Genomic DNA, 144,179 nt, shown 5'->3' with positions numbered 1-144,179 from the left:
TCAATGGCCTCGATGCCCGAACTGGCACGCAGGGCAGCATCCAGGAGCCCGTCGGCTCAAAGCTCAATGGAGCCAATTAGTAGAAACCACCGCAATGGAGCGCACACCGCTAGCCCCTCCTCCGGATCGCCCCTCGGGACTCTGGTACTTGTAGTTCAATAGTGGATCACCCAGGTGGGTGCAAGTCGGTACTTGTTGGACTGATGAATCTCTAGACCCGATACATGTCCCGGGTTTTTGGGTATCGCCGAAGACATGGCTCGGGTTTCGGGATAACTTCCCTCATCAGTAGAGAAATGGTTAGGGGTGGAGGAGAAGGCCGCCAAACAACCGTCAATGGCCTCGATGCCCGAACTGGCACGCAGGGCAGCATCCAGGAGCCCGTCGGCTCAAAGCTCAATGGAGCCAATTAGTAGAAACCACCGCAATGGAGCGCACACCGCTAGCCCCTCCTCCGGATCGCCCCTCGGGACTCTGGTACTTGTAGTTCAATAGTGGATCACCCAGGTGGGTGCAAGTCGGTACTTGTTGGACTGATGAATCTCTAGACCCGATACATGTCCCGGGTTTTCGGGTATCGCCCGAGACATGGCTCGGGTTTCGGGATAACTTCCCTCATCAGTAGAGAAATGGTTAGGGGTGGAGGAGAAGGCCGCCAAACAACCGTCAATGGCCTCGATGCCCGAACTGGCACGCAGGGCAGCATCCAGGAGCCCGTCGGCTCAAAGCTCAATGGAGCCAATTAGTAGAAACCACCGCAATGGAGCGCACACCGCTAGCCCCTCCTCCGGATCGCCCCTCGGGACTCTGGTACTTGTAGTTCAATAGTGGATCACCCAGGTGGGTGCAAGTCGGTACTTGTTGGACTGATGAATCTCTAGACCCGATACATGTCCCGGGTTTTTGGGTATCGCCCGAGACATGGCTCGGGTTTCGGGATAATTTCCCTCATCAGTAGAGAAATGGTTAGGGGTGGAGGAGAAGGCCGCCAAACAACCGTCAATGGCCTCGATGCCCGGACTGGCACGCAGGGCAGCATCCAGGAGCCCGTCGGCTCAAAGCTCAATGGAGCCAATTAGTAGAAACCACCGCAATGGAGCGCACACCGCTAGCCCCTCCTCCGGATCGCCCCTCGGGACTCTGGTACTTGTAGTTCAATAGTGGATCACCCAGGTGGGTGCAAGTCGGTACTTGTTGGACTGATGAATCTCTAGACCCGATACATGTCCCGGGTTTTTGGGTATCGCCCGAGACATGGCTCGGGTTTCGGGATAACTTCCCTCATCAGTAGAGAAATGGTTAGGGGTGGAGGAGAAGGCCGCCAAACAACCGTCAATGGCCTCGATGCCCGAACTGGCACGCAGGGCAGCATCCAGGAGCCCGTCGGCTCAAAGCTCAATGGAGCCAATTAGTAGAAACCACCGCAATGGAGCGCACACCGCTAGCCCCTCCTCCGGATCGCCCCTCGGGACTCTGGTACTTGTAGTTCAATAGTGGATCACCCAGGTGGGTGCAAGTCGGTACTTGTTGGACTGATGAATCTCTAGACCCGATACATGTCCCGGGTTTTTGGGTATCGCCCGAGACATGGCTCGGGTTTCGGGATAACTTCCCTCATCAGTAGAGAAATGGTTAGGGGTGGAGGAGAAGGCCGCCAAACAACCGTCAATGGCCTCGATGCCCGAACTGGCACGCAGGGCAGCATCCAGGAGCCCGTCGGCTCAAAGCTCAATGGAGCCAATTAGTAGAAACCACCGCAATGGAGCGCACACCGCTAGCCCCTCCTCCGGATCGCCCCTCGGGACTCTGGTACTTGTAGTTCAATAGTGGATCACCCAGGTGGGTGCAAGTCGGTACTTGTTGGACTGATGAATCTCTAGACCCGATACATGTCCCGGGTTTTTGGGTATCGCCCGAGACATGGCTCGGGTTTCGGGATAACTTCCCTCATCAGTAGAGAAATGGTTAGGGGTGGAGGAGAAGGCCGCCAAACAACCGTCAATGGCCTCGATGCCCGAACTGGCACGCAGGGCAGCATCCAGGAGCCCGTCGGCTCAAAGCTCAATGGAGCCAATTAGTAGAGTCCTGAGGAAGGTCTCCCCAGAGGAGAGAAAGATCTCCAGAAAGAGGGGGCAAGTCTCCCCAGCGAGAGCCCTCTGAAAAAAGATACAACCTTAGGAATAGGGATAATTTAAGAAAAACTGACAAATATCAAGATACTGATACACGTCCCTCTCGATCTTTTCAGACTTCCTCATAGAAATCGGAAAGAAGAGGATGGTCAGAACATAAAGAAGAGCGCGTCAGAACCTGCTCAACAGAGTAAAAAAATCACAGTTTTCCAAAAAGAAGGTAGCAAGTATAAAAATAAAACATGCCGAGGATCCTGAGGACCCAACTCAAGAACGGAGAGTGGGCTCTAACAATGATAGACAGTACAGCAGAAGTGACCATAGTTCGCAAGATCCTGATGAATCTTCTGGAGACAGTGGACACGAATGAACACATTCAGGTGGAAACTGCAGACACCAGAGTCAGTGTGCCCCATAAATTATATGAAATAACATTACGTATAGAGGGGGACATATCTAGGAAGATAAAAACTCTCTTTTGGGAGCAACTATCTGAAGGCTAGGATATCCTTCTAGCTGAAAAAGACTGGCCACCAGAGTTTGTTAGAGAGTGCCCACGCGGCAAAATAATAATTAGGCCTGCATTCTCAAAACATGTTCCAATTCAGAAAATACACACTTATGCTAAAAAATGGGCTGTAGCACAGGCTCCAGCACTATATAAAAATCATGTAGGATGGAATGAGGACTCTCCTCACCATAAAATCCAGTTAAAAAATCCACCCACTGCACAAAGGCAGTATCCTGTTAAGCAAGAAGCTAAAGAACAAGTCAGGGAGATCTTAGATCAACTTGAATACCAAGGGGTGATTGAAACATGCACCTCACAAATGAACAATCCTTTGTTTCCTGTCTCCAAGCCAGACGATTCATATCGTCTTGCATTGGACTACAGACACCTAAATTCTTGTTGCAAAACATTTGCAGTACAAAATTCACACAGTGCAGCATTGATGAATAACATCGTGCGCAAAAAATACAAAACGACATTAGACATTTCAAATGGTTTCTTCTGTCAGAACATTGCACCAGAAAGCAGGTATTTGACCGCTTTCTCAAGTATGGGGGCCCAGGCCAATTCTGTCATCTCCCCCAGGGATTCAAGAACAGCCCAGGATTATTTTCAGCTAGGGTAACAGAGTTACTACAAATGTATGATGATGAGGCATTATCTTATGTCGATGACATCTATCTTACAGACGATGACTTGAACACACACTTGAAAAGAGTGAACACCATCATACTTGGGTTCGCATCTGAAGGGTACAAATTTAACTTTAAAAAATCAAGAATTGTCCACCTCACTGTCCTATTTCTAGGATATGAATTATCAAGTGAAGGCAAAAGCCTAGCAGACAACATCTTGGAGAAGTGTGCAGTGCTCCAAGCACCAAAAACGCTGAAAAACTTACAATCAATTCTAGGTTTCCGGAATTTCGGAAAAACTTACGTTCCAAATTATGAAATAAAATTTTCACACATCTTTGACTTGGATAAACCTAATTTCAAACCAAAAAATTGGACTCCAACACACACTAAAATATTACATTCAATACAAAAGGAAATGTTAGATAAAACAAAGCTACAAGAACGCTACAAAAAACGCAACCTTGTAATCCGAGTCGTCCCAGGAAGATGCGGATTTACATACCTGACCTCTAATGAGGGAGAAACGGTACCAATAGCTTACAAATCACACTTGTACACACAAGCTGAAATGAAATTCAGTTCTACTAAAAAAATTCTAACTGCGGTTCAAACTGCTGTAGCAGAAGAAATGGCCCTAGCCCAAGGGAGAAACATATCTGTGTTAACAGCAGTATCAGCCCTTGAGGCAGTAACAAGACCAAGCATTCCAAATGCTATGGCATTAGATCCAGAATGGATACAATGGGTTAATTATCTTGCTACAACAGACGTGATACACTCATTTGATCCCAAAATGAGAAAACTAGAAGATCTAGAATACGAAATTGAATGTCCTCTGCCTACTGAAATTCTGCCTCTGGAACTTTACGCCTGTGTAATATACACAGACGCATCTGCACAACATTACGTTGTGAATAAAGAAGTTTACAACGCGGCTTGCGCGATCGTTAAAGGTCGCTGGCGCATAGGTAAATTCAGACCAATGGTCACTAAAACTGAATCACTCAGAAACTGTACAGCTCAGCGAGCTGAAATACGAGCTTTAAAGATGGCGCTAGAGAATGCCGATCACGACTTCCCCACACTAATAGTGTGCGATTCGCATTTCTGCGTCCGATCTTATAATAATTGCATACAGACCTGGATTGAAAACGGTTACAAAGATGAAACGGGTGTCACAATTAAGCACAAAAAGCTATGAGAACAAGTAGTTCTTTTACAGAAAGAACTACAAAAGACTCACGTGATACATACGCAGAGTCTTCAACGTGATGGCGTTCACGTTGCAGGGAATTTATTGGCTGACAAAGCCAAAACGGCAGCTGTTCAACCGGCTTCCGTAGCTAGAAAAAAGCGTGCGAAAAAACAAATAGATGGAGAAACAATGCTGGCAGTAAAAGCCTCATTAAAAGGCGACAATGCAGCATTACCTCAAAATTATCCTCTCAAAAATACATACATAATTGATGCAAACTACGTTCCTTTTGCTCAAATCCCTGGAGTCGGGGACAGAGTAATTCCAAACACGAACAGGAGGGCTTACTTGGTTCAAGAAGTACACATGGGAATAGATCTGAGGCACCAAGAGATCTTGAAATCTCTAATAGAATTACAGTCAAAGTACTGGTGGCCGGGGATGAGCGTACAAGTTTATAACTTTGCAATAGATTGTCAGGAATGCAATAGAGATCGCAGTTATGAACCGGACCAGATACCTGACTGCAGCACAGTAAGACCAGCCCAGACACCACTATTAGACAGCATTAGACTATCTACACGCCGGCGTCCACACGGACAAAAGCGATCCCATAAATATTAAGACAAGATTCACTGAGATATGGCCCCAGCACTCGGCTGACGCCAGAACTGTTACCAAATGATCTGCAAGTCTATTTTGGCATATACGCAATTGGCATGCTACATTCTGACCAGGGTCCTGCGTCTGGCTCTCGAGCTTACAAAGAGGCCATGAACAGTATGGGCATTGCATTGCGGTATTCTAATCTGCTTCCATCCTGAGGGTAATACAGTAGTGGAGAGAAAAAACCATGACATAAAGCAATCTATAACAGCGAGGGTACTAGGTTCGGGAAATGGGTGGGTCAAACATCTAACAAGTGTCCAACGTAGTCTTCATAATCTGCCAAGACATTCTCTGGGTGGAATCACTCCGTATGAACTGCTGTTTGGCACTAGAATGCTGATCATTGACCTCGATAGTCAGACTTCAGTGGTAGAACAAAAAACCTTTGATATCAAAGACCGTTTGGCTGTTTTATAGGACTTAAATGAAACAAGAAGAAGTCTAAGTAACACAAAGCAAAAGCCAACGACCACTGAAGAAAAACCACCTGTCCCAGCAAGACCTGTCTGGATTCCAAAGATTGGGGATCTGATCAGAGAAAAGATCGCGGTGAAGAAGGAATTTGGGCCTTCTTACAGAAAAGCAGTACCTGTCTTAGCAATTCAAGGAACAAGATCAGTTGTACTACCGCCCCTTGCTGGTAAAAAGGAGAACAGAGTTGTATCAATCGACCTGGTAAAACCACAATCATGTGGCCAATAACAAGTAGTAGGCCCAGTGGACTCCCAAGATGTAGCAGAAGACCAAACTTAGCTACAATTCAAGAGGTTCAAACTGAGAGACTAATCACTTGTTATAAACCTGCAGTGAGAAAAGAAGGACTATGCAACAAAGCCATGGAACTTGCGCCTCTTGAAACACAAATTGAAACAGTTCATCAAGAAACGCCTGTCTACAATGAGGTAGCATCAGACTATATAAATGTGCCAAAGGAAAATTCCAAAACAAACATTAATGACAACCCTGAAGCTATTCCAACAATTGACAGAACTGCATCTCGCTACTTCATCAATTTCAATGACTTTTCTGAGGATCCTAGTGAACTTGAAGAAAAATAGGCCAACAAAACTTTCAAAGAAAAAACAACAGAACTCTTTCATCAACTTGGAGAAATATATCTGATTTCACCATGGATTGAATTGTGGATTGTGTTAGGTGTACTTTTCCTACTGCTCTGGCTCATCTTAGTTCTATGCTTGGGCAATATGATCGATGGAAAATACAGTAAAATGGACACAGCAAGTCAGAACATCAACTTGGTCCTAAAGCCACACAAATCATCTCACATTGAAAAAAGAGAACTGTCATCAGTGAACATCACAGCCATTCCTATACCTGGTGGTGTAGCATGGGACGCAACTGACTATGACATTTATGGTCCTGTTGAACTTCTGAAGTATCTACATCAATTTAAAGTTTCATTAAGTGACTTTGTCTCACCAAGTACTTTCTCTGATGATTGGGACTTTGAAACAATTAATAATATGATGTCAGATTTAGAAATGTCAGCCAAATTTACAGAACATTATTATTTAGAAAGTTCTTCAAATTATGAACAAATGTACTGTTTTAATCATTATGGTCATCACTATCTGCATAAATCTGCAAATGCTAGAAATGTTTTAATGTATAATCAATGGGAACATTGTCCAACACCGCCAAAAGGCAGCTCTAAAACATTTTTTGAGAAATTCCCATACTTCTCAGGGTTTAACACCACAGATCCAGAAACGTTTTATTTTAAAATCATGAATAAGACAGGAATGAAAACAATGCTGACCAACACAAAACAGATATACTCTGCAAAATTTTATCAGCAGTTATCTACATTTGGCTTTGATTTCTGGAAAGACAACATCAAAACAAAAACAATCTGGGGTTCAAAAGATTGGCAAGTGCAAGGTATAGAATCATTATTCAGGGCCTGCATGATCCCAGAACAAATAATTTTCCTGAATGACACCATTCAACAGACAACCTGTCTTGGTCTAGCCAAGATAAAAGATTTAAACAAACCATCTGTTCCAAAGCCCATATCTGATAGTAACAGCACTACATATGAGGAGATAGATGTATCCCATATTTTAAACCAAAACAGAACAAATCCTGATTGGAAAAAATGGTTAAACTGGCCCACAGACACTAATAACTGTCAAGATCGATTCCTGAACAAAACACAGGGGTTCAAGCAAAATAGGCCAGACCCAAGATATTCCCAGAGACAACATCCAGGGATAGTAACAACATACAGTGTAGGAAAACTATGCCTCGAATGGCTACAGAAATCCACAGTTCGTGAAATTAAGCAACACTTGACCTTACTTAAAGAAGGTGCTGACTTGCGAGAATTCTTATTGGGACCTCTGAAACAGCGTCAGAAACGTTTGATATACGCCGGTATATACGCTGCTTACAACGAGGGTTGGAAAGTAACGCAAATTGAAACTGCTGAGAAAATACGAGAAATAGACCGTATTAATTTGGAAAAATCCCTATCTGTAGTAGACAATGGGTTAATGACTCTGTCCTCCAGAATTTATTCATTGGACAGCATTGTATCATCTGCAATAGATATAATAGAACAAGATATGCTAATGTTACACCATGGGCAATCACAATTGCGTTCTATTGTACAATTAGGCTAGATGTTGCAAAACCTCCGTTCAGGATATGTGCCCTGGCGCCTGATTAACACAACGTCATTATTTTCTATCTTTAACTTAACAGATAAACAAATCTCTTTGGCACAAAGAGTCGCAGACTATACGGTGCTGAGCATTGAAAAAAACTCGAGAGATTAGGGGAGAGGAGTTGGCCTAACGGCTAAGGCGCTCGACCTCGGAACTGGGGATCTGGGTTCGAGTCTCGGTAACGACGCCAAAACAGTCTGTGATTCTGGGCAAATCACTTAATCTCCCCGTGCCTAAAAAACTGAAAGTGTGTGTCCTCATGTAAAAACGTAACTTGTCTTGTGCTATGTAAAGCGCTCTGAAACCTGATTCGGTTTGGGTCTAGTTCGCGCTATATAAAACTCTACAAAAAAAAAAAATTACCACTGACAGTTTCTGAGAAACCTGTCATTGAGTGGATAATACATGGAACAATAACAATCCCGATTACCAAATTTCAGTTTCAATATTGCTTAAAGCATATACCAGCAGGCCTGTATGAAAGGTTGGGTAATGGGTACATCAAGTGAACCTGGAGCTTACCTTATACACATAAATGTAGAAATGGGGTAAACAAAGAGGTATTCCTTAGTGGGAAAAATTGTGAAAACTCACTGAGCGGTACACTGCTGTGTCAAGAAATTAATTTACATGGAGCCTGCGAAGGTTCATCTAATGACCTTTCTTGCCACCTGCACGGCACCCCAGCCTTACAGATAGAGCCTTTTTTCAGACAGCTTTCCAACGGTAGCTACGTTATATTGAGTGACCACCGCTGCTGTGGCATGGTGCCAGGAACTGCCTATCTCGTAAGTGTTACATTCAGGGTCACTTGTTGTATGCAAGTATTGTATCCAAACATTAAGCCAGTGTTAGACCCGGCCTCGTGGCGTGGTCCTCCCTGACCTGTAGCAACACCCTTCCGAGCTGTACACCACAACAGACCCCTGAGTCCCCCGGCCTAGCCGACCCTTCCCTCCATGTTACACACACCCGTCCCCGGACTTCCCCATCCGTGCCTCCATCTTCCCGGCCAGTAGGCCCTGCGTGCCCACTTCCCGGCACCTAAGATGGCCGCCCGATCCAGCGCGGCCTAGGCCAAGAGGCGCCACCCTGGCTGGAGGACAGCGCGCTCCCCTTGAGTGGGAGAGGGAGAAGCAGTTTCTCTCACACCTCCGACCTCCCCTCAAGAGATGGGTTTCGATCGCCCCTCCGGCCACCCTGAGGGCTGGCTCCACGCCTGCTGTGTGTCTGGGACTCCTCCCGAACCTGACATGAATGGATAAAAGGGCCGTGTGGGAGGAAACCCCAACAAGCGGCCCCCAGGTGCTAAGTCCCCCGCATACCAGAACTGGGGAGATCAAAGAGGAGCAGTCCTATAACTGGTGATGCTCCGGGACTATCGAGAGATTAGACTCTGAAACATCTGATCCCTGCTGAGTGACTCGCGGCTCCCCCTGCAACTTTGGAACACCTGAGCCCTGCTGAGTGACTCGCGGCTCCCTTGAAGATCGTAAGACCTCCGACATCTTGCTTGAGCCCTGCTGAGTGACTCGCGGCTCCCCTGAAGATCGTAAGACCTCCGACATCTTGCTTGCGGCTCCCTGACTCTCCTGGTCCAGCTGGACCCCAAAAGGTCGCATCGTATCCCCCTGCTCGAGGATTGAGAGCTGTGCGCCGGATACGCACCGATATTGACACTGAGCCATAAGACTGTCCCGCTACCCCTACCCTGACCGAGACTCTTTTGAGCCCTTGCTCTATTTGTAACTACCTGCCTTGGCCGATCATAAAGATCCTTTGAGTCACGAGATAAAGAAACGTTCTTAAGAAGCTACTGTGTGGTGTCTCTCTGTCGTGTGGTGCTGGTATAGTGTGTACGATCCTAGATTCAAGACTCTCCCCCTGAGAAGTCTCCCGCCAGTGCTCGTTTTTGTACTTAGAGAGGTGTGCCCTAGGGTGGTCAGGTACCCTTCCTGCTCGCCCCTGAGGTCGCCTTCTAACAGCCAGACAAGGAGGCAACGATATGGCCTTCATTGAATATCTCCTCTATTCAAATTGACGCTTTAAGCAGAATGAAGTCTATTCTTTTGCAAAAGACTGTGCCTTTGACCTCATCTAAAGAAATGTATGACCTGCAAGTTGCAAGGACTTCTGCAGAGATACATGCATTATTATCAACAAATTGCCCCGTGCATTTCGTAGAAATGCTTGGCCAAATTTTAAACATGTCTGATACCAGTGGCATCGCACATGTATCACCCTTCGAAGCAGTCCTGAGCATCTTCCCGAATTTCGTGCACACTGTGTTCCGCGGCCTGCCTCTCATCTTGGGACTCGTAGCAGGAATCTTATTTTTGTTCCTTTTGCTCCGATATGGCAAGTCCAGTCACAGGCAAAACTCAGGTTACAATGGAAGAAACGTTCCTAGCGATGCGCTACAGAGATAGAATTTCCAAAGTACTCGGATTGGCTCGGCTGAGAGATCTGAATACCACCTGGTTCCTGTCATTCAGACCAATATGGCAGAATTGCATCTCACCTGTTCTACGTTGCCTGCTCTGCGGAGAGGAATGCGTGTTTGACGTCTGTCTCACACTCCCATCAGCAGTACCAAAGGATGTCGATACTTTGCTTGTATCGGTAACGGCTCATGCAACGTGTTGTCCCCAGCGGCTACCTATCCTGATGACGGCATTCGTTGAGACCTCACAGCAACAAGCTGGCAGAGAGGTACGAGATGAAAGCGGAACACAGGTACCACATTCAGTAACCATTGCTGATCATGACAACAATGACGGCGATGCATCACATGCGCATATATGCACTATTTCTACGTTTTCAGAAATGGCTGAACTCTCACCTACTGTTGTAGACGAATTCTTTAACACCATATCTGAACTGATGTTCTCCCCTAACAACGAGAATAACTTTTAAATAGAAGCACACAGCGTTCCATGAACTCTGGATTCGGCCTTCAATTTTGATAAACAGAACTTCCTAACCTGTTTGAATTTTTTTTTTTTTACTTCTTTTTCAGCACACGGAGATTATTTTTCCCCGTTCCCAAAATATTTACCTAATTTTTGGCACATGATACTCTGCTTAAAGTAGAACTATTCTAAGAGAACAAGATTTCTATTTTTGAAAAACTAGAGACAATATTTTCACCTTAGCCTCTAGCACATACATGTACAGTCTTGTATAAATATGTGATGAAATGAGCTCGACCTTCTTTTCTGTATTAAGAGCCATTCTAGGACCCTAGTTAATATTTCCGATTTATGCCCTTATACGGTTATATCAAACCATACCCTTATATATAGGCATAACAATCATACCCATATTAAGACATAGCCAATGCAGTCCAAATACGGCTAGGCTACTTCCACAGACTCCTATAAAGCACAACGTGTTCTTAGAGAAACCAAGCCTTCAGCAGCCTGGGAAATCCCCCTGCTTCTGTTTTGATTTGTCCTAGAACTCCTGAACTGCGAGTTCTTACTGACGTCTTATGTCCAACCTTACGTCAAACTCGGCACCTACCAGGTATAAATATACCAGCATCTGCCCTAGCAAACCCACTGTGGTTTGGAGCAGATCGACTTACTACTTGCCCGATGCCCTGCTGTAGCAAGTGCCGAGGAAAGCCGACCCTCCCTGCTGACGCACTGAAAAAGACGCTGTCTTTTCTCCTGCCGAGCAAACCAGCTCCTGTGTTTCCCGGCTACCCTTGCGGGTTCCTGGGAGATCGAGTCCTGAGAGAGAGGTACAAGACCTCCTACATTCTAAACAAGGAACGAAGCTGATTAGACCCCTAGACCCCTAGAGATTTCTTGGTTTAGATTCTTGGCAGAAACTATTTTAACTTTAAACTGCTCCTCCCATACTTCTTCCCCGTACTAGGCTTAGGTTAGGTACATTGGGGTAGGCGTATCTTAGAAGCACCAGTTGAGTACTTTTAGTCATTATTTATCATTGTATGTATTTTATCCATTTTAAGTACCGTATGGCTTAGAAACCATACCATGCTTTTACAGTATTATTTCATAATACTCTTTTTACTGTATGCACTCTATTTTATGACAAGTATTGCAATCGTAGCAATTCACTTCTCTTGCATGAGAAAGAAGACTGTTCAATAAATAACACCTCTTATTGAAAGCACCCGTCTCTCTGTTTCTCTGCACTTCTGCTGAAACTAAGCATGCACGAGTGACTGAGTAAAATAGCCATCTATTGTTTCCGCGACTCTGGAGATTCCCTCCTCATTCTTGGAGAAGCAAAGTTGTCATGTTTATGCGGTTGTCAGAAACGAATCCCTTCTTGTCTATTCAGGAAGATTAATCCCTTCATGTTTATTCGAGAAAGTTTCTAGTGACCTCTGAGCTAGCTGGCATTCATAATTAAGTCTAACATATTCAATAGAGACCTAGTCGACTTCAGTCCTTCGTCTACCCTATCGTTTATTTTATTCCAATGCGCAGAGCCTATTGGGAATATAGGAACTACACTACAGTGCAACAGTAGGGAAAGCGTTGGATAGCATTGGGGTAAAAATATCTATTCCCACTCCAGAGAATGCAACAGTAGGGAAAGTAATGATTTAATAATAAAATAAAATTTAATTCATTATCAAAACCAATAACAAATTATTAAAAAATGATTACACATTAATACAAATTAATTACCAATTAATAATTATCAATCAATTATCAATACATATATATAAAAATTAATATTTACTTTATTACAATTAAATTACTTCACACCCTATTCCCCTATAAACCCACAACCAAATAAATACAATTAACATAATTATCAATTAATTGATAAAAAATTAATTACCAATTAATACAAATTAATTACCAATTCATAATTAATTATTAATCAATTATCAATACATATAAATAAAAATTAATATTTAATTTACTATAATTAAATTACTTCCCACCCTATAAACCCTATAAACCCACAACCCGCTATGGAATTAAATTACGCAAAAATTAAATTACATAACATTCATTACTTAAAAAAGAATTAAACATACATTTCAAAAATAATATACATATACTACCATACATAACACTAAAATGTTTTAGATATTATGGAAATCGATTTTTCCTACCTCAATTCCGATATTCTGACTAACTAGACTTTGGTGATTCGATATTCTGGCCTATCTGTATTTTGGAGTCGATATTCTGGCCTGTCGATATTTCGAATTCTATATTTTGGGCGTTTACCATCCCATACGCCTTATTAGAAGTGCATTATATCCTATGGCACTTATAATAAGGCAGACGGAATATCTGTCGCTCTTGTGACAGAGTAACCAAACACTAAATCAGGCCCTAAATTAAATATAATATTTTGCAAGACTTACTTACATGGTTTGTTTACAAGTTAGGCCTGGGCAATGCCCTTTTGTATTGTGTTTTTTCCAGCCAGTGCCTGACCTATCTGATTGCACAACGAATCAGTCCCTCGCAGCCTGTGTCCATCAGACAATCCTTCGGCCTCTCCACAATTCCTCAATCTTAGTCCCTCAACTCCATTATTACCCCCTTACATAGCCTTCCCTACCAAGGTGTCCAGAATGAGTGTCCTAATAAATGATGGTTAAGGTGTCTTCCTGTGATATTTTCCCTGTTTGGTCTATTAAGCCCTTGAGACCCTACATTATTTAGTTGGTTATCATTACTATCAGTGGCTGGTAGTCTGTGCACTCCAGTGGGACACCGAATACTATTTACTGGTAGCTCAATATGCTGGCACACTTCTGCACTGTAGTGTTGGGCATTGACACTGCAAGGTGCTTTCAATCGAAGTATATATTTTGGTTTTAAGATAACTCAAAACTGCTACCCAAAATCCACAATACACCAGAACAAAGACTACACCTACCCTCAACAGGTGAGTGATGCAAGTGGAGTCAAGCAAAGCAGCGTAGTAAAATGTACAGATGCATTGTGAATGAATGTATATAATGTAAAACATTCGGATCATAAGCTTGCCAGGGAGGCAAGAGGGTGCATGTCAATCTACAGTACTACTCATCCCTCTGAAATCACTACTACTCATCCCTCTGAAATCACAGAAACGCAATACCTCAAATAAATCCTTTGCGGGGAATGCTCCCAGGATCTGGAACGCCATCCCCACCCACATCAGAATGACCGCCTCCTTCACGCAATTCAAATCGCTACTCAAAGCCCTCTTCCTGGAACGCTCCTCTGTTTAACGAGAACTCCGCCTGTTGGTGAAATCCAATATCTCTCTTGATCGAGAACCGATTGTTTCGCTCTTGAACTCCGTCCCATTTTCCGCCCAAGCTGTTGTTTTACAGACTCTAACTCCTACCTGTTGTTCCTGATTCCTGTTTTCTATGTTTATTTCTCCTGTTGCATTTCCCTATTTGCTGTGAAGCGCTCTGATACCCTCGGGTCCAGCCAGCGCTATACAAAACTTCAATAAATAAATAAATAAATAAATACAGTACTACAAGCTATAGTTACAAGAATGTGTTGCTGTAGGTCATATGCTTTGCATGGATCAGAAAGCAGTGATGTTCCCCTAAACCAGTGGTTTGCGTGTGGATGAGGCAGATATTTAGAATAATGTTTAAAGGACCGTTTTCAAGGCTGTATTCCATGCTGAGCATGGATATCCACACAATAATGCTTTGAGAAAGTGTATGGCAGGAACCACGTGTGGCTTTCTTTTTTCAAGACGAACATGCTATAGACAAAACGTGAAGAGCAGGTTTAGCTTTATCATAACATACTTGAATCCATTTCACTATATATTATGCAAGACCTGACTAGGTGACAGGGATTCCCACGTGGGGTTTCTTGAAAAAGACAAAAGGTTGCTTAATCTTGTGGATGGAGTTAGTAGTCAATATAGTTACATTAGAGCCCATTTACACCTAATGTGTGTAGTGCACTTTTTTTTAACTCTTTTTGAGTGTGTAGAACGGAAATAGGTAAGCCAATGGTCTGATAAACATGGAATTGGGATAGTACACTTGACAGGAAATACAGATCCAACATTAGTACAACCGGATCCTTATGGATCTGGACAAAAGGCTTTTCTAATTTTAAGACATGCATTCTCCTATACTGTACCAGGAAGTGATTTATGCTAGAAAATGCCAATGTCCATGAGAGATACCTTATCTGACAAGTATTTAATGACTCTAATTGAAGGCCCTATGAGAACTACATTAAAGTCCCACAGTAGTGCCTTAGAGTAATAAACTTTTTACGAACTTCCATAAATGGTTTGACTAATGGGATCTTCTAGATCTATGTTGTCTGTATTACATTACATGTATAAACTAATCCGTACTCCTATAAGTGTAGAGGTTGTGTATGCCTACTTATGCAGTAGTTGACAAACAGTTTTCATTTTGCTGCATAACACATTTGGATGGTAGGTCTGCAATCATCACGCAAAATTAGCATACACTCCTCTGGAAGATGCAGATGACCAAACTCCAATACCTCAGGAGCCATATCACAAGGTTTACTTAAGATTTGGATACCACGGCTGGCCTGGACGCTGTGTTAGTAAGTCGGCTGTGATGAGCAACTTCTCATGTTGTTACTCATGGCCGTAGTGCACCCTTGGAAGCGATGAGAGTGAGTGTCATTGGTGTTAGTCTTAACCTTCTCACTACACATGGATCACAGGTAGCAAAGGAAAGGTGTAGGCAAATATCCCTGACCAGTTCATCGGTAGTGTATTGACCATGGACTGTGAGTACCTGGAGGCAAAGCTCTAGCATTTGTTATTTTCTGTGGTAGTAAACAGATACGACTGTGGGAATCCCCCATTTCTTGAAGTACTTGGGGATTCATCTCTTACTCTTGTACTAGTTGATGCTTAACTAGTCTGCAAAGTCACTGCAAACACCGGCAAAATCTTGCTCCCAGCAGATGACTGGAGGAAGGAGAACACGATGGACAGCTAGCGGCTGCCAATCATGCTCTACTGGAGAGGGAAAGGAATATGCCGACTCTCTGTGAAGGGGCTCATCACATCCGTGAAATACCTATGATATGAATTAAAGTCACACCGGGTTGAGGAGACTCGAGTTCGCCGCGTGCGGACCCCGGCTCGAGTTTGCAGCAAATGGGAGTGGTTGATGCACGGCGGCGGTAAGCTGCAGCAAGGGTGTGTTCCGTAATCACTGAAGAGCTGCCTGCTGGAGCCCTTCGGAGAAGCTCTGTAGGTGGCACGCTGGAGGAGGGCGGCGCAGGAAGTGAGGAAAGCACAAAGGCTCATCACTCCCAGGGTCGTCTCGACAGGGAGAAACAGCTGCGCTGGAAGCCTCTACCCCAAGCCTGCCTTACAGTTTAATGGTGTTGCCGGGTGCTTCTCTGGATGGCTGGTGCACAGTATACGGGGCAGGAAAAAATAGGCTAATTCTAAAAGTCTCGATGATGCAGACGGTGTCTTGGGGGACGGGAGAAAATGAGAGTATCAAGCTGGATTGGATTTAGGTAGGAAAATGGCATGAGTCTGGCTAATGAGGGGGAAGGCACAGAAGCCAAATAGATATACATTGAGGGGTGCGGGGGTGCTGGTGGGGTTGGTGGTGTCTCTAGTACACCTATGGAACAACCCCCACAAGAGAGGAAATTGGAGACAGGCCCTATAAAAATAAAAGCGAAAGCCCCTAGGGAGGGCAAGAAAAACCGCTTTGTGCCACAGGAAGAAGCGAATGTACCCTCCTTAGAAACCTAAGGTATATTTAGGCAGCCTCAGAGGTTAGGTAAAATAAATGCACCCTCTAAGGCTAAAACTCTGAAAATTACCCCCCCTCCCTCAGGTCTTATTTTAAGTTGCGCGTGAAGAAGCCCTGAGGCTGAACAGGGCAGTCTATTTTCTGACAGCCCACAAGTCTTAAGCATTAGTTTCAACTCGGCTACTGCCGCTGTAATGGATAAAGAACCTAGAGATACATTCAGAGGACAGCATCAAGGCTATAGGTGGAGTTCAGCAGAAGTGCCTCAGGTCCCAGTTAGTCCCAATCAGCTTCAATGTCTAGCAGAAAATAATACTACTGAGAGTGCAAGAAAGGGGAGAGATTTGGAAAGCAACAATGTTAGTCATTTGTCTGTGGATTCTGGCGGACAAGAAAAAGAACATGACTCTATGAACATTTCAATAGGGAAATCTAAGTCTGTGATAAACTCACAAAACCCCATAGAGCATGAATCTCAGGCCAACCCCTTGGAGCAGCTAATGAAATCGCTTGCAGAAGTTATAAGTGGGTTTGCCGCATCCTTAGCCAACCAAAAGAATACTCAGGAGTTTGCTGAGAAATTCGAATCTCTCTCAAAGGACACATGCATTAGCGGCCTCAGTCACAGAACTACAAGAGAATACGACACAAGACAGGCACAAATTGAATAGGTTATGCGCGAAAGTTAAAGAAAACCAACACAAGCTGGATTCTTTAGAGAATAATGCAAGGCGAAATAACTTCAGAATGCTTAATGTGCTGGAAGGAAGTGAGATGGAGGCTATAAAAACCTTTATAGTTGACTTGCTTCACTCCAGTGGTGCTTGGAAAGACCCAGTGGAAATTCTAACCCAGGATATTCTGAGGATCCATTGAGACCCCTTCAGGAAAAATGTAAACCACGCAGAATTCTAGTGAACTTTCTTACCTATAGTATCAAAGATAAGATTTTGAACGCTGCCCTGAGAGTCGGCTCATGAACTGGAAAGGGGTTCTCTTTTGAGATCAGATCCCATATCTCTCAGATCACTTTGAATAGAAAGTGGGAGTTAGGGAAAGAAATGGATGAATTTTAAAATCTAGGAGTGTCTGTCCAGCTAAAATTCCCAGACACCTTGTGGGTAATAATAAATAACAAAACGCAAAATTTAAGAAGTTGTGAAGAGGCAGATTCTTTACTTGAGATGGTCAGGTCGAAACAGGTATGATAATGGGAGTGGGAGGAGATTTTCCCCGATGAAAATGACCCAGGTTTGGGTGTGACAACCGCTTCAAGCCATATTTTGTTTGCAAAGATTTCTTTTCGAAGTTACATTAGTATATCTGCAATATGTTGCCTTATCAGCATTCCTTCACTTCTTTATTTTACAGGTATTATTATGGTATTCCTTTCTCCGGGGTGAGGAGCACAGAGGGAAAAAACAAAAAAAGTCCTTTCATTTTGATAGTCTGAGTCAAGAGTAGGAGAGTTAAAATTCTCCGTTATGTGAGGGACGTCCTGGCTAAAATTATTATACTTCAGGAGTCATACTTTTCTAAAGCTGAATGCTTAGATACCTTTAAAAATCAGAAATGGGTACAGCAATTGGTATGCTTGGAAACATGTCATATGAGGGGGGTGTATCAAAAAAAGAGGGAGTACTAGGAACTTGTTGTGGTCCAATACCCGTGCTCCATGTAATAATCTTAGACCAAACGGAGGGGGTAACTGTTCCAAATGTGGGTACAATAGTTATCTCCAAAGAAAGAGAGAAGAGAGGAGGGAACAGGAATAAACCTAGGTCTAAACCCCACAGACTAGAGACAAGGGCAAGTCTTGTCTCCTAATGCCCTCACACATCCAGAGAGATGTCAGGCTTCATCATCGGGCGTTGCTCCTCGTTGGGCCGGCGTTGCAATGCCCTACGGGTCCCCTGAAGAGTCGCTTTAGCGGTGCTCTTTTATTGGTAATGCCATATGATGAAGGAGGGTGTGAGATAAAGGGTTCAAAAAGATTAGTGAGTGAGTGAATGTTAAAACTAGCTAAGGGATACCAAAAAAAAGCGAACATTAATATGTGGGTTCCCCTGCCAGGCTAAAAAAAACCCTAGGTTGTGTGTTACTGATAGAGCAATGATGTGCCTCAGTAACTGTCGGTCGTCATGTTCTGTGCCCTACAAATGGTCAGAAAGATCCCTGGTGCTTCTTCAGGACCAATGAAGTGAGTGAAAGACCCGTCAATGGGTATAGAACCCTACAAAAAAAAGAGAGGAAGCAGTCCTCACTTGTGTAAAACTACCAGGTGGCTTCAGCTCAACTAATGACCACTCCTGTAGCAACTTAGTATGAAGTAATATGTTGCTTAATAGGCTACACCGTGTTCGCACACACCATAATGGGGGTTGCTGTCGGGTGCATAGCCTGTCAGCACCAACCCCTTCCACGCCTGCCTGCTCCCTCCTCTCTTCTCTCTTTCTATGTGGATAACTATTGTGGCAACAGTTGGAACAGCTACCCCCCATTTGGTCTGAGATTTTAATGTGGTGATCGACTACCACATGGATAGGTCTAATAGTAGATCATCGTTTTGCTCCAAAGTGCATGCCTACATTAGATCCCTGATAAAACAACTCAGCCTTTATGATATTTGGAGAGAGAAGCATGGTGTAGAGCAGGGATATACCTTTCATAAAAAATATAATCACAAATCCAACCTTTTTTTGTTGGACAAATCCATAAGAGCAAATGTTAACGCTGTGAAGCATTTAGCTGCTCATCTGTTGGACCATGAGGCAATTGCCTTAGAGCTAAAAGTAGAATCAGACAGAAAGATGAAAAGATGGACACCAGATCGTTCCCTACTAAATGACCAGACCTTGATAGAGTTTTAGGAATAAGAACAGTATCATTTTAGGAGAATAATAGTTTATCAGCAGCTAAACATTGTCTGGGATACGCTCAAAGCTTCAATAAGGGGGATTCAGATTATTCTTTCTGTACAAAATGTTAAGCAATACATAAAGGTGGTTGAAGACCTGAAGCATGAGACATTGGTGTTAAAAAAAGTGCGAAGAGCTAACTGTTGAGGAGGATTCTATTGAGAGGTGGCGAAAAGAAATTCAAGAACGGAAACTTAGGTTTATTATTATATCAAAAGAAAGGATCTTACGCACTGGGAAGCCAGCAAAATAGTGCATTTTGATTACAGTGAGAATGTGGGGAAACTCCTGGCGTAGAAAACGAAGACAGAAGTAATAAGAAATTAGATGAGTGAGATACATGCAGGTGAATGGGGAACAGATTAAGGGAAGTTTAGAAAGTGGAACAAGCCATTGTTGAATTTTTTGGATCCTTGTATACAGAGGATTTGAACGTCTCTGAAGAACAGGCCAGTAATTGTTTAGATGGTCAGGTTGTGGGTGAGTTTTTAGTGGAAGGAGAAGAGACTCTTAATGAAGAGATAGCCCAAGAAGAGGTCCTGTTAATGTTAAAAAAAGGAAAAAGAGACAAGGCGGCTGGGACAGATGGGCTTATGTCCAGTAATGACTCCGCTTTTTGCAGATATTTGGGAAAAAGGAGCTCAGATTCTGAAATCCTAGGTGGAAGCTGTAATTACCTTAATTTTAAAGCCAGAGAAAGATCCAATGTCTTGTATATCTTATAGACCAATCTCACTTTTGAATTGTAACTATATATTTAATGCTAGTATCCTGGCCAGTAGATTAAGCAACATAAAAGGAGGGTTGATAGCAGAAGACCAAGAAGGGGTTATGAAAGGAAGATATATGCACAATTTTAGTCAAGAACTAATAGGGACGATTGACTTGGCAGGGGAAAGCAAAGTACCACTGGTGATTATTACACTTGACGCTACCAAGGCTTTCAATAGGGTGAATTGACAGTATTTATATGTAAAGTAAAGTCCGCATTTGTAAAGCGCACAACCACCCGTAAGGGTCTCTAGGCGCTGGGGGCCGTCGGGAAGATTAAGCGAGCTATTGCCCAGAGTCACATGGTGCTGGGCTAATCTGCCGCCGGAGCCGGGGATCGAACCGTGATCCCCAGATTCCAGCGTCAGTCGCCCTGGCCGCGGCGCCACACCTCTCCCCTATGTGCATTTACAGAGCTCCTTCGGGAAAGATTTTACTGAATGGCAATCTCACATTAAGTTTCAAGAGAAGAAGAGGGACCAGGCAGTGCTGCCCTCTTTCTCCAGCAAAGGGTTCAATATATAAATTAAAGAGCAGCGGAGAAAGAGGGCAGCCCTGCCTGGTCCCTCTTGTTCTCTTGAAACTTGATGTGAGATTACCATTCAGTAAAATCCTTGCTGAAGGAGCTCTGTAAATGCCCCGTATGGCCTTGCAGAACTTTTAACCCTCTTATGGTGTCAAACATGGTTTACAGATACTGAAAATTCACCCTTTCAAAAGCCTGGAAAGTTTAGACCTTCTGGTTGTAGAATTTGGGAAGGTGGCTGGGAAGATGGCTGAGTATGAGGCTAATTCCTTTAGGACAAAGGTTATGGTATAGAATATAAATGAGAATTATAGGTTGATAAAAAGAGAACTAAAACATTTGGGCATAAAGGTTGTTCCCTTTCTTCAGAAACTAATGGCAGAAACAAATAGGCTTTCACTTAGCTTCCCTTCCCCTGGATCTACGCAATCTGAAGAATCTCTCTCAGTTTAGGAAAAAGCTAAAAACCTTCCTATTCAACTAGCCTGTCCCTCTCATACTTTGCTTTGGTTCCCTCTGATGCTTTGGCTCGCTCCGGGACACTCTAGTGAGTAGCTGTGCATGCTACAAATCCCTGTAAATAAAAATAAAATCTCCCACTAACTCTACTTGAGAGGGCCAATTTAATAAAGATGTCATTACTCTCAAAAATTCACTTTTTTTTTTAATATGATCCCCCTTCATTTTACGAATACCTGCTTGCAAAAGTTACATGGCAGAATAGATTCATTTATATGGGCATCTAAGGGCATGAGAAATGCAAGACCGGAAGTTGCTGAGAAATATGATAAAGGGGGCATTGCACTGCCAGATTTTCAACTATATGCATGGGCTTTTCAATTAAAAAACAACGTTTTTTTTGTCTGAAAAGGGCCACTCAGGGAGTGACCAGCTATCGGAGGTCCTGCAAATTAAAGTGGAAAGCAGTGGTGCCAAATTTATGTATGAATTTGGGGACCAGAGGTACTTTAAAAATATTAGGCTAAAGGTATTACTGCCGGCGGCTTGTTTATGTGCCCAGATTTGGCGAGTAACAAATCTGTCTGTCATACTATAGCAGGTATACACCAATATGGGACTCGCCAGGCTCTCCTGAATGTCTGAAAGACAGGCTGGGGTAAACGTAAGGGAATGAGGCATTACTGAATGGGGTCAGATCCTCCAAGAGGGGAAGCTCTGCTCCTGGATACAGTTTCAACAATTAACCAACAAATCTGTGTCCAAGTTTGAATTCCTCCAACTACAGAGCTGGTCCCAATCTGTGGAAGAAGATAAAGGCGACACTAATGATTTGGAAGAACACCAGATTAAAATCTTACAACAAAAGAAGGTAGTGGCAACCATGGATGACTCCAAGAAAGGTCAGAATACACTCAATTCTCTATCGGGAGAAATAATGCTGAATATAAGACTCTACCAATTAGGGCAAGTATCCTTTCGTTTATTGTATAGTGTGGTCATACCAGCTTACCTAAGACTGAATCATCTTTTTTCCCTCCACAGAGAATATTGGTCACCAAAAAGGCTAGCAAAATTGAGAGATTCTGATGAGGTATACTGCTAGAAATGTGGCTTAGAGAGCGCTGATGTCCATATGTTTGTATCCTGCCCCAATATCCAGGACTTCTGGAAGGATGTGTGCAAGTTTGTGAACAATCTCTTGAATACTCAAATTAAAGTAAGCAGGAAATAACTTGCCCAGTAGCAATTTATGTCGTTCCACCATTTGAGAATATGTTTTGCTTTAGCCTCTACCAACACTAGCTCTTGCCATTGACCTGTAGCCGTGACCACTGCCTGAACAGACACTTCTGTAGTGGATGCATGTGCAATCAAGCGTGTTAAACTAACAGTTATGCCAGTCAGTTTGGGTCTGCAGTGCCCCCAGGGCTTTTTCTGAATTTCTCCTCCTTTATTTTCACAATCTTTGTGATAATTTGTGGCCCAAACACAGAGGTACACTGATATTATGATAAAATCCAGACACATGGAGCCAGGCAGATCTCTATGGATGACAGTGATATTTATATGTCTTAGGCTGTGTCTGCAGCTTCTAATGCGCAATGTTCACATTAAATAGCAACTTCCCTTCTTGCACTAGTTCTCTGCCACATTTACGGTAACCCTCAGAGAGATGTTTTATCAATTCCTCCATCCTATTCCAATGATATCTTTCAGACCTTTAGAGAAGGCCCACAGAATTGGCTACATTCAAATAACAATGGGGGACCCTATGTCCCTCAGAACCTGGGTATGGATAAGTAAACAAAAACAGTGGTTCTGTCGGGTGTGAAAACTATTTCTTATACAAGCAATTATTTTTATAGGTTATTTTCTATAATCCTAAAATATACATAGCTGCACAGTATTGACATATGGAACATAAAAGCAACACAGGTTGATGGGTATTATGTTATTTTATATAAATTACATCACATATATATGCCCACACATTTGTAAAAAAGATGTGAACACAAGGTGAAATTTAAGGCGACATGTGATCAAGTGACATATTGTGCTCAGTGATAACATTTGGTGCGTATTATATACACAGGGATTAAAATATGTACAAGGAAAAGGCCAGACTATTACGAAGAACACAATGACTCTGTTGCTTTATATCAATTAATCTTTTGCACACAGAGCCTTGGTCTGGACCGAAAGTATTGTTGACATTTCAACCCAATCTATGCACTATTGATTAGTCAATGCGGGTCTTCATCAGGACAAGTGTGGGGGAGGAGGGATGACAGCCTATGGAAAACCAGAGAAAATCCTGGTTAGTCATCAGTGGCACATAGAGGACTGAGTATGTGCGGTCGTGGCCCCGTGGTGGGAATTCAGGTCAAGATATGGCTGCATCGAAGCGGGACAAAGGATGTACCCGTTTTCAGGCAATGCTTGCCCGTATATTCGGAAGCGCACTCTGGTGCTTGCCTGAAGTGATTGGGAAATCAGATCTGTATGAATCTGAAATGATTTCTCGCAAAAGCAATGGGAGATTCAAAGCTTGAGGGCATAGGCAGGTGTGAGTCCTGTCTAAACGCTTCAATCCGTAAGCTTGCTGACAGATTCACACAGATCTGCTCTTAATTATGGGCAAAAATTGCACGAACGTCTCTATTTTAGACAGTCTCTTTATTAGGAAGTAATTTTCTTCCCCAGTGATCTGAAACTAACCTTGTGGTGATCTGCTGCTTTCTGAATGACCATGTGATATATTGTTGTGGTGTCATCTTGCGGTGAAGCCTTCGCCAGGTACTGCTCAAAGGTGTTCTCATTACATTGGTCATGGAGGCAATAGAAAAGGAGTGATTACAGAACATACAAAGGCTGCTTCTCAGAGCAATACGCTTACAACGTTCATGAAATAAAAATAACTGTGCCAAAAAAAAATCAAAGTAGAATCTGAAATATGTGACGAAAAAGAACATCAAAGTCAGAAATAATCCATATAGTGGATGCTATGATGGGGGAGGATTTAAGTTTATTTGAATTGGACATAGACAAAAGTGATGAAAGAGGAAATTGCTAAACTAAATTTCGTTCTATCAGTAGCCATTTACAGGCCTCGAAAAATCCACTTGCCCACATTTTATCAGGCCGACCTATTTTTAGCATTCACTGGTCTGTGCTGGTGAGTGAACTTAAATTGGAAGGAACAGGTGTTCTGCTCATTCAGAAAGCAAATGAGCAATAAAGATGCCTTAAAATCTTGTTTATGTCTTGCCACATTTGCTGTCTGTTCAATGACAGAGGTCAAATGTCAGTTTGTCTTTTTACTAATTGTTGCTGATCTGTTCCTGGAAAATGGGGTTTAGTTTTCTTTCTCTTATTATAGTTGGTGCTTTTTTGTCAAGTGAGTTATCTGACAATAATTGTCAAAGAAAAGGCTGTAACATGTCAGGTTTTTATCTAATACAACATTTAAACAGCTTTTAAATGAATAGTACAAGTATTTCAAAATATATCTGGAATTATGAAGGAACTTTTTTTGTAATTCAGAAGTGTGATGCAAACAAAGATTTACACAGGAGCAAAACCAATCTGAACATTTTACTTGTTGCTGTGCAAATGACAAATTTTGCAGAAACTCTATTTCCAGACATTGTACACTAGTTTTAAAACCATATGTCAGTGGGAAATTCTATGGGCATTTCAATGTAAAATCTACTGATTGCAAATGACAGTGTGCTGCTACTTAATGCTTTAGATATGAATTTCTTAAATGTGATAGTGTTTAAACATGATTTGAGAAACATTCCTGCCCCTGCACTGATGACAATGCGGTTAATGAACTGAGGCAAGTCAGCGGTCATGTGTATCCTATATGTGACTAGATTTGATTTATATATGGAGCATAGGTTTAGTCTATTAAATCAAAGAAAATAGTTTTCTGTACAGCAGATATGCTGAACTTACATATTTGAAGGTGCTTTCATATGTGAAAAAGAAGAAAATGGTCACTAGACTTGCAGGTCTAGTAACATTTTTAGGATATTTTGAGGACTGCATTTAGGGGAATATCTAAGGTCCGTACAAGTAAACCAAAGTGAACCTTGTTTTAAGATAAACGCTTTATGATATTTAAAATTAAAAAAAAAAATCAGGCAAACCAAATCCTTCATTAAGTTTGGAAAGTTTAAGCTTGGCATGACAAACACAAGGGGTTTATCAATTTATTAATAAAATAAGAGCGGTAACTGTAAGGGAATCATAGATAAAGTGTAAAAAAATAACCGGAAAAACTAGATGAGCGGGGAACATGGCGGCCTGCTTAACGTGCCGGCTGCAAGCTCGGAAGCCTCCGACCGAAATGCCGCTTACCGGAGGGGAATCGTGGCCCTTTGCCTCTCCCCCACGTCGCGCTGGTTTATTGGTGTCTGTCTTCACCGTCCTCACTGTGTTTCCGGATTGAGGCAGGACACGCTTGCCTGTGTCCCCGGCGGGGTAGCTGTTTGGGAGGTGGAGAGACAAACACAGGTTCTCTCTGCCACTTCGCATCTCCCGAGCTCAGACGCGAACGGCGTGCGGCAGCTCGGATCAGCTTCCAGGGTGTTGGAGGCAGAGCCAGTACCTGCTTTCCCCCAGCAGACTAATTCCCAGAACTTTTGCGAGAGCTTTGGGAGGGAGGAAAGAGAAGTTTGACACCCTCTATGATTCCCAAAAAGAAACTACAAATACTACATACAAGCAGGAAAGCAAAATCTCCTGCATCTAGCACAAGACTGGACAGCTAAATTATTTAAAAAAGGAGGAACAACAGCTGACTTAGCAGGAATCTGAGCGCTCAGCGTATTTTCTTCGAACTAAAATGGCAGGAAAAAAAACGGGTATACATTAAGGAACACAAAATTTGGTGATGGGGAATTACAGAGTAACAATGAGTTTCAGAATCCAGGTACCAGCACAAAAGCTCCATTAGGGATTACGACCCTAGGTGACGCACAAGTCAAAAGTATTACACCTAATAGCACCAGCAAGACTACAAAAACGGGTACAAAGGCAATAGTGCCAGTTACAAATCTCTTGTGAGAGAGACTTAGGATCACACCTTCTTTAAGATCTTATTTTAAGACTAAGAATACGGAGGAGTCGCAATCAAATCAGACCAAAACTCACATAATGGAATCTCATGATACTATTGAGGAAATCGATCTTGCAATACTTCTAGAGAATTATTTTTCCCCTCTCCTGAGGATTCCTCTAATATGCTCGTTGGGGGTAGATTGGCCTCGACATCCCAAACAACAGGAAGGGCCACAGGACAGAAACTCAAAATGTAAGTGCTAATGGTCAAGAGTCACCAGACATAGATATTTCCCTGATACTGCTCACTCTATCATCTGACATTAAAGAAAAGTTTGCTGTATCGGAGCAGAACCAGGCCAAAATCCAAGCAGCTTGTGAGGGCTTGGAGGAGAGGATGGCAGATATCACAGAAAGACTTCTGTTATGCAATCCTCTCTGGGATCACTGCAAGAGGAAGTTAAAACAAATCAAAAGGAAATAATTACATTCAAAGCAGAAAAGAAGGAGCTGAGGGATAAAATTGAGGTCCTGGAGAACAACTCCAGAAGGAATGACCTAAGGGTTCTAGGTGTTCCTGAAGGCTGGGAGGGGGGCTACTTAAAGAATTTCATAATAGATTTTTTTGCAGGATTCTTCCCGGAAACAGCAAAACTTGATCTACAAAATGACATCCAGAGGATACATCGGGACCCTTTTAGGAAAACTCCGGAAAAGGGGAAACCTAGAAAAATTCTGATCAATTTCAAAACTTATACAATCAAAGAGCGAATCCTCTCGACAGCCCTTAGGGGGGAAGTAGTTCAAAAAGCAAGACTGGTCCTTTACGATTAGGTCAGACATCTCAAAAGTCACGCAAACTCACCAATGGGAATTAGGGAAGTGCATTCAAGATTGGAAGACCCTAGGGGCATCCGCACAGTTACAATTCCCAGCAACCCTCAGAGTGATGTGGAACAACAGAATGTACAATATGAGAGAAGGGTTTGAGGTAGAGAACTTAGTTGCTAAAATTAAGACGCATAAAGATTCCTAAACTTGCTTAAGTTACTGTATAAGGTGGAGGTACGAGCTCAGATAGGGTGTGTTGAAATACCCAGATAGGATACAGGGAGGGTTCCCTAGGGTCGTTTTTATGTTTATTTGTGCACACGGGGGGAGCAGATAGGGAAAAAAAATCAAAGAAATATGGTCCACATTAGAGCAAAGAGATAGGTCTTTAGGAGCGCAGGAAGGGGTTGAAGGTTGGTCCTGTATAGGGAGTGGGTAGGAATAACCAAAGAATAGGACTAATAATCTAAGAATAATGTCCTGGAATGTAAATGGCTTAAGGGTGCTTTCCAGGCGAAGGAGAATTTTGGAATTTATTAAGTTTTTCGATGCTGATATCATCCTATTGCAAGAGACGCATCTACGCCACGAAGAGTGGCTACAAATCTTAAAGAGGAATAGATGGATTTTGCTCCCGGTGTGTACCAATCAGACTTGTAATGTGAAGGGAGTGGTAATTATATATAAAAAATTGGGCCAGTTTAGGATAGAGACCTCGAAGGTGGACTCTGTGGGTAGATGGACAATACATTTTGCTCAAATTCAGAATATAGGATATGCCTTTGTGTCGTATTATTGTCCAAATATTGATGATCCCGCATCTCTTATGGAATTATATCAACACTGTCTTGAGAACAATATCATATTTTTTTGGGCGGAAATTTTAATATCCTGCTGGATTCGGCCCTGGATCAATCAACTTCTAGGCCAGCAGTAAACTCCCCCAAAATGAGGGGGTTTGCCCATTTTTTGATAACCAATCTAGCACTGGTAGATATTTGGAGACGAAAAGCAGGACAGGAGAGAGGGCACACTTTTCAAAATACAAATCTGGGCCACGCATTGAGTATTGATTTTTTCTTAATAGACCAGAAACTCAACAACGACTCCCTTAAGGTAACCCATCGACCTTTACATTTATCTGACCATGCAGCTGTCTATTTGGTGATATCAGTCAAATTCCCGCCTGTTCAGACTAGGTGGACTTTAGATAGAACCTTATTGCGAGACCCAGAGTTAGTAAAATCTTTGAAAAAGGAAACAGTGTTTTTCTTTCAGCAGAACATTGGCACGACCCCACCACATATTGTATGGGATGCTTTTAAAGCGTTCCTGCGGGGAAAACTAAGTAACTTAGCTGCTTATAAGCACAAAATGGGGAAGAGTAAAATAAGGGAATATGAACAAAATATTAACCATATTCAGCGTGAAATAGCAGAAAGGGAACCTTCTCAAGTCTCTATAATAGAGCGTCTGCAAATAGCATTTTATCTGATTATTGAGAGGGGTTAGTGAAACAGAGATGGGAGGCAAGCCGGCTAGAGAACCACGAATTTGGGGAAGGTAGCAATGAAAGCCAGGCAGGACTGGGTTAGGAATGAGATAAAAGAAGTAATAAACAAGGAAGGATCCAATTGTACGGAATCTGAGATAATAGGAGAAGTTTTTGCAAACTTCTTTCAAGATTTATACACTGATGATGCAGAAGGGACATTAGCAGAAATAGAGGAGTGGTTAAAGCAGGATAATATTCCCTTCCTAGACACGATCCATCAGACAGCTCTTAATCAAGAACTCTCAAGGGACGAAATAGGGGGAGCTATCAAGAAATTAAAGAATGGAAAAGCCTCGAGAGCTGACAGTCTACAGAATGAAGTAAACAAAATCTTGGAAATGGAAATCACCCCGTTCTTTAAAGAAATGCTTAACTCTATATATTTAAGTCAGACGCAGATTCCTGCCACTGGGAGTGAAGCAGTAATTACTTTAATTCTTAAGCCGGACAAGGACTCAAAAAAATTGGAGTCCTACAGGCCTATCTAGCTCCTTACGCAGATTACAAAACATACTCACAGATTTTGGCCAGACGATTAGACAAAATTTCCGGAGATAATCGGCATAAATCAAAAGGGGTTTATGAAAGGAAGACAGCTCTCAGACCTTACACAAGATCTGGTCTGTGCAATAGATGTTGCCTTAGTAACAGGGACTCCCCTAACTATCATGGTCGATGCCGCCAAGGCATTCGACAGAGTGAGTTGGCCCGATTTATACGAGGTGCTTAAACAAAATGGCTTGGGAGGAAACTTCCTTCAAGCTATTCAAGGTATTTATGCTTATATTTGGAACGTCTGGCAAGGAAAATAAGAGCAGAACCAAGAATCCTTCCTTTTCAACATGGGGAGTGGCAGATAAAAGAAGCTCTCTACGCAGAAGATCTGGTAGTCTATACAGCAAATCTGGAAACAGCCTTGCCAGTAGTAATGGAGTTAGCGGGACGTTTTGGGCGAATCGCTGGCTATTTAATCAATGCAGACAAGACCGAGACTATGTCATGGAACAATCCCATCCCTGGCCACCTTAAACATTTAGATAGGACTGAGTTTAGATATCTAGGCATGCAAGTATGAAAAGATCTAGATCACATGGCATTGGTAAACTTCAATCGACTTATGCACAAAACAAAAAAGGTTTTGAAAAACTGGGATCTCCTGCCACTTTCTTTTCTAGGAAGATTTAATCAAAATTACAATCCTCTCCAAATTGACATTTATGTTGAACATTCTCCCTTTATTTTTTAAGCCTGCCTGGTTTAAAAATCGTCATGGGCAACTTAGCAGTTTTATATGAAAGAATAAATGTGTGAGAATATCCGGGAAAAAACTTAGGAAGAAAAAGCTGGAGGCAGGCATAGCACTCCCTGATTTTCAACTGTAATATTGGGCTTTCTTTCTGAAAAATTCTAGACGATTACTGATGACTCCTAGAGATATTCCAATGAGATATAGAGCTATTATAGGAAACTTAGCAGGAGGACGCAAAGGTTTTTTATTTGAATTTGCCCATGTTAAATTCTTTAAAAGAAATTAAATTTAAGACGCTAAAGAGTCAGAGGCAGAAAAAGACTTATTAAAACCACAAAATTACAAGAAGGAGGTCTCCAGGTGGTACTGGGTACTAGCTCAAGGAGATGATAACATTGGGACCCTAGCCGAAGAAATCTGGAAGCTAGACATGCCAGGCTATGATATCCAAAACCTATGGCAAGTATCAGCTGCTACACTTTGGGCCTCAGTAACTTCGGCTTCACTTAGGAGAAATCACTTGTTCACCCTTTACAGAGCCTACTGGTCCCCCAAGAAATTGGCTATGATGCGAGGGACAATTAGGAGGTGCTGTCCGAAATGCCAACTGGAAAATGCAGACGTTTCATCTCTTTTGGCACTGTCCAGCCATCCAGATATTCTGGCAAGAAGTCGGTAATGTATTAGAAAAAATGCTGGGCTGCAATTTTGAGGTAAGCCTTTCCTTGGTTATATGTGGGGTGGATAAAAACAACTGGGGGAAAAACATCAGATCTCTGTTATTTATCTTAATGACAATAACGCGCAGGGAAATCTGTGTGAAATGGGTCTCTGAACTTCCCACTACATGTGTGGGCTGAATACAATTTGCAAGACATATAGCGAGACTAGACTGCCAATTGGGGTCAGCCAAGAGAGAAAAAATGTGGGCCCCCTTTGCTTCTCTTGATTACGGCTATTCGCATGCATGACATCGATTTTTTTATTGTTGTCCATGGATTATGACCAGCTCAATGGGTTGTTGAGATCGGTGGTGGATACCACCAGTTTCTTTATCAACTAAGAGTGGAAAAGGCCTCAGCATAGATCTTAGAAGGCACCTAGCGCCCAGATCTCGTAGACCTTCAGGAGGATCTCGCCTTTGTCAAATATGAGGACTAAAAAAATATAGAAACAAGTGTCATTTTTATGGGATCAAGTTTCCCCCACTATGATAAATGTAGCGATGACCACTGATTAATTTTATCTGTGATTTTAGTAATTAAAATATCACAATTGAGTCTAATGGAATGCTTTAAAGAATGTGAAAAGAGTATACCTAAAGATTTAAATTTCTCATTCTGCGAAATATGATCAGTATTATCCAATATTGTAGGTTGCAATGGACATTTAGGGGAAATAATTCTGTTTTAGGGGTATTCAAGGTATAAAGTATAATGTTAGCCAACTCGATTCTTGCGATATCGTTGGAATTACAAATATGAGAGAGAAAACATGCAATTGGTAATTATAAAAGAAGAGGTATTAATGGGCATCCTTGTCGGGTTCTTCTACAGAAAGAAAATTAATTAGAGAATCGACCATTAATAAAAAGACGCGCCGAAGGGGAGCCATATTATGTTGAAACCATTTTTATAAAAAAGCGTTTGAAAAAGAAATTGCCAATGAACTTTATCAAACACTTTTTCAGAATCTAGAGCAAGAACAACGTAGAAGTAAAGGTAGAAGCATTATCAATAACATGAAAGAGGAGCCATGTTATTGACAGAAAATCTTTTTTGGCATAAAACCAGATTGATATATGTGGGGATGGGACTATAAAATAGGAGCTAACCTAGTAGGTAAGATTTTTGCAAAGATTTTACAATCCTAATTTTATTAGGGAGATAGGACGATAATTGGAAACCTTAGTATGTTCTTTATCTGGCTTAGGCAAAACTATAATTAAAGCTTCTGTGAAGGAAGCTCAGAGTAAGCCAGATTGGGTGAATGTAAAAAAATTATGTAAATGAGGGTTATAAAATTCTGCAGGGATGTCGTCAGGCCCAGGGGACTTTTGGGGTTTGAGTGAGTGAATATCAGTTAAAAGTTCTTCTGTAGATATTTGGCTATCTAATTTGGTTTTATCAGATTTGGAACGTTACGGTAAATGAGCAGAAGCCAAAAAAGTGTCTACCTTGAGGATCAAGGAGATTTGGACTCCTGTGTAATGAGGAATAAAATGTAAGGAATTAATCAAGAATGTCTGAAGTAGACACAGCAATGGTACAATTCCTGTGTATAGTATGAACTAAATTTCTATCTTTTTTGATGCGAAGATAGCTAAAAGTTTCCCCAACCTTTTTGCATTAAAAGCATATTTAGCTTTCTGATTAGCAAACTGAATTCCAGCTCTTTTGCTTAGTATTAAATTATATTCATATCTGAGTTTATGCACTGTGGTTTTAAAAACAATATTTTGGGAAGAGAGAATCGTTCAAATTTTGAAATCTGCTTTTCTAAATGTAATAATTTGGTGTTAAAAGTCATATTTTCATGGGCCATTATTGAAATACCACCCCACCTCTTAAATATGCCTTAAAAGCATCTCATTTCATAATATGGGCGGTAACCCCATAAGGATCGAGTGAAAAGTACTCTGGAATAGCTGCTAAGATTGCGTCTTTATGAACATCTTGAAGGATAACATCTACATTCATGTGCCAATGGGAAACAGAAAAATTATTAACTTGTAGGGGAGGGGGAAGGGGGTCTCTTTAGCAAAATCTTGATGAATGAAGATTTTAGTGCAGTTAACCAGGAGAAAAGGAATTTCCCAAGCTGCTTTACGAATGAGGATGAGATGGTGACGACGAAGAACCTTAAAAATTAATTGATGAGGTTTGGCTATGTTTACAATGACATGGAATATGATGTGCTTTATCAATCTAAAATGTTTCTGAAAACTTCAGGTTTAATAAACTAGACATTAGGTTCTCAAGTTAGCATCTACAGTCATTCCTTTCTAGATCTTCAGGCAAATTAAAAATTTGCAATTATATTTGCCTATTTCAATTTTCTAACTCAAGCAATCTAGTACTGATAGAGGGAATTTTTTAAACAAGCGCGACTAGCATATCTGTTTTTGTTATAACGTCATTTGTTTTTATCTCATTATGTGCAACCTTCATTAAAAATCCAGCCATATCTTTACGTATATTTTTTAATTCCATGGCAATAATGTCTGTATTTGACCCAACAGCCTGTAGGTCCTCCAAAATAATGATAAGGGAGGGTTCCAATGCATCTACCATTTTAGACTTAACAGGTGTAGGAGATGTTAATGTTAATATTTATTTATAGAGCGCGATTACATCGAGCGGCTTCATGGCGCTAGAGAAGAAGGAAAAGGCTTTATATGCTAACCAGAGTTGTTTAATTGTTTGCTTGCCTAAACAGCCAGGTCTTAAGTGACTTCCTAAATTGCAGAATGTCAGTACTGGACCGTGTTTCCAGTGGGAGGGAATTCCACAATTTCGGAGCAAGGACCGCAAATCTGCAGCCTCCTTGACGAACTCGCTTAAAAGTTGGAGTGGTAAGGAGTGAAAGGTGGGCAGATCGAAGATTACGTGAAGGAGTAGGTCTAAGTATCAGGCTATTAATAAATGCAGGGCTGTTGCCATGCAAGGCTTTAAAAACAAGACAGGCCGATTTAAAAGCACAGCGCTGAGAAATAGGGAGCCAATGTAGTTTCCTTAACAATGGCGTGACTGGTTGCCATCTCGGTTGTCGAAAGACCAACCAGGCTGCATGGTTTTGAACCAACTGCAGCCGTTTAAACAGATAAAGTGGCATTCCTAGATACACAGAGTTGGCATAGTCCAGATGTGATAGAATGGTGGCAATTATGATCTGGATCACTGCCTCATGAGTAAAGAGACGGTGTATCTTCCGAATCTTACGCAGCTGGAAGAAACACTGTGCCAACATGTGACCCCCCAAACTGTTAGAGGGGTCGAAAAGCCGCCGACAACTTGAAACAAACCAATCCTCAGTTCCTACTATTACACTAGGAGGCTGCTGTAATTTATTGTGTATCCATTGAATGGTCGCTTCCGTAAAAATATAGAAGGAAAATGCTACTTACCAGTATGCATCTGTTCTTGCCATGTAGAGCTGCAGAGTTACACACTGTGCATAGATGGCCACCTAGTGTTGAGCCCGGATGTTTGCAGTTTGTTTTTGTTGTAGAAAAGTCTTTGGAAGTCACAGGATCGGTGACTCCTCCTTTGGGTGATACTGCGCATGGGCATCGGCTCCATCCCCAGATTGTTTTTCGCCATTAGGGAAGTGATGGAGCTGTACAAGAAGTAGTGATGTCCATGTGGTTTGTATCTAATTAAGATAATACTGGAACCGATAAAGGTAGCCGGGTCGGCGTGTGTAACTCTGCAGCTCTACATGCCAAGAACAAATGCATACTGGTAAGTAGCATTTTCCGTTCGAGGCATATAAGCTACAGATTACACACTGTGCATAGATTGTATAGCAGTACCCACCTTAGCGGCGACGACCCGTATCTGTTGCAGTGGTTTGAAACAGAGTTTTTAGTACAGTTTGGCCCACAGTGGCTTGTTGCTTAGTTTGCACATCTACACAATAGTGTTTTGTGAATGTATGCGGTGTAGACCATGTAGCTGCTTTGCATATATCATCTAGGGGAATGTTCCCTAAGAATGCCATAGAAGCCCCTATCTTTCTTGTAGAATGGGCTTTTGGAGGAATTGTTAACGTACGTTTTGCTTTTTGATAACATATTTGTATGCATTTAACAATCCACCTGGCTATTCCTGATTTTGATATGGGATTGCCTTTATGTGGTGGTGAAAAAGACACAAAAAGCTGTTTACTTTTTCGAAAATTTTGTGTCCTTTCTATGTAATACAGTAGCGCTCTTTTGACATCTAAGGTGTGTAGAGCTCTTTCTGCGACTGTTTGTGGCTGCGAGAACAATACGGGCAGCTCAACAGATTGATTCAGATGAAATGGTGAAATTACTTTTGGGAGGAATTTAGGATTCATACGAAGAACCACTTTGTTATGATGCATTTTCAGAAAGGGTTCTTGAATGGTAAATGCTTGCAGTTCACTAACTCTTCTAAGAGAAATAATGGCTACTAGGAAAGCTACTTTCCAAGTTAGGAATTGCAATTCACATTTATGTAAGGGTTCAAAGTGAGGTCCCATTAGACGTGTGAGAACAATGTTTAAGTTCCACACTGGTGAAGGTGGAGTCCTGGGAGGGATTATTCGTTCAAATCCTTCCATAAAAGCTTTTATAGCTGGTACTCTAAAGAGAGATACATGTTGTCTATTTTGTAAGTATGCTGCAATGGCAGCAAGGTGTAGTCTGATAGACGTGTAAGATAGATTACACTTTTGAAGGTGTAAGAGGTATCCTATAATGTGTTGAATAGACACATCTAGGGGATTTATGTGGTTGTTTTGACAGTATATATTGAACCGTTTCCACTTAGCAGCATAACATGCTCTAGTAGTGGGACGTCTAGCTTCTTTGATAACGTTCATAGATTCTTGAGGAAGGTTAAGGTAACCAAACTCTATGACTTCAGGAACCAGATCGCTAGGTTGAGTTGAGCTGAGCTGGGTCCGGGTGTCTGATCGCTCCATGGTTCTGTGTTAATAGGCGTGGAGATATGCTTAGTTTTTGGTGTGGTACCACAGATAGTTGCAGCAGCGTGGTGTACCACGGTTGCCTGGCCCAAGTTGGAGCAACTAGAATGAGTGTTAGGGAGTGTTGTTGTATTTTGCGTACCACTAGCGGAAGTAGTGGGAGAGGAGCTAAAGCATACGCAAATTGTCCTGACCAGTTCATCCATATCGCATTGCCTTTGGACAATGGGTGTGGGTATCTGGCGGCGAAGTTTGGGCATTTTGCATTTTCGTGGGTGGCGAAGAGGTCTATCTGAGGTTGTCCCCACGTTTGACAAAACGGTTAAAGAACTTGCGGATGAAGTTCCTACTCGTGGATCTGTTGTGTGTGTCGACTTAGCAGTTCTGCCATGGTATTTTGTATTCCTGGGATATTTTGAGCTAAGAGGAAGATCTTCCGAGGTAAAGCCCATCTCCATATCTGCTGTGCTAACAGAGAGCTGCAGAGAGTGTGTTCCTCCTTGTTTGTTTATGTAGTACATGGCTGTCATATTGTCTGTGCGGCCTAAGACCGCTTTGCCTGATATTTGTTTTTGGAATGCTTTTAGGGCTAGAAACACAGCTAGCAACTCCAATTGGTTGATGTTGAGTAACTTTTGCTGCGGTGTCCACCTGCCTTGCATGGTGTGATGCAGTAGGTGAGCTCCCCAGCCGGAGAGAGCGATGCGTCCGCTGTCATGATTATGTGGGGAACAGGCCCTAGAAACGGTAGGCCCTTTGAAAGGTTTTTTGTGTTCCACCATTGCAGAGCGATGAGTCCGACTGTCTACCAACACTAGGTCTGTTAATTGACCTTGAGCCTGATTCCATTGGCGCCCTTGGCACTCTTGAAGCGGGCGCATTTGCAGTCTTGCGTGAGGTACTAGGAATATGCAAGATGCCATTATTCCTATGAGCTGCATGAACACTCGAGCTGGAAGCGAGTGTTGTGGTTTGAATTTTGTTAGGAGAGTTTGTACACTTGTTATCCTGGCTGGGGAGGGATAAGCCAGTGTTAATTGGGTGTTTATTGTAGCGCAGAGGTATTGTTGTATGTGCGAGGGTAGCAGATGTGACTTGGTGTGATTGACTGTGAATCCCAAGTTGTGGAGCAGTTGAATGGTAGCGTGAGTGTGTTGTACACACTGTATGTAGGAGTTTGCTTTAATGAGCCAGTCGTCTAGATATGGGAAGACGTGAATATGCGGTCTTCTTAAGTGTGCTGCTACCACTGCTAGGCATTTGGTAAACACCCTTGTTGCTGTTGTGACTCCGAATGGGAGCACTTTGAATTGGTAGTGCTGCCCGTCGAGCACAAATCTGAGATATTTTCTGTGCGCTGTGTGGATGGGAATGTGAAAGTAGGCATCCTTGATATCTAGAGTGACAAGGAAGTCGTTTTGTAACAGGAGCGGAAGGACTTGTTGAAGTGTGACTATATGAAAATTATCTGACTGTATGTATATGTTTAGAGGTCTGAGGTCTAGAATAGGTCTTAGAGATCCTTCCTTCTTTGGGATTAGGAAGTATAGTAAGTATACTCCTTTGTTTTGCTGATGCTTTGGAACTATTTCTATTGCGTTTTTGTGCAGTAGAGATATTACCTCCTGTCTGAGCAGTGTCAAATGTTCTTGTGACATTGGACGCTGTCTGGGTGGTATGTTTGGGGGGTTGGATGTTTGTTCTAGACAGTAACCTGATTTGAATATCTGAAGCACCCACCTGTCTGATGTGATGTTTTCCCAAGCTGGCAGATATTGTTGTAGTCTTCCCCCGACAGGAGTGGAATGGGGCGGGGGAAGGGGAGTCATTGGGTAGGGGTGGAGGCAGAGCGGGAGTTGTTGTTCTTGCCTCTGCCCTTGTTGTTGTTACCTCTGTAACCACCCCTTTGGTAGCCCCTACTATAGGTGGATTGTGTGGGGGCTTTGTACGAGGTTGAGGGTGTATCTGAAGAGTATTCCCTATTGGTGCCTCTAAAAGAGGAGCGTTGAAATGAACGTCTGGGAGCCTGCGACTTCAGGGCTCCCATATATTTGGCTGTGTCTGTATCCTTTTTAGGGCTCGCGACGTTAACCGCGCGAAGCGCGGTCTCGCCAGAGACCCTATTGTTAGCGGCTCAGCTTTCCCGGAGACAGCACCTGGCCGCGCGCATTTCCTCGGCCAGAAGGCAATTTGTGCAGGCCACGCGCACGAGAACGCGCTCGCTGTAGCCAGCTCCTGTCTCCTGGAAAGCTGCTCTAACACACACGCATGCACACACAGAGACATCCTCCTTAACACCACGTTTATCCAGCGCCTGCATTTCCTCCATTGCGGCGCGTTTCTGACCATGCCACATCCCGGTTCTATTTGATGTATGTGCCATACCCAGCATACAAAGAAAAACCAAAGGGGATGATGGCCCCCCTCCCACACAGAGACATTAAACTCAATTCACAGCGCATCCGGGACGCCATTCTCCACGTGGGAACCACTCATAGTGCTTCGAATCACAGCGCCGCCAGTAAGTGAATCCATTCATACCAGCGGCAGCATTCGGGCCAAGTCACGGCTTCCTCCTTTTCGCCACGTTTATCCAGCGCCTGCATTTCCTCCATTGCGGCGCGTTTCTGACCATGACACAACCCGGTTCCATTTGATTTATGTGCCATACCCAGCATACATCTTTGAGACTTCGGCGAATTCTCTGTCCCTTAAAATATACCCATTATTGCCCCTAACACGGCATGCCTAAACAGATTCTTGCTTTTCTGCGCAGATTAAATTCCTTTGTTTAGTGCACCACAGTTAAAGGTATACCCCCCGCCTTTATTCTACCTTTACCCGGGAGCCCCACACAGTGCCATGCGCCGCCGCAGCCTCTCCCGGTCCGGACCGCTTCTTACCAGCATTAAAGTAGTCGCCATTGCATCAACTTTCTTCCGTAGATGTTTTTCCTGGCAAGCACTCCGTGGGCGCAGGCTTCAGAAGACAGAAGTCCCGCCCCACGATAAGTTTTGTTTTCTCTTATGTTGAATAGAATCGCCCAGAGACTTCTTTCGACTTCCATTGGAGTTGCACCTACAATGCTGTGACCTATAGATCATATATCCGAGGTCGGAGGGGAATGCTTACCTCCCTTAAGTGTTATATTAAAAATTATTATGTCCAAATTATGTATTTTTTTGTGATAGCCATAAAATGTAATTCTATATATTTTCCTAAAATCGTGTTTGCCAACATGCTGTATAGAAATATTATGCCACACTCCAAAAATTAAGTTCTAATGAAATACAAATCTGCAGACTATGGCGAAGAAAATAGGAGCTGTGTGAATAACAACTGTGAGCCAGTGCGTAAGGTGCATCATCAGAGCTGTGTGAATAATAACAGCTGTGAGCCCGTGCCTGAGGTGCATCATCAGAGCTGTGTAAATAATAACTGAGTCAGCCCCGTGCGTGAGGTGCATCATCAGAGCTGTGTGAATAACAGCTGTGAGCCCGTGCCTGAGGTGCATCATCAGAGCTGTGTGAATAATAACAGCTGTGAGCCCGTGCCTGAGGTGCATCATCAGAGCTGTGTGAATAATAACAGCTGTGTGCCCGTGCCTGAGGTGCTTCATCAGAGCTTTGTGAATAATAACTGCGTCAGCCCCGTGCTGAGGTGCATCATTAGAGCTGTGTGAATAATAACTGCATCAGCCCCGTGCGTGAGGTGCATCATCCCCATTGCTCAGGTCACCCAAATTCCTACACTCTCTACCACACTGCTTTTAAGAACAGCATACTCTTGCACACACTCTCACTGCTCACCAATTCAAAGTTTGCTAAACATTTTATGCAACGCATTGTCATACATGCCAATAACTCAAACTTTAATGCTGCGAGCCCTATTGCATTGTAAATGCTAGTTAATTTTTTCAAGGGATACATCTACATTGGGTCCGAATAAGTGCTGCTCATCAAAGGGTTGGTTGAGTATAGCACTTTGGACTTCAGGTTTAAACCCTGATATGCCTCCCACTAGAGCTTAGGCTGACTACATCAGAATCACTGTTTCGTAATAAATTGAAAACTTGGTTGTTCTCCTGTCCCTAGCCGTTGTTCTCCTGTCCCTAGCCGCTTCCTCATTATTAATAGTCTGCTGTCTAGCTGCTGCCATCTTTACTCTTATGTCGCTGTCTGCAGCGCCGGGACACCCCCTTTGGGGGTAGCCGTGCGCTTTATAAGCTTCTAAATAAATAATTAATAAATATGCGTAGCCAGGCATGTCCACGCAACAAAACGCTTGTGTTAACTGCCCTGGAGGCAGGGTCTGCTGCATCAAGTGCACAACGAATAGAGGTGTTTGTAATATTTTTTCCCTCTTGGATAAGCTCATTAGCTCTATCTCTATACTTATCAGGGAGGTGCTGCATTAATGATTCCAATTCGTCAAAATGTGCCCTGTCGTATCTTGCAAATAATGCTTGTGTATTGGCAATACGCCACATGTTTGCTGCTTGGCAGGCAGTTCTCTTTACTGACGCGTCAAGGAGTTTAGACTCTTTATCTGGTGGGGTGGGGGGGGGGGGAGGCTCACCCATCGTTTGTGAGTTTGCTCTTTTGCGTGCGTTTGAAACTACAAAGGAGTCTATTGGAACTGGGCATTTAATGTATGCTGGATCTGCAGGGGCAGCTTTGTATTTCTTCTCTATTCGTTGGGTAATGACCCGGTTTCTAACTGGGTCTTTGAAGACTTCAGGAGCATGCTTAATCACTCCTCCGAGCATGGATGAGGATCTTTATTCATTGTCAAATGTATCCATTAGGAAGTCTTGATCTACCGGGTCTGTATGCATGTCCACCCCACGATACTGCGCAGCCCTGTGCACCAACTGATTAAAGCCCATAGTGTCTTCGAGTGGGGAAGGACTAGAGGGGGTATATGTCGTCTTGAGGGACATTTGGGACATCTGGGGTGTTATAATCATCCCACGAGTCAGGTGAGCCTTGGGTAATAGGTGGATCATCTGCATTACCCCCCCCCCCCCATGTCATCAGAGCTATCATCCCCGTTGTCGTCGTGTGGTATGATAGAGGGTGTAGGGGAATGTTGTGGTAGGGGAGCAGGTGGTGATGGCATAGGTGGAGGAGAAGGGGAAGGAACCCTTAGCGGGGATGTTGCCATGTCCTTCTTCTTTGGATGAGGAGACGGTGCAGGTTTATCTAGTGGTCGTTTCTTTGAACTTAAAGTTAGTCGACCAGTGGTTGGATCTTTAACCAGAGTCTTTTGTGCAGGGTCTGGGTGAAATAAGTCCTGTGCAGGAGGCTGATCTTTTGATGTGGAGGAACGTTTCGGCACCAAAGTTAATTCCTTTGTCTTTTTGCCAATGTCTGACAGGAAAAGCAGGGGTCTTTTTCGGCTCCGATGATTTTTTCGGTTCCGAAGACATTTTCGGCTTCGGATCTTTTTTCTGATCCGAAGCTTTGCTTGGTTCGGACATTGATTTCGGTGCTGAGGGAGTGGTGTTATGTTTCGGTGCCGATTGTTTCGATGTCGGCGTGGCAGCAGACGTTGTCTTTTTCGGTGCCGGTAGGTGTGTGCCGGCACCGTGGGGAGGTCGACTGATGGCTTAGGTAGCTTCTTAGCCGGGCCCGAAGGTGGGGCAGTAGAAGCGGTGTCTCGGTGTGTACCCGAGGGTGTGACCAGAGCCTTTTTTGGGTATGTCGAGGAAAGGTCTGGGTCGACAGTCTTACTTACGACCCACTGTGCTGGAGTGACGTCCTCGATATTGGAATCTTCTGCCTCGGAGTTGCTGTCGACACCATTTTGTTCTGGGACGTCAACGCCCTCTGCGAAGAGGTCGTCTGGAATCGGAGCTGGAGATCGAGCCATTGTTCTCCTAGCTCTTCGGTCCCGGATAGTCTTTTTGGAGCGGAAGGAGGCACAAGCGGAACAGTCTTTGGCCTCGTGTTCCGGGGAGAGGCAGAGATTACACACCTCATGAAGGTCGGTGTGGGGAAACTTCGACCCACATTGAGGACACTTTTTAAATGTCGTCCTTTCCATGAGCTGGAGTCAAGGCCTAGGTAGGCCCGAAGGCCGTCATGGACGACAGGAATCGAAGTCCTCGATGTTGAAGAGTAGCGTCGACGGGAAACGCGTTCGAAACTAAATTCTCGAAGCTGGGGAGGATTGCGTGCCGCAGGAAATCGGTTCCAACATGGAGCGCTGGAAACACATCCGAGCCCGGTGGCGCAAAAAAACAAACTGGGGATGGAGCCGATGCCCATGCGCAGTATCATCCAAAGGAGGAGTCACGGATCCTGTGACTTCCAAAGACTTTTCTACAACAAAAACAAACTGCAAACATCCGGGCCTAACACTAGGGGGCCATCTATGCACAGTGTGTAATCTGCAGCTCATATGTCTCGAACAACTTGCTTTAATGGCACAAAAAGTCACAATCCAATCTGATAAGGTTTCACTTGGGACACTTTGCACTGAGAATTCTAGAACGTATGTGAAATGGTCATATAACTACCTTGTTTCTCTATACAATCTGTGTTACATGTCATTTCTTTCTCGGAAGTCCATCTATCCCCATTCTATTGCGATTGCCCGGATACATTTATCAATATTAATCATTAAGTATTCACAGGAACCTTTGTTTTTTTTATTTAATTGCAAGTACCCTGGTTTCATGTCAGTAGGGTGGCCCTTGTGTCTTATACACGACTTAGTCTGAGGAAGGCCTCTGCAAAGTGCCACGTGTGAGCTACGGTTTCTCCATAGAAACTGGATTAATAGGTGTTTGATCGATGTGGTTCTGTGGGAGGTCCAGCTACAGCTCACATAGAGTGTGGCCTCTCGATCAATTCATCCATCAATTCAGATTTGTAAAGCGTGGCTAATCACCTGCTTGGGTATCCAGGCGCTGGTGGTTGCGGGGATCAGTCCAAGAACTGGCTCTTCGACTGATCCCAGTAACAACCCTGAACTTGGATAACCTCTCTACCTATAGCTTAACCCCTTCGCAGCTTGGCAAATTCCCCTGCTGTGCTGGGGGGCGAGCACAGCGCCCCCGTGCTCATGACGAGGTCAGCTCGTCATGAGCCACGGTGGTCGTGTGCTCATGACGAGTTGAGCTAGTCATGACCACACCTGTTTCTTTAGAACGCTCGCACAGCAGGGGAATTAGCCCAGCATGCGAGCGTTCTAAAGGTCATGACGAGCACACGAGCAGCGTGGCTCATGACGAGCTGAGCTCGTCATTAGATTCAAAGGTGTTAAATGTCCAGTTTCCTACATATAGCATGTCAGTTTTTAAAAAAATCATGAGCTGCAAGGCTATCCATTACTATACCCCTTATTGGAGAGGGCCAGGGTCTACAGAATTGAAACATTTAAACATGTTTGATTATTTCAAGATGTGGAGAGGTAGCGAGACCTGGTCAGTGAAGGGAGTCCGTTACTGTAGCTTAGAAAGAAAACGGTACATAAAGGTAAAACTATTTATATTAAAAAAAAGAAAAATAGCACATTTGAGTTCACCACTGTCACTTTTAATAGGCAGATAAAAGCTATGCCAGCCAGCACATTGTTTCACAAGCGTCACAAAACGTCAACACCAGAGCAGCGGAGACTGCACTACACCTCAGGCACCGCCCATGAATTCATGTACATCCCTCGTGTGCATCAGTCGCAATACCAACGTTAGTAAATGTGCAAATTGAACTTTGCTTAAAGTGATCAGTTGCTACAAGAAGAGCAGACGTGGATGTTTTTGATCAGCAGTCTTTCCAGATAAGTGACATGGGTGTTGCATGACAGCAGCTTTGTTGCAAATACTAATTCACCCTCAGATGCCTTTCTGTTTCATACACATTTTATACACAATACATAAATATGTACAAATCAACATCTTAATGGGCAAGCGAGCCTATCGATCACAAGTACAGGACTGTGACCCTCAGCGACAGAGCAGCAATTTCCAGGATGATCATTCTTGTTGGATTTGAATTCATTATGCACAATATAGCCAACTAAATCTTCTCCTTAACATGGTGACAAGGAAAGCAAGACATTAGGAACAGCATAGCCCATACAAGCAAAACCATTGGCAGTGCTTTCTTAATCCCATCCGATCACTGGACGGATCCTCAGAGCACCAGTGTTTTTTGCGCCATCGCGATCAGGGCACAGAAATGGACGCAAGGTGCGGGTGAAAATGCAAGGCAAGTAGGCGTAGATCTGAGTTTTGTCTTCCATGTTGTAGAATATGATCTTACCCGCTTCATAGTCCAGGAAGACTGCCAGGGTTCGGGGGATGACTCTGGGTGTGAAAGTGGACATAGGCGTGGCGAGGGCTGCATATGAGGTACCGTGCAACGTTAATCCCCAGAAGCCATTTTCTGGAATCAGATCGCTTCTTGACTTCCTTGGTACGGACTCATGGCACATGCCAACAATCCAGCTCTGCTTTTCCCCCACCTCAACCTCAAAGTAGTGTTTGCCAGTTGAGAAACCCTCCTTCCCCAAGACGAACGGATGATGGGTGAACCTCTCAGGCTTGTCTGGCAGCTTCTGTTTTCTGGCTCCACTTCGGACACTTTTACGACCCTCAGCAAGAATGAGGGAGAGGTGAGCTGTGTTTGGGTCCAGTGTTACAGTTGCTGTAGAAGAAAGAAACAAGGATTGAAAAGGTTTCCACGTCTCTATGCATCACTTTAAACAATACTGCCACCAGAAGGTCAAAAGAATTTGTGCAAACCGTTGCACACAAACCTCTTGAGTCTTTCATGACATGCTCCTAATAGTTTACCAACATTATCAAGTGTGCTTCACCTACTTGAATACATATCGTATCTGTTGAAAATGACAATTTCCGGTGGAAAGATAAAATATGTCATACCTTGCATTTTGCTAACTGCTGCCTATAAAACTATTAAACACCGTTTAGAACTGGGCATGAAGGAAACATACATCATCTTTGGCTGAAACACACCTGCTGCAGTAACGTAGGAACTCTACATAAACCTCTCTATTCCAACACATGGTGTGGACAGTGCCAAGCAGTGTGCCGCAGTTAGCAGTAATGGGACAGAAAAACATGACAAGTTCTCCACTGTCAGTAACTCCAACTGCTTAGCGTTCTATTCTTGTTTATACAACACAATTCTCAAACTACCCGCTGGATGGCCCCTCAACTGAAAGGAAGTATTAGAAATGGAATTTGAGAAACGCAGGCTTTGGACTCTACAAAAGTTACTCTATGTTAAAGCAAGAGTATGTCCATGAAGTAAATGAGGGAAGTACACAAATTATCACAGCTTTCTTGTTAAAATTGTATGGTTTGGGCGTGGTTCACCTAAGCAAGATAGTGCACATATGTTGATATGTTGAGTGCGCTCCTTGCCATCCCTACCACCCTGCACCATCCGGACCGCTGTGCGCGGTCCAGACACCTAGTGGTCCATATAGGGGCCCTGGCAACTGTTTGGGCAGCGATTTGGGGGCCTCTGAATCTGCGCCAGGGCTCCAGTTGAGTTCTTGGCAGTCTGGCGATCTAGTGGTGCCAGTGCCCTAGCCTTGTGGCCTTCTCACCTGGAGCGGCGGTGCTCCATAGGCCCAAGGCGGTGCGGTGCCGAGACCAGAAGGAGTGGCACCTCCTCTGCTGTGGCTGAACCATCTTCGGGACACACCTAGACATGGCTGCGGGGCACTGAAGTTGCCCTCCCATTGCTGGGGCCATAGCCCGTTGTGGTATCACGCATGCTGGGACGTGGACTGGGTGTGGCCCTGATGCCACCCCACCCACCTTGGAGACAGAGGTGAGAGTGGGAAACGTTGAATCGTAGCAGGTGTGGGCCCTGTGCGGGGAACTATCTGGATGTCACATAGTTCTGGCAGAGGGACTGGCCATCACCCCAGTGTGTTAGGTTGCTGCCCACCTACAACTGGGACCTCGCCCTGACATAGTGGGTGCTGCTGCAAGGCCACCGATTGCTCTTTGGAGGTGCGCCCTCATTCACCCCTTTTCTTGAGTGAGTGTCGTCCGTCTGGGGCTGGCTTCAAGGGGACCAGGCCCTATTGGAGTAACGTAGCTGGGCTGAGGGCCACACTCACACACCTTGTTGACACAGCCCAGTTCTTGTGGAGGCAGGACATTGACTGTTACAGACCAAATGTATTTATCCACCTGACCAATTGGCCCAGAACTATCTACATGACCAAGAGGCCCTTATATACCCTGATACAGCTTCAACAAACACACTTCACTCCTTGTACGGCTCTCCTCGTCAGAGAGTAAGCGGGACGACGAGGGACGACTTTCACTGCTGCCCCAGTGACCCAATTTCAGGCATCTAGATGCATACATAACATTTCTGATCCTGCGACCTTCCTGCGAGACTAGCTGCAGTCGTGGTTACCAAAGAACACCCTTTCATAATGGTTTGTGATTGAGGGGTCGCACAGATCATTGGCCTAATGCCGATCCGTCGGGCACACCCCCACATCCACTAATTGCCAAGATCCTTAACTACAGTGATAGAGACGCCCTCCTTTGTGTAGCACGCAAAACCGGGGCACTAACAATTCAAGGATCTCGAATTTTGATATTACAAGACTATACCTGGGAAACACACAGGTCCTTTGACCAGTCAAAACAAAAACTCAGGGCCCTGAACCTTAAACATATGCTCATCTTCCCAGCGAAACTGAAGGTGATTTATGAAGGCTGCTCCCATTTCTTTGATACCCAGGAAGCGGTATAGGAATAGGCAGCTGAAAGTCCATCCTTGCGACGCTTTGTGGTGGCACCGGAGGCTTCCCAGAGGATGAAAATCTCCATGTGGCCCCCAGACCTAAACGTCAATGCACTCGAACTCGCGGTTTGCGCAGACTCTCCACGGGCTCTCAGAACTCCTCTGGCAAGGAGGCTTGGACATGCAACGGCTCTACTGCCTCAGGGACACCGGGGAACCAACTGAATGCTGAGGGAGGGCTCGACCATGAAGATTAACCCATGAATTAACCCACTGACCAGCAAGCAAGTGATCCACAATGAATACCCTTAAGTCAATCGCAGATATGCAGCGGTGGTGAAATTTAAAAGAATCGACTCAATGCAGTGAAGCCACCATAATGACACCTTGAAGATTCTAAACTTTCTATCTTAAAGTTGAATGTTGGAGTTGATTGTTTGGCATCAACAGATGCTTAACGGAAGGACGTATTCGGCAAGGAGATGGGATGTCTGTTAAGTTTGTTTTCTGTCATGATTGACTTGCTGATGTGTTATACAATACATACATGGTGCTTCTAACACAACAACCCATAACAGTTTCCCCTTGGAACATCTCCGTCTCTCCTCATCAGCGCTATCCGCCATCCAAAGGATGGGCACCACACATCACACCAACCACTCCATGGTGGGTCACACAGCATTAACCTGGAACATTAATGGTCTCCTAGACAGAACTACAAGAACGGCAGTCCTCATATATGCTCATCGTCTCCACCCATTCTGATGTTGCAGGAAACACACCTTTTGGGTTCGAACTGCCCTTTCCTGAAAATATTTGGCTACATGTAACCATGCAGGGTTTGCCAGGGGCTACAGGGGAGTAGTCATACTCTTGCACAAATCCAATCCTGTTCTCGGTTACTCATATGATTACAGACCCCCCTGGGCAGATCTGTGGGGGTGGAGGTTCTTCTTGAAGGGTGCCGGTGCAACATCCCGAGTGTATATTTCCCACCACAACTGCCCACCCAAACATAAGCCTCAACATTTCAACCGGTTATGATAAATCTTATGCAGTAAACTCATCTTTTCGCACTGAGTTGCTAGGATGTTCCTCTGTCAGCGTCCACTCCATGTCTGTCCTCCACATTTCGTATCTTGGAGCCCTTTCTCTTACCTAAAGAATCACCACCCATTAGATAAGAGAAAGGGCTCCCCTAAAGCTGCAAATATTCCTTTCATGTTGTGTTTTTTATTTCTGGGAAAGATGCTCTATAGGTGGCAGTGTTCAACTGTTTTTCCTGGCAGGGATCTGTCACTATTTGTAAGTTTATTACTACTACATTCTAGCATTCTTGTATATGTGGCCAATCCAAAACCATATGTAAGAATCTGGCCACTAGCTCTTCGCGTCTACTACATATAAGTGGTCTATTTTAGTATATTCTAGATAGCTTATGTGGTATGAGATACACTTAGTAAATAATAAAACTGAATCAATTTAAACCTGGCACTGGTGGAGCTCATCCTCACTTGCCAGTAAGCTTTATTTCGTCCACTCTGTTATGTTTCGGGAAATTCACTGCTCAGCATTCTCTCAGCCACCACCCCTTTTCAATGCCCTTTTAATGCCAAATATACGTAGATAACTAATCTCCATCTACCCAAAATATGTAATACCATCTACCCTGCTATAACCGATAGTGTGAACAATAGTGGCAACCCATCTAGTGCCCCTTTCAAGTTTCCAACTTTGAGATTATTCCTTCAGTATGCACTTTAACTGTTGGTTCGGTGCATACGTTTGACCCAGCTGAACTAGATCAGGGTGCATCCTCATCATTTAGCACATGCCAGGCCAGGTTACCCTAATTACCGGCTTAACCTATACAAGGGTCTGTACATAATTTTTTACATTAACTTTTTTATTTTACTATAAACATTGACAGTGTGAAATGTCGGTGTAGTATTTGTCTCATGAGATTAGATTCATCTACTGTTAGTACTTGGGGATGACTAACTGAAGGTTAATATGTCTTAATATGTAAAATGATAGAATCTTGAGGACAATGAGCTTTCTATGCGTATACATTTCCAGCACAACATATTTCTTACTAAATGCATCACCCACAAAATACCCCACAGTAAATCTGATAAAGGGAAACTCTGCATCCTCAGCAATATACTATACTTAACTACTGAATATTGGGTGAGAAATGTGCACACAAATCCTCCAGGGTGACATACCCACAATGGAAATGTTCGCCAGCCACACACACCAAACACCACCAGTAAGAAAAAGTTACTTAACTTAACCACAATTCTCTAGCATTGATGTCTATAATCAATTAACATGCTGGAATTATTGGCACACCAGGGTTGGAAAGCTGGGAAATCAAGGTTAACCCAGCAGCGTACATATACATTCAAACCTCATAAAAACAGCAACAGGCTACACGTAGACCACCCACCTCATTGGAGGATACAAACTTCAGCTAACCAGATGGAGAGAAACAGAGCTCCACTCTCTCCCAGAAGCCGATCTGCTCTGATTATTTAAACAAGTACTAATAGAATATACATATGTACCTATAGATTTAAAGTCTCAGAAAGGGAGAAGAGAGGGTTGCATGTGATACTATAAAAGATCATCAAGGCTGAACAGCAGAGGCAGTGAAGGATTATGTTACCCTGTAAGCATTTGTTTGTTGCATGTAGTGCTGTAGATCGCATGCTGTGCATACTTCAGCCATCTAGTGTTAGGCTCCGAGGAATACAACTGGCTTTCTTCTAAGAAGTCTTTTGAGTCACAAGGTCTTGGTGACTCCTCTGGTCATGGATGCGCATGGGCGGGTGAGAGTAAGAATTTAGTAGTGATCAGAAAAGAATAGTGGCCATGCTTATAGAAAGCGTATAGTATTACGTGAAAGATATCTGTAACAAACGCTGGCTTCCCGTTAGGAAGGTGGGCACATGTGAATCTACAGTACTACATGCAACAAACACATAATCTGTTCATAGACTAGTGGCTGTAGATACCCATGCTGTGTATTGCTTGTAAAGCAGTACTCCCCTAGGAGGTGGATTGCCAGTGGATGGTGCAGAGGTCCGAAACAAAATCTAGAGGACAGTATGAGCAACTCTAGTTCACATAATAATGCTTTGTGAAAGTGTGTAGAGTGGACTATGTAGCAGCTTTACAAATACATGCCTTGGCTATATTCCCAAGAAAGGCCATAGCAGCATACGGTTTGTGGTTGGAGTGTGCATGGAGGCGGGAAGGTAGGGTTCTTTTAGCTTTGGATCCATTTGACAATGCACCTTGTAATCCCCACCTTAAGAATTATACGACTTTTACAAGGCTGTGAAATGGCCACAAACAGTTTTGTGAACTGATTTGGTTCTAATATTATAGAGCATAAGAGATCAAGTGTGTGAAGTGCCCTTTCAGGTACAGAATCTGGGTGTGGAAAGAATACTGGAAGCTCAATGGCCTGATTAAGGTGGAATGAGGAGATCACCTTGGATAAGACTTCTGGATTGGGTCTAAGAATCACTCTGTCCTGATATACCTGGACAAAAGGTTCCTGCTATGTGAAGACCTGCAATTCACTAATATGCCAGGAAAGCAACCTTCCGAAAGAGAAAGGACAAGAATGCAGAGGCTCAAAGGGGTGGTGTGGACTAAGTGTGGTGAGGACAACATTGAGATGTCAGACTGTGGCTGTGGTTACCCTTGGTGGAATGATACACTTAAGGCCCTCCATAAAAGCTTTAATTACAAGAATTTTGAAGAGGATTACCTGTTTATATATATGCAAAAATGGTGGCATGATGTAACGGATTGACTTATTTAAGTGCAGGAATTAGCAAATCATGTCTTGCACCATAGGCATAGGAGTGTATGTGTACATTGGAGTACTCTGGTGGACAAAAAAGCTTTCACTTAGAAGCATAGCAAGTGCATGTAGTGGGCCTAAGAGCTTCTCAGATTATGTCAAAGCACTCTTGAGGTAGGTGAAGGTAGCCAAACTCTAGGACTGCAGGAGTCAAATCGCAAGGTTCTGTTGTCCGGTGTCTTACATTCCCATGGTTTTGTGCGAGAAGGCCCGGCCTGTTGGGGAGTCCCTCGTGGGGGGACAATGGACATTCTAGGAGGGTTGAGAACCATGGGTGTTTGACCCACGTTGGAGCCACCTCGGTGAGAGTGAGGGATGTTTGCTTGAGCTTCCTGGCCATAAAAGGAATCAGCGGTAGAGGAGGAAAAGAGTACACAAAGATCCCTGACCAATTTATCCACAGAGCACTGTCCATGGACTGGGGGTGCAGAAACCTTGCAGTGAAGTTTGGCCATTTTGCCTTTTCATGCGTGGTGAAAGGGTTTATGTTTGGGGTGCCCCATCTCTGGAAGTAAGGAACTAGGACTGGAGGGTGGGGTACCAACTCGTGGACTTGTTGCTGCACTCTATTAAGCAGGTCTTTGAAGTAGTTTTCCACTTCTGGAAGATACTTTGCCAGCAGATGAACTTGGTGATGGATGGCTCAGCACCAGATTTGCTGCGCTATGGCAGATAGTAGAGGGGAGTAAGTGCCACCTTGTTTTTGTAGGTGGGACTTGGCTTAAATAGAAGGCCTACCTTCTATTTAATCCTCTGAAGAAAGGCTTTGAGAGCTAGATGAAGGATTAACAGTTCCAAATGGTTGATGTGGAGGCCCCTATGAGGTGGCCACAGGCCTTGGACTGTCATGCTGTTGAGGTGTGCTCCTCAAACAACTAGAGATGCATCTGTGGTGATGGTCACTTGCGGAACTGGGTCTGCAAAGCGCCTGCCCTGCAATAGATTGTTTCTGTTCCACCACTGCAGAGAGTGATGGGTGCTGGTCCTCACCAACATTTGGTCCTCCAACTGACCCTCCTCCACTTGTAACCATTGGCTTGACAGACATTCCTGAAGCGGGTGCATATGTAGTCCGGCATGGGGCACTAGGGCAATGCATGAAGCAATCATTCCTTACTAGAAGTGGATGGAGTGCTTGCACCCTTTGTGAGCTGGGGTAGATTTTGACGACCATATGGTTGAGTACTTCCCCTAACAAAGGTTGAATCTGAAGCGGCTCCAAGTGTGACTTAGTAGTGTTGACTGTGAACCCCAGGCTGTGCAGAAGGGTGAATGCAGTCTGGGTGTTGGTTAATATAACAGCCTGCTTGAGCTGTTGATCATGCAATTGTGGAGGTAGGAAAAGACAGGAGTTCCTCCCCTCCTGAGGTAAGCGGCTACCATCGCTTAACACTTAATAACAACCCTTGGGGTCATAGTGATGCCAAACGGAAGTACCTTGAACTGGGAGTGTTGACCTCTTACTCTACACAGTTCCACAAGAGAACAAGGGTCAAAAGGAAAATATTTACCGACTAACTACAGATTCAATCCCCAATTCCATGGTAGTTAAAACAACTGGAATCTGGTGGTCACACAACTACAATGAGAAATGCAATTACTGAACATACAGCCCCCAAACCGTGTGTGACACCATCTAACTTCTCATTAATATAATCTCCGTACAACAACAAAAAAGTGGCTATAGGATTTCCATCAACTGTCCTTCGTGGCCAGTGCCATCATCTGGAACTCCTGCTCATTGACTGCTCTAACATAGGATCGTAGGCGTATACTGTCTATGCTGGCGACCAAGTTGGTTACTTCTTTTTCAAGGGCTTTCCTTTTTTGAGGAATTGCCAATGACTAGTACGTCATCCAATCCACAGAGGCACCTTCTTTAACTATGAGGTGTTGTGGTAGGAAAGCAGGAGTTCCAGATGATGACACTGGCCACGAAGGGCAGTTGATGGAAATCCTATAGCCACTTTTTAGGTCGAAGCCTGCATTGCAACGCATGCGCTGTCACAGGCGAGAGTTCTTGTAAGCAAGAAGGGGCATGAAACAACGCCCCTTCTGCCACTGGCCGGCCTCGCGAAACGGAGGCCTGCCATTGGACAATGACCCTGTTTGGATGATTTGTCCGCTATACTCCCTCCTTTTGAGGACTCCGTGACCTGACTTGTGGTGTCGCAAGCCGATTTCCTGAAACATTGCCATGGCAACCACGAGGCCGGTCACGGAGTCCTGGAGGGGAGGGATTCATGAGCTGTTTCCGGCTATTTATTTTTGTTGTTGTTGCATTTTTGCAGTCATTACTGCGCGTTCCTCGGTGGTGGTGGAGGTAGGGGAGAGGCAGTGCTGGTTTTATTTGCAAATACTTATACCATAGTTAAAAACGGTAACCATAAAAAAAGATCAAAATAAGAATTAAAATCAAAATAAACAACAGAGCTGTTGCTACTCACACCATGCTACGTAAGTCGAAAATTGTACGTATTATTCAACACCAGCGTTACTTGTCAAAGTCTGAACAGGTGTGCAACAGTGTGAAAACATCACCGGGGATTTGAGTTGTGAAAAGGACTCAGTCCCAGCAACCCCGCGCACCCTCCCGAAAAGCAACAGCGCACCACCATGTGCACCGCGCACTTACGGGTAGAAGCTGAGCCTACGCTCTTCCCGCGAGTGCCGCCTTGGAAATTCCAACGAGCAGCACTGATGACATTGCGCGTTCTCTTCAATCAATCAATCAATCAGGTCATTTGTATAGCGCACTACTCACCCGTAGGGTCTCAAGGCGCTGGGAGGGGGGGGGTGCCGCTACTGCTCGAACAGCCAGGTCTTGAGCTTCTTCCTGAAGGAGAGGTGGTCTTGGGTCAGGCGCAGATTGGTCGGAAGTGAGTTCCAGGTCTTGGCGGCCAGGTGGGAGAAGGATCTTCCTCCTGTTGTTGCTCTTCGGATGCGGGGGACGGTGGCGAGGGCGTGGTTGGTTGATCTGAGGAGGCGCTTGGGAGTGTAGAAGTTGATCCGGTTGTTGAGGTAGCTCGGGCCTTGGTCGTGTAGGGCTTTGTGCGCGTGGGTGAGGAGCCGGAAGGTGATTCTCTTGTTGACCGGGAGCCAGTGCAGATCTCTCAGGTGTCCGGAGATGTGGCTGCGTCGGGGGATGTCGAGGATGAGTCTCGCCGAGGCGTTCTGGATCCGCTGGAGTCTCTTCTGTAGTTTGGCAGTGGTTCCGGCGTAGAGGGCGTTGCCGTAGTCCAGTCGGCTGGTGACGAGGGCTTGGGTGACCGTCTTCCTCGTCTCGGTGGGGATCCACCGGAAGATCTTACGTAGCATGCGCAGGATGTTGAAGCATGACGAGGAGACGGCGTTGACTTGTCTGGTCATGGAGAGGGAGGAGTCCAGGATGAAGCCCAGGTTGCGTGCGTGGTCCGTCGGTTTGGGTGCGGTGCCCAGGGCGGGGGGCCACCAGGAGTCGTCCCAGGCGGAGGGCGTGGAGCCCAGGATGAGGACCTCCGTCTTGTCTGAGTTCAGTTTCAGGCGGCTGGTCGTCATCCATTCGGCTACGTCTCTCATCCCTTCGTGCAGGTTGGCTCTGGCGGTGGCGGGGTCGTTGGTCAGGGAGAGGATCAGCTGGGTGTCGTCGGCGTAGGAGATGATGTTCAGGTTGTGTTGGCGTGCGATGGCCGCGAGGGGGCTCATGTATACGTTGAAGAGGGTTGGGCTCAGCGAGGATCCTTGGGGTACGCCGCAGATGACTTTGGTGGCCTCTGACTTGTACGGTGGTAGGCGGACTCTTTGTGTTCTTCCGTCGAGGAAGGAGGTGATCCATTCCAGCGCCTTCTCCTGGATTCCGATGTTGCTGAGGCGCTGTACTAGGGTGCGGTGGCAGACAGTGTCGAAAGCCGCGGAGAGGTCCAGGAGGATGAGGGCCGCTGTTTCTCCGTTGTCCATCAGAGTTCGAAGGTCGTCGGTGGCGGCGATGAGGGCGGTCTCGGTGCTGTGGTTCGCTCGGAAGCCGGACTGTGAGGGGTCGAGGGATCCATTCGTCTCGAGGAAGGCGGCCAGCTGTTTGTTGACGGTCTTCTCGATGACTTTGGCCGGGAACGGGAGGAGCGAGATGGGACGGTAGTTCTTGAGGTCGGTGGGGTCTGCTGTGGGTTTCTTGAGGAGAGCGCTGAGTTCGGCGTGCTTCCAGCTCTCAGGGAAGGTGGCGGAGTCGAAGGAGGTGTTGATGATGTCCCGCAGGTGGGGTGCGAGGACAGCGTCGGCCTTGTTGAAGACGTGGTGAGGGCAGGGGTCAGTCGGAGATCCGGAGTGGATGGAGTTCATGGTGCGGATGGTGTCTTCGGTGCTGATCGGGGTCCAGGTGCGGAGGGTGGTGGATGGTGGCGTCGTTGCGGTTGTGGCTTGCGTTGGTTGGTTGTTGAAGCTGTTGTGTATGTCCGCGATCTTGTTGTGGAAGTAGGACGCGAGGGAGTTGCAGAGGTCTTGCGACGGGGTGATGTCGTTGTTTCCGGCGTTGGGGTTGGAGAGCTCTTTCACGATGTTGAAGAGTTCCTTGCAGTTGTGTGCGTTGTTGTCCAGCCGGTCCTTGTATGCATTTTTCTTGGTGGCGCGGATCAGTTGGTGGTGTTTCCGGGTGGCGAGCTTGAGGGTGGTCATGTTGTCCGTCGTTGGTTCCCTTCTCCAGGCTTTCTCGAGGGCTCGACAGTTCTTCTTGGAGCACTTGAGTTCGTCGGTGAACCATGGTGTTTTTCTGCTGCAGGATCTGCTGGGCGGGGTCCTCAGAGGGGCGAGTTCGTCCGCGCAGTTGCTGATCCACTTCGGTGCAGAATAGATCAAACCAAGGCTCTCACCATTGCTGAAAGAGGCCTTGCGCCACGTCCGAGTTCAGACGCCATTCGTGATCCATCATGCACCGATGGCTGAGCTCGTCCGCCCTGGCGTTCAGAGAACCTGCCAGGTGTTGAGCCACCAGGGTCACGCCCTGGCGTTCCAGCCACTGCCAGAGGCGCAGAGCCTCCTGGCAAAGGTTCCACGACCCCACCCCGCCCTGTTTGTTGCAGTACCACATGGCGGTGGTGTTGTCCGTGAACACATGCACTACACTCCCCCGGACAGAGGGGAGGAATGCCTTCAGTGCTAGACGAATCGCCCGCAGCTCCAAAAGGTTGATGTGGAGCCGGGCCTCCGCTGGAGACCAGAGGCCTCTGATCTTCGCCTCTCCCATGTGGCCTCCCCAGCCGTGGAGGGACACATCCGTCACAACTACGTGCTCCGGTTGGGGAAGGGAGAGGGATCTGCCGCTGACCCAATCGCGGTCCGTGAGCCACCACTGCAGCTGTCTCGCAGTGCCCTCCGAGATCAGGACGTGGTCGGACAGGTGGCCCTGATGCTGGGCCCACTGAAACGTCAGGTCCCACTGCAGAGCCCGCATCCGCCACCTGGCGTGACGCACCAGTAGGATGCAGGAGGCCATCAGCCCCAGAAGCCGCAGCGTCAACCTGACCGAGACCCGGGATAAAGGTTGAAAGAGTGGAATCAGAGCCTGAATATCCCGGACCCGCTGTTCGGGAGGATAAACCCGAAACCGCGCCGAGTCGAGAACCGCTCCGATGAAGAGGAGCTTCTGAGAGGGACACAGGTGTGACTTCGGCAGATTGATAGAAAACCCCAGCTGATGCAGGATTTCTGCCATCGTCTGGAGGTGGCTGACTACTGTTTGGGGCGAGCCCGCCTTCAACAACCAGTCGTCGAGGTAGGGGAAGACTGAAACCCCTAACCTGCGCAGATGAGCTGCGACCACCGCCATCACCTTTGTGAACACCCGTGGGGCGCTGGTAAGGCCGAAGGGGAGTACGGTATACTGAAAGTGCTCTTGGCCAACCGTGAACCGCAGGTAGCGCCGGTGGGCCGGCAGGACGGGGATGTGGAAATAAGCGTCCTGCAAGTCCAACGCTACCATCCAGTCTCCTGGGTCCAGGGCAGCCAAGACCTGAGCCAGTGTCAGCATTTTGAACTTCTCCTTCCGGAGGAAGCCGTTGACGTTCCTTAGGTCCAAGATAGGGCGTAGACCCCCTTTGCCCTTCTTGGGTACCAGAAAGTAGTGGGAGTAGCAACCACATCCTACTTCTGGCCCAGGAACGCGCTCGATGGCCCCCTTGGCCAAGAGGGCCGTAACTTCCTACTGTCGCAAATGATCCCCCGATACACAGTGGTTCTGCGGTGGCATGGCTGGAGGAGTCACCTCGAAGGGGAGGGAGTAGCCCCATCGGACGATCTGCAGCACCCACCTGTCCGACGTGACAGTGCGCCAGTGGAGGAGGTGATGGTGAACCCTGCCCCCCACTGGCGTCACATGGGCCTGAAAGCACGGACTAGGAGGGTTTTGAGGCGGATGCTGCGGGGGAAGGCGTGGACTGACCTCGCCGTTGTCCCCGACCGCCGCCACGGCGGTTTCCACGGCCGCCACTGCGTTGGGTATTACCCTGCGGAGCGTGGCTGGCAGCACGTGTGGGTACACCCCTTCCGTGGCCACGAAAGGAATGAAAGGCAGCCGATTGCTGACGCGGGGCCGAGAGGCCCAAGAACTTGGCCGTAGCCCTGGAGTCCTTAAAGCGCTCAAGCACATGGTCTGCCTTGTCGCCAAAAAGGCGACGGCCATCAAACGACATGTCCATGAGCGTGTTCTGGACATCTGCCGAGAAGTAGGCGGATCTCAACCAGGCGTGGCGACGAATCGCCACCGTCGTTGCCATCGCTCTGCCCAGAGAGTCGGTGGTATCCAGTCCACACCGGATAGAATAACGTGCCGCATCTCGGCCTTCCACAAGGGCTTGGCCGAGTTTAGCCCGTACCTCCAACGGGCATTCTGGCAGCACGTCCGCGACCGTATCCTACAGAGTGTGGGTGTAGCGGCCCAAGAGGCATGCGGTGTTGGAAGACCGCAGTCCCAGACTCAAGGAGGAGAATACTTTTTTGCCGTATTGCTCATACCTCTTAGATTCCCTGTCAGGCGGCGCCGATGGGAATGCGGTCTGGGAATTTGAGGCCTGGATCACCAGGCTCTCAGGGGTAGGGTGGGTGGACAGGAAACAAGGGTCGCCCGGGGCCGGGCGGTGGAGTCTGGCCACGTTCCTATCTACAGGCGAACCTGTAGCGGGCTTGGACCAAGTGCCCAAAAGAACGTTTGTTAAGGCCTCGTTAAACGGCAGCAGAGGCTCGGTTGAGCAGGACTGCGGCTTAAGGACCTCAGTGAGGAGGTTAGTCCTCACGGCCGCGACGGGGAGCTCAAGGCCCAAGGCCTTGGCCGCCCTCATCAACACCACACTGTAGGTTGCCCCCTCCTCCGTAGCCGCGGTAGGAGGTGAGACAAAGCCAGTGTCCGGCGAAGTGTCCAGACCACTGGCATCCCCAAGTTCACCTGTCCAGTCCTCCTGGGAATGACATTCACGTGTCAGAGGGTCCTCAGACCCCTCATCACCCATCTCCTGGTACTCAGGATTAGCAAATGATGGGGCCGGTTCATGTAAAGTGAACTCTCCGAACGGCGTCTGAAGCGGTGCCGGGATCGGGTCAAGGGAGGCATCGGGGACGGCGCCGCCCGAAGACTGCGCCGGGGGCGACACCTGAGAGACCAGCGCCGGGGAGGTCGTTAAGTCCACCGGCGACGACCCGGATCCGGAGCCGCATCCAGCGGCGGCCTGCGGCGCTGGGCCTGAAGGCGCCGGAGCCGAAGCACCCGATGGCGTTTGGGCCGAAGCCCCCGACCCGCTAGGACCCCCAGACGGGTCTGCTGGGCCCGAAGGCGCCGCGGAGCCCGTCGGAGGAGTGAGGGACCTCATGGTCATGAGGAACCGCTCGATCTCCTCCGGTGTTGCGAGAGGCCCAGGGACCGGAGGGTATGGGGCCGGACACGGCGCCTGCGACTCCAACGAAGCCGTGTGGGCGGTGTCACCCGGACCCCCCCCCCCCCCCCCCCCGCCACGTCACGTCGCGCGAGTGTCGGGGGTGGGTGGGTGGTTACTAGTCGGAAGAGCGATGACGTCTCTTCGAGTTCTTGTGCTTACCGGACGACTTCGACCGATGTCGACTCCCGGAGCTTCGATGGCTCCTCTCCCGCGACCGGTCCCTCGACCTCCGTCCGGACCAGGACCGTTCTCGGCGCGGGGCTCACTGCCGGAGTTCGAGCCGCTTGCGGGACCGCTCCCGCCTAGCCTTTGAAGTTAGGGCCCGGCAGTCGGAACATGCCTTGTCGTCGTGATCGACGCCGAGACAGTGGAGACACCGACGGTGAGGGTCGGTGACCGACATCAGCCGGTCGCAATCCTCACAGGGCTTAAAACCTGGCATCCCTAACGGCACCGTTTGGAGTCGAAAACTTCGAAAAAGGATGATCAAAAAGATCAAAAAGTTTAGTCAAAAAGTGACTAAGGTACCACTTTTTCCAGATCTGCGCTGATGGCGCGGAAAAAAGAACTGACGTCAGCGCGCGCAGGCGTCGTCTAAGGACTCCGACGACATCACAGCGCCCTCAACGGACGCGGTGCCGCAGACGACGCCTACCAACGCGCATGGGTACTGCTACGCAAAAAATTTCCGGATCCAGTCTGACGCCTGGGGATATTCTAAGGTAAGGAATCTATCACTAACGTGTCTCTTTCAGATTGAATAACTAATACAACTCTTTCAGAAGACGACCGCTGCGGTGAGAGCAATTTTGCTCGAGGTGCTTAAAACATTTTGATTAGACAGGAAATAAATGTTCCCTTTTCTCTTTTGCTGCCATGCTTCGCCTCTCTGAAACGAGGAAGTGACGTCAGGACTTGTGGAAAAGAAACAGTCATCCACGTGCTCTTATCCCACGAGTCAGCTGGCTGGTGTGGACCAATGGGTGCGCGCTTCGTGTAGTTGAGGCCAGGCTGTGACGCGGGTAGGTGGCAGGGGCGTGGAGGAGCGCTGAAGAAAGGTAGTGTCAAGGCGGGCTGGGACGGCAGTTGGAGGAGCGCGGACAAAGGTCTGGAAGCCCCCAGGGAGCAGGTGAGTGGTGTTCAGTTCTTTCACTCTACCTTCACTTGACGAGGTGTGGTTGTTTCCAGATTTGGGACTTGGAATAGAGCACCTCCTCACCCCACACAATTAAGAGATGCTGTCCAATCGGGCAAAGTTATTGTAGTTCGAGGAGTTTTTCTGATTGGTCGGCAGTGTCCAGATTGCCATTGCAATCCACCAGTCAATCCCCAGAAAGTGATTTGGGAACATTTTGCATTGCACCTGAAGACTCATCCAAAATGGTCAATGCAGGCCACTGGTCGCTTGCTGTGAAAATGGTAATGAAGTGACGGCGATATTTATTTGGACGTAACAAATAGGTGTTTAATTACACTCTACGTTGTATTGAGTTTGAATCGAAAAAAGGTAACGTTTTGAAATCTTGACCCGTGGGTTTGTAGAAAATAACTGCATCGCGAAGTCATAGAGCCTAAATTGTAGCTCTAGACTAGGGCCTGTTAAGGCGAATCAGTTATACAGAAATGGCTGTCCTGCATACACTGTTATACATGGGACTGCTGGGGGAGGGGAGAGATGGGACCCATCCAGTATATTCTGGTCACCTGGGGGTCGTGATAGCATGGAGCAGGGGCGTGGTCGGGGTGTCGTGGTGTTAAGTAAACGCAGTGTAGTGGTACTGACACAATATCTGTGCACAGTAGCAATATGTGACAGGACGGTTGTCCCAAACTCTAATTCTTTAAACTGCACCCAAGTAAGGAAAGGGAGCACCTGCATCGACTGCAATGTTGCGATTGAAATGGCCCTGCAGGCATGACACAGGGACTCACTCCGGAGTACCTACACTTTCTGTCCTCTGCTTTTGGATCAACAAGGTGTGAAGGAGGTGTCTTATTGTCAGTTCCAGCTGGGTCTAGTACAAGGACCTCACTTGAAGGGCCATCAGCACACACATTCAACTCTTAGGAGAGCTAGCTACAGATTACCGCCTTGCCACCAATCACACTGAAACAAAGACACTAAGGATATCTGTAATAATAACAGAAACTAATTGAGCCGTGTTCACAAAAAACAATCCAGGGACCTGCTTGTTACGGGCACATTAACCCTCTGCTATTTTATGATGAGTCAATGTTTGAGTAGACAACACACAACTCTCTCCAGCAAATGCCTAAACCACCTGAGTTATCTTATTGCATTTATACTCTGGAACCTGCTGGATACACAATATCTGCCGCAGGTGTCTTAAAAGGCAGCCTGTTTGTGATCAATTTATCAAGCTGTAACTGGTTTACTATCACATTTGTACATGTTGTCAATTTCTTTCAGAGTTTCAAAAACATAAACGTGGAAGCTGTCCGTCAGGCTCCACCCCTCATGACTTTAGGGATATTATACAGCTACTTGTACTTCCTGTTCACAGGGGATGCTTTTTCACTTTTTAGTTTATTTACATGACAAGAATATTGTGTGACGAAAGATGTCGTCTTTCTCGTATGCCCCAATGATCGTAAATCAAGTTTATTGATGACGATGAACTATGATACAATAATAATGGTTATGAAAATTGTTCACAAGAATACCAGAATAGTTGAATTTTTTTAATCCAAAACTATGGTGTTAGTACTTTATTTCTAGTTGTCACACATTATTCATAACAAATATCACTGTTTTATAACAACACTAAGACTGCCATTTAACTCAGCCCTTAAATAGTATACCATTTTGTAATTGTTATATATGTGGATGGTTTTTAAGGCTGATAACTACTTAGAGGATATGTTCTTAATTTGACCTGAAATGACTGGCGCAAACCTCCCCACAGTCGCCACCCTTTCCACTTTCTCACCACGTCACGGGGAGTGGACTTTGTTTAAAAGACAGCTAAAAGAATTTCAATTACTCAAACGTACGTTTTAATCTAGTCCATTAGTCATGTCTTTTATGGACAACTAAATATAGTTAACAGCGAACGGTTACAGAGGGTGGCATGTCACAATTTTTTTTTGCTTTTGGATATTTTTGCTATTTTTTTTGGTCTTTGTGGCAATTTCAGAAATGGTGAGTGGTGGTCTGAAAATAGACCAAGGCTGCAAGAATGCAAATATTCATTTTAAGGCCATAGGAATCCAACACAGAACCCACACTAACAGATGGGTACCTGTTACTATCATATGGTTCCAAAGACCCGTGCATTACTAATCAGAATTTTGTAAAATACTAGTTTGAACACATGGCAAACTGTAGATCAGGGTAAGTCGTAAATTCCCCGAGATTGGCTCATTTGTTTGATAGTTGGGTATCTATAAAATTGAAATCAGCTCTCTACTGTTCTTGATAACAATTTGAAACGACTTCTACCGTGAAACTTATTGTGGACCCTGTTCCTCTGCAAAGCATTTTCATTCCATGTAGTGATTAGCTGTGAAATTCTGGGGAATGCAAACTGGCTAATGCCTCTCCCCATCGCACGTTATAAAGGCTGCATTTGTAGTATAAAGTATATATTTTTGAAATGCTGAACTCTTCCAGCTTTTTAGACTCTCCATCTGCAGAGGAGAAATCTGCTAAGAATATTGAGGCAGTGTAATGTATTAATCGAGTTAAGAGGGCAGATCTGCACATGTGAAGGACAGTTCCTCCGAAAGACAGAATTACCAAAGCTAGTGCTTTAGTACCCCAAAAACAGAACCTCCCTACCTCTGTTGGGCTACCCTGACCCTTAAACACTAGCCCTAAGTTTACACCTGATATCGTAATTATATTTCATCATCTTTGTATCAATGAGCCCTTTTGGTAGATTTAAAGAAATAAAACTTTATATAGCCCACCTTTTTCAAATCCAAATGTTTGCTAGCACGCAATTTGGGGTCTAACTTTAGCAACAGTATTTACAAACAAGCATTTGCAATGCAATAGGTCTCGCATTTACGAAAGTTTGAGCTATTGGCATTGTAAAGGACATATTTAGAAGAAGGAAGAATTACTTAATTTACCTTAGGAAGATGTACTTTATAACTTCAGGAAGCCAAATATTGCAGTCTTTTCTCAGAGTAAATGTTTGTGGTTACTTTGTAGCTAAAACTATGCTGTGGGCTGTCCAACCATCAATGACATATATAAAGCCAGTTTTACTAAGGCAGTGTCTAGATCACTGTAATGGTCTAGAGACGCCTTAGAAACTCCGCAGCACTCCTGAAGGGCCTCTGCCCGGTCACTAGCCAATGCCTTTTTAGCATGCTCTATGCCCATAGCAGCTATTGTGGCAGCATATTCTTCCTACAGTGTACCCCTCTGCTAGTGAAAGATTTTAGACTGGGACTGAACGGGTTGAATGACAGTCACATACTTTCCACAATACACATGCAGATCAGCGGGAATGATTGGCTGCTGTGGTGGGCCCTGGCATGTGGGCACCATTCTCCTGCACTTGCACTTGCAGTGGCTCGGGGTCTCGGTTTATGAGTACTTTAATCTCCAAATGCTTTCATTTATTTATTTATTTATTTATACGACTTTTATAGCGCAACAAATACCCTGAGGTGTCTCGGCGCTGTGGAGCTACTGAATCAGTCATCCTATTACTGGTTGAACAACCATGTTTTTAAAAGCCTGCGGAAACTCATCAGGTTCGGAGCAGATTTGATAGCGGGTGGCAAAAGGTTCCACAACTTTGGCGTAGCCACAAGAAAACGCCTATCTCCCCAGGTGGCCGTTCTTGTGCGAGGCACAGAGAGGAGACTGGTGTTGGCCGATCGTAATTGCCTTCTAGGGACATAAAGCTGAAAAGCTTCAGTCAGGAACCTGGGTCCTGTGCCATGTACTGCCTTATAGGCAATACAGAGGGCCTTAAATTTTATACGGCTCTCAACTCTCAGCCAATGAAGCTGACGAATGCCAAGGGTGGTGGATTTGCGGCGGGGGATATTTAGGAGGATCCTAGCAGCCGCATTCTGGATGGATTGCAGCTTAGTTATGACACGCTTCTGGGTGTGGAGAAAGAGAGCGTTCCCATAATCTATTTTTGAGAAGACTAAGGTAGAAACCAGAGTCTTCCCAGCTGAAGGAGGGAGATAGGGCAATAATTTCTTTATTTTTTTCAAAGTAAAGAACGATGACGAAACAACCTTGTTGGTATGAAGGTCAAAGACGAGCCTCGAAAATAAATGGGCTTCTTTTGCCCCTGGATGTAGGCAGCCCTAAGGCCTGATTCAGAGCTGAACTTCAATTGAAGAAAGAATACCACCCAAAACCAGGGGGCAATAGGTCTTTGACACCAATCCCCACCATACAGTGCCTAAGGTGAAAGAATCTCAATGGGTAACACCGCATTCACCCAGATTGAGCACTTCTACGGGAAACCAGAGGACTTGCCTCTAGCACACAGCTTCATACCAGGCCGCAAGACTGCTCGAGTGCAAGAGCACCTATCGGCGCTCTGCAGTGACAAAGGCGGTAACTCAGGACTAGATAAATCTCTGTCAAATATATTGACAGAATTGCGTGAGTGAGACCTTAACCTTCCCTCCTTTGTTGTTACAGATCGGAAACTTTTGATATCCTTCCCTTTTTTCGCTTTGTGCTTCAGATATTCTCCCAAAATTCGCTTCCCACCTTCCTCCCTTTTCTCTCTCCCTATCCTGTCCCATTCTCCCCCGTTCACAGCAGGTTTCCGCTCACCATAATCTGTCCACTCGGCTTCTCCTCGCATTTGGTTGCTGGCTTCTTAAGCAGGAAATACGAGAAATCGATCTCAATCAATAACATTAGGTTCTGCACTCTCAATAACGAATGCTCTGCTGCCATCTGGTGGACAGAGGTTTTATGCTTTTACTAAATAACTGCACATTTCAAAGATGTTACCGGCAATTTATGACAAATTCAAAAATCTGAAACCTTTGAAGAGCGGCGCCCCTGGCCTATGTTGTCTGGAGCGCAACCACGACAAGAAGTTGTGCTCCGACTGCCTGGCCATGGCCCCTAAGTCTTTGCAGGAGCGGTCCCAAAAGCTTCTGGCGGCTCAGCAGTCGGCTCTGCACTGTTCGAGGTCCTGGTCAAGAGGGAGGTCGCGGGACCGGTCGCGGAGCCATCACCACCACTCTTCGTCGAAGTCTTCGGGTAAGTCGAAGCACAAAAAGAAGGCGAAGAAGCATCGTCGCTCTTCGCATTCTCTCTGTCCGTTGGCCGACGCAATGCGGGTTGCGGATGGTAGTTGCCCGGCTCCACCTGTGAAGCCCGTTGGGTCGTCCCGAGCCTCCCTTCCTTTCCGGGAGCCGGGGCTACCCCAGCCCAACTCCGTAGCTTTTACGAAGCCCTCCATTCCATCTTTGGGCAGCTAGACTCTGCGCCTTTGGACCGCACAGGGCACCCAGGGATCCAGGCCTGGATCTGGATCGGCGCCTTTCGACCTTACGACACCTCCTCCGGTGCAGAATCCATTGGCGACACGTCCGCCACCCTCCGACGGCAGTTGTGTCCCCCACCAAACGTGACCACTAGCCTCCCCTTGATGTGGACACGGAGCCGGACAGACGTCGACAGACGTCGGGATCGGTGCCTGCTGGTACTTTTGTAACTTTGTTTTCCCCTGGTGTTCCCTATCGACCGTGGTGGCTACCACAGGAGGGCGAGGAGGACTGGGAGGTGTCTGTGGACCCTCTGGCAGACCACTTAGAAGAACCGGACTGAAGAGAGGAGTTGGGTGAGGCCAGTGGTCTGGACACCTCCTCAGACCTTGGCATGCTATCTCCCACTACCATGGCTACGGAGGAGGGTGCATCATATGCAGTGGTGTTGCGTAGGGCAGCTGAGGCCTTAAACCTTGAGCTTCCTACGGTGGCAGTCAGGACTAACCTCCTGACCAAGGTGCTTGAACCAGCAGCTGGCTCTTCGGAACCCCTGCTGCAATTCAATGAGGCCCTAACGGACATCCTTTTGGGCACTTGGTCCAAGCCCAACACAGGGGCTCCTGTAGATAGCATGATTGCCCGACGCCACCGCCCGGCCCCGGGTGACCTAATTTCCCTCTCCCAACACCCCACCCCTAAGAGCTTGGTGGTCCAAGCCTCGACTTCTAAAAGCGCATTCCCAACCGCACCACCGGATAGGGAGTCCAAGAAGCCGGATCACCATGGGAAGAAAATGTTTTCTTCCTCCAGCTTAGGACTGCAGTTGGTGAACACTGTATGCATCTTGGGCTGTTACTCCCACTCTGTGTGGGACACGGTCGCACAGGTGCTGCCACAGTGCCCGGAGGAGGCCAGTGCCATGCTCTCTCATGCAGTTGCCGAAGGGAGAGACGCAGTGAAGTTCCCATATGATGTGGGCCCTACACTGCCAACTTACTGGGCAGGACAATTTCAACGTCAGTAGCCCTGAGAAGCTACACCTGGCTGAGGTCCACTGGCTTTTCAAGTGATGGCCAAGCTACACTTTTGGACATGCCCTTTGGTGGTCGTTACTGGTTTGGCGACAAAGGAGACAACGCGCTCGAACGCTTTAAGGACTCCAGGGATATGGCCAGGTCCTTGTGCCTCGCTTCTACCTCTCGCCCCGCACAGTCTGCTTTTCTCCCCTTTCGTGGCTACGGAAGGGGTGACCGCCACGTTCCATCCAGAACCACAGGCATTTGCAAGCTGTCCAGCCTCTGCGCGGCTGGGACCCACCATCATACATCTGGGGTCAGCGGCATGGCCAGTCCACCAGAGCCCCCTCTTCAGCAGCCTCCAAGCCCTCCTAGTCCAACCTTTCAGGCCCACCACTCGCCAGTGGGCTGCAGGATTCGCCATCACCTCCCCTTGTGGCTAAACATCACGTCTGACAGGTGGATTTTGCAGCTAGTCCGAAGGGGCTACTCCCTCCCCTTCGAGACTAACCCTCCATCCATGCGACCTCAATTCCATCGCATGTCGGAGGATCACTTGGCCCTTCTCCAACAGGAAGTTACAGCTCTGATGGCCAAGGGAGCTATCAAGCGAGTTCCTGCCCCAGAAGTAGGACGTGGTTGTTATTCCCACTACTTTCTGGTGCCCCAGAAGGCCAAGGGCCTGCGCCCTATCTTGGAATGTCAACCGCTTCCTCCAGAAGGAGAAGTTCAAAATGTTGACACTGGCTCAGGTCTGCCCTCGACCCTGGAGACTGGATGGTAGCATTGGACTTGCAGGACGCTTATTTTCACATCCCAGTTTTGCCGGCCCATCGACATTACCTACGGTTCACGGTGGGGCAAGAGCACTTTCAGTTTACGGTGCTCCCCTTTGGCCTTGCCAGTGCCCCTCGGGTGTTAATGAAGGTGATGTCTGTGGTCGCAGCACATCTGCGCAGATCAGGGGTTCCAGTATTCCCCTCTCTCGATGACTGGCTGTTGAAGGCGGGCTTGCTTTAGGCTGTCGTCTCCCACCTCCAGACTATGGTCGATCTCCTGCATTCGGTGGGGTTCACCATCAATGTGCAGAAGTCACACCTGAATCCCTCTCAGAAGCTCCTTTTCAACGGAGCCGTTCTGGACACAGCACAGTGTTTGGCTTATCCTCCGGAGCAGCCAGTGCGGGATATTCGGGCTACGAATCCGATCTTTCATCCTCTATCCTGGATTTACTTGACCCTGAGGCTACTGGACCTCATGGCCTCCTGCATCCTGCTGGTGGACTATGCCAGGTGGCATATGCAGGCTCTGCAGTGGGACCTGAAGTTCCAGTGGGCACAGCATCAGGGGAATCTTTCTGATTGCGTCCAGATCTCGGAGGGCACTGCACATCAATTGCAGTGGTGGCTAACTAACCAGGATTGGGTCAACGGCAGATCTCTCTCCCTTCCCCAACCGGAGTTCACAGTAGTGACAGATGCATCACTTCTGGGGTGGGGCGGACACTTGGGAGAGGCGGAGATCAGAGGCCTCTGGTCTCCGGCGGAGTTTGGGCTCCACATCAACCTTCTGGTGCATCGGGCAATCCGTCTTGCACTAAAGGCATTACTTCCTTCTGTCAAAAGGACAGTAGTGCAGGTGTTCACAGATAACACCACCGCCATGTGCAACAAACAGGGCGGGTGGGGTTGTGGACCCTATGTCAGGAGGCACTTCGTCTCTGGAAGTGGCTGGAACAGCAGGGCATGTCCCTGGTGGTTCAACACCTGGCAGTTTCTCTTAACACCAGGGCGGACGAACTCAGCCGCCGGTGCATGATGGATCAAAAATGGAGTCTTCTCTCGGAGGTGGTGCAAGGCCTCTTTCAGCAGTGGGGAGAGCCTTGGTTAGATCTATTCGTCACCGAAGAGAACACGCAATGTCAGCAGTTCTGCGCGTTGAAATTGTCAAGGCAGCACTCGCTAGGCAACGCTTTTCGTCTTGAATGGAGTTGCGGTCTTCTATACGCCTTTCCGCCTATACCACATCTGCCCAGAGTGCACATGGCCATCAATCCTCTGATCAGACTGCCCCTTCAGGAGGCTCTTCTGTAGCAGCAGCAGGGGAAGGTCCTCCACCCGAACCTGTCGAGCCTCCACCTCCTTGCGTGGAGATTGAGAGGCGACAGTTTACAGCTTTCGACCTTCCTCTCGGAAGTCTGGAACATTATCTTGGCAGCCAGGTGTCCCTGGAACAAATTTGTGGCATAGTGCGCAGCAAAGGCTGTGGATCCCCTTTCTGCTCTCCTTTCAAAGGTTCTCCTCTTCATTCTCTCTTTGGCCCAGCAGGGCTCTGCTCTGGGACTCTTTGTCTTCCTGATCAGCCTTCCCTTTTCAAGTCTCCTATTTTAAATCCCTTCCTTAAGGGCATTACTCATTTGTTTCCTCCAATTCCTTTTGTGATGCCCTAGTGGGACTTGAACCTTGTGTGCTCCTTTTGAGCCACGATGACTGTCCTCTCAGACTTTTGACTCTTCAAACTGCCATTTTGGTTGCCATCACTTCTGCTCGCAGGGTGAGTGAGCTTCAGGGTTTTTCTTCCAAACCTCCTTTCCTGGCAGGTCATCCGGACAAAGTTGTCCTTCGCACTAGGCTTTCTTTCCTTCCCAAAGTGGTTACCGCTTTCCACATAGGACAGACCATCACTTTGCCCACCTTCTTCCCGCATCCTTCTAAAGAGGAGGAGAGGCTCCACTGTCTGGATCCAAAACGTGCCCTTTCCTTCTATCTGGATCGCACAAAGCAATTCTGGGTGGATGACCAGCTCTTTGTTGGCAATGTGGGTGCCAAGAAGGTTGCGCCGTGCAAAAGCGACCATCTCTTGATCGGTCGTTCTTAGCATCAAAATCTGTTATTTCTTGGCAATGTGGAACTGTGCCAACATTCCACCAGCGCGACGGCAGCTACTACTGCTTTGGGACGTGGAGTCCCCTCTTCATGACATCTGTCAGGCAGCCATGTGGGCTTCATTGCACATGTTCACCAAACATTACTGACTGGACAGCCCAGTCCGGAGAGATTACTTCTTTGGCCGTTCAGTTCTCCAGACATTATTGTGTGAACTTAGTTCGCAGACCCACCTCCAGGTTTGGTATTGCTGGGGTATCTATTCTAAGGTGAGGAATCCATAACTAATAGTCTCTTTCAGAAGAGCAATCTACTTACCTTTGGTAACGATATATCTGTAAGAGACATATATTAGTTATGGAGTCCTCACCGCCCCACCCATCCTCCCTGTTCGGCAAACTGACTTCTAGGGTTAGGGACTCCCTGTCAGAGACCTAGTTTTGTGCACCAGTGGTCAGTGTCTTGCATTGCTTTGCGCTTCGGACGTGGAATGTCGTGTAAAGAACTTACTTCAGCACGCAGGGGCGGCGTCTAAGTAGATACCGCAACGTCATTCCGGCTATCACGACGCCAACAGAGTTGACCAACGCCACCTACCGACACGCAGGGGTACTGCTGAAGAAAAATTCTCCGAATCCAGTCTGACGCCTGGGGGTAATTCTGAAGTGAATGATCCATACCTAATATGTCTGTTACAGATATTTCGTCACTGAAGGTAAGTAATTTTTTCTTCTACTCCTGTGGAAGTACAAGGCTCCGAGTTGAACCTCTTTTACTTACCGTACAGCCCCCCTGCCTCATCAGATGGGTTGGATGTATGTCAAGTCTTGTTTCCAAAATATTTTTTAAATACACAATGGAGCTCATTCTAGGATATATTTTATGAGTAGGAGATAACCACAATAATGTGTGTTGAACAACGCCAGAAGTGTTTCTAACGTTTTATGACTGTGCCAGATGTTAGATAATTTGTAGAAGGAAAGCTATAAATCATCGACTGCAGTCTCATTGAAAGTCTGATGGAATGAAAAACACACTTACAGATGCACACACAGAAGCAGATCACAATGCCAATCCTTTTTTTCCAAATCCTGGTGTTGTTTGTCACTTTGCTGTTTTTGGTTCCACTAATACATTGCCAACATGAAGCCCGAGCGTCTTGACCTGCTCTGATAACCTGAGTACTAAGTATTCACTACTGTGCCCAGGCCACCAAAAGCTAGTGAAACACCCCACAACTGCTAACAAATGTGTTACCCATTTAAATCGGTATAAAGCCAGCAGGGAACCACACTATGAAAAAAAGAGAAAAAAAAAATTTCAAGTTCAATCTTTCAGATTTCACTTTTCAACTGAGTGAACAACGTTATGTTGCTTTAAACACCCACATCAGAATATTGGGTGTTTGGGGAAAATGCACAGGTAAACCTTTAGGAAGGGAACTCTCCCAGGGGTGAGCTTCCATTACCTGCATAGCTGCGAGCCCGTCTCCACTCTGAAATAGGGAAAAAGAGACACATAGGTAAATAAATGCACACACCAATAGGAGATCATCAAGCTGATTAAAATATTAAACTTACCGAGTTCTATGGGGAAGGTTTCTATAAAAAATTTAAAAAAGGAAATATTAAAATTCAGATCACAAGAACGGTTATTGTTACTTAACTATGAATGTTTCAACCCTCCACTAGCTGAAGAAACTGAGGGGTGAGCATTATTCCTAACATTTCCCCCCACTTGTTGAAGTGAACTGTTTCGACTTCTTTTCCTCCAATTTGCAAGATTAATCTTCATATTTACTTATTTACGATTCAGACCTAAAATATATTTAGCCCAGGGGTTTGCAAACATAAAAAGGTATTTGGTGTTTTCCTGAGAGCCACAAACTAAAACACATATTACTATTTCTCACTAATAGGTTCAACTAAATTGTACTGACATTTTATATGTAAAGCGAACTACATAATGAGGACTTTTCTCCATTTGTCAAGGAAGGGGAAAGGCAGAGGGAAGAAGGGGTTAGCGGGTGGCAGAAGTTCAGAAATTAAGAGTCTGAGCGTGACAAGCAAGTAGGTTCTACAATAAGGGTTGTGAAGTAGTGGAGGATTAAAACAAATGAAACAAAGTACATCAAACTCCTGATGTCAGTGTTAACCTCACACACACTTGAACAGCAAGATCACAATAGAGGAAATCCCAGAGGCAGTAGGGCTCGTGCAGTCTAGCAAGACTCCAGGAATGGACTGAATTTTATAATGTGAATGCATCTAGCCTAACTGGAAATATTTCGAGCTGCCAAAGAAACTGGGCTGTCACATGACGTCATAGAGTCAATAGTAGTCTGTATTCACAGGCCAGTAAACTGGTGGACAGGTGAGATTCATCTTGCCTTATCTCATTACTGAACGTGGAAGACAAGGTAGTGACAAAAATCTTAGGGAATTGACTCTCCTCGCTGATCAAGGAGTTATGCTTCATAGATCAACCCAGCATCACAGGATTTGGAAAAAGCTTTTGATTCCTTTAATAGAAACTACCGGTTGGCACTGCTTAAATACTTCGGCTGGGTTCCACCTTAATTGCATATACCCAGCTTGTGTACCCCAAACCTAAAGTGCAAATATCTGTAAACTGCTACTTGAATACAGACTTCGTGTGAGGATTTGTGAATTTCTCTTCTTTCTTTTCTCTTCTTTCACCCTCATGTGGTGAATCATGCCTTTTAGTCTATACTTTCCTAAGAATTCTTTTTGAATTTATTTTATATAACTTCAAATGTCACATTCCTCAACATAATGAGTCTGGATGCCAGACAACACACAACTTGTGTGAATCGACTGCCTTCATTCTTCCACATGGTGGATACTTCGCAAAAAATAGAAAATAGCTGCTCTTGATGCAGGATGGATTGAACATTTTTTGAGTGAAGCCTCAGGAGTATTCTGAAATTCTTCTCACAAGCCGGAAAAAAAGAACCAACTTTGGGGGCAACTGTCTGTACAATGCACTCTGGGTAAGGGAACCTCCCAGAACCTTAAAAAGGCAGGACTCTTTTTCACTATTCTCAATAACCCTAGTAGGCCGAAATTGTCCCATCTGATAGAGACTGTAGTTCTAGATTCTTTACATTAGAATTACCCCCAGGAGTGAGATTAGATCCGGAGAATTTTTCTGTAGCAGTACCCCTGCGTGTCAGTAGATGGCATTGGTCGACTCCACGTTCGTCGTCGTCACCAGGATGACGTTGCGGTGTCTACTTAGATGCCGCCCCTGCATGCGGAGGTCCATTCTTTCTTTTTCTGCGCCAGCCAGCGCAGATCCGGAGAGAGGGTGTCCCTTGGTCTTTTTTGACTAACCCGTTTTCGACTTTTTGTCGACATTTTTTTTGAGTCCTAGACTCCTGGTGCATGAGAGATGTTCCATTGTCGCACCGGCTTAAAGCCCTGTGACTCTTGTCACAAGCTGATGTCGGTCACTGATCTGCACCTCGTGTGCCTTTAGAGCCAGGAGCGCGACCATGATCTGAAGTCGTGCTCAGACCGCCTGGCCATGAACCCGAAGTCTTTGCGGGAGCAGTCCCGAAAGCTTCTGGAGACCCGGAAGTCTGCTGCACATCGTTTGAGGTCCCCATCGAGAGGAAGGTCGCAGGACCGGTTCACGGAGTCATCACCATTCCTCCTCAAAGTCTTCGCATTCCACCAGTAAGTCGAAGCACAAAAAGAAAGTGAAGAAGCATTGTCGCTCTTCGCCTTCTACCTGTCCGTCGGCCAACGTGACGCAGAGCGTTGTCGCTCTCCGGCTCCATCTTCGCAGCCCATTGGGACGGCTCCGCGCTTCCCTCCCTTTTCCGGAGCAACCCCTTGTGAGAGAGTGCCATCTTTCTTGCATTGGTATGCCCCCACTTTTTGCTGAATTGCTGATGTGCTTTGACTGAGTGTGCCCTGGGCTCCTGCCAACCAGGTGCCCAGGACCTGTGTTCCTTCCCTAAAACTGTGTTGAAACTAAAACCCAATTGGCCTCTCTGGCCACCTGTCAGCCCCTAGTATATGGTACCCTAGGTACCCAGGGCATGGTGACCAGAGAAGACCCCTAAGGGCTGCAGCACTTGTTGTGCCACCCTTAGGGGCCCTGTGGCCTGATACCCACATACTGCCTGCAGGCTGAGTATCTAGGTACAGAACTAAACAAAGAGTCAACATGGCACACATGCCCACAAGCTCACTGCCTTGGGTTCCATCAGTCACCCCTCTAGCTGGATGCCCTATGCGAGTGGTGTGGGCACAGGTGCACGAGCCCTGTGCCCCTATAGTGCCCAGGGCCATTCCTAGGCACTGTAAGTGCAGTGCTGCCATTAAGAGTATTTGGTGCGAAGAGGTTGTCATTACGAACTCCACAGCACCATGATGGCTTCACTGAAGCCTAAGAAATTTGACATCAAACTTCCCAGCACATTAAACCCGCACTATTGCCAGTGTGGGATTTAATGTAAAATGCACCAGAGGGCATATTAGAGATGCCCCTGAAACCTAACCTACAATCCACGTCTGTCTGAGAGGCTGCCTAGGCTGCCACACAGCAGACATGTTGCTGGACCCCTGGGTGGAGAGCCCCCCCGCTCTCCTGGTCCTGCAACATTGCACATCCTGGGCGAGGTGCTAGGTCTCCTCCCCCAGGATGAGCAGGGGGAAGCGTCAAAGGCATGCCGCCTTTGTGAGCTTCTCCAGACCACTTGCTGTACTCAGCAACTGGCCCCCAACAGTTCTGACACCCCACTCTGGCGGGAAGACTGGCGGGAAACCCTACGTCAGGGAGGGGGTGGTGTGCCAGTCTCTGCCAACCCCACCCCTCAGGTGGGAGAGGCAAGGTGAAGCACGACCCCGGGCTCCGCCATCATGAAGATGGGGAGCCCTGCCCAATCACAGTTAGGCTCCTGCCCCCCTCCCACAGGAGAAATTTAGTATTTAGGGGCTCCCTGAACCTTCCTTCCTTAGATACCGATAAGAAAACAAGAAAAGAAGATCAAGAAGAAGAAGACCCGCCTTGCAGCTGCTAACAGGACAACACCAAATGACTTGGCCCCAGCCCTACCGGCCTGTCGATCCTGGAACCTGATCCTGCTAAATCCCGGTGACTCCTGCGGACAGCAACCTTGGAAAACCCGGAGACCTGCCTGCCTTGACCCTCTAAAACACTGGGACTCCCATGAGCAGAGGCTCTGCTCCAACAGCAATACCCCTTGTGCCAGCCAGGAACCGCGAATCTAGCCCACTCTGCACCCGCCGAGCCCGGCCCGTGCTCGAGTGATCCAAGACCACGAGGCCGTCCCCCCCCCGGCGACTGGGACACGAAGTCCAGTGCCCAAAGACCCTCCTCGACGACCCAGACGACGCCTACAGCCTCAGAAACAGGGACCCCTCCAATCGCGACCAGCTGAGGGTAAGATTTCCCAACACCAAAAGACACCCCTGCACCCGGCACCCTGCGGCTCCCTGTGCCTTCCTTTGGGGTACCTACCTCTTCTCCAAGATCCCAAATTACCCCTCGAAGTGGTGGTCGCACCTGAAGAACATACGTCCCAGAGTCTGCAGCCTTTGTTCCCTTTTTAACTTTCCCATTGGATAACATTGAGCGCCCGACGGCTCAAAAGCACCCTGCACCCAGCCACCCGGGGGCCGCTGGAAGTGCAACTACTACTCTACTGGACTTCCCTAGTTGCCCTTAGTAAGTGACCAGGAGCCCAGCTCTCACAGCCGTGTGGCCTGCTTGCTTGCAGCCATCCAACCGAAGGCACCCTACCCTCCATTGGAGTGCTTTGCCCGATACACAGTATATAAACTACTGATTGGTGGGGATTCATCTTTGCTTTTCAGAAGGAATGAGCTTTTGAAGCTCCTCCCAGTAAAAGTCATCATGTGAGATGGAAGCAACTCGCTCTTTAAAGAGCTGCGTTTCCATTTTAGCCGCTTTACTGAGACGGACTATCTAGCTGCATTTATCAACAACTTTTGTCATCTAGTCCTTAGGCACCTATCAGCATCAGGTCTTGTATATGTTCTTATATTTATTTCGAAATCTGAAGTAGGTCTTTTTCACACACAAAAAAGAGGAGTTTCACATTTCAGAAGTATTTAAATTTGGAAAGTGTTCCAAGGTCCTTAGATGCACACAGGAAACTTCGAATATTAATGATGAACTGATCTTACAATGCTGAAATTTCGTTAGTGACCATATCAGAACAACAGAGGAACTCTTAATGATACCCCGAGCGCTAAAGTTCTTTGATAAGAAAATAACATATTCGTAACAGAGGGGTAGAGTTCACAAGCGCTGGCGGAGGCTGAAACTTAATTAGTTGCACACACATTAACAAGGCACATAATAGCTGGGCAGCTTTATATCAATGTCCAGACCACACAACCATGGATCCAGAAGGTTATACAGAATACTGTATATCATTATCCAGTCCCATGACGATGACTTGAGGTTCTAGTATCGGTATTTTATTAAGTCACTCATAACATTAATTTCATTTGAATTACCTTTATAAATGTCCACCATTCTCTGCAACTCAGTGTGCTGTGTGCAGAAAGTACGCAATATTTTCTCACGCTCTGGAGACTCAGCCTCTGGTCGCTGAACTTTTACAGCTTCACACCTGAAAAGAGAAAAGATAATGTTACTTACCCAGTAAGTATCTGTTCGTCGCATTTAGAGCTGTAGATTCACATGCTTTGCATACTCCTGCCATCTAGTGTTGGGTCTGGAAGTTTGCAAGTTGCTTTTCTTCGAAGAAGTCTTTCCAAGTTACGGGGCAGCGGCGACAACTCCTTTCAGTGATAGTGTGCATGGTCATCTACTACACTGTTAGATGGTTTCCCCGCAAGAGGGTGAGAATAGAATAAATATGTGCAGTATTGAGATGTCTATGCGTATGAGTGTATAATTTAAGAACTGCAACAAGAACAAGTACCCAGTGAGGCAGGTGGGCGCATGCGAATCTACAGCTCTACATGCCAAGAACAGATACTTACTGGGTAAGTAACAGTATCCATTCAAGGCATGTGTGCTGTTGATACACATGCTTTGCATAAACTATGAAGCAGTATTCTTCCAAAGCAGTGGTTAACCTGTAGAGGTTGCAATTGTTTGGAATAGTGTTTTCAGTACTGCCTGGCCTACATTAGCCTGTTGATCTGCAAACACTTCTACACTATAGTGTTTGGTAAATGTGTGTGGTGTAGACCATGTAGCTGCCTTACATACGTCAGCTAGAGGGATGTTGCCTAAAAAGGCCTCCAACGCCTCTATTTTGCGAGTGGAATGAGCTCTAGGGGGTATAGTTAAAGTTCTTTTAGCTTTAATATAGTAAGTTTGAATGCATTTTACAATCCATCTAGCAATACCAGATGTGGGAATAGGACTGCCTTTATGGGGTGCAGCAAATGCAACAAACAGTTGTATTGTCTTGCGAAAGTCTTTCTTTCTCTGTAGTATAGTAAAGCTCTTTTAACATCAAGTGTGTGAAGAACGCGTTCTGCCACAGAATCAGGGTGAAGAAAGAAGACTGGCAACTCAACCAATTGTCTTATATGAAAAGCAGAAACAACCTTGCGAAGGAATTTTTGCTTGGTACGGAGAACTATCCTGACTTTATGTAGCTGAAAGAAAGGTTCTTCCAAAGTTAATGCCTGTAGCTCACCAACTCTCCTTGTGATAGCAATGAGGAATGCAACTTTACATGAGAGGAACTGGAAAGAGCACAATGTTTCAAAAGGTGGACCCATGAGCCTTGTGGGAGAACAATGTTGAGATTCCATACTGGGACAGGGGGAATCCTTGGTGGTATTACTCTTTTTAAGCCTTCCATGAAGGCCTTGATTACTGGGACTCTAAACAGTGACACATGTTGTCTATTGTGTAAGTATTTTGAGATGAGCCCCCCTCCCCCCCCAACCTGTTAGAGATGCATCTGCTGTGAGCAGGATTTGTGGAACTGGGTCGATGAAAGGCTGGCCCTCTGATGTTTGTGGTTTCCACCACTGCAGAGAGCAATGGGTGCAGCCGTCTACCAACACTAGATCGGTCAATAGGCCCTGTGATTGATTCCACATACGTGCTCAGCATTCTTGTAGGGGGCCCATGTGAGGTTTTGCATGGATGCCAACTGCAATGCAGGACTCCATCATTCCCAGTAATTGCATGAACTCTGGCTGCTAATGCTTGGTTGGGTTGAAACTGTAGAATGGCAGTTTGAATATAGTGTATTCGGGCTATATTGGGAGAGGCTATGGCTTTGACTGTGTCTGGAGTAGCTCCAAGATAAGTCTGCATCTGTGATGGTTGCATGTGTGATTTCTGTGCATTGATGGTGAAACTCAGTTGATGAAGCAGATCTATTGTGGTGTGTGTGCTGGAGACAGTTGTGATAAGTGCTGACTTTGATGGGCCGGTCGTCTAGATAGGGAAAGATGTGAATGTGTTGTCTTCTGAGGTGAGCAGCAACTACTGCTAGGCATTTGGTAAAAACTCTGGGCGCTGTAGTTACTCCGAAGGGAAATACTTTGAACTGCTAGTGCTTGTTTGCCATTTCAAATTGTAGGTATTTGCGATGAGCTGGATGAATTGGAACATGAAAATATGGGTCTTTTAAATCCAGAGTAGACAAAGTCTGCTCTTTGTAAAAGTGGGAGCACCTGTTGAAGTGTGACCATGTGAAAATTTTCTGACCGTATGTAGTGGTTTAGCTCTCTGAGATCTAGAATGGGTCTTAAGGAACCGTCCTTTTTGGGGATGAGAAAATACAGAGAGTAAACCCCCGAGCGTTGGTACCTGATGGGAACTCTATTGCCCCTTTTAGTTAAGAGACTGGACCTCTTGTTTTCACAAGTGGACATGTTACGGCGATAACTTGTGAGATCATGGCGGAATGTTTGGGGAATGGTGGTAAGCTCCAGGCAATAACCATGTTGGATAACTCCAAGATCCCATTTGTCTGATGTTAGAGACTGCCAAATGGGGAGAAATTGGTGAAATCTTTCCCGACAAGTGTGGTATAGTTGGGGGGGGGGGGTGACCAGTAGGCAAGTCACTGTTTGTTGGGGGAAGGGAAGTTCCTAGGTGTGTTGCCCTTACGCCTACCCTTAAAGTTGTTGCCTCTATAACCTCCTTGAAAAAATCCTCTGGAGGGAGAGGACTGGGTATTACCCTTGTAAGTGGATGTATTCTGATCTGGGATGTTGTTTTTGATGCTCCTCTGTAGAAAGAGCGATGAAAAGTACCTCTATTGGTTGCAGTCTGAAGTGTTACGATCGATTTAGCGACTTCAGTGTCCTTTTTCATCTTTTCTAACGCCTGGTCAACGTTCGGGCCAAATAAGTGTTCCTTATCAAATGGTGTGTTAGGATGGATTGTTGGACCTCAGGTTTGAAACCCGAAATCCTTAACCAGGTGTTCCTCCTGAGTAGGATACTGGTGTTAATCTCTCTAGCTGAAGTGTCTGCAGCATCTAGAGCACAACGAATAGAGGAGTAAGAAATGAGCTTACCCTCATTTACTAAGTCCTGAGCTTTAGTTTTAGGCTCATCTGGGAGGTATTGGAGAAGTTGCTCTATTTCGTATACCTAGCTAAAAGGCCTTGGGTTTTTGCAATACGTCAAAGATTTGCTGCCTGAGCAGCTATACGCTTGCCAGAGGAGTCTATTAGTTTAGACTCCTTATCCGATGTAGGAGCATCTCCTGAGGATTGAGAATCTATTCTCTTACGAGCATTTGATACCACTACGGAATCTAAGGGCAATTGTCCTCTGATAAAGATTAGGTATGTAGGAGAGGCTTTACATTTTTTGTCCACTCTAGGAGTTAGGATGCGGGCTCAGACTGGGTCTTTAAAGATTTCTTCAGCATGCTGCAGCATGCCTTTAAGCATTGGTAGTGATTTGATGATGTATGCGTGGATGTTAGTGTCTCAAATAAGAAATCCTCTTCCAGTGATTCCTTATGGAGCTCTACCCCAGGTAATGCGCAGCCCTGTGAATGAGCTCATGATGTGATGCATTGTCATCTGGAGGAGATGGTTTGGTTGGGTACAAGTCTGGATCAGTGTCACCTGGGGGATGTAGTGTGTAATCCATCCATGGATCTCTACTCGGATAGGCATTCCCCCATCATCTGCATCATCATTGTCATGAGATGGAGTAGAATCTTGAGGTGTAATATGTAAAGGATTCTCAGGAGGTGGCGGGGGTGCTGGAGGCGGGGTTGATGGAAAATGAAAAGGACTTGTAGCCACAGTCTCTCTTCAAGGGGATCTTGTAAGAAGTGTCCTCCTCCTCTTGAAGCTTGCGTTTCTGAGGTAGTTTTATGTGGATATGACCAGTATCAGGGTTGATATGCAGTCTTTTTTGCTTTGGATCAGGTGTTAATGGAATAATGTCCGTTTTTCGGATCCGATGGGGTATCTTTATGTGTGGGTGCCAAAGTTTTCGGTGCCAGTGCTTTCGGTGTTGAATGAGGCTGACCTTTCAGTGCAGAAGGTTTCAGCTCCGAAGGCTGCTTGGTCACAGTGGATTTCGGCTCAGAGCCGGACTTATGCTTGGAGCAAGAAGCTTTCGGCTCCAAGGAGGGTTTTTGTCAACTCGGTACCGAGCCTGAAGGCTTGACCAGTGGTTTCGGGGCCGGGCCCGAGTGCGGGGCATCTGAAACGTCGTCTTAGTGCCGACCTTGGCTAGAAGGCAGAGGTGGTGCTGAAGCCTTAGGTTTTCAGGAGATAGTTTGTGGGGGCAAGGGGCCTTCGGTACTTACATCACCTTGGCCCTGATGCAGTTCCGAGACTGAGTTTTGTTTGGAGAAGGCTTCCTCTTCTACCGCCGATGCCTTTATATCTTCCTGGCCGTAATCTTCACTCAAGAAGTCCGGTGTGTCCTCGATGCTTTAGCGCTGCATCTCCAGACGTCGAGCCTGACAATCGCGAAGAGTCATCTTCAATCGATACAATCTGCAAGCCTCACAATTTTCTTCTTTGTGCTTGGGTGATAAGCACAAGTTGCACACATTGTGTGAGTCGGTGCACGGATACTTCGCGTGGCACGGAGGGCGGAATTTAAACAGAGTCCGATCCATCGATGGAGAAGTACCGAGCACGGGTAGGCCTCGAAGGCTGTCCACGGAGCTTCCCAATCGAAGGTCGTTCCGATGTCAAAAAGGATACGCGGAGAAGTGAGAATGCATACGGAAACAATACCGTCGAGGTAGAGAGGCTTGTGCGTCGAGGGGAACCCAAGAAAACTGTTTCAAACTGGAGCGCAGCACACATCTGACCAGATGGCAGAAAAAAACATTCTAACAATGGAGTCGATGACCATGCGCACTATCACCGAAAGAAAGAGTCACCTTGCCCTGTGACTAAGAAAGACTTCTTCGAAGAAAAACAACTTGCAAACATCTGGTCCCAACACTAGATGGCAGGAGTATACAAAGCATGTGTATCTAACACATGCCTTGAACATAACTGTTTCATATCCAACTCTCACCTTATCAAGGTAGGAGATAGGCAGGCAGGACCCCCACAAAGGAGTAACCAATGGCAGGGAGTGTCTATTGTGAGACTAGTTAGGAATAAGAGACTCTCCTGAGGATCAAAGAATGACTGAGATTCTACTGGGATAATTAAGTGAGATTAGATCTTTTGGTGGAAAGGGTGACATGAAGCCTCTAACAGGAGGAGCTAGAGACCACTTACAGGTAACAATGGTGACAAAACATTTACTGCTACAACATTAAGCAGTACAAGACCTCACAATGCTAAAAATGTACATCATCCCCTTTCATAAGATAGAATAAATTAGCTTACCAAGGGGTGAGGAGAGACAGGAGACTTCGATTGTTAAACAACAAATTAAATGCTTCGGTCTATTTCAAACCAGCACTCAATACTAAACCAATGTTTTATCCGATTTGTTCATCAGTTTTCTAGGTTATAGGGGATAAACATGCTTTATGCCCCTACAATAGTGAACATAGTTTTATCTTGGTAAATCGCTCACCTCACAGATACTTATCAGTCTGGCGATGGTAGCCTTGCAGCTTGGCCGATGGCAAATGTTACCTACCCTGTAAGCATCTGTTTGCGGCATGTAGTGCTCTAGATTCACATGCTGTGCATACTTCTACCATCTAACGTTGGTCACAGACATGTACAACTCCACCTATTTATGGTATTGTGCATTGGCATCTGCTAAATTTTTTATTGTTTTTACCGCATGGCAGGCAAGACTGATGATGGAGCAAAGAGAATACAGTAAGACTACCATGCCAAGAAAATGTTATAAAAAGGTCAGGAAAGAATAGAACCTGCAACAACCTCAGGCAACCGGGGAAAAGGGTAGACATATGTGAAACTACAGCACTACATCCACGAGCAGATGTTTACAGGGCAGCATTTTCCGTTTGTGGCATGTGTAACAGTAGATACACATGCTGTGCATAGACTGTAAAGCAGTCCTCCTAAAAGCGGTGGCTTACCCAGAGGATATTGTAGAATACTGGAAAAGTGTACGTAGGGCAGCCGGGCCAAATCTACTGTGTGGACTTTCTGACCAGACAGGAAGCTGTTTAGTGAAGGTATGTGGGGTAGACTAGGTAGCAGCGTTGCAGATGCCAGGTAATGGTATGTTACCCGAGAAAGCCATGGAAGGTCCTTTTTTTACGAGTGGAATGAGGTCTAGGAGGGGCAGGAAGAGTTTTCTTAGCTTTAGCAAAACAAGTCGGTATACATTTGACAAACCAACTCGCTATGTCTGCTTTGCAAAGAGCACACCCCTTGTGACGCTTGGAGTAAGACACAAACAGATGATGGGTCTTACGAAATGGTTTTGATCCATCAATATAGTACGCAAGTGCTCTTTTGACATCAAGAGTAAGCAGAGCGCATTCTACTACAGATTGTGGTTGCAGAAAGAATACTGGCAGGTCAATTATCTGATTAAGGTGGAAACTAGAGACCACCATATGAAGAAATTTTGGATTTCATAAGCAACCTGGTAGCTAGAGGTTTGTGCCTCAGGGTAGGGAGTTATGGGAACATCCATACTTACTGCCATCTTCTGAGGGCATTTGGCTGGCAGAGGCTCTTTGGACTAGACATCTGCTTTGGAAAAAACGCTTCCAGGTGAAAAGGACGCTTCTATTGCTACGCCTGGAGCAACCACCTCTTCAACATCCGACTCCTCCTGTTCGCCAAAGATGTTTGGAGTCTCCTCCAGTTTGTGTGTCATGGCAGCGGAGGCAATAAGACGGGTGTGTTTGTTCCAAAGAGTTTTCCTGTTGCAGAATGCAAGGCAGGTTGAACAGAAGTCCTCACAATGGACGGGGTACAAACAGAGGTAGCAGACTACATGGAGGTCGGATCTCGGATACTTTGCCCGACAACTAGGACAGAATTGGAATGAAGCCTTTACCCATCATGGGAACTTTCTCACCCGAGCGGTTGGGAGTCGAGGGTGTTAGATTGACATGAATTCAAAGGTATGCCGTGGTGAAAATAGATGAGAACGTAGGATTCTTTGTAGGATGGATCCAAGGGCACAGCAAGATAACCAAGAAGTGTCGACCTGTAGCTGTGAACAAAACTTCTGAACCCGATGGCAGAGTAAACACAATCTAACAATGGAGTTGATGCCCATGTAATATATAACTAATAGGTGGAGTCACTAGACACCATGACGTAAAAAGGCTTCCATTGAAGAACAAGCATTTGCAATGCAATAGGTCTCGCATTATTAAAGTTAGAGCTATTGGCATTGTAAATGGCAATGCCTTTTATTTATGTTTTTAAACATTTACAATGCTAATAGCTTAGCCCAAATGAAAAACGTAGGAAATCACATTGAGCCTTTTTAATTATGATTTATCTTTGTTTTACATTTTAAATCAAACTTAAAAAAAACACACAAATTTGTCTTCCTCTTAAGAAAATTAATGAAACCCACAGCACCTGTGGCCAAAGTGCATTCTGTCTGCGTTGCTCTTCAAAATAGAGAGGAACAGTCTCAATGGTGACCCAGGCATCGGACTAGGTACAGAGAAATGAGCAGAGGCTTGAAGTCAACAAAGCATTGGGAGTTGGCGTGTTGTCATACAATTATGTGGACATGATAGATATAGAACCCTGAAGACTGGGGCAGCACATTGATGGAAGTGGATGTGGATAAGCAAGTGGAGGGGCTCCAGGCAGGTCAGACCATGGCTCAAAAAAGTTTATAAATCTATAAAGAAAGGAATGTCCACCCTCCTTCAAAGGCCAATTGACCCAAACCAACAGAGGAGCTAACTAATTACAAATGTAAAGCATGTCGTTAAAAGTTGAACTAAACAGATGAACATTAAAAAAAAGCATTTGCAATGCAACAGGTGTCGCATTTACATGAGTTTGAGCTATTAGTATTGTAAATGACAATGTCTTTTATTTGTTTTATTTTTTGAAACGTAAATAAAACTCTTTGTCATTTACAATGCCAATAGCTTAAACTCGCGTAAATGCGAAACCTATTGCATTGCAAATGCTTGTTCTTTATTTGGAGCATGCTGCCCTGCAGACCAAGTTTGTTGTCCAGCAGGTGCATTTACCCGCTGAGCACTTGCACTGCTTTGCCACCTGCGCCCGTGAGTTATTCACCTGCATGTGAAGTAGGAATGTTAACCATACGAGTGTTGGACCCGTCACAGTCTCCATATAGTAAGTTCAACAGTTACACAATCAGTGACATTTAAGCAGGCGATCGCTCTTCCCTGCAGCAGGTGCGATAACCCGCAGTGCTGCAGGCTTCACGTTATTTGCAGACTGCACGAGTCCCTGGAGTGCGCTCGCTAACCTGTGAGATTTTAACGGGGTTGACAGACATCTGCAGCATGTGCTTTAACCACATGAATTGTCACTGGCATGGGAATGTCTTTCCTCTGGTACAGAAATCCACAACCTGTGGTATTGCAGCATGTGACATGTATGTTGTGCAGAGAGGTGCATGCTCGTTCACTCGCAGGTTTCTTTTCAGCTGGAAGTATTATCTGGAAGTTACTCACTATATAGTTGCACGTGCTATCTTGCTATAAACGAATTAACTACTGTCTCACTGGGATTGGGGCCTTTTGTGACCTGGGGGTGGCAGGGGGTGCAGGGAGGTCACACGATCCTTCTTGAAACAGCAGTTACACACTTGGCTTAACATGCTCCAAATACTGCACCATCACTGGTGCACAGAACCAGTAGAGATGCTCCATGTACCAGCTTTGCACCAGTGGTGAACCCTCGTGTGCCAGCAATGCGTTAGCAAAGCGCTGTCTTGTGCCAGCACTGTTTTACTGAACAGTGCATACGTGCCAGCAGGTAACCAGTGTACAGCTCCGAGCTGCTCGGGATTCACCAGTGACCACAGTTACAGCCCCCTTGTGGCCACCGGTACAGCAGTGGACTTGGCGCTTTCTTTTCGTTGCACTGCGCAGATAGACATCTGACACTGCAATCAAAGCGCATGTGCTGTTGATCAGTGAGTGTCCATTCACGCGCATGCTATATGGCACAGGGGTTATCCTTCCGTTATAGAGAGCCACAGTTTTAAAAAAACGGAAGTCAGGCACTTTTGCCTGAGACGGGGGCGGGGCCTGCAATCCAGCAGGAAGTCCCGCCAGCCGCCACAGCCGCCGAGGAAGAAGTGGAGCGATGAGACACTGAACACGCCGAAAGAGCCCGGTAAGTGGTGGGGATGGGGGTCACGCGCGTGTGTATGTGTCTGGAGTGCGTGTGTGTGACTGTGGGGGAGGGGGGTGTGTGTGAGCGAGTGTCTGCCGTGTGCCTGCGTGTGCATGCGCTCGCCTGTGTGTGCGCATGCAGAGGGGTGGGGGGTGGGGGCTGCCTATATGTGAAGCGCTCTGATACATGATTCGGTTCGGGGCTGGGAAATAAAAAAAATAAAAAAAATAAAAATTGCTGAGTTACTCTGCGCATGCGCGGGTGAGACGCGCGCTCCCGCGGTGAAAACCGCGAAGGAAACGCTCGTTTCAGATTGGTGTCCACTCTCCCAATAACGGGCAACATTAGGTCTGAAGCAGACTCTCTCAATGCTCACGCATTGAGAGTACGTCTGCTCGACCTAAAAACAAGGTGTACACATCTGAGTTCAACACTAGATGACGGAAGGAGGCACAGCATGTGTATCTACAGTTACACATGCCTCAAACATCTATCGAAAATCTTTTATTTTTCAATAGTTTACAATATCAAGGTGGCTTGCCCTTTGGCTTCTTTTCGTATCCAAGTGGTATTATTAGACTATTTCAAATCATTAATGATACTTTATAAGCAGATACTTCCTCAAGTACACACTCCACATGTCTCAGCATACTCGGCTACCAATAAACGGATCGGTATTTCTTTGAATAACTCAGTGTGCCACTCAAATACAAAATGATCTGAAGTCAGCAAAGAAAAAAATGTCCAGAGATGCTGCTTTTAAGTTACATATAAAGTTGATTTATTCTGTTGCTGCTTGAATGGGAGCATAGGGTGTGTACCAAACCAATATTTCCCATGTACTGAAAATATGCGTTTACAATCTTCACTTCTCTGACAATAAACGATCGGATTATGAGCCAAATTTGGGTATCCCGTAATCTTTACAGTTCTGCTTCACCCAGTTTTATTACAAGAAACTTTCCAGACAACCCACCAATTGTTGGGTGCTGAAGATGTAGCTGGATGAAGCTTCTGTCATATTTGTGTGTTCTGAATATCCAGACCTTTTTTGTAAGAATGTTTTTGCATTATATTGCCATGAGAAAATTCTGACTGGCTTCTCCGAGTAATCACTAATGAAAATGTAACTATCAAACTTTGCTGAATATTAGGGCCCTGAAATGACCAGTTGGAACTCTACTGCTGCAAGTTATTTTTCAGAAAAATAGGGTCAATATGTGAAAGTAGTTCTATCCACCACAGCATGGAAACCTAAAGAGAGAATGTTGAGTTGATTTTGTTAATGTGATATTTCCCTAGACAACATCAAACATTTGGGTTTTTGGTCCATTTTAGAAACCACTACAGGCCACGTGGTGTATACCATCATTTAGTAAATTTCACATTAGAAAAATGCTCTCTCTCTGATTTACACTGCTACGCTGGCAGTGACATTATGTCTCTGGAGGGCGAGATTCAAGGGTAAACTTGAGTCTAAGATTTTCCTATATTCATTTTAATTTAATTTTTAGCTTGTATTTTATTCTGGGCTGCTACAAATTGATTTTCTATGTGAAAATTGACCTTTAGGATTGGCATTAGCTAAAGCATTTGGATTTTACTAAAACTACATACATATACTATCGAGGCTTTCGCTCACATTTCGCTAAACTCACCACAGCATACAGTATGAGTCAACCCATTGCAAAATAGCAGTTCAGGCACACCCGGAAGAGTGGATATCATTGAATGGTACCATTAGAGGATGGTTGCCTGTGCGCACAGAGGTGCCTTTTTTTGGTTGTAACAATGTATGTACAAAATAGCAAGGCCAATAGGCAGGAAGGAAAGCCAGACTTATTGGGTTTTCTAATTATTGGTAGACAGTGAAATTGGGTTACGTTAATTTCTCCAATTTTTGCTGTGGAATTGTGAAGACTGAGCTTTAATGCGTTGATTTTTGTACAGACTGTGTCATGCTGTATTCTTGAAATTGCATTTATTCATTCCATATTGTAATGCAAAGATTTCCATTGTCTAAATACATTTTAAAGTATTATTTAAGACTTTATATGCGGCGACATAAAACCCAGATTAGAAATGTCACAACCGATGGTCCATAGAAGATACCGGAGTCTCAGTTTAGTGTCGAACAATACTACATGGATCTCCATCTTTCATATATAATTTACATGTGGCCAAAAACAGTAGAGCCCCCCCCTCTATGTGTTCTCATCAAACATAGCCTCACACAAAACAACCTTAGTCTCTAAATGTCATATTAACGTAAGAAGTCTTCCTCTTTGACCTTTAATCCCGCAATACAAACCATGATGCGAAACTGGCTACACGCAAACTGCTGCAGATAGATGCCAACATGCATCCATCTGGAACAGTGCTAGCATTTGTGTAGGAGGGGTCGACCCTTCCAGTGGGACACGTGGGAGAAGGCTGGTCTTCTCACTCTAGAGCAATTGTTAAAACAAAGTTAATTAAAGTCTTTCGAAACAATACCAACAGAACTTAGTTTACCCCCAATGCAAGAGTGGAGATAAATGCAGTGCACCGACTGCCTTGCAAAATGGTTGGGAACATTGCCATGGGATCTCCCAAATTCCCCTTATTTCCAACACTTTAAGTAATGGTGGCTGTTCAAAGGGGAGACACAAGGGTTTTATAATGTGTTGGTTCCCCACCCCTCGTATGACACCTATATAGCAAATGTAAGAGACTACTCCATATGGATTGCGCTGAAGAGGACAGAGATAACAATAGAAAACAGAGAAAAAAGGGGTGGGAAAATCCTAAATGAAGTTCTGTCCTAAGACACTGCAAGACACCACACAAATCATCATGTGCAGGGTGGTTACACCATTCAAACAGCTGGAAGTGTGACCAGCTGAGTTGCAACACACCACTCATTTTCTTTCATGGTCCAAATCTACGTAGATTTTTGGCTCCAGGTTGGTAACACGCTTAGTGGCACTACAGAAATATCACTACCCATAACAAGCAAAGTACATTTGCTCCATAACACTCCAGTCTCCCCTTCTCTAACAAATCATGCACAATGCCTATTAACCACGGCTATAAACAAGGCCAAGATCTGTATACCGAGACACTGGAGATCATCGCATCTGCAACAAGAGAACAAATGTATCACTGACATATATAAAACAGCCTGGTATGTGGAGAACTTCAAATCTATATGGTTCCCTTTTTAGGTCTCGGCCTGATCCAGCGCATGCGCTGGTCTGGTTGAGACATTTAGTAGGCTGCTACTTTCCCGGCGACCAGCTTACTGTCACGCGCACAAGCAAGTACACAACATGCACTGCACCTTTTTAGTCGCGTGCGCACAATTCTCGGTTTTTAATTTTTTTATTATTTCTTTTCGGCCCGGCCACGTGCCCAATGCTGGTTTGCAAATGCCTTCGCCCTTCATTAAGTAACAGATCTTCGACCCAAATGTATTTACTAACTGCCAGAACTCTGCAGTCACTGTCCACGTCCCTCCACTATAAAGGGAATCTCAGCCTCCCTCCGTCTCCATTTCACTCGCATGAATATGCATTTCAGCACAGACATGCCAATTCAACGTCCAGGAAAAGTATGTAAATGCATTACTTTGTCTCACACAGAGGCTGGATGAGTGGATAATTTAGGGCAGCCATAACAAAAATATTCTTTATGTGGCACTGCAGATCACTAGTAGACCCAAACAGATTTGACCACCTGCGTAAATGTCTTTGAATCCTAATCTGTCAAACTGAGATGTGTGCAGCAGTTAAGCAAACAGTGTATCTGTTCAATATTCTTCAAACACATTTCCTCTCAGATCCGAGGGTAGCGTTCTGATGCCACTGAATATGCATTTTCTACTTTAGCATTAAAAGGTAGTGGTACTGGCAAAAAGGCTGGGTTTTAAATATAGTATGCTCCAAAACACTGTCACGAGACTCCTTAATTATTCATAAACATGTTAATGAAGAAATTCATTAGAGATATGCCCCCCACCACACTCAGGAGCCCATAGGATGCGCCATTCAACAAAACCCTCTCCCCTCTCCATACATCTACACAAAGCAGAACACATATGCGGCTTCTTCTGGATACTTTTATGTAAGACACATCGTGTGTTTTCTGCCTTAAATTACAGAGAGTGGAACTGGATAGACACCACTGCAAGACAGCATACAGGGCATTTACATGAGGCTGCAGACTCTCTACCACACCCCAGGCTGATCCATCTAAACTGTTAATTTCACTTCATGTGCAAAGGAGTAACATTTTCAACTGTATCCTTTATAAAATTGTGCATGAATCGAGACAAAACATTGAGCGGTTTCAGGGAACTGATAATCCATTTAGCATCCATATAGTCATCACTTCACACAGTTTCCCAAAACGTGAGCGTTTAGCTGTTACGTTTCCATGTGCTACACTGTAAATGTTGCAAAGCAGTAGATCTGCTCACTACCAATGCACGAGAGATTACGTTATGTGCAGTCTGAAGTCAATTTAAAGCCTGATGCTGGGTGCTAGCAAATTTCCAACTTCATTTTTCCCCACATACATTAAAAATAGGAACTGGTGTTCTTTCACTCATTCTTTACACGGTGTGCATAAAGGTAGAACGGTAAACATATAGCGAGCACTCCCAAATAATGCACACCTAAATATTCCAGGTACTGTGATGGTTCTCTAGATAAATGAGAAATAAACAATACCTTGGTGGCAAAAGGCCTGTCTCAACAGCCATTGCCAAGCAATCAGAGGAAGGAAATCCTTTTAGGGCTGTGCTGGCCATGTATGAATCTCACAATCCACTGGACACACTGTTCATGAGAATCCTAGAAAAGAGCAAGGGTATATTTTTTTTCTCCAAGTGCATTCTTTCTTTTGAAGGAAAGTAGCCTCTCGTACATTCTAGAACGGGTCATGCCTGGTATTTCTTCACCAGCTGCCCTGTATAAACCATGGTCTGCCCATGTCACATAAAATGTCCTCGATGTTTAACTTTCCTGTGTGTGTGGAGGGGTGGGGACTAAAGCAACGGAGCAATGCTTATACCTGAAAAGGTTTATTTATAAGACCCGATGCTTGAAATTGAATGTGCTTTTCGCTATGGAACCGATACAGCGATTGCAGGTGCAGGAGAAACATGGTCAGGTTTTTTTTTTTTTTCAGTCTGGGATCAAGTTTTTAATTTGCTTGATTTTATATAGTGAGTCCTTAAACAGACAAGAATATACCACTGCGCAAAAATCGAGGTGAGATTAAACGAGCATTGGCATAGCCAATAGGTCTCGCCTTTGGGACCTTATAAGGGTTTAGCCATGCAACAGTTGATGTTGTTGCACCAAGGATTTTGTGCTGGATAACCAGACACTTATAAGGTCCCAAAGGCGAGACCTATTGGCTATGGCAATGCTTGTTTTGTTAATGCTACCCAAACAGGGCTTAGATGGTGTGCGTGTCCGCTTATACATACATAAGGTTAGAGAATGCCTGCTCTTTGGTAACCTCTTTTCTTTATGGATTGCCCGCATATACCTTCCACCATTGCCCTTATGGCAAATCAACTTAGTCCTCGATCGACCTTCTTCCTCTCCTAACCCTTGGAGTAAGGCAATGGTTTCTTTGAGCTGCTGGGATCATCCTGTACCTATTTAGTCAGGGTTCTCCTATTTTACTACCTACCTCTTCTGATACCTTTGTTCAGGCCCCATCTCTCAATAGGGAGCGACGGTGTACTATGATATGTGTTTAAAATTGTGCGAACTAAATTTGGTGATTCTAAGAGAGAGTATGTTCGTTCATACTTACCAGTAAAGGAATCGGATTATACTTCCTGTTCAGTATTTTGTCACTCCTTACTGAGATAAATGAAACCGTGGCGGCATAACAGAAGCACATAATCCTTCTACGAGATATAATGCTACTCAATACTTAGGAGGTACGATTCTGTATTTATTCTAACCATGTGATTTGTCCAGTGTGCCAGCAATATACTATCTTTTGATAACCTGAACCTAAATAACAAACAACTGCAAAAAAAGTATAAAAGAAAGCATTATTTAATATAACTTTAATTGGATATTATTAGCCATATGATTTAATGTAGCTTTGTCACATATTACAGTGGTTTCTTTCCGTTTTGATTTATTGTGTTTAATTTTGAACTAAATTAATTTCTGATGTGCTTGGTTTGATTTTCTTGCCAAGCCTGTTCAATGATTCAAACTTATTTTCTTGGCTGTCCTGCTAAGAAGCCACTTACTTAGTATTGTTATGCCTCATCCATCCAAAGCCATGTGGTTAAGAGCAATAGGATTATTCGCTGCTAGATTATGGTGCCAATACTCTCAGAAGCGACTGCTCTTTGGAGTGAAGACCTCATAAGTTTGGAAAGCAGGAGACAACTGGGGATGTCAAAAGCTTCACCCAACTTCCTGGCACTAGGCAGTCTCATGTTTGGTTCGACTTCTTCAATGGATACAATCCCTCTGGAAGGTTCAGATATGTTCTTTTGCTCGATCTAGATTTCCTTTGAGCTAATACACTACCAAACACATTTCCATTGTGCTTTCTCATCAAATCTTGTTATCAGTGTTTTCACCAAAGGCCCCATACTGATGAAAATGTAAGGCTTTAACAACAATGCATAGCGTCAATATCATGAGAAGGTACAGGTACATTGACAGCAACCTTGTGGTACTTGAAGGCCATAGGAGAGAATATTTTACCAGCTGAAAACATAACAAATAACGCTGTATTCACAAGTGATTATGTATTTCACTACCCAATAAATGGAGCATCAGATTCTACTTTCCCCACAGTTTTATCTGGAATTCTGCTGTAGCAATTCAGCCACAAATTCAATGCTGCATTTAGAAGCATGGATACAGGATTAATTAAAGAATATATTTGCTTTTACATGTAGTGCAGAAATTCCATGCTCAAAATGCAGATGCCAGCATGTGGCTGGGCCAACCCCAAGCATACTCTAGCAGCACTAAAACAGTCCTCAAGGCTATATTGCTTCCACCACCAATCACTATACATTATAATATTGTGGAAAATACTTAGGTCAGGGCCCAATATTATTTTTAAAATAAATAGATCCTTTCTTCAAGCCTTCGGTTAAAGAAGCAACTAAAAATCCTACTTTTCACAGAGGTCTGGAACTAAATCCAAGTTCCAGCTGCAAGTGTCTCAAGAATGGGTTTACCCCTTGGCTGGTCTCCTAACTAACACGGACTAGGAGATTTTATACAACTTTACTTTTGTTCATCTCTTTTAAGTGGCCTAGGTGACCTTTAGCAAGTCGCCTGCCCATATGCTGCTCTTGTTAGCATTTGTACAAAGACTGAAGGCTACAGTAGGAGTATACCTTAGAGGAACCAACCATCTATAGTTGCTTGTATAAGGGAACATTTATTTTATCTATGGTGGGTGGTAATAGAGGTATAACCTACCTGCTTAAGGTGGCCTGTGCATCCTAAAGAAAAAGAAACATGAAACAAGTTAATATCTGTTCAAAAGGTCACCACTCTCCCCCAACAATCTAGCTACTGGTAGAGGCGTGCCTCAAAGTAAAGAATTGGCTTGGTAGTTTGGTCTGCCCTGTTCCCATGATGCACTGGGCCAAGGCCAGACTAATTTGCATGTAGCCAGGTTCTGAACTGGGATGGTGCAGTGAGCTAAAAAACGGTGATGGATCAAGCCCTGATCTTTTGACTGGGTAGGAGTGTTCTGCTTAATTCAGGTACTCTGTCCATCACCACCCCCCTTTTATGAATCGTGCCTCAAAGTAAAGCAGCCCCCATGACACCAAACGCAGCCCTAGCTGATATGGCCTCGAGATGTTTTTTAGGCACACAAAATTCCTTTCTCTGCTGCTCATCTATTTCTAAAGATGTGCGACCTTATCTTCAGGTCAAACTCCACATCATACTCCTCTACTAGTTCTATACATTTATTAGTGCCACTTACCTTCAGTAACTCTGCGTCTGGCCTGTGGCGCTTGCCTTCGATCTCCGTGATCAGTTTTCGGAGGGAGGAATGCTGCTCCTCCAGCTGAAGCACTTTTCCACGAATCTTCTTCAGAATCTCATCCTGCTCTTTTTTCAGTTTGACAAGAAGACGCCGCTTTTCCTCCCGGAGGAAGCGCAGCAATTCTTCAAACTCAGTTGTGACCCTCTCCCGTTGGCTTTTGAATTTTTCCTGCAATAGAGTGGTACAGTGAGAAGAGTGAGAAGAGCTGTGGTTCAGAGATCCAGTGAGTGGTCAACTCTACTTTACCCTGGGACTGTAGTGTACACATACCTCCAATTCCACCACCTCCTTCTCTTCCTTGGATTTGAATCCAAGAATGGTCTCAACCTCCAGTTTCAGAGCTGCCAGGCTGCTCTGCAGTTTGTCCTGAAAGAAAAGAAGGTGCAAAAATTGATAAATACTTAAGATTTGCTAAAACTAACATCGTACTATACACCTTGAACCACCAGGAATTAGATAGATGAGGGACATTGGTCGCGGTTTGGTTTCTTAGCAGGGCTAAATCAAACAGTCTTTTTGGTATTTCGTGGGGTATTGAAAACAGCGCGGGCTCATGTGACCGAGGAATGGAGGCAAATAAACCTAATGCCAAACGGCATAGATGATGTAAGAACAGTCAAATGACCAGCTCTACTCAAATGCCAACGCTATTCGCTTCAAATAGACTTGGCTCGTAAAGTTAACTGCTATCTTTTCATGAAGAACTCAGTCTGACTCTCACATCAAATCTATAAGTGGCAACAGCAACTCCAGAACAATATTTTGGAAGGGTTTAAAGATGGTGAGAGGCTAAAAGTAAGGATCCAATCCACCCCTTACTGGAGGGACATTGATGAGGGATCCTGTACTATGGACATGCATTCCAATTCATCACTGAATAACACCAATGGTTTCTGCAAGTATTGGTTGATGTGTAACACGATTAGTGTATTTAGGTCTCGCGACCTATCAATGCGCGCAAGCGCATTGAGGGAGCGAGAATTCGAGTGCTCAAAAAACTCGTGAAACCAAGGGTTTCACGAGTGCGGTTTTCTTTAAGTTCACGTGAATCACGTGAGCAAACAAGCACGCGCATTCACGGCCGCACAGCACATCAAAGGGCTTCGCCCAGCGTGCGCTCTGCGGCTTCTCCTCCCCTAACACGCTATCTCAGCTCTCCTGCCCCCGGCCGCACAGCACATCAAAGGGCTTCGCCCAGCGTGCGCTCTGCGGGTTCTCCTCCGCTCCGGCCATTTGCCACACTCCTTGATTTTCTGCCTCCGACCCCAGCACTTCTGGGCTCGTCCAGGCAGTGAGGGAATGGAATAAAAACAAGCACTGGCGTTGCCAATAGGTCTCGCATTAGGAAAGTTTATCTCATTTACAATACTAATAGGTTAAACTTTCCTAATGCGAGACCTATTGGCAACGCCAGTGCTTGTTTTTATTTTGAGTAACAGTATACAAGAAAGTGTCAGTTCTCGTGGGATGCCTGGAAAGCATTTGAGCATTGTAAAATATGCAGTGCTCATTGCCATAAGTGTTGTGTAAAAGAAGAAATCTCGTTCTGAATACAAAGAGAAGATGACAAAAGGAAGAAGAGGAGAGGAAACTGTGAAAACCCAAATGAAGAAGAGAATTTAAGGGCCTTCTAATTATGTGGGAGAAGGGGAATATATTAAGGGTCGCAAAAAGTAAAAAGTTCAGCCTAGTGTTGAGGTGCTGGAAACACTGTAGTTAGTGGTGAACTGAAAATAATTCTCCCTCTGAAACTATAGGCCTGATTGAGAGTTTGGTGGAGAGGGTACTTTGTTGCAAAATAGACGGAGCACCCTCTCCGCCAAACTGAAGTTCTGCCCTGCCTCGTTTAGAGTCGGGCAGAACTTATGTTAGCTACATACTCCTCTAACGGCCCGAATTTGAGAGGACTGTCGGAGGTTCGGCATTTTGTTGGAGGACTGATAAAAAATAAAAAACATCACCAAAAACAAAGCTTTGAAACCCATTCACTTTTTATTTGACATTACTGAAGTCCTTGTTCAAATCCAACACCATACTTTTTGCCCCCTGGGGAAATGTTTGCGTATATATGTAATACAAACTCTGAAGGCTGGGTCTCTCCCTTAGTCTCCTGAATTGGGAGTGTCAATACCAATTCCTCCGGTGCCTCACTCCTGCACCACTACAGCAAATGAAGCACTGCACTCGGTAGGGGGCGCCAGAGGCAAATACAAAGCAGATTCAAGTGAAAAATCTCGACGACTGGAATTATGTATTAAGGTATAGACCAGCACCAGTACAATATGGAGTGACATCATTAAAATGCTGAACAAGCTGAATGTATATCATTCGAAATAGCTTCAAAAATGGCCTCCATCCCCCCAAATTACTGCTACTGAAGGAAAGGAGCGGTCAAGGAAGTCCTCCTCCTGAGGTTGTACTTTTTGATAGTTCTCCCCATGTTGTACTGTACTATCAACAAAGATGGACCCTAATATGGGGTCGGTGCTGCACCGGATTGAGAACCAACTTCAGTGGAGCCCGCAGTGCCGGTGTAGGACAACACCTTACAAGCCTAGCAGCAAGGGAGTCGGTCCCAAGGGAGAGTCCACCTGCAGAAGTTTGACTGTGGGCTCAGATGGGCACATAGGACCCGAAAGCACAGCAGAGGGAGACAGAGCTAAGTTAAAGATCTGCAGCAGGGCCCATTTGAACAATGCAATTTGCTGCAGTTATTAATGGCCAAATGCTTCAAAATTGGCATCTTATCCGAAGAGGAAGGAGGTTCCTTGAATGCAGACGGTCATGCCTCTTCCTAGAATTGGAGAGTCACGATGTCAAAGAGCTTCACTCTAATGCCTTGTCTTGGACTTAACCAACAAGGGCGACCTTGATGAGGACTGACTGTTTATTGTGTTCATCATTGTCGAACTTCCCACCCACTGATGACATTTGGGTGCATTTGTTACAGATATTGGAACCACGCTTTGTACCAAACCACTAAAAAGAAAAGTCATGCCACAAAAAGCACTTGTTCTCCTGAATGTCCTAGTCTTAGCTATAAAATACATCAGTGCTAACCTGACATCTAATGTGGGTTAGCTTTTCCAGCATTAGATTGAAGAAAACTTATAACTCTACTGATTGGTTGCCATAAAAGATGAACTTATCCTGGATAATTCCCTCAGCCTCCAACAGGAGAAGATGACTGCTAGAAATACCACCTTTCAAGTTCAGTCATTCTCTTTAGCGTGGTGTATCAGCTCAAAACAAGGGTTCAAAAGCGGTCTTAATACCACATTTAGATCCCACACAGGCATAGGTGTACTAATTGGTAGGGGCTTTCTCTTTTATACTTTCAATAATGCCTTTATCATGAGGAGTCTGAATAAGAAATTATCTTACCAAGTGTGCTCTTCAGTGATGCATACATTTGTCGCTTAATTGTCAAAGTTTAGAAGTAGTTATATATATTTTTTGCACAGAGCATTATACTGTAGTTTTGCCAATACCGAGTGCTTTACATAAAAGATACTACTATTATCGGATTAAATAGTCCTCAATTCACCCTCATAAGAAGAATAGCTGAGTATGTGTTGCCAGTATTCACACTCGTGGCTTGAATCCCACTGTGTGTTGCAGCAGCAACCATTTAACTCACTGAACCACCTTGAAAGCCTAATTTATATTTTAGAGTGTCTGGAAACATGTTCTGGATGAAAAAACAGACAGGAGGGGAGGACAAGCAGGATACTAATGATCACCAAGACCGTGCCTTCTGATACAATCTGTGTAGGCCCTAGAGCGACAGGGGTTGAATTTCTAAATCTGTGTTGCAAGGACTTAGTCAATGCACCAATATAAACTACAAATCTTTCAGACTGCAATCCATACACAACCCACCGAGCAATACTGTGCAGAAGTGTTTTCTGGTAACGATCAGTCTCACAGGATGAGTTTGGGGACACAAAACCTCTTTCATAAATGAATAACACTAAAATAGCACTTAGAAACAAGATAAACATTCTAAAATGTTTATTTTAAAATCCTATCCTAGTGCATACAACATAAATGGTAACTACATATTATGCAAAAAGAAATGCAACTAAGCATATCATGGTCAGCAAAAACAGCAATAGCATTTCTAACATGGTTATTGATTTCTCAGCATCTTAACATCTTTAAACTATTTCTAAACCCTACGCTAATTTTAACTAAAGCAGTAAATACAACCCTGCATTTCAGTTTCTTAAGATGGCTCGCTCAGCATACCTGTTTTTGGGTTTCGCCTGCCGAAGGCTGCGCTCTGCGCAGCTTTTCAGCGCAGGTGAAATCCTATGTCGACAATAAGCACTTCGGGAACGTCCCCCGGCTCTCATTGGCTAGCTCCATAAATAGAGGCTAGCCATTGAGTGCCGGATCTGTCCGTCAAGGCCGGACCAGATTCGGGGGCGTTCCCGAGATTTTTTCCCAGGGCGGAGTTACGTTTTTTCCCGTTCCCTCCCCTTTCACTGAAAGTGAATTCAGATGCGCTGTCCATTCCCGCCCCCTCCGTGTGACTTTCCGCCCCCCTCGCTGTCCTGTGCACGTTTCCCGCCGTCCGTGTCCTCTCCCGCCCCCTCCCGCCGTCCGTGTCTTCTCCCGCCCCCTCCCGCCGTCCGTGTCTTCTCCCGCCCCCTCCCGCCGTCCGTGTCTTCTCCCGCCCCCTCCCGCCCCCTCCCGCCGTCCGTGTCTTCTCCCGCCCCCTCCCGCCGTCCGTGTCTTCTCCCGCCCCCTCCCGCCGTCCGTGTCCTCTCCCGCCCCCTCCCGCCGTCAGGGCCAGTTTCCCGACAAGAACTCCCCCGGTTGTGCTGTGCTGAGTTGTACCGCTCCCCTCCTCTACCTTCCTCTGCTAGTTTCACCCTTCTTGTCACAGACAACGCTGCCGCCCGGAGAAGGACGCCTCTGCCTGGCCCATCAGGAGTTTGTGGAGCCTGCTTGAAACGGGGTTTAAGGGACGCTTGGGACCCCCTCGTCTGCGGAGCCGACGGGCCTGTCTGCGGCCGCCCCCCGCCCGTGAGATGAAGGAACGGCTGCTGCTGCGGACGTGAACGGTAAGTGGGTGACCACCACCGCGCGAGCCCCGGTCAGACTCAGCCCTCCACCAGAGTAAACACATGTGATGTTGGGGGGACGTGCTGTGTTCACTGGGCAGGCTGCGGGGGAGGGGTGCTGCCACTTCCCAGACACTGCTCCCGGGATGTCCCGGACAATGCTGGCGCTCTCGGACATGGCTTGCCTGGGGTGATGACTTCCCTCTAAACTCCTGGCTCGGGAGGGGGGAGTTGGGCTCGCAAGACAGTTTTACCGCTCTCTGAAAATGCTGCGTATTTCACTTGGAAAGCGCGGGATGTGTTTATTATTTCACTTGGAGAGCACAGTGTTTAGTTCCCACGGTCTCTGAAGTCGCATCTAGGCGCTGCCCCTCTTCCATTCTGCAGGGCTGTAGGGGGCGCTATAAAGCGTGCCTTCACTGTTCCTTCTCGAGGAGTATCTCTCTCCATCCTTACATATGCCCCACCACCCCCCATCATCTCGGATATCACCCCCTCCTGTTGTCAGACTGATTGTTCCAAAGTCTGATGGTCCTAATTTACACCTTTGCCTTCACATGTACCGACTAATTTGTGCTGGTAATTTGTACATACTGGCACCTCCTGGTGGACTCCAAATTGCGATCTTTTTTTGGGCTGGAGTATCGAGATCCAGCCCTGAGACCGCCAGAGGCCCTATTCTTGCCGTGTTCCCATACCAATGTTCACACCCTACAGAGTGCTCAGTTTACTTTACAAACTTAAACTTGCACCCATGACAGGTAGCCAGTGTTCAGGACTGTAATGCCTAGAATATTGTCCTAGTTAATCATCATCAGTGATACAAATGTTTGCCTTCTTTTCATAGAGTTTTTTTGTATCTGTCACATGGTTTATTTACGATTGTATGTTTTTCATATTTATGCCTACTACCCTTCCTGGGGGTATATATAGTCCATCCATCAGTCAGTACACATTCCTGTTGATCCACTTTCTCTTTGAGTGGAAGGTTGCTGTGATAATTCTGGGACAGTGGCTTCCCTTCCAATCAGTACTCTGTTGGCCCGTTGACTGCAGGTGTTAGCTTTGGTGCTACTTCCTAAGTATGTGGGGCGTTCTTTCTTGTGTCCAGAATACAGAAGCATTCCTCCTGGAGCCAGTCTTTTTTGACCGAACTGTATCAATCTGGTTTTGCTGATGCCAAGCAGGGCAAAGTCGTATCTTTTCATCCCTGCTGCCCTTGGGTTGTCTTACCTGTCTCGTACATGGTCCTCATGTTTCATGTCCCGATGCAGATGGTCTTGGTTGAACGCAGGTGGGTCAGCTTTGTGGGTGCCAGGGATCTCTAGCTTTTACCACGTGTTGTCATCTCTCTCCCTGCAGGAGATTCTGCTATACTCAAAGCCCAGAATGTCTCTTGGTCTTTTGTTTCACATTTTTGTAGCTAGAATACTATTTTTTTACTTAGTGGGGTAGGTAGCCAAACGCTTAACCCTCCTCTTTTTGCAGCTGGGCTTGGGACCAGCCATAGCGGAGTTTGTTTTTCTGCTATGGTGCCATTATGCTGCTGACAACTGCTGCAGAGTCTGAACTGTTGCAGTATTTCATTAGTTCTCCTGCAGAGCTGCTTGCAGTTTAGATGGCTTTTTATCTAATCTATTTAATAAACCACGCTGTAATTTGCATTATTTAGACCTATTTTTCCTAAAACCTCCTTTGATGAAAGATCTTTGTCTTCAGATCCACGGGAGAGAGGCAGGCTTGCTTGTGACACTAATATGGTTCGTACAGGGGGGCGGTTTGAACGTTTTTGCATGGGCTGGTTTTGGTTCTCAGTTTGGCTCTGCTTGGTACTTAAGCACTTTCTTAGCTGTTATGGGTAGAAGACCTCGGGATAGCATCTTCTGACTTATGCGTCCCATCACAATAATTGATGCACACCTTCGTGATTCCTGTTATTTCACATTATTTCACATGCCTAGCCACTTCCTTTTGTTTAACTACAATTAACCATTAAATAAGTGCTTGCGGTATATTTCATTCTTGTAATGCTCATGCTGAGTCAACTAAACAGCAGCCCAGTTCTGCTGCTGCTCCGGGGCGGCATGTAAAGGTCAGGAGGGTCGCATGCGGCCCCAGGGCTGTACTTCGAGTATCACTGCTGTAGATTGAACAATATGGTATGTGGTATCCATCTGAGATGTAATGGGACAGTCACATTTAATTGGGACATTAGAAGGCAGCACGTTTTACAATTGATACATCGGTTTAACACTCGCTGCGCCGGAACACTCCGGTTGGAGTAGCTGTTTACAAGTTTCGATCTAGAGATTAAACTATTGGCATTGTAAATGACAATGCCATTTATTTATCTGTTTTCAAAACCAACACATAAATACAAATTTTGTCATTTACAATGCCAATAGCTCAAACTTTTCAAAAGGCGAAACCATTGCATTGTAAATGCTTGTTTTATTATGAAATAGCAAGTCAGCTATTCCCTACCATACCTTCTCCGGTGCTGGGAATATACAGGGAGAGGCTTAAGGTCACTTCGTCTCACTGTCTCAGATGCTACCTTCAACTGCGGATGGTTGGTGCTGCAAATCAGAGTGACCTTTGGCCTCATAGTCTTAGCGCGAAGTCCCTCTTTCTATGTGTTTCAATACCTCTATTCTTATAGTATCCGATAGCTGATTTTATCTTTTGTTATGAAAACAAATGCAGTCACTAAAAAATCAAAACAACCATGGTGGAGACAAATGGGTGTATCTCATTTCACATATTGATTTAATATATGCACCTCCAACTAAAACAAAAATAAAAGAATGTCAGCTTAGACTGTAAGGGGGACATGATAGTATGTCAGCTTAGGCAGTAAGGAGTCATGATAGTATGTCAGCTACACAAGAAGTAGACATGATAGTAAACCTTTTACGCTTGTGTAGCTTGTCAAAACTTCACACTTTCTATGAAAGAGAATAGACTGAGAATAGGTGTAGAATGAAAACAGATCAGCCGGATAGGTCTAAACCATGAAAATATAAGAACTTGAATGAGAACTGCCACAGTGTTCACTAAACTTACATACATCTAATGTAAGATGTTCAGGTCAGGTTGGATTTCATTCACCAGCTACATCTTTATTCCCTCTCAAGTCCAAAGATTCAAATGAAGTCCCCATCACTCACTTAGCCTCAAATTAGGAAGCATACTAAGACGACTATACAGACAGAGTCTCATTTTTAATCATGTATCTCTATAAAACTGCCACATTTCTAAAGTATGGGAGCTTACAAACAATGATCCCATTCATATTCATATGTGCCTTCTTTGCTGTTGTCTCGGTTACCATTTCTCACTAAATATGGTCTCCTAAGTCTGCAATCACTGAACGTGACAGAGGCCTGGTCCTCTGAAGAGCCCACCTTACAACCAGGGGGCGTTCACGAGGCTATCATACGATCCCTCTGGCACCATCATCTGAAAACTTTGTTGCACTGCAAGCTTCCTTTTGTCAAACAGTTTTCAAAGCACTCCAATCTAAGATTCTAGGTGAGTTTGTGAGATATGATGGAAACAGTACATTCCTCAAACTGTACCTTATGTTAGAATGCATCTCCTCAATACTGCAGGACATTTTTAACTTTTGTTTATCAGCAGTCTAGGCTCCCCATATTCTTCCCCATCTTGGAGATGCACCCCTTTATCAACTGCACCAACCCTTCCTTTAAGGATACATTGTTTTTGATGCTCTGCGTAGTGTGATGCAGATCTTTTAGAAACATAATAATTGGAGAACTCCCCTGTGGTATGTCTATATCGATCCCATTCAATCCAAGATCCGTTGTATGTCTGTGGTAAATAAACATCACAATTCTATCTATGGGGACGTAGTTTTCCCTTTCAGAGAATTGTAATCGAGGAATATAGGGGTGGGTTTCACTGGCAAGATGCACATAGTTATGCTTCAGTCCTGTACGTTTTGCTCCCTCCAGTGGATGGTGTGCTCAGTCCTCACTCCACAGCACAAAGAGCGTCAGCTCAGGCAATGCATGCCATACTGCCTTATCGGCTTTACTCCAACAACATCTCTTCCATGCCACCAGTGTACGAGGCAGTCAGGAAATCCCTCCTGCCCTGGTTCGTCTAGCAGGTACAGCACATTACCCTACCAGTCTTGGTTATGGCCATCTGAATTCAATGGGGTTGGTTTACCCTTCTTCTCCAAATAGCACATTACCCTACCAGTCTTGGTTATGTCTTGGTTATGGCCATCTGAATTCAATGGGGTTGGTTTACCCTTCTTCTCCAAATTGAACACTCATCCTCATTAGGCAGTGAGGAGGCATGAGTGTCCCGAGTGATGGGATTCTAAAGCAGGTATTCAAGAAGAATTCAAAAGGAGGGCTGCTGCATCCATCCTGTCACATCACTGTATTGCTCACAGGTCCGATCAATCCTCAGATACATCAGCCTAGCCACTAAGCGAGACCAGCGCCAGAGATCCAAAGGATAACCGCTCAGAAGTGGGCTGGTTTTCCACTTCTCTTACGTCTAAGTAAACAGATCCCTAGCATTCTTGCCTCCCATAGACGAACGGAGAGACAGACAGACATACACACCCACGTTACCGACCAGCCACCATATTTGGGTACTCTAACTATCACCTCAGCAGCCATACTGTTAAGTTCATAGGCTTGAATTCAGGTTTTATTGCCATGATTCCAGAATAGCCCTTGTGCTTGCTGTAAGGGGTTACCCAACATATCACCCACTGCAAGTGTACCATAACAGTAATGGGCAAGTTAAGGCTAATAAAATAATCTTCACAGGGATGTGTGCATCTTTATGACCCCTTGGTGAAGCATGGGAAACTGGTAGAAAAACAGAAGCAAATATCAAGAACCAAACTATTAAAATCCTTTTCCTTGGATCTCTCCTCCAGATGCCAGGATGAAAACTGTCTGCATGCATTTTTCGTTCAGTGGTGTCCGGATTATTACAAGCAAATGTTGTACAAGTGTTTTAACATTATTGAGAATTTTGGTATTAGCAGCATTGTTTTTACTTCTGGCACCTCTTCTGCTTCAAGTGGTTTTCCTCTTCTATTACTCTTACCTTACTTTACTTTGAAAATTGATTGCATTTTTACCGGTTTCTCATGCATTTTAATGCGATATTGTGTTGTCTGTATATTTCTTATCATTATATGGAGAATGGGGTCAGTACCCTAGTAACTATTTTTCAAGCAGCAGAAACATACTAAATAAACGATTCAGATGGGCAAGATATTCAGAGATAACTTTGAACCACATACTGGAATGCCCCATTCACATATTGCAAAGTATGAAATATGATTAAATAAAAAAACGGGGTGGCTTCTCTGTTACGGCGGGGGAGCGTCATCCCACTAACTAAATTGCCCCTAGAGATGAAGAATAACATGGGAATATAGTTAATTTATTACCATTTTATTCTTTAATAACCCCAAGCCGAACGTCAGGATGGGTGCGGCCAATGCTGACTGGCAGCAGCAGAGAACAGTGATGTGCTGGGCACTTCAAGTTTAAAGTGTGCATGTTTCTTTGGACGGCTGTTTTGCGATGGCCAGCCAGACATGCCCATGTTAATCCTCTCAAAGACAGCTTAGTTAGAGAAAGCATAGGGCTCCAGTGTCCTCTGGAGCACCGGAGGAGGCTGCTCTCTCCAATCCTGGTGCTGCTCTCATGCTGCATGAGAGCACCACCAAGATTGGTTCGTGCAGTTTCCTGGGTTCCGAGTTGCAGCCTGTCTCGAAGACCCGAGCGAGGGGGACAATGCGCCAGGAAGGTAAATGTAATTATTTTCTTTTTTAAAACTTTTTTTTGCCCCACCCGCCCTACCGCCATTCATACATGCCAGCTGCCACTGATTAAAAATCACTCTAGGCTATTGATCCACTGTGTAATATCGTGCTTAGGTGTCCTCCTCTGTGAACACATGTCCATGTACACTGTTTTTTGCCTTGTATGTTGTTTTCTTTTTCTTCTATCAATAAAATTTAAAAAAAAATAAAATAAAAAAAAATCCCTCTAGGGTAACTATCACATGAGAAATAGTTGTTAGAGGGTTCTCCCTCACTGGGAAGTCTTTTACTACCGAAGGTTGCCTAGTGGATTTACTAGGCAACCTTCGGTAGTAAAAGACTTTCAAACTTGACCAGACCAAATAGGATTGCTCAATATGGCCCTGGAACACTAGGAAATAATCTAGCAAGTCTGTCCAGTCTGAAGAAAGACTGTTCTTTTTTTACGGGAAATCACTCTTGGATATACAATCAAAAATGAATACCAGGGGGCGTGGCTAGCGGCCGAACATGGAGGCAGCTTAGCAGAGGAGCTCCGAGAGTGAGGCGATATCCCCCATAAATCCGCTGCACTGATCCGTCCGATTTTGTACTCTGGTGGAGCTGACCGGGGCTAGGACCGGGCGGAACCCCGCAGAGGCGTTTTGAGAGCCGGCGGGCACCCGGGACAGGAGAGGAGATATCCGGCGCGGAGAGGCCTGTGCGAGAAGGACAGCAGCGGACTGCCCTAAGACAGAGACCCGGGTGGAAGTGAGGAGGCGGCGGGACTCGGGCACAGGAAGTGGCCGGCGGCCAGAAGCTTGGAGCGGCACTGGAAACGGAGGCAGCGGCGGCTCTATTAAGGTCGGCACCAGACACGACAGACGTATCGGCGCCACGTTGGGAGCCAATAGAAGCCTCGGACTACGACCGGGATGCCCACGAGTCCCGGGCGCCCGTTGTAAGAGGGGTGCGAGCCGGGCACTCGGCAGGCAGAGCTCCGGTAACGAGAGAAGTCGGCGCTACGACCCCCCCCGAGCAAGTCACACGGGGACCGGTGGCAAGAAGGCGGCAAATACAGGGGGCCCCCTGGCGAGAGTCGAGGGCCGGGGCCTGCTCTGGGCTGAGACCAACTGATCCTGGCACACACTGCCACCTTCAACTCCGGGTAATCGCCTAGTCTGGCCCCCCACCACAACCCAGGAACAATGTTGGTCCAGACACATGAAGGCAGCAATGGTTAGGAGCGGCTCATCCAATCGGTAGCTGACTGTATTGCAGAGAGAGCTGGGGCTAACGCGAGAGTGGCAGCAGGGCCTGGACAGCGACAACCTTAGAGCCAGAGAATTGGGACCGCACTGAGGCTTACCGGAGGGACAACACGCACCTCACTGCCACATCTGAGAGGCGGTGAAAATTACGGTGGTGACAGGGGCACAGCCTAGCACACGCGCCACCGGCAACAAGAGTCAAGCTAGAAGCCTAACGACAACCCCGTAAAGCGGAACTGGCCTGCGGTGGACACTAGAGTATAGCGGCCAACTGGACTCCCGGAGGTTGAGGGCGGGACGGAAAGCCCACACCTGGCGGACGGAACCCGAAGTTACGGTGACCTCACGAAACAGGAGTGGGGCGGACATAAGAAAGACCATGGCGAGCAGGGGTCCCAAACACACCTCCGCACAGGCGAGATTGGACAAATTCGCCTACGACAAAAACACCTCACCCCAAGTGGACTCTCGTAATTCTACGGGCAAGACCCAGGAAGGAGACGGCACGAAGAAGGCGACGCTGGAGGATGTAATGCGTGCACTGGCGCAGGTGCAGACCACGGTGGGCTCTACTGCAACTGAAGTCACCCTAATTAGAGCAGACCTCCAAAAGATGACCGAAAGAGTAAAACAAGTGGAGGTGGTAACGAAATCCCTGGTGGAAGACGTCTCAGAACTACAAGTGGCAATGGAGAAGATGGCGGCCGAAAACAAATTCCTCAGAGACAAGATGGACGATCAGGAAGGGCGCTCGAGGAGGAACAACGTTCGAGTCCTAGGAGTTCCGGAATCTGAAGGAAAAGGGGCAATGGACCTCTATGTAGAGGATTTGATCAAAACACACCTGCAGCCCAAGGGCCTCTCACACTTCTTTTCGGTGGAAAGGGCTCACAGAGTGCCTGGTGGAACGCCCAAGCCAGGGGCCGCCCCAAGGCCTATCCTAGCAAGACTCTTCAACTTCCGAGATCGGGACGCCATCTTGCAGGCGGCAAGGGTATCCCCACCCATCCGTATCCAGAACTCAACTATCGCCTTCTTTCCGGATTACACTGCCGAGGTGGCACGCAGGAGGAAGACTTTCTTGGATATAAAGAAGGCGTTGAGGGCGAAGGAGGTGCCCTACTCCATGCTTTTCCCGGCGCGTCTTCGTGTGGTGGCAGAAGACAAGGTCTGGTTCTTTGAGACACCGGAGGCGGTACAAGACTGGTTGGAGGGCTGGAGACCCGCGAGCCAGTCACATCGCACAAAAAGACAGGACCGGATCCACCGAAACGATAGACCCCCCAGAGTCACAGTCATCTGGAAGGGATGGGGGAAGTGGCTCACCGACGCTGGAAAGTCAGGGGGCTGCAGGAGGGGTGGAATGCTGACTCTACGGACTGCGCCGCTAATTTCTCCGTTAAGACACTCTCTGACGGGAAGACAAGCCTGGACACTGGGCCTGGAGGGCTCACAGGAGGGCAGGGATGTCGCCTGCTCCGGAAGATTCTCCACCCCAGCGCGCAAGTAAACTGTTAAAGGGATGGGTTAAGCACTCTGCTATGTTGGGGAGGCGGGCGGTTGCAAGTCCGTTCAGCAGGGAGGCAGGGAGGGGGGTGGAGGGATGGGGTTGTTTACAAGTTTTTGAAGTTCCACGAGCAAGGTCTAGCAACGCACCTGTACATATGCATAACCTGGGCCAGACATTGCACGGACGCACCCCGAGAATGGGATCCGAGTACCACAACCTACCTTACAAGACACTTAATGCAAGACACACAAGCACACGCAGCTGAGGAGGGGATGCTGCGATCTCGGGTAACGCCACTCCAGCTCATGTCATGGAATGTGAGGGGGTTGGGGGACAAGATCAAAAGGGGGTTGGTGTTGAATGCGGTCAAAAGGTTGGGGCCGGCCTTGGTGCTCCTCCAGGAGACGCACCTTACAGGGTCCGCGACGAAGGCACTTGACAGAAAGGGATACAAGATGGTGGTGCATTCTGAGTTTTCTACGGGCTCAAGGGGCACGGGCATACTGATGAAATAGTCAGCACAGTTCATTACACTCAGTACCAAGGTTGACACGCTAGGGTGTTTCGCAGCACTTCAGGGCCAATGGGAGGGGAGACTCCTGAATGTGGTATCAGTCTATGTCCCTCCGGCACTACACTCGGCCATACTTCCAGCGTTGGGTAAATTCCTGTTGGACCTACCTGGGGGAGATATAATAATCGGAGGTGACTTCAACGCAGTGATTGATCCCACTGCGGATAGGTTACCGGTGTTGCCGCAAACGGGGAGTCCCTCCCAGATGCAAAGATTCATGACGGCACTGGGACTGATCGACATCTGGCGTTACACACACCCTGCCGCGAGGCAGTACACCTACCACTCAACAGTGCACAATAGCCTGACACGAATAGATTACTTCTTGGCGCTGGGAGGAGGACTACAACAAATCGACTCTGCTGACATACACCCTAGGGGGATATCTGACCACTCCCCGATCACACTCGAACTATCCACGCAGGAACGGAAACGTAGGAGAATATATCCAATACACGCATCATACCTCAAGATTCCCAAGATTAGTAAAACACTTAAAACAACGACGTCCCACTACTTTAGGGAAAACACTGAATCAGTCCATTCACCGGCTACCCTATGGGAAGCTTACAAGACGGTGTTACGAGGCCAGGCCATAGCCTCTATAACGGGACATACAAGAGAGAAACACCGTGAACTGTCTGAATTGGAACTGGCACTACACGCAGCGACGGTGGCACATGAGGCAAATCCCACGCCAGCGACCTCTCAGACCGTAATTCTAAACCAACAGCTACTCAGGGAACATGTTAAGCTACAGACGGTGTCCCAGATCACAGACACGGCCCATAGAATATATGACATAGGGGACAAGGCAGGGAAAATGTTGGCATGGCTGGACAGGAGGGGAGGTAGTGCTAGGGGGATACAGCGCATCCAAGACAAACATGGGAAGATAAGCACGAGCCCTGAGGAAATAGTGGAGACGTTAGCTGAGTATTTTGAGGGGGTGTATACGCCAGAAACTATGGTGACAGCAGAAAAGGCTAGAGCAACACTGGAGAACGTCCCCATACACACGCTCTCACCAGAGGAAGGGGCAGAATTGGAGCCAGATATCACGGTGGAGGAAATCCAAAGGGCGATTCACGACGTCAAGCCGGGAAAGGCGGCCGGGCCAAATGGTATTCCAATAGAATGGTACCAGTCAGCGGCGGACAGACTTAGTGGTCCCCTGCTGGCTATGTATAAAGATAGCCTGGAAAAGGCCACACTTCCGATGGACCAGAGGGTGGCGACCATAGTTGCAATCCCCAAGCCCGGGAAGGAGCCGGGAGAGTGCGCGTCATATCGCCCCATCTCCCTCCTTAACGCCGAGATTAAAATTTTAGCTAAACTCCTCGCCACCCGGTTAATGGCCTTCCTACCCCACCTTATACACCCAGACCAGTCAGGCTTTATGCCACATAGGAATACCGCCCTCAATTTACGTAGGGTGCATAACGCACTGGCTAGAGCGGAAACACTATCGGAAAAGGCGGTAATCCTGGCGCTAGACGCTACGTTTGATATGGTGGAGTGGGAATACCTGTTCGAAGTCCTAGAGCGTATGGGTATCGGCCCAAAATTCGTGGCCTGGATCCGTCTGCTCTACACCGAGCCATTAGCACAAGTAGTAGCAAACGGCCATATCTCTCGGACGTTCCAATTAGGGCGAGGCACCCGTCAAGGCTGCCCGCTCTCACCGTTGCTTTTCGCAATCGCGTTGGAACCCTTAGCGGCCCAGATACGCTCCACCCCACTACTGAAAGGAATTGCCTGGACAGAGGGATGGGAAGACCGCCTGTCTCTATACGCAGATGACATGTTGGTGTACCTGACGGAACCGGAGCGGAGTGTACCGGCACTGCTGAGGCTTTATGACGACCAGGGTAGGGTAGGGTGTCGGGATATACTTTGAACTGGAGCAAGTCAGAAATGTATGTACTGCAGGGCCCATCCCCCGTGCTGGGCGAAACATGCCCTCTCAAAATGGCGGGATCCTCCTTCCGATACCTGGGTGTCCATGTTACGAAGGACCCAGCGGAATTCTTCCAAAAGAACCTGTTACCACCACTTGAACGCCTGAAACAGGATGTCAAATTCTGGGCGGCGCTACCGCTGACAATGTTGGGTAGAGCAGCACTCTACAAGATGATGTCCCTGCCCCGGTTCCTGTACATCCTGGAAAATACCCCATACCCGGGCGACACTCGATACTTCGGGAGGGTATCCGCGCTAATAGCTGGCCTCATGTGGAATAACCGCCCGGCAAGGATAGCTCAGGCTAAACTGCATAGAGGGTGGTATGATGGAGGGATCGCGCTACCGAATCTGCAACTCTACTATTGGGCCGCCCAGTTGAAATCCATTAATCAATGGCTACACGTACCTCAGGACGACCCTGCATATCTGGCGGACAGAATGCAATTAGGTACCAACACCCTCCTGACCCCACTCTATGACCAGAGGAAGGTACGTACACTCGTGGGGCCCACAAAGCTCACTGTGTCACTGTGGCATAAGGCACAAGCGAAACTGGGGTGGAAAGGGAAAATCACGAGAATGACCCCTCTATGGGACACGAAGGCCCTGGGTAACCTAAGGAGTAGTAAAGGATTCACGTTGTGGGACAACATAGGTCTGTCCACGGTGGGAGACTTGTGGGACAAGGACACAGTGATCCCCTTCGACCAACTGCGACGGCAATATGAGATGGGGCCCACGGAACTATATAGGTATATACACAAGTGAGACATGCCTTACTAACCGCCATTCCCAGTGGCACGAAAATCCCAGAAGCGTCGCCCATGGAAGACAGGCTACTCACAGACTTTATGCAGGAGTGAGCAACCTCCCTCACGTATCGCAAACTAGTGAATAATCTAGCGGACCCGACCATAGCGCTAAAAGCTAAATGGGTGGAGGAGGTAGGGGACTTGGACGAGTCCGAATGGAACGAGGCGTTGGCGGCACCCAAAGAAGTAGGCATATCGGCGAAATTCCGCCTTGTACAACTTAAGATCTTGCATAGGGTGTATTACACGCGAACGATGCTATACGCAATACACAGAATACAACACCCATATTGCCTGCGAGGGTGCGGGGAGGAAGGGACACTGTTTCACACTTTATGGGAATGCTCCCGCATCCAGGAGTTTTGGAGACAGGTTATGCGGACTATTTCGCAAACTTTGGGAGTGTCCCTGACTCCCGAGCCACGAAAATGCTTACTCAATGTATGGGAACCCACGGATCTCAACAGACACGGACAACAATGGTCCACATTAGGAATGATAGTCGCCAAACGGGACATAGCGCAGAAATGGGGGGCAGCGACCACCCCGTCACTAACACAGTGGTGTGCGAACATGGACAGGGTCATGCTAATAGAAAGAACAGTCTACACAGTCAGGGCATGCCCGCGTAAGTGGAACAAGATATGGCTCCCATGGAACACAGTCAGGGGGGACATATGTGAATCCCTGGAAGAGGAAGACTCACTGACATCAGACGAGGAAGATGAAGAAGAATAGTTAGAATGTAGGGAAGGGGGAACACAAAACCCAACTTGAGAGGGCCGTTAGAAGTAAGGAGGGGGAAAGGTAGGAGATGTGATCATGGCATGGGAGGAAGCGGGGAGGTCACCGACCATGGAGGGAGGGACGAAAGCAGACTGCGAAACACTGGACCTGCGTCCATATGACATACAAGCGATAATTAAGGCCGAAGCAGGGGAGCTGTACCCATTGCTAGGGAAACTATAGACCGAAAGTGGTAACTTCTAGTTGATTTTCTTGTTGGAGGTTATAAAATAAAAAACTGGACCTCTATGATTCGCGTTGAGATAATGGCACACCCACAGGGGTGACAGTGAACTGCCGCCGCGCCCCCGGGATGGCGGCTAATGGGCTGTGTAACACGTCTAACAACATGCACTACAGTAAGATGGCGGCCGGCCCCGGGGTTGTAGGCCGGAAGCTGTGTAATGTGAATAAACAAACAATAAAGGTCTTTAAAAAAATAAAAAAAAATAAAAATAAAATGAATACCAGAGATCTGAAATCTAACCGCATCAAAAGGGTTAATAAAAATACACTATATCTCGGTTTAACGGGAAAATAACAAAGGGCATATGATGCATAAACTCGACTCGCTGGAAAATGCCAAAGGGCGTATGTAGCTTAAGCATAACAAATCTAGAGGACCACTAGGTTGGAATAAAATACCTTTAGGATACCTTATGTTCTCAGACAGAGCTAGTGGACTGGCCAACTTTCTCTAGTTACTTTCTCTTGTTCAAGTGCCGTACATGTACTTACTGATCCTGTATCTCTTCTCCCAGGAGCCTCACCTTGGGTATATGTAGCTGGCTGGTGATCTCTGCAATGTTCGCCAACTGGCGGTTAGGCCTTAGATTCCGGGCCTGCGATTTTGCCCGGCACTGTGGACAAGGGAAGTTACGTTCATAGTCCTCCCAGCAGCGAGTGATGCAGGCCTGGCAGAAGTTGTGTCCACAGTCAATGCTTACTGGGTCCTTAAAGAATTCAAGGCAGATGGAGCAGGTGGCTTCATGGCGCAAGTTCTGCAGCTGCTTGGCTTCTGTCTTATTCCTTGCTGCCGAAAGAGGAAAGACAAGACATACAAGGACTTTGGTTTTCGTAAGTACATTGATTGAGGCACAGTGTATACACTTCTACCTCGCTCATGGATATATAAGATGGGGTTCTATGGAAACTTGTGTTACAAAAGCAGTACTACCTTCAATATTCATGGTAGCAATGATATATCACTTAAGAACAACCTTTTGAAATCCTCCTGATCTGCGCAGATGAGACACCAAAGATGATGGAAACAAGGTAGACATCAGTATAACTTAAAAACCACAGGCTAGATCTGGAGCATCCAGCTAAATGTTGACTGCTTTTTTTTTTTTTTTTTTTAACACAGGCCGGGTTCTCTTATTTCTAAAACATACATTTTGGCAGCTTACTGGAAGGAACTACGGTACAGTGAGAAGAGATGTACCGAGGATTGCATGATTTAGTCAGGTGAGGTGGGATCATAACTTGGGACTTCAGCTTGTACAGCAGAATTTAGCTTAGATGAATCCCTTTTCCCAAGCCCAGACAATAATCGAAACAACATCGAAAGGTACACAGAATCACCACTACACTTGAGGCCACACTAAAGGGAGACCATACTATACAAAATGTTAATACATTCATCGTAGAGGGCAGCTTTTAACAAACATTTCTGGATCTTAACATTTCACTCCTGAAAAACAATACTCGTACTAGGACCGCAATGCATTTCCATGTTGCTCTCCAAGGTCACTTTTCCCAAACAAAGTATTTCTGGGTCCTCTTGCAATTTGAAATCTACACCTTAACAGTTGATTCTAAATGGATCATTTAAGTTTGCATGGCAGAAACTTTTCAGTTTGTGAGTTTATTTGTATTTATATTGTGTCAAAAAGATAATCACTGAAGGAGTGCAACTATATATATTTTAAATTACACATAACGGTTTTGCTTTGATGAAGCAACTGTCTTACCCGCCTGTATTTAACCTGGATGAGTGGACAACTTTATAATCATTTGTTTTTATCAATGCTTTGTACCGTACTTCGGCCACTTCTAAGCACTAAATTACAGAGTTCACTGTTACCCATTTTAAAAGCCCATTTTCCCTTGCTCCTTAAGGAATAAACCAGGATACCCTTGCTGGTGATAGTGCACTTTACAAATACACATAACAATAACATTATAGCGTTGGGTGATCGGTGAGGATGGTTGGCAAGTCACTGTTTTGAGGTAGAGGGACCCTTTCAAGAGCTACCTCTAACCCTATCATGACAGTTACCTCGAAACCCTGTTGCAAAGGACTTTGGATCAGCTTTAGAGGCCCGGGGTCTTCACACTCCCTTGAATCTGTTGACGATGAAACCCAGACGTAAACAGTGCTCTCTGGATCAGCCTTATATAGTTTCCAACTTTGGGAGTAATTACCCTGGTCTTGACTGAGTCTTCAAAGTTCTCGCCACACACTTTCTCAAGCTTCAAAGCATGGGCAGGAATTAAACAGCTCTCTTTTTTTGACAAAGTCTTGACCTTAGACATGTCAGATTCTGAAAACGGTCATAGTCTGAAAACTTTCGCTCTATTTCACTTCTGCCGGCCTTATCAAAAATGCTTGAAAAGGATTAATTCTCAAGTACCTTCCCATCGAGAATTAAATAACCTTTTTCATGGTTCTCAATCTGGCTTCCACCTGAGCCATAACATTGGGTTAGCTCTTCCAGGGGTCACTGAACACCTCAGAGCAACTCTTGATGCTGGAGGGTCTGTCGCGCTGATTCTTCTGATTTAAGAGCGGCGTTTGATACGGTCTCCCATTCCATACTTCTCAGTAGACTTGCGTAAAGCAGCATCAGGTGCACAGGCTTGCAATCATTTTGCTCTTTTGTGCATGGTTGTACCTTTTCGAACATTTATAATTCCATGTCATCCTCTGTCTGCATTATGCAGTTTGGGGTTACCCAGGATTGTTCCCTGAGCCCCCGCTTTATAAAAAATATACGCCGTTGGGGGACATAATGGAGGCTTTTGGCATTACTTTATTCTCCTATGGCAATGACACAAATTATTAGCAACAGCAGTTAGCCTGGTCTAACTGCTGTGGCTCAATGGATGAAAAACAATTGCCTGAAAGTAAATGGGTATGTAACAATTGACAGGGTCAATCCTATAAGCATTAGAACCTGGATAATATAGACATACGTTTAGATTGACACCAGGTCTTATGCCCTGGCAGACACTTGCATTCTTCTGATGCCGTGCCCATGTCTGCAGCAATCTCTGTTGACATTTTACATTTCATGTGCCCCGGTGAGCAGCATTCGCTTAGGCAGGCTACCGCTCCCTCCTTAACTGATAGGATACTCAACGTCCTCCCATATGCTGCCATCAAAAGGAGGGACCCCTTTTCCTGCTTGCGTGTTTTTGCAGCTGGAACAGTTCAGTGGTTCTAGGCATGCTGGTTTCTGCAGCCATGTATTATATACCTTCCGGTCTCTTGATGGTTGGCCTTTTGCAATATTCTTCTACCATTATCCCAGGTGGAGCTGGTCCTTGTGGCAGAAACACATTATCTTCCTTTAATCACTTTTGGTGTTCTTTAGTTGAAGCATTTTGGTTGCTTTCTCCCAAATGTTTTTTCACAATTGGTCCCGTTGATGAGCCTGGTCAAGTCAACTATAGGTGTTGAAATGTCAACTTAATAACTTAATATGGACTGATCCAGTTGATTGAACTACTATACCCCAGATTTGATCAATTTCAGCCGTTTGTGGATTTCCTAAATGCTGTGTTTTCCTTTAGCAGCCTAATATTTCTTTAATTAGGGTACACATATTTTGTAGTGATTTAGGTGATCCATATACCAGTTCATTGAATCATTTTAAGCAGCAGTGGGATCATCCAAACAGAATAATCATCAATTTCCTAACTTACACGCCATCTAGGCTGCAACAGTCATTGTTTGCTTCTATTGCATGTGTGGTTTTGTTTAAACACATAAAATACGTGTTTTCATTCAGGTAATGTGAACATTTCTTCGCTGGACATACCAAAGCTCAATTTGAGTGCTATGTGCTTTTACACCGCAGTATCATATGTTCAGCACTAGCCATTAGCAGTGGTAATTTGGCAAAGCGGGGATGTGAATTACAAACTAGTGCATAGTAACATAAGACATTTCTAAAGACACACTGCAGGGTATTTTCTTCACTGAAACGCCCTCTAAAGACTCTGCAAAGGCATGAAAAGAACAGAACATACCCCATTTTTTCCTTGGACTTCCCTCAGAGGGCTCTGCCGACTTCCTCTTTTTTCCAGCCATGGTTCAGGTTTAGGCTACTTTTCAAAAATTCTGAAAACCTAAACAGCAAAGAAATAAGACAAATTGGTGAGTGAAAATGAAATTCTGAGTAATGACTTGTAGCAACATTTACTCCTATGTTCAAACTACTTAAGCAGGCCAAAAACAAAGCACCTGCATGCAGCTTACGGACATAGGCCTGCTACTTCGAAACACTGTAAACAATCAGCTTCTGTCGCCAAAATACTGTATTACTAGTGTCTTATGATATTAGCATAGTAATAGCACAGACGGTATCAAGTGACCCTCTTTCATACCCTGCTCAGATCACAGCAGGCCTAAGACTCAAGCTGATGTTCCTGACCCTAAGGAGCTAGAGCTCCGGGATAAAGCCCATGATCAAAATGATCAAATATTGCTCCGAGTGTCTCAATGCAGCAGTGATAATCATCCCCAACCGTGACGTATTAAAAGATATTACAAAAAATCCTGGGGCAAAAAGGACTACCATTCCTCTTTTAAATTCGACATGGGACCGATACAAGAATTGGGAGAACAAAAACATTAATGGTTTAAGAAGAAATATTTTCCTTAACTATGTAAAAGACTGAGTGACCTAACTACAAATTTAAAATTAAGAAAGTTCTGTTAAATTATGTTGGAGCTGAGGAACAAGTCATGGTGTAACGTACTGAACCACCGGAAGAAGCTCGATGTTAAATGGGTTTAAAACATGTTTAAAAAAAAGGAGTAGTTCTGTATTTTAAACTCCAGGTCACAAATGCTGAAGCTCACAAAACAATTATCAATTAGATTTATCAAAAGAGAAAAGAAATTGACAGTATTAAAGTTAATCTGGCTGTGCGCATTTCAGAGGATATTCTAAGAAAGGGTCATTATAAACAGTTGTAGGAACTAGCTGAGAAACATGAAGTGTGGCGGAATATTTCAAAGAAGTGAATGCCTCTGTTCTAGTGAAGGCAAAAGACTCCAAGACATGCTTTCAAGTGGATTTTGTGATGGAAGAGCACATCCTCATTGAGGGTATGATAGTTTTTTAGGTCTCGGCTAGCGTAGGCTGCGCACATGCGCAGTCTCGCTGGTGAGATTTAATGTCTCAGAGTAGCGAGGTTAAGACCCGCCCCTCTTCTCCATTGGCTGGCCTCCTAAACGGCGGCAAGCCATTGGAGAAGAGGTCCCAGTGACAACATTCTTTCGATCTAAGCCCAGTCCTTTTCGGATTGGGTGCGTGTTATTTTGTTTCTTTCTACCCTCTTCTCCATTGGCTGGAATGTAAACAACAACAGTCAAAAACACGCCCGTTGTTTATATTCCAGCCAATGGAGAAGAGGGGCGAAAGAAAAACATGCCCCCAGTCTGAAAAGGACGGGGCTTAGATCCAAATGGCGAGCGCTTATTTGATAGTATGCAGTCTTGTGTTTGGGAGGACAAAAGTCTTGTTGGATTATTGCCTTCTGTGTGATTGAGGTTTCTGAGTTTGCCCGTGCTAAGGTGCACTTTTGTGTCCCGATTCTAGTGTGGAGTAGTTCAGTACACTTGGTGCCAATAAACAGCTCTTTGTGGGGGCATGTCCAAGATGGTGCACCGGAAAGTAAATCAGCGGTTTGCGGGGGAGCGGAAACCACAAATCAGAAGCATCGGGTGTGGAATGTGTGTGGCTCTGCCCTGAGGCATCTGCTGAATTCTAAGGCGCCTGCCGCGGCAGTGTCGACTGCTTGTGGATGGAGGGCGGCCGGCAGCTCTACTAAATTGCGCTGGAGTGAAGGCTACAGTGCTGTGCCGAAATAAGAAGCTGTATTGGGGAATGGGTACCCCAGGTTGCCGGCACTGCTCTCAGAAGGAATGCAGAGCTGCCCAGGCGCGCCCTTAGAATTCGGTGGCGCCTCCTGCTGCTGCGCAGAGTGCTCGTGATCAGGGCATGGCCGGCCGGCTGGTGCCAAGGTGAAGTCAGTGGGGGCAACACCAATCGGCAGGGCTACTTCAGTGAGTAGCTGCCCCAGGCCATTGGCACCGAGTGCGGAGGGAGTAAGGAGCAGCCCAGGTGTACTTAAAGTTCCCCACACTGACTACCACAGCTTCGCTGAGTGTTGCAGATGGAGTGAGGCCGGCTGGCAGTGAGGCAAGATGGCAACAGAGAGGAAGTAGCCGCGCCGGACCGGGACCAGTGCAGACAGAGACAGTCTCTGAAGTAGTAGTTCAAGTTAGTACTACTTTTAATTAATTAACTTTACTTACTTCGAGTCAAGTTTAGAAATGCACATGCGCGGCCTGAAATGGACCCAAATGCGACCTCACGCGAGTGCACCAACAAGCATACACTATTGCATCATAAATTTGACGTACAACGCTCCATGCTACTGCCAGCAGGCCCTGGATAGACATGCCTGTAGACCTTAGAGGACACCCAAAGCTGCACCATTTTAGAAAAAAGCTATCAACTGTATAATTTGAATGACTGCGACTCTTCATCGAAAGTTGTCAGCGCATATCCGCCAACTTGATTTTCTGCTCTATGTATAGGAAGTTGTTGTTTCCGTATTGATGTGTGCTTATACCATTGAACCTGCAAATAAGGACGTTTTAAAACAAGAGACCCTATGAGCTAGGAGGTGGTCTTGAAACAATACCGACTGATGTTTATTTATTTATTTATGCGATTATATATAGCGTGGACTTTACCCGAAGGTGTCAGAGCGCTTCACAATAGGAACAGTAATGATACACGAGGAGGAAATTACCAGTGAACAATTTACAAAAGCAAACGTTAAGTTACATGAGACAAAAGTGACAATAGTGAGCAACCAAAATACAAGGAGGTAGCAATCGGTACATTCCAGGAGGAAAAAGTGATGCGTGCAGGTTACAAAAGCGTACAAAGTACAAGTAGAGGTACAGTGCTTTAAATGGGCCGGTACTCATCGGTACTGAGTACCGGCACTTCTTCATTTTCTTCCCTTGAGGACCGGCACTTTTTTCTAGAAGAAAGAGAGTACTGGTACTCATAGGGATCTGACTTTAACTGAGGCAGCGCGCTCCCTTTATCCCTCAACTTATACTACTGCAGCACCTTTCAAGCACTGCACGGAATCAAAGGAGCTCGTTACCAGGACCCAGCGTGAACGGCTTTTTAAATCAGAGCAGGGGTGTGTCTGCTGAGTCATTTGCTTATCCAAAGATCTTTCACAGTGGGCTAAGAGGGGGCTGTAAAAACTAATGGGTGGCGGTGGGAGGTTCTATTCCGGACATAACAAAAGAACGTATGGGAAGGCTTTTACAGTCGCCACGCATCTGAATTGCTTTCTTGCACACTTCCACACTCACTGATTTCTATTTCGTCGACCTTGGACAGACCTTAAGACCAATCAAAAATGTGGAGATTGGCACCTGGTTCCCCAGTACAGACGTTGTCAGCTCTGGCCCTAACTCCGGTTTACAAATGTTCCAGGAGAGACTTCTTTATTTATTTTATGCATTTTTATATAGCGCGGACTTTACCCGAAGGTGTCAGAGCGCTTCAAAATAGGAACAGTAATGATACATGAGGAGAAAATTACAAGTGAACAAATTACAAAAGCAAACGTTAAGTTACATGAGGCAATCGTGACAATTGTGAGCAAACAAAATGCAAGAGGTAGCAAACGATAAATTACAGGAGGAAAAAGTGATGTGTGCAGGTTACAAAAGTGTACAAATTACAAATAGAGGTATAATACTGCAATAAATGGGAGACACTCAAACACAAGAACAAACGTTACTTGAGGCAATGGTGGCACTTGCACAAGTATCGAGGGCAAACAAAATGTAAGAGGTAGCAAACAGTATGTTCCAAGAGAAAAGTGACATGTGCATGTTACAAAAGAGTACCAGTACAGGACAGATGGCTCAGTGGGCTGTAGGCCACCGGTTCGATTTAAGGCAGGCTGAAGCAGCATGTAATCCTTAGGCGGGTGATAAAATGCATGCAGATTTCGTGCATACAACATTGGCACGGTCAAAAAGCTAACCCCGCCCCTTGTTCCCCCTTAGCCCAGCCCTAAACTCCGCCCACTGCTCCTTTTGGTGAGTACCTGCACTTATTTTTTTCCATTTAAAGCACTGTAGAGGTATAATACTGCAATAAATGGCAGATACTCCAGCACAAGAACAATGGTGGCACTTGTGCAAGTAGAAAGTAGAAAGTAAAGTTCTCAGGGAGCAGGTAGGCGACTCCCCCACCCGCTCCTGCTTCTGACAGGGAATGTCGCTGTGTTTACTGCGGGGAAAGCGTTGTTCTTTTCAAAGGATATTGGAAGCAAAAACACAAAGAGAGGCCGGAAGCAGTCGGTACAGATTTTTTTTTATTGAAAAGGGTAAGGCTCTGCCCTTCCCTTCTGCCCTGCCAGCACCTCTTGATGGGTTTCTGCGGGGTAGAGCTTCTATACCAAGTTGGCCGCAGCAGGTTCCTGGATGTGCCATTCCCCATCATTGGGGTCTGCGGGGTTTGTGCCATGTGTGTGTGTGGCGCTGTGTGTGTGTGTGGCGCTGTGTGTGTGTGTGTGTAGCTCTGTGTGTGTGTGTGTGTGTGTGTGTACCTCTGTGTGTGTCTGTGTTGCTCTGTGTGTGGCTCTGTGTGTGTTTGTGTGTGGCTCGGTGTGTGTTTGTGTGTAGCTCTGTGTGTGTGTGTGGCTCTGTGTGTGTGTCTCTGTATGTGTGTCTCTGTATGTGTGTGTGTCTCTGTGTGTGTGTGTGTCTCTGTGTGTGTGTGGCTCTGTGTGTGTGTGGCTCTGTGTGTGTGTGTGTGTGTGTGTGGCTCTGTGTGTGTGTGGCTCTGTGTGTGGCTCGGTGTGTGTTTGTGTGCGTGTAGCTGTGTGTGGCTCTGGGTCTGTGTAGCTCTGTGTGTGTGTAGCTGTGTGTGTGTGTGTGTGTAGGGCTCTGTGTGTTTGTGTGTGTCATTTGCGAGAGATTAAGCTATTGGCATTGTAAATGACAATGTCATTTATTTATTTGTTTTCAAAACCAACACATAAATAAACATTTTGTCATTTACAATGCCAAGATGCTTGTTTCCCCACTGTAATATGGTTTACAAGAACAACTGGCTACCTTTGCCAAGTCTTCGAAATTCGTTCTTGACTTCCAGGTTAAACACAGATCCAATCCATGGCTAAAACTGCCAGATTCCATCATCACAAACTCAAGAAGCTCAAACATATTCTTCCCTCTTTGATGACCGAAAGCTGGCAGGAGATGCCCTCATAATCTCAAATCTGGATTATTATGCCTCCCTTCTTAATGGCATTCCAAAAAGTAGATTATCCTCTCTCACAGAGCGCAGCAAAGCGGGAAGAGAAAGCACATGAGGGTGACTGTGGAAAAATACATGTGCTTCAGTAGAGTAGCCCCTAAAAAGGTAAGCAGTGGAAGGACATAGTAATGGGTCCGTGCTCCAGGGGCTGGTCAAACACAAGAATTGGAAGTAAAGTCCACACAGCTAACAAATAAGAACAAAATGAGAGTAACAATGAAGCTAACCAATGGTAAGCCCACTATAAAATAATAATTGCACATGCACGGTCTTTAGCAAGACCTAAAAATGCCCTCTCCGTTCAAAGCTTCAAATTCCTCTTCAAGACCCTTCTATTGGAGAAACCTATATCCTGACTTGCTACCCGGTCTTCTTTTGCTCCTGCATCCCACTTGTGTGAACGGCTATGCTTAAAGCAAATCACTGCTCTATTTGATTGATATCTTGATGTTAGTACTTGGCCATCCAGGTTACATCGTGGGTGCTAACTTACTTACATATACCTCAAACCAGTAAATGTCATCTGCCAATCCACATCCATTAGGTGATCCATTGCTAGTTTAACAAATGTTGCCTTATGCGAAGTGTTTTATTTTACGCTATCCTCTTACATAATTGGGTGATTTTATACATGGACACCCGACTATTTGCAAACTAGTACTCTTGTCATGTCTTTTAGGATAGTCTCATTGATGTATACCCCATTTTACATACATTATCCCATCCACATGACTAGAACGATTCTAAACAGGTGACTTTTTACCCAATAGCCTGCTCTTGTCTCTTCGACACCAGACTCTCAATCTTCTATCTGAATCCCGGTACCTGACGTACATAAACATGCCCCTAGGCACGGCAGATTTATTCTGTATAAGGGTCACCACTTTTTTCATCCTTGGCCAACAGCCAGCTGTGCATGATCGCACTTGTTTAGAAAAGCATTGGCGATTGTTTTCAAAACATTTATGATGGTTTGCAAAACATCCATTTATTGTTTCAAACACATATCGATTCTAGAAAAAACCCTGGAGTGACCACTTCAGTATAAAAAGACCCTCAGTCCCCCCTACAAATTAGAGGAGAACTCCTTCCAAGCGGAGACAGGGTCCCTGCATGCCGAATCTTCGACATACAGCAGTCTGACATCCCTTGCGGGTTGTCATCCTCGACACAAAGACGGGGTCCTTTGTTCTAAACCATCAGGTGAGGGGGCTGGTTCATCCCTGTGGGATTTCTTGGCTACAGTTACACATAGCGATACACACATACACTTACACATCCAGGTTAGGCTAGGTACATTTTTACAAATTTCTTAGGGCATGCAGTTTAGGAATGTGCAAGTGCTACTGTTTTTATCTGAACTGTTTCTGTTCATTTTATTAGCACTATGGTAGAAATGTATCTACTATTCACTATTTTGGTACTAGCAATTTCTTTTGTATGCTTCTGTTTCCTGATTGTTGCAGCAAATATGTTTTACCCAAGGCTGTCGGTGGACCAATAAATATTTATTGAAATGTTCTAACCGCCATCCTGTGTATTTTCGGAGACGAAGCAAGCACAAGTGTCTGAGCGAAACGTACTGTACTATTTTCCACGATCCTTGAGGAATCAGGCTTGTCATGTTCAGTGGTTGCCAGAAACTACCTACACCACTGTAAAATACAGAGGGTGGTAGTGGCACTGTGTCACACACACTGCCACTTAGGATACATGACTACGTATCCCAGAATGCCTGCAGAATGGTCTGTTTTCTGTCTCTCCCTCCACTCGATCTTTCTCACTTCCTACTTATGCTCCTCCTCTGGAGCTGATCGGGGCTTGTCACCTGTGGACCTGAGGAGAAGCCGTTATTTTTGCCTTTCTTGCACCCCCCTTGTCGGTTGCCCTAACAGAGTGTGTTTGTTCTTCGTTGGCCTTGGCTGAGGCCGTGGAAACCTTTGGAAATACTGCCACCTTTTGGAATCTACTCTAAACGCGCTGAGCGTTTTAGTCCCGTATTTCGCTGTGGTAGACCAGCGAGTGCCGCGCTGGGAGCAGTGTGAGCGGACGCGGCTCTGCCTCGCTTGTTAAACGGGATTACCCGTGACTCGGCACACCTTGGTTTTGCAACGCTAGTGATCCTAACTAGTGTGTGCAGATTATTTTGTTCATACGTCGTCCTCACCGGATCTGAAGCGGAAGAGGAGTTCTCGAACTGAAATTGCTGGGTGACCTTGATTTAGAGTCGTTGAGAGGCTCGGATGGAATACTTCTGAACTCGACATCCCGCTGCCAGACATTGTCTTTTGTTGGTTATTGGCGAGCCAGATTACTACTATCCAGCAGGACCAACAGCTGCAGATAAGTAACTTTGTGACATAAACTTTTGAGATGATCTGATAGCCAAATCAACAGTGATCCAGGACTACTGTACCAGAACTATTCTTTTCTTTTGCCTTTGATTTCTTTTTTCCTTTTTTGATGGTTGTGGGATTCAGGATGATTGTGGCAGCCCTACACAGTGAGTGAATATTTGTATGCACATATATATAGATACACGTTACTTATAGGGGTCAGGGGGGGAATATTTCATACCCGTCATTGTGTCTTTTCTGCAGGAGCCTGAAAAGCAGACTAAGAGGGTCTACTCTCTACTTTGAACCCAGGCTGTAGGTTTCTGGCTGCCAGTCAGTTATATTTTATTTCTCCACTTTTTCCCTTTCCCGGTGTGGGGTTCTCTCTGCAGAGCATATATATACACATATATATATTTGGCTCTGGAGAGGTGCCACATATAGGGAAGGTGAGAACTAGCATCGCTTCTGCTGTATCTGGCTTCAAGGTTAGTCTACAACCTTGTTTGTGACACACTGTAGAGCTAGCTGGTCTGACGTATCCTGTGGGGGTGTCCGGAAGCTGTTGGGACACCAAGCCCTCAGTTTAGGTCATTCAAAATGTGCAGATCCTAGGGGACTCCTAGGAACTACACAACACTCTTTTGTGCTTAAGCCCCACTTTATGACCAACTGTCCTGACAAAAATGTATACTTTATTCTGAGCACGTATTAAGTTCTTGATGTTGGTACTTGGTAATCCAGGCCTTACACTTGCATGTATATTTCAAACTTCTAAATGTTATCTGCTTCATCACATCTCATAGCTAACATGCAGCTACTGGCTAAACGTGTGTACTACAATCCTGTTATTCCATCATCATCATCAAAGCTTTATTCGATATAGAGATATCTTAAAAGCACAGAACAATAAAAATACAATTCATGTTATTAATTAAAACACTTAATAAATAATTAAAAGACAGGATAAAACATCATTAAACCATTTACAGCTTTGAGTTAGTTAAGAAGAAAAATAACAGGAGACCGCCAGAGAAAAATTCATCGCATAGCTTTGAATCTAATCACCCACGCCCAGCTGAGAAATTTAGCTACCCCACAGGCCAGTACTGTATTAGGATCAGATTGTAAGATTCTTAACGCTGGGGCATAGCCTCTAGTCTTGAGTGGGCGACAGACTGGTTTTAGCCATTTGGATCTAGGCTTGTTGTAGGCACTGCAGACAAAAAAGACATGTGGGATGGTTTCCAATTCAGCACTGCAGTGTGGGCAGGTGGCAGGTGTCTGATGGGGGGGTTTCCATTTAGAGGTGCGATCACGGACTGGTAGTGTTCCCGTTCTAAACTGGATATATAAGGCCCTATCTTTAGGTTTTCTAATGAAGTCCATATAGGGTTCAAGCAAGGGTACTGTCTTGTGCAGACGAAACTCGTCTGTGAGTCTACCTAGATTATCCGCTCTAGATTCTTGGGCGTCGACCCACAACCAGTATGCCCGCTTGATCTCTAGTTTAGATATTGAAGCACCGGATTCCCATACAACCCACAGGCCAATGGCCATTAGGAGCTCCTTCACTTTGGAGAGCCAAGCAATTTTGTAAGACCCCTGCAAATTCATAACTTCTTTAAGGCCGTCAGCGTAGCTCTTTAGCTCTGGTGTGCGCCACAGGCGGGCCCAATAAAGAAGCGGACGCAGAATTATAAGATCAATAGATCTGCGTCCAAGATCGTATTGGATGGGTTTGCTTGCGGTACTCCTAGGGACAGATAAAAGCTCCTTATAAAATGTATTCCACATAAAATGCATTTAACAAACCTAAAGCCATATTAGCCATGCTTTATATCACTATAATGAAATACTGTGTTTCTAGAACAGTGACCGTATTTTAAGGAGGACCACTGGAATTATGCGATTGTGCGCCAGCAGTGATTTTCGCATAATTCTACACAGCGGCTACTCCTCCGCTGAGGCTTATTGCATTTAACATAACATTTCATCCTAAACAGATATGGTCTGTAACTCAGTTCTACCGTTTGGTGTTTAAGCTTTGCCTCAAGCCAAAAAGTGCAACTGAAGCACTCTTTTCAGTGGTTGCATAAAACGTTGGCCCAGACACTGTACTCGCTGCAAACAACATATAGGTGGAGCATAACCCCTCTCAGTAGTACTTTGAAAGCTATTTCATGTTAATAAAATTAGGTATGGCAGCCCATACATGGAATAGGTATTAAAAAAAAATCAACAACCCACCCCGTTCCCCGCCAATTGATAATGAAAGCCTTGGCAAACTTTCTTTACCTGCTTGCAAGAGGGAAGAAGTGAGTATTCCATAAAGTCAAGAGGAGAGATTGTAGCAAAGCATTTACAAACACAGACCCTTGTCGAAATTCTATGACCCACTCAGCACTGCAAGACATTCTGAAAACAATCCCAAATCTTGTAAAACAGACTGGGAGGGGAGGGGGGACCGCTGATGTGCTTTATTCACTGAAGAAGTTGTTTAAAGAGTCAGTACTTGGGACTATGCAAGCTGAAGCTTCAATAAGGATCCCAGTTTTGGTTACAACTGATACCCTTTCTATCCTATAGTCACTCATGGGAATAGGAAGATACTTTAGTTAGGCAACTTGATACTAATAGAAGAAGGAAAACGAAAAAACTGAGGTCACTAGCTCTCGAGTTTTTGCTGTTAATACTGAACTTCTGATGATGGTAGCAAAGATCAATATTTCAACATGATAAAGCACGCCAATATTTCATGACAATCCCAGTCTCCGAAACACACAAATTAAATCAGGTCTAAAGACTTTGCTGACCTATTAATCGATTTAACCAAGCAATCTGCTCATTCTAGCAGAACTGTCAATCTTTACATCTTAGCAGAACAGTGAACACGTGTTTTGTTTCTTAATGGGACATTCTGTAAAATTATGCATCCAAAGCACAATAGTAGGTCGACTTCTGTCAGTGTGACGAAACAGGTGTAGGAATTAGGCATGGGCATGAAATTCCGCTTCGCTCGCAGAGTTTTTCCCCAATCAGAGTAGAGGGCGGAGGTCCAAAAACCTCTGGTCTGCAGAGCAGGTTTTTGCCTCCCTCACTAAAGTTAACTTGGAGAGCGAGGAAAACCTTCCTCCAGGCGAGATATCTCAACACAGGCGGTCGCCGATGGTCGCTACCGCTCGCTTTGAGAAACCTTCCATTCACGCTGAGGATGCTGCAGCTCAAATAGTAATATAATCACCAACATGCCAATGCTGCCAACACTATTTCACCATCAACTTGGTTGTCTCACTTTCGATTAAAACATAAAGCGAGGGGGTCTCGTTTCCTTGAATCAATCTAGGTTTTTTATTTCCTTTTTACTTCATAGGGTTATTTGTTAATCTTTTTGCGAAAAACATTTGTTCAGTTCAAATACAATACAAAACATACAAGAAATTTTTTTTTAAAAACATTTTCATATCTTAAAACACTCCCTTTCTCTCATTCATACAACCACTTGTGTGTGAACCGCTTGCATACAATTCCATACACTCCAATAGACACCACAATATTTACAATGAATCAACAAAATTTTTGAAAAAATCATGCACTGTGATTACAATGCTGCCATAGATATATAATTCATATGTTTTTTAGTTCGTTTATACAGAATCTTATTAAATCCTAATCTTATGGCATAATGAACATCCGGTCTACGCGTTTCGAACTCTATTTATTCTCGAGCAGCTCAAATAGAACATCTACTCAAGAGGCAGAGAAAGCAGCACCTTGCGCTGCGCGTTGCCCCTTTCACTCTGATTTTACAATGAGGGACAAACACCTGGCGCTAAAAATCAACGCAACCGGTGCAACGTAAAGTACTTTGGCACTTGCGGAACTCCGCGTAGCACGGCAGAGTTTTCTGGCCACTTTGTGGAACTCCGTCCAGGCCTAGTAGAAATATATGGATGCAATTCTGGGTAATATACCAGACCCCAGCGTCCAGTGTGGGCATAGGACAGAAGAAAATAGTTGTAAGAGTCTGTTCTGCTAACTGGTTATTAGCTACATACATATTAGAGAGTCTATGAAGTAGGTAAAGTGAGCCTGGTGAGCTCAGCCAGTCTAGGGTAGGATCAGAGAGATTGATAATTAAATATCTGATCCCTGATATTGGATGTGGACCCAGTGATTTTAGCAATGCTTTGTATCACTGATTGACGTCGATCTTGGACGTTGATCTTGTACGTTGATATAAATACATAAGCGCGAAATGGCTTTTGAAGAAAAGCATCATCCATCACATTGCACACAATGTGCCCTCGAAAAACATGAGAAATAAAGGCAGGATAATATGGCAGTGGCTGGTCGCATCCTTCTGTAGGCATGCACATGCGTCACCATACATGCATGCCTACAGAATGACGCAAGTGCATTTTTCCTATTTTTGTTTTGTATAAATCCAAGAAGGCAGACACCACTTGGATCAGTAAATTTAAAATAAAAAAAATGTAAATACTTTTTTATGTGGGAAAAAAAAAACATTGGCAATGTAAATTAGCCCCCCCCCTATATAATGTTAGTGCCAACTTACTGGATTTTCCGAGACGTATTTGTAAAGCCTAGTTTAAAAAAAAGTAAAACATACTGGAAGAAAAGGAAGTGCGTATCTCAGAACTGTACACTGAACTCAACATGTTCAATTTATATAAATGGCATTGCTTATTTTTCAAATACTCTTCAGTCAGGAATCTTAAAAAGATTTTTAAAAAATATTTTAAAACGTGTCAGACTTCAAGCATAAACACTTTCCAAGTCCCAATTTACTTTACACAGGACAGAATTTAAACAAACAGCTGTTGCGGTAGCACAGGAAGTAGATTTATAGACATACAGGAGAAGAAACATCTCCTTTTCAGTCATCCCAAGTACACCTTCTGCCTCCAACTCCAGTTAAGTGAGTGCAGCAACCAGGCCTTCCCTAGGGCCATCAAAGCCTGTGTGAGCCTAAGTCTATGCTTTCATGCAATGTATAGATTGCAAGAGGCAAAACAAAAACAATCCTTAAAGTCTGCTCTTTAGTCATAGGCTGGCAGAAATAAAAGCTTAGAGGGTGTGGACCAACAAACGGCTCATGGAACAGGTGTTTGGGGGAGAAAGTAGCACTGAGGGAGAGAGATGGAAAATACATGCACTTTACGTGATGAAACAAAAAAACTCAGTTCCCGAATGTGAGCAGTGGGCGAATACAAAGTTATCCAATCAAAACATGGGGGATGGGAGCACACTGCTTCACCTCCCAGCACAGTTCACCCCTTAGCATCCTGGTAAATGCAGTTCAGTTTAAATGCCTACTTGAGTTTTTATTGAAGTTTTCACTAAAGTTGGTGCAGATTAGTGCTGTCAATCTCTAGACATGTGTGTGTCTGGATATTATCCTTCATTAGTAGAGATAAAAAAACAAAATTATGAGGTTGCTGAGAAAGCTGCCACAATCCTCTCAGTTCTCCATACCTCTCCCTGGCGCACAGGTGCATCTCCAAGAGCTCGTCAGCACAGTGGCTCAAAGGAGCCTTTTTAAACAGAAGGGAGATGGGAGCACACTGCTTCACCTCCCAGCACATTTCACCCGTTAGCATCCTGGTAAATGCACTTCAGTTTAGGATTGTAACGTTTTATTAAGTTTGTTTACAAATCCCTTCGTCTACATCCATTGGCCGGCGAAGTAGCAGAAATTAAGGAGGAGATAAGTAAAAAAGAGGGAGGACGAAGAAACATAATCAGACATCTTCAATAAACAATAACTAAAGAAGAAGAACAAATCATGCTCATTTCACATTGATAATAGGTCATCACTCTTCCTCTTTTCCTGAATCGTCCTTAGAGGTGGTGGTCGTAATCTGCAATATTCGCAAATATATTGGACATGCGAGTTCCTGGTATACTCCTGAGAGGTGTTTTATATGTTCCCCATCTTTTCTCAAACTTGGGTAGGGTATGACTGATGACCGCTGTCAATCTTTCCATTACCAATAAGTCCCAGACTTTGTGTAGCCAGTCTGCATGCATTGGGATATCAGTGCCCTATTTTGATAACAGGACTTGCTTTGCCGCTTAGTGCTAAGGTGATAGCCTTCCCTTTATTAGAATGTAATGGGTACGTTTGTGTATTGGGTAGTGCTAACAGGACATCGCTAGGAAAGCGGAGTATTTCTGTATAGAACATCTGATCGATGTCTGCCAGGACCCTCCTACAATATCTGTGGAACTTGGGGCAGTGCCATAGCAGGTGGGTGAGTGTACCTGGTTAGGTGCAATTTTGCTAAGCATGTGTCCTCTCTTCCTTTTTGCCATTGAGCCAGATGAGCTGGGGTAGTACCAGTAATGGGCGCGCTTTAAGAGTGTTTCCTTGCCTGAAGCGCTGGTGGCGGAGGTGCATGAGCGGTGTCGGATGTCTGTCCATTCCTTGTCGGTAAATCTGCGCTCGCACTTTAGCTCCCAGCTCTTCCTAGCCGGTGTTTGCAAGGGGGCGCTCTGGGTGTTTAGAAAGGAATATATGTCGGACAAAATGCAGGAGTCGTCTTTTCTGGACAAAAGCCAGCGCTTGCATTATGTTACTCGCTTGATGGCATGTGGCCTAATATAGGGAAGAGTCATCCAGTGTCGAACTGCCAGATAGTGCCAATATTCGGAGTCTGGGAGCCCAAAATCATGTTGGACCGCTTTGATATCCAGCAGGCCTCTCACGTAAAATAAATCTCCAATCCGCTTGCAATTGGGCTCCAGCCAACATATGAAGGCTTTCTCCTGTTTGGCCTGTGGAAAAGTCTGGGTTACCTATGATTGGAGTGAGTGGTGAGACCTGTGTAAAGAACTGCTTGGAAGAGTACACCTTATCTCAAAGCCCCATAGTCACCCTAACCACAGGTGAGATGTAGACCCCCGATGGGCGGTGTTTGCGCGGGAGCCATGGAGTTTTCCAGATGTGGATCCCAGCCACCGCCTGGTCTAGGAAACACCAGTGTTTCTCCGTCAGTGGACACTGCCATTCCACCATGTAGCGCAATTGTGCCGCTTGATAATATCTTGCTAGATTCGGTATACCCAACCCTCCCTTGGGTATTGGTAAATAGGCCTATTAGAAACAATGCCCCTGCACTCACACACAACGATATGGCAACAAATTCAGTGTATGATTGTAACATAAGAAAATGACATATAGTGCATCAATCTAAACAGTTCGTGCAGATGCGTGATTCAATCACAGTTCGTCTCTTGTGACGGGTAAGTCAGTCAAAAGTCTGTAATGGGGGTGTCCATTTTCTGTTTAATGTTCCAATTCAACAAAAGCCAACACGTGTTTCATCGCACGGAACAAATGCGAATCTTCAGGGCTATATAAAAGATACAAAGTCTGTTGGAACTTCACATGTTTCGATTATACTTTTCATAAAAAAAGGGTCTGGGTGACTTTCAGTGTCACCCTAGTTGGCAAAGGCATGCGCAGAAAGTGCTAGTGTGACTTTTTGTGTATGTGGAAAATAAAATAAAAGGAGAAGGGAGAACATCGCTAAGGTGACATTGGTGACAATGTGCTGGTGCTGTGTCTAGTGGCACAAAGTTGTACAAGTTGTAAAGGACAAAGTGACTGATGTGACTAATAGTGCGTTACTTCGCATACATCCTGGCCGGTTGTGCAAGTGAAGTGATGAGACAGGGTGATGTGTGGTATAGAGAGAACGGGGTCCCCAGATTACTGCTAGGTGACATGGTTGAACTTTGTTTAAAGTTGCTCACAACATGACAATGTTAAAAAACTCTTGGCGGACTATTGCTTGGTGCGCGTGGGTAATGGTATTCAAGATCGTTTGTCTATTCTAGTGCGCAGTTGGGATAGTTTTAATTCTATGCGGGTGAACTACCGTTCTGGAAAGCCCGACATACCTGGAGAGAGGCTTTGTAGGTCGGTGATGTCGGTAAGAAGTGGACACAAAAAGACGAGCACGAAGGGACCGGTCAGGGTTAGATCTGTGTTGATCATCAGTATATGGAAGTGAAATAATGGGGAGACAGAAAAAATGGAAGAGAAACGGAGGAAACAATGTCAGAGGTAAAAAAAACTGTTAAACGCTTGTCTGTGTTGTAAGACAAGGAAAAAGAAAAAAAGGGAAAAGAAACTATTTAGAAAAAAACGGGGGGGGGATATCGTTATTAATGCTGGGCTTCTGATGGAGACTATGGAAACAGGTGGGTGGAGTCCATAGACCTGAAAATAAGCTGGGAAAGAGAAGCGAGGCTATGGCAGTTGTGCCAACCTTCAATCCAGTCTGCTCGGAACTGACATTATATCAACAAAAGTTATTACTCGTAGGATTAGCATAACGGGAGCCAAAAGTGAGTGCAGGCTAGTCCTATCGTGATCAGGCGTTAAAAACACATGCTGGACATTTACATGGTACGAAATATAATGATATATTGTAACCAACGGAACTCACCCGGCCAAGCAACTAAATAAATCAAAAACGGCTGCACACTATGGGAGGTGACTATCGTAGGTGGCGGCAAGACAACTCATATGCCGTTTAAAAGGACTGCAAAAAAGGACTGCAAGCTTCGATGTGTGGATAAACACATCTGAAAAGAGAACAAAAATCGCACCTTATTACTCTGATTACGATTCCGAACACTTCCACTACTAACAGGTAAGGCGAGCCGCATGGTATTGACGGAAATCCTACCTTAGTTTGATTCAAGTGAGGTGGAAACCGGGAGGAGCGAGGTTGGTGTGGTTACAAGGCGGGTGCGCACTTAAACCACAAAGTGCCTAGTCCTTGGGAGAGATTAGCTGAATATGTAGACATTTTTCTGGGCCCACTTGTAAGAAATCTCCCTTCATATATTCAAGACTCTAAACATATTCTCAGCCTTTTAGGGGACTTAGAACGGCAACCAGGCACCACACTAGTCACCCTGGATGTGGTTTCTCTCTACACCAGCATCAATCCACAACTGGGTATAGAAGCAATCACTAAAGTGTTGTCCAAACGGCCCGCTTCTCTCTGGTCGCACACTCAAATGCTCATCTCTATGATGAGTTTGATCTTGGAGAATAATTTCTTTATGTTCCAGAAGAAATGGTACCAACAAAAACGTGGAGTAGCCATGGGCTCGAAATTCTCGCCCTCTTTCGCCAATCTCTTCATGGGAGCTTTTGAAGCAGACCATCTCTGGGGCACATCCAGTAGTCAATTTACAGATTCCATTCTGTTCTGGGGTCGCTACATAGACGACTGTATCTTACTATGGACCGGATCGGATGCTATGCTACAGAAGCCCAGCATTAATAACGATATCCCCCCCCCGTTTTTTTCTAAATAGTTTCTTTTCCCTTTTTTTCTTTTTCCTTGTCTTACAACACAGACAAGCGTTTAACAGTTTTTTTTACCTCTGACATTGTTTCCTCCGTTTCTCTTCCATTTTTTCTGTCTCCCCATTATTTCACTTCCATATACTGATGATCAACACAGATCTAACCCTGACCGGTCCCTTCGTGCTCGTCTTTTTGTGTCCACTTCTTACCGACATCACCGACCTACAAAGCCTCTCTCCAGGTATGTCGGGCTTTCCAGAACGGTAGTTCACCCGCATAGAATTAAAACTATCCCAACTGCGCACTAGAATAGACAAACGATCTTGAATACCATTACCCACGCGCACCAAGCAATAGTCCGCCAAGAGTTTTTTAACATTGTCATGTTGTGAGCAACTTTAAACAAAGTTCAACCATGTCACCTAGCAGTAATCTGGGGACCCCGTTCTCTCTATACCACACATCACCCTGTCTCATCACTTCACTTGCACAACCGGCCAGGATGTATGCGAAGTAACGCACTATTAGTCACATCAGTCACTTTGTCCTTTACAACTTGTACAACTTTGTGCCACTAGACACAGCACCAGCACATTGTCACCAATGTCACCTTAGCGATGTTCTCCCTTCTCCTTTTATTTTATTTTCCACATACACAAAAAGTCACACTAGCACTTTCTGCGCATGCCTTTGCCAACTAGGGTGACACTGAAAGTCACCCAGACCCTTTTTTTATGAAAAGTATAATCGAAACATGTGAAGTTCCAACAGACTTTGTATCTTTTATATAGCCCTGAAGATTCGCATTTGTTCCGTGCGATGAAACACGTGTTGGCTTTTGTTGAATTGGAACATTAAACAGAAAATGGACACCCCCATTACAGACTTTTGACTGACTTACCCGTCACAAGAGACGAACTGTGATTGAATCACGCATCTGCACGAACTGTTTAGATTGATGCACTATATGTCATTTTCTTATGTTACAATCATACACTGAATTTGTTGCCATATCGTTGTGTGTGAGTGCAGGGGCATTGTTTCTAATATGCATTGCTGACCAGTTTCTGGTCATCCGGAGTGGTTGGGAGGTATTACCACTCGCCCTATTGCCCACACCCTGTCTTACAAGTGCCTGTCATTACTTGGCGGTTCACAAGTGTTGCGCCCTGAATATCTGGTATTTCTAAAAAGACCTCAGTAGGTGATTACCATTGGTAAATAGGCCTGTTCTCTCGCCATCTGGGCTCGCTTACCGTCCCATATGAAGGCCTCAAGGGCAGCTTGTAGCTTTTTTAAGGTGGGCGCAGGTGGCTCCAATGGCATTACCTGCATAGGATAGAGGATTTTTGGCAACAAGATCTTTTTGACCGCTGCTATGTGTCCCAACCAAGAAATGGGGACCCCCCCCATGCCAGGACTGGATGAGGGAACTCACAGTCCTTAAAAATTCTGACAAGTTGTGTGTCACTGAGCCTTTTGGTGTTGGGAGTATGTGAACTAGCAAATACTGGATTCACCGTTGCGCCCATAGGAAAGGAAATTCCGATGCCAACTGTAGTCACCATATGCTGCAAGTTTCTCAAGTAGAGGGGACAGGGATTGACGCAGTTTTGTGATGGTTAGCAACACATCATCGGTGTATAGGGCTATTTTATAAGAATGGCCTCCCAATTTGTGGGTGGTGTGGGATAAGTTCCATCAAAGGCTCAATGTAGAGTGCGAATACAGGTGGGGAGAGTGGACAGCCCTGGCGGGTTCCCCTAGAGATGGGAAAGGTTGGGGACTGCGCGTTGTTTACCATGACCATTGCTTTCGGCTCCATTTATACAGCCCAGATCCACCGTCGGAATCTAGGGCAGAGGCCCACTGCCTCCAGCACTGTTCGCAAGAATGGCCAATGGAAGCGATCAATGGGATTTTCGGCATCGATCGACAGAAACAGAGTCGGTTTTTGGGAACGCTGGGTCTTATCCAGCAAGTGAAAGAGCAGTTTATTGTTGTCCCCGCAAGTGCAGTCTGGTATAAAACCGGACTGATCAGGCTCGATCAGCCCCGGCATATATCTACCCAGCATATATCTACCCAGCCTGCATGCTAATATCCCTGTGAATACCTTGGCATCCACATTTAGAAGGGATATGGGACGGTAAGACATGCAGTGTTGAGGGTCTTTCCCGGCTTTGGCAACACCATTATTATTGATGTACGCATTGATTCCGTAACCTCCCCAGACTCACTAAATGAGTTGTACAGCCGAGCAAGCACTGGGGACAGCAGTGATGCATACTGTTTATAAAAGACAGTCGTGAACCCATCCTGCCCTGGCACCTTTTCCAGCTGGAGTCTCCCTATTCCATCCATCACTTCCCGCTCTGTTATGTCTTTCTCCAGAGGCATTGTGGAGGGGTCCTGCAGTGTTATTGGGGCAAGCGCCATGTAAGGACTGCAATCTTCTGGGGATTTCTCATCAGCCCCGTGTAAGTGTGCATAAAAACGGCCAACCTCCGCCGTTATGTCCTCGTCCCTAGTGATGTATTGCTGGCCTCCATCTATGAGGCCCTGCACGCGCCTAGAATGCAGCTGCGTACGCAATCTGTGTGCCAGCAACTTCCCAGCCTTGTTCCCCGAGCGTATAATTTCTGTCACGTTTGTAACAATGCATACTCCGCAGTAGCCATATCCAGTGCTCGAAGCTGTTTTCGCGCTACGATCATTTGACGTCTAGTTTTATGTGAGCCTGTGCACTGGTTTTCACAGTGCCTTCTAGGCTGGGGCGTTTCAGTGCACGTTCCTTGTGGAGTCTGGCTGCTATCGCTATATACGTGCCCCTAATGACTGCCTTTAGAGTCTCCCAGAGCTTTGCTATTGTTGCTATTGCGGGGTATCATTATGTGCGCTGGCCAATGGTGGCCTGCGTTACTCTTGGGCACAGTGGGCGGAAATGAGAAAGTAGTCTATTCTAGCACAGGATTGGGGAGCAGCTGAAAGAAAAAAAAAAGGAGGACCGTGTGGTCGGGTGAAGTGACAGCTATATGTCTGTCAACCCGGCATCCGCTAGCCAACATGTTCCCTGTGGGGCAAACATCCCTGTATTCCCTGGTCGTAGGAGAGTTCTATCTATAAAGGCATCTAACACTAGGTTAAAATCGCCCCCTATTACGAGATTGGAGTCAGACGATGTAAGTACGGTGCCAATTGCCTGGCGTATAAAGGGCTCCTGGTGATCATTAGGAACATAGATGGAGGCTACCGTGAATGTGTGGTTGGAGACCGTGAATGTGTGGTTGGAGAGGGACACTCGTAGGGCTAACAAACATCCTGCAATCTCAGAGTGTACGCTAGTGATTTCCCTTGCAAATGTGTGGCCACTAGGATTGCGACCCCCGCTTTTTTCCCCTGACCAAGGACCCGAATTGACAGTCAAACCATCTGGGGCGCTGCGAGAAAATGGAGGACGAGTGGGACTTACCCTTGCCTTTTCCCGACGATCCTTCCTTTAACGAAGGAAAATAGCTGATCTCCTCACCTCCCTCCGTCCCACAGAAAACAACGTCAGCTACCCGAGGGCCGGACGAAAGGAGGAGGGGGCCGGAAGAGGCGGGACAGCCAGCTTTCAGGGAGGTGACGCGCAAGGAAGGCGGGGTCTGCGAGACCAACCAGGAAGACGCCGAAAGCCACGAGAGGAAGATGGAGATCCGACTGGAGTTTTCAAGAACCGAGAAGACCGAGGACGTCGCGCAGCAGGAAGCAGAAGGGGAGGACGTGGATCGCTGGTTCGCAGACAGGTGGACGCCCCCGGAGAACGCTGAAAAGCCGCCACAACTCAGGAGAGTCGGGGCAGACGCGTTGAGTGGGTCAGCTGGGGAGGGGGTCGGGAAGGGATGGTTTTTACTTGTCAATCTGCACCGTTCTAGACCACCTTTTTAACCCCACCCGGTTTTTTCCCTTTCAGTTGGCAGAAACCTGTAGTGAACCAGTATATATAGTCCATATTGAGTTTTTTTTTCTTTATGGTTGGACAATGAAACAGTGCGCATAACTGTGATACTGGGGTGAATTATTGTGGGGCACAAGAGTATTCTACCTTTAGATCCTAGGATTTTGGGGGCCCCAGATTTTTTATGGTTATTGGCCTGAGTAAGGTTGTATGCCCTAGGATTTTGGGGGCAACTACATTGATATAATGTGGCTGAAGTACTATCTATCCCCGATTAGGAGACAGGGGGAACATATAACCCCTTCAGTAATGGGAACCCTAGTCTTTCTTGCCACATAAGAAGATAGGGGGGATACATTCCTCCAGACTCGTTCGTTCTCTTTGCACTTTGGGTGTGGTGACGGTCATATAATTCCCGACAGGACAGTCCACTGACCGCTCTTTCTTTCTTTCTTTTTGGGAGATTCTCCGGAGGGCCATCCCGACCCTGACAAGCTTGAAGAAGACCACCAAAGGACCGGACGTCTCAGCACCCCGAAACCAGCACCTCTCTACTACTCCATAACATCCTGACTTTCTTGTCTCATCTCTGTAACCTCTAATAAACCAACACCATTCAACCTCCAATACGGCCTCCGAGTTTCTATTTCCGCCCATCCCTCCGACAGGCGCATTCTGCTCCAGTCTTTTTTCAGGAGATGGGTGTCTTGAAGGAGACCTATCACATTGGGCAGCCCTGAGCTGAGTTAGAGGTGCTATTCTTTTGGTTGGCGAATTTAGGCCCCTCACATTCAAGCTAACTATGCGCACCATGTCCCTGGGAGAGTGACACTGCTGTCTGGGTCCTATGCGCTGCAGACTGGAGTCCCACACCCTGAGCAATAAGAGGAGTGTGACATTGTGGCTAGGCGTTGAGCATGATTAAGTGTAAATAACATATTAACATTAATGATTAATAAAACGGGGGCACCGACAGGTGAATAACTTGCAATTCTGTAGTGAGGGCCCATGTCGTTTGTTGTCGTATAGGCATTCCAAAGAAGAGTGAGGGGGTCCGCAGCCCCCGCGACCGGCTAATGTTGGCTAATGTGTGTGTGTGTGCGCGTCCCAGGGGGAGATGGTCTACCCGCTTCTACAGGACTCTTATCGACCCACAAAGCACCATCAGACAGTCTCTTTCCAGGGATTGATGTTGCTCTGTGATTTGTTGTAGCAGGGTCGAGCGTTTTTTGATACTTTCAGTCTTTGTTGCCTTGCTGCTCTGTGGTTGCGAACAATTTCTTGGGTGCCGTCTATGACTCAATTCTCAGGACGGTAGCTGTGCGAGTGTCCGCTGGGGTGAGTACTCCCGGCCGAGCTCTATGCCCAGAATTTCTGCGGCCTCTGGAGGCGTGCGTGCTGCCAGAGTCTGGCCCTGCCACGCGAAGACCAAGCGGAATGGATGACCCCATTTGTACCGCACTCCTTTGTCCCTCAATAATTCCGTCACCGGCTTCATTACCCGACGCCTCTGGAGCGTAATATTTGACAGATCCCGATATAGGCAGATTTTGTTTCCTTCAAAGAGGACATGAGCTTGATCATGCACCGCAACCATTATTGTTTTTTGTTTTTTTAATTTATAATTGTGGAGGCATGTGAGAGTATCCCGAGGAGCACCTGGGGATGCTGATGGGCCCTATGGGTACGGTCTTTCCCTTCGAGGTCTGGTACCATGTGACGGAAGAGGCACAGCACGTATTCCTCCAAGTGTCCCGCATTCACTTGCAATGGCACACCTTTCATACGAATGTTTGATCTGCGGAACCTATTTTCCAAATGCTTGAGGTGAAAATTGAGGTCCGCATTGCGGTCTCTGAGCTCCATAAGTTCTCTGCGGTATTCTTCTAGTCCCTCTTCTCTGGCGTCCTATTGAGTCCACCCTCTGCTCGAAGTCTCCCATATCGAAACGTAGCTCTTTAACTTTCTTGGTTACTTCCGTGGGGAGGGCCGCTACGTCGTCCCGCAGCGTGCCAAAGAGGGCTTCCATGAAACAGCGCTTGAAGGGGGCCTCTTCATTCGTATTGTGCTTCGTTGAGGCGCTTGCTTCTGCTTTGTCTGCTGAGGTCGAGGCGGCCCCTGTCCTCTTGGCGGTGCCCTTGGCCAGGAGATCTTTGATGTTAGCAGTGTCCCTCTTAGACCTGGTGGTGGTCTTTGTAGCCTCGTGGTGCCCTATGTCTAGGCGCCGTTTACTCAGCACCCCACTGAATGCTAAGGGAGTCCACCCTGCCGTCCGGGCAAGCCCCACCTGAGCAAGGCCAGTCAGCTCAATCCACACAGGCTTTGCGGTAGGTCCTTGGTACGGTGCCCTTCATGATCTCAGGGGTGCCTTCCAAATCGCTTTCCAGCGGTTCCTTGCGCGCTCCCAAAATTCAAGGTTCACACTGTAGACTCTAGTTCACAAAACGGCCATACCCGTGCAGCCCCGCCCTACGCTCCTGAGAGTGTCCCCCTCGGTGGAGAGCTGCAGTGTTGATGCCAGGCCAGACTGCTAGCATGTGATGGCTTCTAGACCTCGTGTGGTTCCTCTAGGGCCTCCTTTCCGCCGGCTGGTCCACTCAGTCCAGGGGAGTCCCCAGCCCTGCTGTGTTGATGCCCCTTGCCGTCTCTCCCACCTTTGCACATTTGTCCTCCGTTGGCTTCCCAGCCTTCATCTCAGTCACTGGGCCTCTCCGACTGCCAGAGTTCTCCTGCCAATGGCAGCCGGTTCTCTGATCGGCGGCACCACCGCGCTGCAAAGAGAACCGCAAGGGGAGGCCACGGTGCAGAGCCCTGGTGTGGTCACAGTTACTGCCTTGATCCGCCCCATGCCGCCTCACCTATTGTGCCTGAAGATTGCGGGTCTTCACTTCTCCCCCGGGGGCGAGTTAGCCACGGTCCGCTCCGGTCAGGTGGAATCTCTTCACCTCCCGGGCCGGTGCTTGCCAAAACTCAGCCGGGCCAGCCAGCTGCTCCTCTCCCCTATGCTGAGAGGCCACCTCAGGGATGGGGGCATTAGGACGGGGCCACACCGCAGCTGGGAAATACCACCAAGGCTTCAATTCACTCCGTTGCGGCACCGCTACCGTCACTCAGGTGCCATTTTGCCTTACAGCCGGCCGGCCACGCTCCACGAGGAAATCACTGGTGTGGTCGTGATAAGCACTGCAGGGTTCCAAGAATATCCCCGGGTGGTTACACACTCATTCCGCCCTCGGTGCTTACGATCTGGGGCAGTCATGCCCCAGGAATCGTATAACTGCTTTCTCGGTGCGCGGAGATCTGCAGTTGTTTTACTGCTCGGGCGCCATCTTGGACACACCCCAGTTCAGTTTAAATGCTTACTTGATTTTTTGTTGATGTGTTTCACCAAAGTTGGTGCAGGTTAGTGCTGTCAATCTCTAGACATATGTCTTTCTGGATATTATCCTTCATCAGTAGAGATAAAAAACGAAATGCTGGTGTTGCTGAGAAAGCTGCCACAATCCTCTCAGGTCTCTGTACCTCTTCCTGGCGCACAGGTGCATCTCCAAGAGCTCATCAGCTCAGTGGCTCAAAGAAGCCTTTTTAAACAGAAGGGGGATGGGAGCACGCTGCTCCCATCCCCCTTCCAATCAAAAGAAGTATATGAGCCAAAGTTCCTTGGAAAAACAAGGAAAGGAAGACAAGCCTATGAATAAGCAAATGAGAGTAACAAAGCCAACCAATGAGTGGACTGTAAGCCCGCTGTAGGTTTTTGGTATGGCAGACGAGATCTTTTGCAACCAGACAGCAAAAACAGTTTATTAGGCAAGACCTAAAATACTGCAGGGGTGAAACAAAGTGTAATGGAGGAGCAGATATGGGAACAGGGGAAAAGAAGCACAGGAGGGAGGGAGCAGGAGAGAAGAACACGATAGGGGGAACAATACGGAGCGCAGGGAGTTTTGCATGGAGAGAAGCACATGAGACAGCAAGCAACACACAAGCGAGGGACAAACACAATAAGGAGAAGGCGAACCATCGAATAAGTAAGCAAGTAAGAGTAACAATAAATCCAACCAATGTTAAGTAATGGGCTGGCCCAAAGCTCACTTGAAGTTTTCGGTATGGTTCACAAGCGGTCTTTTGATAACAGAACAATGTAGGTAAGACCTAAAAAGGGTGCTGAAGATTTAAAGTTCTCTGTCACTGTGCTAGATGAGAGGCCCTGCCACCCACTGTGTACTAGTAGATGATTCTTGTGTGCCGGGTTCCCCTTTTGATATTCTTAGCCTCCCAGTCCCACTTCAAAATATACTTGGAGGCTCTTATTTTGGTTGTCACTGGTAATGTCCAGGACCTTGTATCTTTGGTCCAGTCACTGTGTATTGCTCCTCTCAATACAATCAGAGTTTGTTATTTGCCTGATGCTTCTTTGTTGTTATTAAGTGCACATACATGTAGGTATCTTGGTGTTAGAAACATATAACACGATAGAAGAATGGCAAAGAACACAAAGACAGAACCCCATTGTCCCACCTGTACCTGGAGGAAATGGTAAGAATTACTCTCCACATAATACCACTCAGCTCCACATAATTACACTACACATATTTATACTCTACTCAATACAACATAAATACATCCCATATAAATACACTCTATGCCACATACCAGCAATCCACATAAATGCACTATACACAACACATTCCAATAAACATAATTTTGCTCTACGCCACACATTTCAACTCCACACATTTACACAACACACCACATAAAACCACAAATTTCAAATACACAACACAATTCCACATACCTCCAAAACACATCACAAATGTACATACCGCAACAAATATATTCAATACAACCCACAAACATCCACTACACGCCAAACCAAAACACATATGTAAAAGACATTGTCCTTTACAACACCAATAGCTCTAACTCTCGCAAATGCGAGACCTATTGCATTGCAAATGCTTCTTTCAACTGTCTTGTGGTTGGGAACATGTAAGAAGCAGGATACATATTGATTTCTGCAATTTATGCAGCAGTAAGTCAGTGATCCTTCTCACACATCACATACTTGTCAATTCACTGAGGCTACAATGTTTGCTAGATGTAGTGGTTTTTTTAAGGGTGGGAGGGGAACTGAAACCAATGGCAATGGAAAACTTGGGAGAATGAGGAAGGTTTTCAGGGTGGGTAATGCCTTTGGGCGGGGGAGGGGGCATTTCACTTGCTTTAGAAGGTAAAGGAGAGTTCACCTCCAAACCAGATTTGGGGGGTATGATGACACATCTCTGTTATATGGCAATCCTTACATAATAACATAGAGCAGATTGTGGCAGAAGGCTAGCCCGAATAAAAACAAGCAGTTGATGTGCCAAAACGCACAGATCCACCAAATGAGCCAGCTAGTACACACCTGAACTTAGCTCATAGAAACGCATATGTAAACAACTGGAAAAAAATGGCGAACCAGCAGGAACATTGACTGAGCCACTTTCAAATCAGCCCTCAACAACTACCACCACCAGCTCAAAGGATCCCCTCCTCACAGGAACTCTCCAACGCCCTCACCGACCACCTCCACAACACAATAGCAGCCATCTCCTTCTACAGAAACTTCGATGCCCAGCCTAACGACCTCCTCAGCATCCCATCGCCCACTACGGCTGGCTCACCACATGGTAGCAACTCATCACTCCGATCACAATTACCCTAATGTACTCCATCCACTCTGGAGAGCTCACCAACCCATGCCCCCACCGACATTTCAACCTTGGAAGTGAGGATAACAGCCACCAGCTCACCATCATCCTCAATGCCTTCATTGCCACAGTCACCTTTCTTGACACCTGGAAACACGCAGGAGGTCAGACCCCTCTCAAGAAATCCTCTGCAGACCAGGCGCGCAACTCCCATTGGGCTCAAAGGGCTTCGCGCCTCCCCGCATCGTGTGTGACAGTCCGGGCTGAGACAGCTTCCAGGGTACACATACAGCCACACCCGAGAACTTCACAGGTCTTTAAAAGATCATTTGCTTGTTAATGAGGCTTTTTTTTTTTATCCCTTCTTAGAGCCCCTGCATTTCCAGTCTGCCTATGGAAGGAAGAATTATCCCCCCCTGAAATCTTTTCTTAGCCCTCCCACCCCCGAGATTTGGCTCTAGTTGCGCCTCTCCTGCAGACCCCAATGAGCTCCAGAACTACTGTGCCATCTCACTGCTCTCATTTTCCACCACATCCTGGAGAAGGCCACCAACCTCCAACTCACCTGGAGAGAAACAACCTACTTGACCCTTCCCAATCAGAATTTAGAGCCAATTACAGCATAGAGGCACCCATGATTACCGCAACAGATGACATCCGCACCTACTCGATAAAGGCGAATCAGCCACCCTGATCCTGCTCGACCTCTCAGCAGCCTTTGACACCGACTCCCACCACACTCTCATCGATCGATTGCACCTTATTGGAATCACAGACGACGCGCTTGGATGGATGGCATACTTTCTCATGGGGCGCACCCAGAGAATCTGTTTCACTTCCTTCACCTCTCAACCCAAGCGCGCCATCTGCAATGTCCTGCAAGGCTCATCCCTCAGTCCAACCTTCGTCAATATCTACATGACACCTCTCACAGACATTGTCATAACCCATGACAGCAACATCGTCTGATGACACCCAGCTCGTCCTCTCGATATCAGCAGACCCCACTACGATGAAGACCAACTTCCAAAAGTGTATAAAGAACGTCTCAGCCTGGATGAAGAACAACTGCCTGAAACTCAACATGGACAATCCTGAAGTACTGATCTGAGGCAAACACACCTCCCTCTGGAATGACTCCTGGTGGCCATCGGAACTCGGAAATACACCATTGCCGAAAGACCAAGGGAGCAACCTCAGCATCATCCTGGACAGTAGTCTCTCTATGAAACGTCTGGTCAGCGCGGTCTCCTCAGCCTGCTTCCAAACACTCTGCATGCTTGCAAAGTCTTCAAGTGGCTCCCCAGCAAAACCGGGAACATTGTGACGCAGGCCCCCATCACAAGCCATTAACGACGACAGAGGCTGTCCAATACCCCTGAACCAGGGACAGTTAATAGTAACAACTAACAAGAGGTTCAGGTACACAGATTAAATAGCAACTACAGATTCATACTAGAAAATTCATTCAGGTAAAGAAGGAAGGAAAGAAAGAAGCCTATATTTCAAAACCAATTACAAAAAATACTCATTTATTAAACATACAATTTCAAGTAAAACACATTACAAGTCAAATGAACGCTCACAGAAAAGTGTTGGCAAAACTAGGACACCCAATTCATATTGCCAAACACGTGGCTAACATACAAACATTAGGGGGGGAGAGGTGGGGAGATGGAATATAAACGAGAGACAAAGATAGAAGAGATGGGAAGACAAAGGAGACAAAGGAGAAGTGCGGGAAGTGAATGTGCAAGAGAGGCGGGAAGGAATAAGTGAAAGATAGGGAGGGAGGGAGCGAAAGATGCAGAGGGAAAGGGCGCCAGAAGGTAAAGAGGAGAGGAGAAGAGAACTAAGAGGACTTGAGAAAGAGGGAATGGTGTATAGAAGGATGAAAGTGAGAGGAAGAGGAGGGATGCCTGGGAGGAGGAATAAAAGGGGTAGAGGGAAAGCTAGAGGGCGAGACGTGGGGAGAAGAAGAGCAGTAACCCAAGGTTCAATGCTCTTAATTCATGAGAAACGCAGACTCTGTTAGACTAAAATGGCCCTAAGAGGCCTGACAGGCTGGCTGAGTCGTTATTTCAATTATTTATCTGCTTGATACTTTGCGGAAATTCTGATTTTGTGGGGCAATCACATGTTAATTGTATTCCTTAATGCACAAAAATGTGCCAGTCCTGTACATACCATGCCTTTTCCTCTGGCTAAATTCCCGCATGGTTGCTTTGCTGAAATCGAACAAAGGGTAATATTGAGTGTGATAGGCATCACAATACTTACAATCTCGTTCTCTGGGCAAACAGGTGTTTGAAGGGGGATCGCAATTTAATGGGCGTGTTATAATCCGGGTGTATACTTTTATGTATTTACTATCCAAGATACATAGAGAAACTTATGCCTGCACGCAATGTTACTTAAATGTAAATACTAATCGGGGCCTATTTCAAAGTGGAATACTATGCTAAAACAGTTTTCATTGTTTTAATGCTGAAAACAAATGATTAAGAGTAAAATAAAGTGCCACAAAAATGCAGCTAAATTTCCATATTTGTGCTGCTAAATTTCCATATTTGTGCCGCTAAATTTCCATATTTGTGCCGCTAAATTTGCTAATCCATGCCGCTATATCTTGGGGGGTCTGTTAACCCTCGTTGACTTGTGTCAGGGAGGGACACAAGACCTGGTTCTTCGGCTGATAGTGCCTGGATACCCTCTTTAGGGATTAGTTGCGCTATATAAATACCGCTTGAGTAAATGATAAGTAAAGACGCAGTGGGCTTTTAGGGGGAGGGGGGGCAAATAGGTCTTCGTAGAACTTAAAAAAAAATGAATAAGGATGCAAAACAGACTAGGCTCTAAAGGATGCTTTAGGAGGCAGACAGAAAATTCTGAGAGTGATGGCTCCAGGAATGGCACAACACATTCCTGTTGTATTACTGCTTAAACTCGGAGGTGTGGGGGATTGTTCCGTGGGCTTTTTGTGGCGCAGCAGCACATATTAATCGCCATCTCTAGGGAACGCTGCAGCCGCGGTACAATTCCAATTTTTGAAGAAAAATAAAAAAAAAATCTTGCCCTGTCGCTGCGCATTGTTCGAAGAGTGGGGGCGGCAAAAATAAACCCGGCACTGCCTCAAGGGTGCGAGCACATTAAAACATTTCACCCACTCCGAGGGTC

The 144,179-nt window shown here is 45.8% G+C and overlaps 1 protein-coding gene across 2 annotated transcripts; it reads right to left on the bottom strand.

Annotated features, from left to right (window-relative positions):
* Positions 1–43,143: 43,143 nt before the first annotated feature.
* Positions 43,144–134,973, bottom strand: LOC144756171 (E3 ubiquitin-protein ligase TRIM39-like). Of its 2 annotated transcripts, none has more exons than XM_078645751.1 (10): positions 134,842–134,973; positions 114,334–114,432; positions 110,847–111,109; positions 92,551–92,646; positions 92,218–92,448; positions 91,701–91,723; positions 75,035–75,150; positions 70,076–70,096; positions 69,964–69,990; positions 43,144–44,275 (listed from the first exon to the last, which is right to left on the bottom strand). In XM_078645751.1, exons 2-10 carry the CDS (start codon positions 114,392–114,394, stop codon positions 43,734–43,736), a joined length of 1,380 nt encoding a protein of 459 aa, XP_078501877.1. In that variant the 5' UTR covers positions 114,395–114,432; positions 134,842–134,973; the 3' UTR covers positions 43,144–43,733. The 2 variants fall into 2 exon arrangements, with proteins under 2 accessions (XP_078501877.1, XP_078501878.1); XM_078645752.1 differs by having other exon boundaries at positions 110,847–111,105; positions 134,842–134,865.
* Positions 134,974–144,179: the final 9,206 nt, after the last annotated feature.

This window comes from Lissotriton helveticus, chromosome 5_1 (genome assembly GCF_964261635.1).
Source record: "Lissotriton helveticus chromosome 5_1, aLisHel1.1, whole genome shotgun sequence".
Classification (NCBI taxonomy): Eukaryota; Metazoa; Chordata; class Amphibia; order Caudata; family Salamandridae; genus Lissotriton; species Lissotriton helveticus.
The sequence above is the reverse complement of the archived record's forward strand: the minus strand, read 5'-3'. Positions and strand labels throughout refer to the sequence as shown.

Coding starts and splice junctions, on each gene's coding strand:
- LOC144756171 (XM_078645751.1), bottom strand. CDS start 114,394: ATGGCTGGAAAAAAGAGGAAGTCGGCAGAGCCCTCTGAGGGAAGTCCA. Junction 91,724..92,217: donor CAGACGCAGAGTTACTGAAG/GTAAGTGGCACT, acceptor CTTTTTCTTTAG/GATGCACAGGCCACCTTAAG. Junction 70,097..75,034: donor AATGGTGGACATTTATAAAG/GTAATTCAAATG, acceptor AATTTTTTATAG/AAACCTTCCCCATAGAACTC.